Genomic DNA, 115,715 nt, shown 5'->3' on the forward strand with positions numbered 1-115,715 from the left:
AGTGTGACGGGGAAGCAGGTAGTATTGATGGAGGAATTGATTGTTTTGTAAAGAGTGTGGTTACACCAGAAGAAGTATCCATTGGGGGCGGAAGAGTTAGGGTAGGAGGTGGAGGTATTGCAGAAGGAAAAGGATTCAGGGGAGTCTGTGTAGCAGGTAACGGCCTGGGACGTATTAAAGAGGGGAACACCGGATATTAAGGGTGTGTTTGGGGGTGGTGAATGATCAGAAGTGTTGGTAGTGTTTGGGAGGGCGACAGGAACAGCAATAAGCGGCGGTTTATCAAGGCTGGCACATAGGAAGCAGTTGGAGGGAGAGATATTAGAGGCATTTAACAGTTGGATTCCTTCCTGTAGAAGTAAGAGCCAGGACTGCTGTACTGAGATGGAAACGGAAGAGGAGTCTAGCTGCTGGAGGAGGTCTTCGACGGCTTGAGAGATGTCGCCGGAGATGCCGGGAAGCGAGATTTTGGGAGGGGTTTTGTAAGTGTGGGTGATGGTAAGGGTCTGCACTGGGTAGGAGTATGCATTGCTAGGGTAAATGCTACCAGGGATATGTCCTCTGGCCTGGTGGGTTGGAAAGGGGCGGGGTTTTAAGGGCGTGTTTTGGTTTGTCCTCTGGCAAATAGTGCAGTTGGAGGTGAGGTCTTGAAGGAACTGAAGATCAGAGGGTGTTAGCGTGAAAAAGGAAGACAGGAAGGTTTTAAGAGCCTGGGGGCTAGTGTGAAAAATGGAATGTAGATGTCTAGAGACGATGGAGGGGGAAGGGTCGAGTGGGCTTGAGAGTGTTGCTAAAAAGGTGGGAGAGAGACTAGAGAGGGCTGCTCTTCCGGCCTGATGATCGGCTTTGTTGTTACCTTGAGTGATTGGTGAAGAATCGGTCTGGTGGCTTTTGCAGTGGACAATGCCGACCTTTGAAGGGAGTAGTGAGGCTTTAAGGAGGTGGGAGATGAGAGAGGCATTGGTCACTGAGTTTCCTTTGGTCGTGAGTAATCCTCTCTCTCCAGATGGTGGCGTGAGAGAGCAGAATGTGAAAAACACATTTGGAGTCTGTGTAGAGTGTGAGTGTATGATCCGCCGCCAGTTCGAAGGCGCGGGCAGCCGCAATTAGCTCTGCCTGTTGGTTGGTGGAATGTGGCGGCAGAGGCTTGGCCTCAGTGGTTTTGGTCAGTGAGACCACAGCGTACCCCGCGAGGCGTTGGCCTCGTGATATGAAGGAGCTGCCATCTGTGAACCAGGTGTGATCAGAGTGGGGTAAGGGTCCTTCGCTGATGTGAGAAGGGCAAGGAAGGAGAGATTCCAGAATTTCATTACAATTGTGTTGGGGGAGGTCATGGTTGACTGGCAGGAGAGTGGCCGAGTTGAGGGGGGCACATGCCTGGAAGGAGATAGTTGGATCGTGCAGAAAGGAGACTAAGAGAGTATACGGCAAGGGGGAAGGGTTTGTAGGCTTCTATATGTGAGGAGATCTTTAAGGTGGTGAGGGGAGGCAATGACTGTGTTGGCCCCGAAGGTGAGTTTTTTGGACTCCTTGAGTAAAAGGTAGGCTGCCGCCAGGGCGCGGAAGCATGGAGGCCAGCCTTTGACTGTGGGATCTAATTGTTTGGACAAGTATGCGATGGCAGCAAATGAAGGCCCTTGCAACTGACCTAAGACACCTAGGGCCAGTCCCTTTTGTTCATGTAGGTATAGGGTGAAGGGTTTCTGGAGATCTGGAAGATGTAGGGCGGGGGCCTTGAGAAGTGCCTGTTGGAGGGCCTGGAAGTGTTGAGTAACAGCAGTGTCTAGGGGTTCGGACCGGGCTCTGCAGGCCAAGTCATAGAGGGGCTTTGCTAAGAGAGAGTAGTTAGGAATCCATGTTCTGAAATACCCTGCTAACCCGAGGAACGAAAGAAGTTCCTGCCTGGTTTTGGGAACTGGGAGGCTCCGTATAAAACATTTTCAGTCTAGGGTTATGGCCTTGGAGTTGTGGGACAGGAGGACCCCTAAATAGATCACCTGGGGGGAGGAGAGTTGGACTTTGAGTGGAGATACTCGATATCCTTTGTCTGCCAGAAAGTTGAGGAGAGATACGGTGTCAGTCTGGGAGACTGCTAGAGAAGGACTACAAAGGAGAAGGTCGTCCACGTATTGCAGGAGGGCGGACTGAGGGAGTTGCAGTAACCTGAGATCCGCAGCTAGGGTTTGTCCAAAGATGTGGGGGCTGTCTCAAAACCCTTGGGGAAGGACTGTCCAGGTGAGTTGTTGTGATTGTGAGTGTCTGGATCTGTCCAGGTGAAGGCGAAAAGATCCTGAGCTTGTGGGGAGAGGGGGATGGTAAAGAAGGCATCTTTAAGGTCTATGACAGAAAAATGTGTTGTGTCAGGCGGAATAGAGGAGAGGAGGGTGTAGGGGTTAGGAACTAGTGGGTGGATAGGCCTGACAGCGTCATTGATGAGACGTAGATCTTGAACCAGGCGAAATTTTCCGTTGGTTTTTTTTACTGCCAGTATGGGAGTGTTGAACGGAGAGTGTGTAGGCCTGAGGAATCCTTTCCATAAGAGTTCAGAAATGAGGGGCTGCAGGCCTCTGAGGCTAGTAGCCGGAAGAGGATACTGAGGTTGACTAGGGAAGTGGTTGGGGTTTTTTAGGGAAATGTTAACGGGTGTGCAGTGAGCTAGGGAAGGGGTGGTTACATCCCAAACTGTGGGGTTAACGGAGGCCGGCGGAGGCGGCAGAGAGCTGGGCGGGTCTGGGGGACTGGAGATTACAGCGAGGAGAGAGGTGGAGTCTGGGAGCACTGTGGGGTTGAATGTAATAGCTGCCCCAAATTTGGAGAGGACGTCTCTACCTAATAAAGGAAGGGGACACTGCGGCATAACTAGGAACTTGTGAGAAAAGAGATGACCAGAGAAAGAGCATGCTAGGAGTGGGGTGGTCTTTGGCTGCATGGTCTGGCCTCCTACCCCGACTATGGGAGGGCCAGAGGTGGAGACAGCGCCCCAATACTCCTGCAGAACCGAGGAAGTAGGAGGGGAATGACGAGACGCCTACTCCCTGCAAGAGGCACCCTGGGCTCCTGCATGGTGATGGTGTGTGTCGGGAAGGGGTCCTAGGGCCCCATCAGTCATAGGCTGCCAACTTAATGAGATCGGCTTTAGGACGGGGTCTGGCCCAGCTCCCCCAAGGGAGCTGGGGCAGTCGGTCGCCCAGTGGCCAGATGGTTGGCACTTGGGGCACGGTCGTTTGGGTGGCCTGGGATTAGGACACTCACGAGCCCAATGACTTTTGTTCCCACACTTAAAGCAGGGTCCAGGGGGTTGGCGGTGAGTGGACATAGAGGCAGGGCGTCTGACAGGTTGGGTTGGGGCCTTGAAGGCCTGAGCCAACATTTGGCACTTTTGCCTCCTTGCCTGCTCGTCACGGTTGTGGTAGACCTTGAACGCGGTGGCGAGGATCTCGGTCTGCGGGGTAAAGGGACCTCTGTCTAGCCTTTTAGTTTGGCCCGAATGTCTGGGAAGCTTTGTGCGAAGAAATGGAACATGAGAAGTTGTCTGCTGTCGGGGGCTTTAGGGTCCATGTTGGTGTACTGTTGGAGTGCCTGTGTAAGGCGGACGAGGAAGGCGGACGGGTTTTCATGTTTTTCTTGGATGATTTTGTGGAGTTTATCAAAATTGACTGCCTTTTGAGCTGCCTTCCGGAGACCTGTTATTAAACAGGTGGCAAAGTGGTCTCGGGCTCTGACACCATCTTGGGAGTTATAATTGCAGCCAGGATTGTGGTCGGGGACTGCCTGCGCTCCGATGGGTAGGGCTGGGGTTGTTGGCGGCGGCGCGGTGGCAGAGGGGCGAGGTTGGGGATGGTGATATGGCGGCGGTTCGTCAGCAGGGTTAAAATCGGAAGTAGGAAGGGGAGAGGGTTGGGAAAGGCTTTTGGAGTGGAGGCCAGCCATGACACTTGTGGTTAGGGTTAACAGGGACAGAAAGAGGTGAGGCTTATCGTCTAATAGGAGAAGTTAGGAACATGGGGGATCTCTGCCCAATCTCCCATGCGCACAATCATTGTAAGGGCCCTGGGGAATTTCAGGGTCTAGGGTCCCATAAGGGGCCATTCATTTTGGTTGTCTAAGGGGTAGGTTGGCCAATCTCGCGTGCAGAATTTGATTAGGTGCTTGGGTTTAAGGTCAGCAGCAAGGCCTAGGGTAGCCAGATCGTCTAAAAGGCATTTTAGGGGAGAGTCGGCCGGCAGGGATGCGGAGCCTCCCATGGACGGAGAGGCAGTGAGGGCTAAGAGGGCATCCCCTAGTTAGCCGAACACTGTAATCAGGTTCAGGGCCTTCGGTTGGTCGTCACCAAGGTGAAGGGACTGAAGGGCCAACAGCATGGCCGAGGGACCGTGAGCCACTTGGTACCAAGATTTTTGTATGTAGCCAACAGTATGGCGCGGGGCGGAGGCTTGGGGTGGAGGCTCAGGCCGGAGGGGTGAGGAGGAGAGGGAGAAAACTCCGTTTCCTGCGGGTCGAGGAGGGGAAGCAGGAGTCTGTCGCCACGGTATAGGACTAGGCGGCAGACTATGGAAGGGGACTTACCAAACAGGAGCCAGTGGTGGATGCGCTGTTCGGTGGACGGGAAATTGGGCGAAGGCCGGCCAGGGCCTGGTCTGAGTCTGAGGGGAACTGGGGTCCCGCCGGAGGCGGGGAGTCCCAATCCGAGTCACAGCACCAATGAAAGAGTGACTCTCAGACTTAAGACCATGGCACACCGGCTCAGCCAAGAGATCTTTATTGGAGGTAGCAGGCTGGGCTGGGCAGGAGAGGGAGAGAGAGAGAGCGGTGGGTGGTTTGCTTCTTTTATGCCCAGGAGGGCTGGTGGATGTTTGTGATTGGTTGGGGTGGGGCTTAGAGCGAGGCGGGAAAAACACCTCTCTCTGATTGGTTTTTCCTTTGGCGGGCTTGCATTGAGGAAGAAGAACCCGGAACCAGCGCCATTAGGGTGCTCTAGTTACCTAACAATGGGGAGAACTGGCCCAAGCTAGTCGGAGCCTGGCTTGTGACCCACTGTGTGTGCATGAGTTCAAAGAGCTCAGTCTCCAAAACTCTGTGGCCATGGAGCCCAGGCCAGGTCTAGGCTAACTATAACTGTGCAGAGGAATCCTTGTCCCCATTTTGAGCCCCGAGAAACTACTGTGGCATGAGAGGCAGGCCTCAGTAGCCTGGAAGTTTCCTGCGGAGACAAGGTCCCTGCCCTCAAGACAGTTCCCAATTGGACATGGTGCACTATTGACCAACTGCTTGTTGGCTGCAGCCATGACAGAGAGTGGCCTTTTAGGCCTCTTTGTTTCTTCTCAGGGAGGTGAAGTAACCATGACTAGGAAGCACCCAGGGGTCCCTAGATTGACTATGGGAGGAGTTCCAGGGAGGACTTTTTTTTTTTTTTTTTTAACAGAGACCACTCCTTGTAAAAAGGACATTTTAAATAATTAGTGTGTTGGGAACATGGAGTCACTTCTTTAGACCTTAAAAAATAATTTGTTGTTTTCATTCAAGTGGGTAAAGCAAGTTATTTGGTTATTTAAGAGAACTAGCCTATGATCTTATGGGACCACCAATAATAAAATTCCATGATTCTGTGAGATGTCCCAGATCCCTTACTTAATTGAACAATAGCCAATGTTATTTACCTAGCACATACCTACCAGGCACACTTGACATGCATTATTGTCATTATTGTATCTAATATAACATTTCTTTTTTTCTTTTTTTTTTTTTTTTTGAGACAGAGTCTTGCTCTGTCACCCAGGCTGGAGTGCAGTGACACAATTTTGGCATACTGCAACCTCCACCTCCCGGATTCAAGTGATTCTCCTGCCTCAGCCTCCAGAGTAGCTGGGACTACAGGCATGCGCCACCACGCCCAGCTAATTTTTTGTATTTTTAGCAGAGATGGGGTTTCACCATGTTGGCCAGGCTGGTCTCGAACTCCTGACCTCAAGTGATCCGCCTGCCTCAGCCTCCCAAAGTGCTGGGATTACAAGTGTGAGCCACTGCACCTGGCCAGTTGTATCTAATATAATATTTCTGCAAAGCAGGTGCTATCCACACTTTGTCCTGAATCTGAGGCTCAGTAAAGGTAAGTAATTGACAAGTCAAGGAACTTGTAAGAGGTGGAGCCAGGAGTCCAACCAGGCCTGAATGTGACTTCAGAATCCCCTGATTCGCAGCCTAGAGCCTCACTCCTGGCTACTGTTCCAGGACCAGCCCCACCTGGAGGTCCCTAACTCTGGTGCCAGTCAGGAGCTCACCTTTGTGCATGGAGCAGAGGGACCCTCCCTTCAGTGTGAGGACAGGGCACTGGGAGGCAGTCAACTCATGCCTGGGACACTGCTGGGGGAGGGCTAGAGGGAAACACTGGTCCATCCAGTGAGAACCAAAACATGGTAGGATGTTTTAAAAGTCCTTTTCAATTGCTGGGCATGGTGGCTCACATCTATAATCCCAGTGCTTTGGGAGGCTGAGGGAAGAGGACTGCTTGAAGTCGAGACCAGCCTCGGCAATATAGTGAAACCCCATCTCTACAAAAAATGAACTAAACTAGCCAGGTGTGGTGGTGCGTGCCTGTAGTCCCAGCTACTCAGGAAGCTGAGGCGGAAGGATGGCTTGAGCCCAGGAGGTGGAGGCTGCAGTGAGCTATGATCCTGCCACCACACCCTAGCCTGGGTGACAGAGCGAGATGCTGTCTCAAAAAAAGAAAAAAAAAAAAGGCCTTTTCATATTCCAATTCTATTGAAATACAATACCCACAACATGGTGAAACAATTTGAATGTATGTTCAAATGGTTTGAAAAAGATACTGCCCAGCAAGAGGGGAAAATGGACCAGCAAAGCACCAGTGTTTGTACAGGAACGCTAAAAAAAGGAAAGGGGAAGGGTTTAAAAAATAAAAGCTTTTTTTTTTTTTTTTCTAAAGTGGGGCAGAAAAATCTCAAAATGTGATTGGGAGATTGAAGAAAAGAAAGAGGCATTTTCTTCCCAAGCTGGAAGATTGAAGGGTGCCTGGGTAGATGGTGAATCTGAGATTCTCTCCAGAACCAGGAATGCCCGCCTATGCCCCCTAGAAGGGTATATTCAAATCTCCTGGGGGCCATTCACTGCCCACCAACATCCCACTCTCTAAATTCCTTGCCTCAAATTCTGATACGCTTTCCCAGTTGAAGGTCTTCCTATAGCTTTGATTACTGCTAGGAGTGTGCTAGTGCAGAGGGCAGAGGCAGCAAAGAATGGGCAGAAAATCAGGGAGAATTGCCCAAGTGTGGGTGACTTAGAAAAAGAGATTTTCACCTGAGGAATTATATTGATGAAATCTAGGCTTGAAAGGTCCAAGTTCAAAGGTCTGCTTAATTTATTATCGTTCTACCCAGAGGAATGTGCCTGTTAGGTTAATATTTATTTTATTGAATAATCTAGTTTTAGTTACTGTCAATAAAAGTCAGTGCTACTTTTTGTAGGAAAAAAAGGCAGTTTTGTGGCTAATTTCAGAGCTCACAGAGGTTGCTCCTGGGCCCATTGGCTCTACCGCCACCTGGTGGTAGATTCCTGTAGAACAGGGCTGGCCATTTGGGTTCCGGACCAAAACCCAAGTCTGAGAGGTTGAAATCCTGATCTGCTCACCCAGGATCAGGGTGACCAGTTGGACAGACTTCCTCTCTCCCTGAATTTCAATTCCCATATCTTAAAATAGAGACCATAATATCTACTTTTGGGGTTTGTTGTAACAATCAAATGAGTTAACATATATGTAGTGCCTAGTGCATAGTAAATGTTTAATAAACTATTAACTATTAGCCTCATTGAAAAAGAACTTGATATCCCCATGGGCTTGTTTCCAGTGGTTTGCCATGGAGTTCTGTTCTCACCATTTCCATAACTGACTGGAGCAAAGCTACAGAAGACACGGCCCCTGCATCATGGCCGACACTCTGCTGATCAGAGGCTGGGAGAGACTGACAGTTTGGAGGGACGGGCCCAATCTAACGGATTAAATTTTTTTTTTTTTGCGACGGGGTCTCGCTCTTTCGCCCAGCCCGGAGTGCAGTGGCGCAATCTCGGCTCACTGCAAGCTCCGCCTCCTGGGTTCACGCCATTCTCCTGCCTCAGCCCCCCGAGTAGCTGGGACTACAGGCGCCCGCCACTGCGCCCGGCTAATTTTTTGTATTTTTAGTAGAGACGGGGTTTCACCGTGTTAACCAGGATGGTCTCGATCTCCTGACCTCGTGATCCGCCCGCCTCGGCCTCCCAAAGTGCTGGGATTACAGGCGTGAGCCACCACGCCCGACCTAACGGATTAAATTGTAAGAGGAATAATGCAAGTCCCAAATGACACAGAATGTCTGCCAAGTGCACACATATTGGGTGAGGGACAAAAAAAAAAAGACCAAGTCCCTCCCTCCCTCCCTTCCTTCCTTTCTTTCCCTCTGTGGCCCAGGCTGCAATCTACTCGGCTCCCTGCTGCCCACGCCGCGGACTGCCTGGGACTGCCGGCGCGCGCCACCGCTGCCTGCTTTTTCTCCTTTGGCTGCAGGCACGCATTCGCCATCTTGGCCACGCTGGTCGCCAGCTCCTGACGCCGAGTGCTCTGCCCGCCTCAGCCTCCCGAGGTACTGGGACTGCAGACGGAGTCTCGCTCACCCGGTGCTCGGTGTTACCCGGGCTGGGGTGCGGTGGCGTGGTCTGGCCTCGCGGCAGCCTCCGCCTCCCAGCCGCCTGCCTTGGCCTACCAGGGTGCTGGGATTGCAGCCCCTGCCCGGCCGCCGCCCCGTCTGGGAGGTGGGGAGCGTCTCTGCCTGGCCACCCATCGTCTGGGAAGTGAGGAGCGCCTCTGCCCGGCCGCCCCGTCTGGGAAGTGAGGAGCGCCTCTGCCCGGCCGCCCCGTCTCGGAAGTGAGGAGCGCCTCTGCCCGGCCACCCATCGTCTGGGAAGTGAGGAGCGCCTCTGCCCGGCAACCCACCGTCTGGGAAGTGAGGAGCGCCTCTGCCCGGCCACCCCGTCTGGGAAGTGAGGAGCGCCTCTGCCCGGCCACCCATTGTCTGGGAGGTGAGGAGCGCCTCTGCCCGGCCACCCATCGTCTGGGAAGTGAGGAGCGCCTCTGCCCGGCCACCCATCGTCTGGGAAGTGAGGAGCGCCTCTGCCCGGCCACCCCGTCTGGGAAGTGAGGAGCGCCTCTGCCCGGCCACCCATCGTCTGGGAAGTGAGCAGCGCCTCTGCCCGGCCACCTATCGTCTGGGAAGAAGTGAGGAGCGCCTCTGCCCGGCCGCCCCGTCCGGGAGGAAGTGAGGAGCGCCTCTGCCCGGCCGCCCCGTCCGGGAGGAAGTGAGGAGCGCCTCTGCCCGGCCACCCACCGTCTGGGAGGTGAGGAGCGCCTCTGCCCGGCCACCCATCGTCTGGGAGGTGAGGAGCGCCTCTGTCCGGCCACCCATCGTCTGGGAGGTGAGGAGCGCCTCTGCCCGGCCGCCCCGTCTGGGAAGTGAGGAGCGCCTCTGCCCGGCTGCCCCGTCTGGGAAGTGAAGAGTGCCTCTGCCCGGCCTCCCACCGTCTGGGAAGTGAGGAGCGCCTCTGCCTGACCACCCATCGTCTGGGAAGTGAGGAGCGCCTCTGCCTGGCCACCTATCGTCTGGGAAGAAGTGAGGAGCGTCTCTGCCTGGCTACCCCGTCTGGGAGGTCTACCACAGAGGCCAGAAGCAATGTGGGGGCTGGACGTGGTGGCTCACGCCTGTGGTCCCGGCACTCTGGGGGGTGAGGCGGGTTGATCACTTCGGGCTAGGAGTTCGAGACCAGTCTGGCCAACTTGGCGAAACATGAAAAATACAACAGACAAACCAACCAACCAACTCAGTGACAACAAAACAGGTCTACCCTGGAGTCATACTCTAGTTTTTTTCATTTTCCTCCCTTTCTGATCCTTTATCCCACTTTCTTTTTCTTCCTCTTCCTTCTCCCTCTTCTTTGCCAAATAGAGGATTGAGTTATTATCACTGATCCATATAAAGTCCCTCTCTCATTTATTTTAACTCCCACCCCCCATTTCTATTCCCCGACTTCCCATGTGCAACCTTCCTAATATGTTTGATACGCATCTTTTTGTTTGTATGTATTTTTAGAAAATGTTTATTGTTTTTGTGTGCAAAAAAAATTAATTAAAAAAAAAAAAAAAAAGACCAAGTCAAAAACACTGAGGGATTTTGGGAACAGATAGCTCAACAGGAGCCAATTTGGTGACATAGGCACCAAAAATTCTAATTTCATCAACAGCCATGAAGGAACAACATATATGAAAAGTCTTTAAAATGTTCATACAGCCTAACTTTGTAATTCCACTACAACGAATCTACTCAGAGGAGGAAATCATCAGAAACAATTGCATACAAAGATGCTCACTTCAGTGTGGTTTATAAAAATGAAAAATTAGAAACAATGTCCAATAATAGACAAAAAGTTAAATTGTGGTTTATCCATGCAGTCCTTTAAATTTTTCAAAGGAAAACGTACATGAAATAAGTTGAGGGGGGTGGTGAGAATCGGGCTCTCATTAGAAATAGGGGACAGATTGATAAAAGGCACAATTAGATAAGACATAACAAAAGCCTACATGCATCTAATAAGACAGCTTCAAAATTTACAGTGCAAACATTGACAATCCTGCAAGGAGGAATGGACAAGTTCAACTTTAGGAGACTTTAATACACCTCTCCCAGTAATTTACACATCAAGTCAACAATAACAACAACAAAAAGTCAGGAGACTGATTTGAGTAATAACTCCGTTTACTGCAATACCTCAGTCTCAGTGAATTGATTTTGTCTGTGCACTTATCAGGCAATTACAGTAATTTGTTGGAATGACTCACAAACCCAGGGAATGCTTACTTATTATTCCTGATTTATTACAAAGGAAAATTTAAAGGATACCAATAAACGGCCAGATGGAAGAGATGTGAGAAATAAAAATAAAATCCTAAGTACCTCCAACAACAACAACAATGACAAACAATCAGTAAGAAAAAAAGAGGGCAGGCGTGGTGGCTCATGCCTGTAATCCCAGTACTTTGGGAGGCTGAGACGGGTGGATCACCTGAGGTCAGGAGTTCGAGACCAGCCTGGCCAACATGGAGAAATCCCATCTCTACTAAAAATATGAAAGGTAGCCGGTCATGGTGGCAGGCACCTGTAATCCCAGCTACTCAGGAGGCTGAGGAAAGAGAATCGCTTGAACCCTGGAGGCGGAGGTTGCAGTGAGCTGAGATTGTGCTACTGTACTCCAGCCTGGGCGACAGAGTGAGATTCAGTCTCAAAAAATAAAAAAATTTTAAAAAAGAAAAGATTTGAACAATAGAATTTAGAAGCTTAATATGAGGGCCCTGCATAGTACACTGCACCCCACAGCTGGAGAATACATGTTCTTTTCAAACACATCTGGGATGTCTGGGCACGGTGGCTCATACCTGTAATCCCAGCATTTTGTGAGGCTGAAGCGGGCAGATTGTTTGAGCCCAGGAGTTCCATACCAGCCTGAGCAACATAGGGAGACCTCCATCTCTACAAAAAATTAGAAAATGAACCAGGTATGGTGGTGTGAGCCTGTAGTCCTAGCTACGAAGGAGGCTGAGGTGGGAGGATCGCTTGAGCCTGGGAGGTCAAGGCTGCAGAGAGCCGAGATCACACCACTGCACTCCAGACTGGGTGACTGAGCAAGACCCTGTCTCTAAAACAACAACAAAGACACATATAGAAGATTTATAAAACTTCACACACACACACACACACACGCACACACGCAAACCAACTATTTCAGTATGTGGGGCTAAATTCTAAGGGGAAGTACAGGGAGTTTTGGGAGTCAGAGGCTCTTTGATCAGAGGCTCAGGGACAATCTCCCAGAGAAGGTTATGACTGGGCTGAGTTTGTGAAGATAAGTTATCCAGCTAAAGGAGGTGGGGCTGGAGGCTGAGCTATCTCAGGCGGGGCATACGGCAGGTCTGAGGGCCCCTAGGCAAACAGAAGTGAGTTTAGGGAACTGCAAATCCCTTCCCAGAATTCACCTCTTGCTTCCAGGCAGGGGCCCTGCTAAAAGCTATCGGTCAGTTTCCATCTCTAACAGGAGATGGGGGTCTTCAGTTACCATCTAGCCAGGGCATGTCCCCCAGAAAGGAACATGAGCTGGGCCCGAAAAGGAGCTGCCCAGAGCTCTAGTGTCAGGCAGGCTTGGGGAGCTCCCTGCAAGTGGGCAGGACGCAGGACTCCTGAGGCCCCACCATCTCCTAAGGAAGCCCCCTCCCCATCCTCTACTACTCCTAAAAAGCCTGGAGGGCCTCCCTGCAGGCCAGCTCAAGCAACATGGACTCCCAGCCCTTGCCCCGCCCATGCTCACACATAGTTTCTCTGGGGCTCAGGCCATCTGTTAACACAGCTATCACTGGCTTCCTGCTCACCATGCCAAGCTGTCACACACGTGAGCTCAGGTCTAGGAAAGAACTCTAGAGGGGTTTGCAACACTACCTGTCCAAAGTCTCTGAGTAAGTGAAATGCAGTGTTTAGCCCAAACCTTCATTTTAGCTAAGTGCCTTCCTGTGTCCTCCCGAAGAACTACTCTCAGGGTACCCTCTCACCTGGTGTGGGGCCTCACTTTACCCTCCTTTCAGTCTCTCCTTCCTGACTACTGAGCAGGCGGGAGATGTGAGAGCCAGAGAGACTTGGGCAAGCCACACAGGCCCATTAGCTCAGCAGCTATGGAGAGAGAAGCCATAAAGAAGGAGTCTTGTCTGGAAATCAGAAACCTGGACGGACTGGCTGTGTGGCCAGGAGCAAGTCACTTTCCCTCTCTGGTCCTCAGTTTCTTCCTTTTTAAAATAACAGGAAATCATCTCTAAGCTTATTTCTAGCTGAAGATTCTGGGATCTTATTTAAAGAATTGGGTCTATTTCAAAAGTCGACTTAGTTTTTTTGAGGTGGAGAACGGGGTCTCCCTATGTTGCCCTGGTTGGTCTCAAACTCCTGGGCTCAAGGAGTCCTCTGCCTCAGCCAGCTTCAGGAAGTTTTTAATTGGAGGATATTGTCCCTTTTGTTGCTTTTCTGGGGCTGTTGCAAGGTGGAAAGAAACAGAGGTGGGCATCCTTGAGCCACTGCTGAGCCATGACTAGTAATTTTTTTTTTTTTTTTTTTTTTTTTTTGAGACAGAGTCTCGCTCTGTCACCCAGGCTGGAGTGCAGTGGCGCGATCTCGGCTCACTGCAAGCTCCGCCTCCCAGGTTCACGCCATTCTCCTGCCTCAGCCTCTCCGAGTAGCTGGGACTACAGGTGCCCACCACCACGCCCAGCTAATTTTTTGTATTTTTAGTAGAGACGGGGTTTCACCGTGGTCTCGATCTCCTGACCTCGTGATCCGCCCACCTCGGCCTCCCAAAGTGCTGGGATTACAAGCGTGAGCCACTGCGCCCGGCCTTAACTAGGAATTAGACTTCACAAGGGAGCTGCGTGCGGTGGCTCACACCTGTAGTCCCAGCATTTTGGGAGGCTGAGGCAGGAGGATAGCTTGAGCCCAGGAGTTCAAGACCAGCCTAGGCAACGTGGCAAGACCCTGTATCTACTAAAAATAAAAAAATTATCTGGGTTTGGTGGCGCATGCCTGTAGTCCCAGCTCCCAGGGAGGCTGAGGTGGGAGGATCGTTTGAGGCCGGAAGGCAGAGGCTGCAGTGAGCCAAAATTGCACCACTGCACTCTAGCCTGGTGACAGAGGGAGACCCTGTCTCAAAAAACAACCAACCAACCAACCCAAAACACCCAAATGATGATGCAGTGAGTATCTCAGTGCTCGAATGAGAGCATATCTGTAGGTTAAATTTGATGGGAATTCTTTAAAATAAGGTTTTATGTCTTATTTTAGGGTAAGTAATCTCCCAAATAGCTGAGACTACAGGAGCATACCACCCAGCCTGGCTACTTTTTAAATTTTCTTTATAGAGATGGTGTCCTACTATGTTGCCCAGACTGGTCACAAACTCCTGGGCTCAAGCCATCCTCCTGCCTTAGCCTCCCAAAGTGCTGGGATTATAGGCATGAGCCACCATACCTGGCCATCATCTGCAATAGCCCCAAACTGGAAAACACTGTCTTTCCATTACTACAAGGCAAATGAAATAAATTATGGTCTGCCAAAAAGAGACTGGGGTATCTGTACTGACCTGGGCCGATCTTCCAGATATGTGAAATGTGTACTGTATTCCCCCATTTGTGTGTGCTGTTGGGGAAGGCGTACATGTCAGTATATGATAGGTAATTTCTGGAATGATGCATAGGAAACCGATAACAGTGGTTTCCTCTAGGGAGAAAACAGGGGGACTGAGGGGCAGGGAATGAGCAGAAGGACACAACTTTTCACTTGTAGGCCTTTAGCACCATTTGAATTTTTTTTTTTCCATCTCCATATATTAACTTGAAAATTTTTCTTTTGGTAATATACTGATTGTAACAATTGACTTTAAATGCAAAAATAACCTTGCATTCTGAGATAAACTGTATTGGGTCATAATGCATATTGCTGGATTCAATTAGCTAATAGTTCAGTGATTTTGCATCTATGTTCATGATGTATTTAGGTAGTCACTTTCTTTTCTTGAAATGTCTTTGGCCAGTTTTGGTATTGTGGAGATACTGTCGTCATAAAAAGAGGTGGGAGGGAAGTGTTCCCTTTTTCTTTTATTTTCCGAAAGTTTGCATAGAATTGGAGGTTTTTCTTTCTTAAATGTTTGATAGAACTCACGAATAAAGCAGTCTGGACCTAAAGTTTTCTTTGGAGATTTTTTTTTTTTTTTTTGAGATGGGGTCTCACCTTGTTGCCCAGGCTGAACTCAAATTCCTGAGCTCAAGTGATCCTCCTGTCTTAGCCTCTCAAGTAGCTGGGCCTGTAGAAAGATTTTTTTTTAATAACACATTTCTTTGATATAGGGCTACTCAAGTTTTCTATTTCATCTTGTGTACATTTTAGTAAGTTCTATTTCTCAAGGAATGTGTTGATTTCATCTGTTGGTTTAAAGTTGTTCATAGTATTTCCTTATTATCCTGTTTTGTTTTGTTTTGTGTTTTTGTTTTTTTGAGATGGAGTTTTGCTCTTGTTGCCTAGGCTGGAGTGCAATGGCACGATTTCAGCTCACCACAACCTCTGCCTCCTGGGTTCAAGTGATTCTCCTGTCTCAACCTCCTGAGTAGCTAGGATTACAGGCATGCACCGCCACGCCCGGCTAATTTTTGTATTTTCAGTAGAGACAGGTTTCTGCATGTTGGTCAGGCTGGTCTTGAACTCCCGACCTCAGGTGATCTGCCCGCCTCAGCCTCCCAAAGTGCTGGGATTACAGGTGTGAACCACAGCACCTGGCCCTTATTATCCTTTTAGGTTATCTGTAAGATATCTGTAAGACCTATAATAATATCTCCTAGTTTGTTACTGATAGGAATAATTTGTGTTTTATCTTTTTTTTCTTACAGTTTTGCTAGGGGCTTATTAATCTCCTCAAATAATCGACTGTGGCTTTGTTAAATATATTGTTCATCTGTTTTCAATGTCATTAATTTTGCTTCTATCTTTAGTATTTCCTTTCTTCTTAGTTTGTTTTTCCTCTAGCTACTTTCTTTCAAATATATAGATATTTAAAGCTATTAATATATCATTTAGGAAGCAAGTACAACCTACTAATTTAGCCTTTTATTATTTTATTTATCTGGGTTACTCAATCTTGAAATATATTTCTAATTCTTTTTTTAGAGAAAACTTGACTTTTTATTTTTATTTTTTTAAAGGCTACATTGGCAAGAATTTAGAGAAAACTTTCTAGGAGAATCAGGAAATACTACCCATGGTGGGTGGAAGGGAGTATATGTAAAAATCTAGAGAATGATTGTAAGGATAGAAAAAATCTAATATTCCTGTTCTTTTTCATTCCATTCCAAGCTGTATTTATTCTAAAGATACTTGAATTTTAGGAACCCTCAGTTCCTTTTTGAATGCTATGTTGTAATTACCAGTGACTCATTCATCTATACTCAAGTTTTTGGATATAAATGAAGGTTAAATATGACTCCGGTTAATTTAATGCTTTAACTATACCATACCAACCGCATCACTAATACACTGTCAAGATGCAATCTTCCTTTCTTACTAATTACATTAACTTGATGAGTCACTTTTCTTTAGTTAGTGCTTATATTACCTTTTAATATTTATCTTTGGTGAACTAATTCTCCCATCTTTTTAATAATTCATTTTAATTTCTGATTTTTAAATACTGAAAAGGGTTATAACAAAGGTTATTTTCTTTATACTTAGTCTGGATAGTACAAAAAAAAAATTTCCATCATAAAATCCTTTTTTTTTTTTTTTTAAAGGAATGATTGTGCTAGAAAATGAAACAATTTTTTTTTCTTGGCCGGGCGCGGTGGCTCACGCTTGTAATCCCAGCACTTTGGCAGGCCGAGGCGGGCGGATCACGAGGTCAGGAGATCGAGACCACGGTGAAACCCCGTCTCTACTAAAAACACAAAAAATTAGCCGGGTGTGGTGGCGGGTGCCTGTAGTCCCAGCTACTCGGAGAGGCTGAGGCAGGAGAATGGCGTGAACCCGGGAGGCGGAGCTTGCAGTGAGCTGAGATCGCGCCACCGCACTCCAGCCTGGGTGACAGAGTGAGACGCTGTCTCAAAAAAAAAAAAAAAAAAAAAAAATTTTTTTTTTCTTTTTTTTTTTTTTTTTTTTTTTGAGACAGCGTCTCACTCTGTCACCCAGGCTGGAACATAGTGGTGCAATCTCGGCTCACTGCAACCTCTGCCTCCCGGGTTCAAGCGATTCCCCTGCCTCAGCCTCCCGAGTAACTGGGATTACAGGCACCCGCCACCACGCCCGGCTAATTTTTGTATTTTTAGGACAGTATTTGTATTTGTAATTCATGTATTTTCACCACGTTAGCCAGGCTGCTCTCGAACTTCTGACCTCAGGTGATCCACCCGCCTTGGCCTCCCAAAGTGCTGGGAAAACAGGCGTGAGTCACCACACCCAGCAACAGAATTTTCAAAAGGAACCCCATCAAGATATTCCTAGTTAAATATACACATAACCAAATGTATGTTTGTATATTTTAGAGAAAATAACATAATTTTTGTTCTTAATTGTAGCAACAGAGTCTATGTTGCTCAGGCTGTTCTTGAACTCCTTAAGTTGGCCTTAAGTTGCCTCAGCCTTCCAAAGTGCTGGGGTTAGAGGCATGTAACTGCACCCAGTCTAGAGTTTTCTTAAATCTTTTTATTTTTTATTTTTTGAGACAGGATCTCACTATGTCACCTGGGCTGGTTTGAGACAGGATCTCACTATGTCACCTGGGCTGGTTTGAGACAGGATCTCGCTATGTTGCCTGGGCTGGAGTGCAGTGGTGTGATTATGACTCACTGTACCCTCAAGCTCCCGGGTTCAAGTGATGCTCCCACCTAAGCCTTCTGAGTAGCTGGGTAGGGATTACATAGGTGTGCACCACCACACTCGGCTAATTTTTGTATTTTTTGTAGAGATGGGTTTTCGCCATGTTGCCCAGGCTGGTCTTGAACTGGGCTCAAGCACTCGAACCACCTCAGCCTTTCAAAGTGCTGGGATTACAGGCATGAGCCATGGAACTTAAATCATTTTTGAAACATAGTTAATAATGGCCTTCTCAAATTAAGTCAGCTAGTAGAAAAAAGTCTAACATTTTATATCGAGGCCAAAGCTGGTTTGGAGGAAAAGGCTTTTGATCTTTAAATGCCAAGGGGAAAGGTATTTTATCTGTCAAGAGATGATACAATTCAGTGGAATAAAATGTGTATCCACACAGACGACTTTTGCTTCTACCAATTTTATCTTTTATAAAACCCTGACATGGCCGGGTACAGGAGCTCCTGCCTATAATCTCAGCACTTTGGAAGCCAATGGGGTAGGATCGCTTGAGCCCAGGAGTTTTGAGACCAGCCTGGGCAACACAGTGAGACTTCATCTTTACAAGAATAAAATAAAAAAATTAGCCAGGCATGGTGGTGTACCTATGTAGTCCCAACTACTTGGGAGGCTAAGGTGGGAGGATCACTTGAGCCCCCCAAGGTTGAGGCTGCAGTGAGCCATAATTGTGCCACCATACTCCAGCCTGGGCGACAGAGTGAGACCCTGTCTCAAAACAAAACAGGCCGGGTCAGGGGGGCTCACGCCTGTAATTCCAGTACTTTGAGAGGCTGAAGCGGGAGGATTCCTTGAGCTCAGGAGTTCAGACCAGCCTGGGCAACATCAGACCCTGTCTCTTTTTTTTTTTTTTTAAGTAAAACAAAAACAAAAACAAAAAAAACTCATGATCCTTTTGTGGTTCATAAGCATGATGATTGGGTGCACGTGTTAGATGTGCTGCCCTCAAACCTTGTTACAACTTCAACCATTACCCATCTGACAGTAAAAAAAAAAAAAAAAAGTAAAATTTTAAAAATCATGTCTCATTTCAGCATCTTATATTTTTAAAAACCAATATTTTGATAGATGACAAATTTATACCATTAACGAGTTTATTTTTTTTTCTTTTCTCAACTTTTGTTTTAGGTTCAGGGGATACCTGTGTAGGTTTGCTACGTGGGTAAATTGTGTGTTGCTGGGGAATCGTGTACAAATGATTTTATCACCCAGGGAGCGAGCATAGTACCCAATAGCTAGTTTTTCGACCCTCGCCTTCCTCCCAACTTGCCCCCTCAAGTAAGCCCTGGTGTCTATTGTTCCCATCTTTGCGTTCATGTGTACTCAGTGTTTAGTTCTCACTGACAAGTGAGAACATGTGGCATTAATCACTTTAAAACATAGTATGACAGATATCATTTTCTTACAGAGCATCAGATATTAATATGTATGGATCACCTTGTTAAATTAACAAAAATCATCTGAAAATCAGCACAATATTTCATTTATTTATTGTATAAGTTTGGCAAACAAAACAAAAATCCAGCAACATTTAAAACATATAAAAAAGTCAAATGCTAAACAGGACTAGGGATTTTATTTTACATCATTAGAAATAACGAGTACACATTTTAAGATTCTGCAAAGCTAGCAAAATGAAGATGCTTGTCTTCTGAACATATACCACAAACACACATATAAAAAAACAACATAATTTATCTTTACAAAAATTACAGCCAAGCAACAGAAAATAAGGATGTTAATGATGAAGATAGCAACACATATGTTTAGTACATGTATCTTACACATTGAAATGCTACATCTTATACCCTGAAATGCCATGTGTAGAGAGCCAAGCAGAGTAAATTTAGGCTCATTACTGAGGTTAAGAATTATTTGATAAGAATTTAATTCTTATATGTAACATATTCAGTTAAAACTTTCTATATAGGAATTGCTAGAGGATGACAATGTATTCCATTATAGATCTGAGAAGTTGAGTCTTCTTTGTTGGCAGTATAAAATTTCTGACCAGTATCAAAATTCTGGTAAAACACAAATTGAAGGCATTTTCTAGTGTATGCAAATGTTACAAGGGGCATCAATGAATGTAGAAGAAAATCGTAGATTTTTCACATCAAGTTTCTGCTGAGCTTTGTCAAACCAAATAGCTCAACTATAAGGCAAGAGAAAACAACTCCTTATAACAGATTACTGGATCTTACCAAGTAAATATAGGAATTCAATCTTAGGGAAAAATTCCCTACATTAATAGATCTGAAACAGTTGGCCTTGAAACAAACATCTAGAAATTAACGAACATCTTGACATTCAGTCATTGGTTCAGAAGCGTGACAAACAATCTGTTGGTATATATTATTAAATTAACTTTTTGGAATCAGCACCAGTCCCCAAAACCTCAAATTATAATATTTAATCTTCATTAAAATATATCTTTTTTGTGCTACATTAACACGACTACAATTAAGTTAAAGAAAGCTGAATTTACTTAACCTATTGTATATGTTTATGTATACTAGGTAGCGACTTAAATTTCTTTTATTTACTTGTGCTTCTGTTTTGGGGCACTTTGATTGAAGAGAAATTCAATTCACAGGATTACATCTTGCTAAAGCATTCCTTAGCATTGGTCCAAACTTGAATTCCCTAAAAATAAAAATAGAAACTTTAAAATGTGAGTTTGGAAGGAATCTGAAAACCCAAGTACTTGGCTTAGTGGTACACTAAGTTTTGCTTTTTGGAATAATTAAGAAGTCCAGCAAATATGACACTATTTTGGGAAGTGGCTAATATAAGCAAATGTCTAATGCTTCTGAAAAGAGAAAGAGAATCTCTAATACGAGCTTATCTTCAAAATGGAAAAAGAACTCCTACAACTTGTTGGAAAACTGAGTTAATTCATTTCATATCACATACTTGAGTAATTTCTATTTGTAAATCAAACAAGTTTTCAGTCTTTTTTTTTTGGAGATAGGCTCTCACTCTGTTACCCAGGCTGGAGTACAATCATGGCTCATTGCAGACTCGACCTCCAGGGCTCAAGGGATCCTCCCACCTCAGCCTGCCAAGTAGTTGGGACCACAGGTGCATACCACCACACCTGGCTTATTTTTTGTATATTTTTTTTTTTTTGTAGAAATGGAATCTCACTATGTTACCCAGGCTGGTCTGGAATTCCTGGGCTCAAGCAATCTGCTTGCCTCTGCCTCCCAAAGTGCTGGCATCACAGGTGTGAGCCACAGTGCCTGGCTCGGTTTTTTCAATGTAATATTTGAAACATAAAAACTTCATTAGTCTAACAAATATAAATTGAGTTATTAAATTATCATGCTAATAACTAAAGTTTTGATAAAAACTAATTATGTACTAAATTACTGAATCCCTCTTAGTATCTGAAGTTACTTAGCACAAAGTTATAGATGGCCTAATATGCATAAGCAAAAATACATGTTTATAGAGATGTAACAGTAAAACTTCAGGGTTTTTTTTTTTTTTTTTTTTGAGACGGAGTCTTGCTCTGTCGCCCAGGCTGGAGTGCACTGGCGCAATCTCAGCTCACTGCAAGCTCCGCCTCCCGGGTTCACACCATTCTCCCACCTCAGCCTCCCGAGTAGCTGGGACTACAGGCGCCTGCCACCATGCCCAGCTAATTTTTTGTATTTTTAGTAGAGACGAGGTTTCACCGTGTGTTAGGCAGGATGGTCTTGATCTCCTGACCTCATGATCCACCTGCCTCGGCCTCCCAAAGTGCTGGGATTACAGGAGTGAGCCACTGCGCCTGGCAAGGGTTTTTTTCAATAAGGTATTTTTTCAATAAGATACATATTCTCCAATAATTGCTAATTTATGAGAAAGGAGCTTTTTAATATTTAATCATTAAAGTGTGTCATTTATTAAGGTTTTGAACAATTTTCTTTTTCTTCTCTTTTCTTTTTGAAAGAAAGTCTCGGGCTGGGTGCAGTGGCTCACATCTGTAATCCCAGCACTTTGGGAGGCGGAGGCGGGCGGATCACCAGGTCAGGAGTTTTGAGACCAGCCTGGCCAACATGGTAAAACCGTCTCTACTAAAGATACAAAAAAATTAGCCAGGCATGGTGGCACACACCTGTAATCCCAGCTACTCGGGAGGCTGAGGTAGGAGAATTGCTTGAACATGGGAGGCGGAGGTTGTAGTGAGCAGAGATCATGCCATTGCACTCCAGCCTGGGGTGGACAGGGCGAGACTCCATCTCAAAAAAAAAAAAAAAGGAAGAAGGTCTCATTATGTTGCCCAGCCTAGTCTTGAACTCCTGGGATCAAGTGATCCTCCTGCTTCAACCTCCCAAATAGCTAGGATCACATACAAAAATCTATATCACTTAGGCAAGAAAATAAAACGACGAAATTGCATAGTACCATTCTTGGGAAACAAGGTGAACATACACTCTTATTAAACTTTTTGTTCTACTAGTTATCTAAGGATTTGTGAATAAACCTACAAAATATCCAACAGTATGTCCAAATACAGCTACAGTAGTATCTTTTATATTCACAGATTAAATTTCTAGCACCCTCAACCACTGCAGCCTAAACAAAACGGAGGGGGAAAGTCCTTTGAGACATTATATAAAGGTCTTGCATTTTACTTTGGAAAGAAGTGAATGAGAGATCACAAGGAGCTTATTAATGAGTCTTTTACAGGAAAAACAAAAAAACTAAAAACCTTTGTTATCTGGTCTTTCAGATTTCTTGAGGTTAAAAAGTTAGATTGGAAAAAGGACTATACGACTGGGTGTGGTGGCTCGTGCCTATAATCCCAGCAATTTTGGAGGCCGGGGTGGGAGGACTGCTTGAGCCCAGGAGTTCAAGATCAGCCTGGGTAACACCGTAAGACCCCATTTCAACCAAAAAAGAAAAAAAGACAAAGGATTGTAAATATCTAGCACCTAGCTGCAGGCAAGTAAGAGGTGACAGTATGAAGGCAAAAAAAAGATAGAGACGCTACCAAACTACAACATACTCAATCTTTAGCACCTGCAGACTCACCAGTCACGATCTAAACTTGTTTTAAGTGATTCCAAAGATCCACAGTATACAGTAACTTATAATTCACTGAGCATAGATATGAATTTGTCCAAACCAAATGGAGCCCACTTAACCAGTGAGTGCGTATGGTGTTTATGCCTCAAAATATCTTTGTTCTCTCAGTGACGGCCCTTAGCCAAAAAAATAAAATTTGGGGACAAACTAAAGCATAAGAATTGTATTTCCTTCCTTCCTTCCTTCCCTCCCTCCCTCCTTCCCTCTTTCCCTCTTTCCCTCTGTGGCCCGCGCTGCAATCAGCTCCTCCTGCCACGCACCGCTGACTGCCTGGGACTGCCGGCGCGCCCCACAACCGCTGCCTCCTTTTTCTCATTTGGCTGCAGGCGCGGTTTCGCCATGTTTACCACGCTGGTCTACAACTCCTGACCCCGAGTGCTCTGCCCGCCTCGGCCTCCCGAGGTGCTGGGACTGCAGACGGAGTCTAGCTCACTCGGTGTTCGGTGTTGCCCGGGCTGGAGTGCGGTGGCATGGTCTTGGCTCGCGGCAGCCTCCGCCTCCCAGCCGCATGCCTTGGCCTACCAGGGTGCTGGGATTGCAGCCTCTGCCCGGCCGCCGCCCCGTCTGGGAGGTGGGGAGCGTCTCTGCTCGGCCGCCCCTCTGACAGCCTCCCCATCTGGGAAGTGAGGAGCGCCTCTGCCCGGCCACCCATCGTCTGGGAGGTGAGGAGCGCCTCTGCCCGGCCACCCATCGTCTGGGAGGTGAGAAACGCCTCTGCCCGGCCGCCCCGTCTGGGAAGAAGTGAGGAGCGCCTCTGCCCGGCCGCCCCGTCTGGGAAGAAGTGAGGAGCGCCTCTGCCCGGCCGACCCGTCTGGGAACTGAGGAGCGCCTCTGCCCGGCCGCCCCGTCCGGGAAGAAGTGAGGAGCACCTCTGCCCGGCCACCCCGTCTGGGAAGTGAGGAGCGCCTCTGCCAGGCCGTCCCATCTGGGAAGAAGTGAGGAGCATCTCTACCCGGCCGCCCCGTCTGGGAAGAAGTGAGGAGCGCGTCTGCCCGGCCGCCCCGTCTGGGAAGAAATGAGGAGCGCCTCTGCCTGGCAACCTCGTCTGGGAAGTGAGGAGCGCCTCTGCCCAGTAGCCCCGTCTGGGAAGTGAGGAGCGCCTCTGCCCAGCCACCCGTCGTCTGGGAAGTGAGGAGCGCCTCTGCCCGGCCGCCCCGTCTGGGAAGTGAGGAGCGCCTCTGCCCGGCCGCCCCATCCGGGAAGAAGTGAGGAGCGCCTCTGCCTGGCCGCCCCGTCCGGGAAGAAGTGAGGAGCGCCTCTGCCCGGCCGCCCTGTCGGGGAAGAAGTGAGGAGCGCCTCTGCCCGGCCACCCCGTCTGGGAAGTGAGGAGTGCCTCTGCCCGGCTGCCCTGTCTGGGAAGAAGTGAGGAGCGCGTCTGCCCGGCCGCCCCGTCTGGGAAGAAATGAGCGCCTCTGCCCGGCAACCTCGTCTGGGAAGTGAGGAGCGCCTCTGCCCGGCCGCCCCGTCTGGGAAGTGAGGAGCGCCTCTGCCCGGCCAGCCGTCGTCTGGGAAGTGAGGAGCGCCTCTGCCCGGCCACCCCGTCCGGGGGTAAGTGAGGAGCGCCTCTGCCCGGCCGCCCCTTCTGGGAAGAAGTGAGGAGCGCCTCTGCCCGGCCACCCCGTCTGGGAAGTGAGGAGCGCCTCTGCCCGGCCGCCCCGTCTGGGAAGAAGTGAGGAGCGCCTCTGCGCGGCCGCCCCGTCTGGGAAGAAGTGAGGAGTGCCTCTGCCCGGCCACCCCGTCTGGGAAGAAATGAGGAGCGCCTCTGCACCTCTGCCTGGCCGCCCCGTCTGGGAAGTGAGGAGCGCCTCTGCCCGGCCGCCCCGTCTGGGAAGTGAGGAGCGCCTCTGCCCGGCCACCCCGTCTGGGAAGTGAGGAGTGCCTCTGCCTGGACGCCCATCATCTGGGAAGTGAGGAGCGCCTCTGCCCGGCCGCCCCGTCTGGGAAGTGAGGAGCGCCTCTGCCCGGCCACCCATCGTCTGGGAGGTGAGAAGCGCCTCTGCCCGGCCACCCATCGTCTGGGAAGTGAGGAGCGCCTCTGCCCGGCCACCCCGTCTGGGAAGTGAGGAGCGCCTCTGCCTGGCTGCCCCGTCTGGGAAGTGAGGAGCGCCTCTGCCCGGCCGCCCTGTCCGGGAAGAAGTGAGGAGCGCCTCTGCCCGGCCGACCCGTCTGGGAAGAAGTGAGGAGCTCCTCTGCCCGGCCGACCCGTCTGGGAACTGAGGAGCGCCTCTGCCCGGCCGCCCCGTCCGGGAAGAAGTGAGGAGCGCCGCTGCCCGGCCACCCCATCCGGGAAGAAGTGAGGAGCGCCTCTGCCCGGCCACCCATCGTCTGGGAAGTGAGGAGTGCCTCTGCCCGGCCACCCCGTCTGGGAAGTGAGGAGCGCCTCTGCCCGGCTGCCCCGTCTGGGAAGTGAGGAGCGCCTCTGCCCGGCCACCCATTGTCTGGGAAGTGAGGAGCGCCTCTGCCCGGCCGCCCAGTCCGGGAAGAAGTGAGGAGCGCCTCTGCCCGGCCGCCCCGTCCGGGAAGAAGTGAGGAGCGCCTCTGCCCGGCCGCCCCGTCCGGGAAGAAGTGAGGAGCGCCGCTGCCCGGCCACCCCGTCCGGGAAGAAGTGAGGAGCGCCTCTGCCCGGCCACCCATCGTCTGGGAAGTGAGGAGCGCCTCTGCCCGGCCACCCATCGTCTGGGAAGTGAGGAGCGCCTCTGCCCGGCCACCCCGTCTGGGAAGTGAGGAGCGCCTCTGCCCGGCTGCCCCGTCTGGGAAGTGAGGAGCGCCTCTGCCCGGCCACCCATTGTCTAGGAAGTGAGGAGCGCCTCTGCCCGGCCGCCCTGTCTGGGAAGAAGTGAGGAGCGCCTCTGCCCGGCCGACCCGTCTGGGAAGAAGTGAGGAGCGCCTCTGCCCGGCCGACCCGTCTGGGAACTGAGGAGCGCCTCTGCCCGGCCGCCCCATCCGGGAAGAAGTGAGGAGCGCCGCTGCCCGGCCACCCCGTCTGGGAAGTGAGGAGCGCCTCTGCCCGGCCGTCCCATCTGGGAAGAAGTGAGGAGCGCCTCTACCCGGCCGCCCCGTCTGGGAAGAAGCGAGGAGCGCGTCTGCCCGGCCGCCCCGTCTGGGAAGTGAGGAGCGCCTCTGCCCAGCCGCCCCGTCCCGGGGGGAAGTGAGGAGTGCCTCTCCCCAGCCGCCCCGTCCGGGAAGAAGTGAGGAGCGCCTCTGCCCGGCCGCCCCGTCCGGGAAGAAGTGAGGAGCGCCTCTGCCCGGCCACCCATCGTCTGGGAAGTGAGGAGCGCCTCTGCCCGGCCGCCCCATCTGGGAAGTGAGGAGCGCCTCTGCCCGGCCACCCATCGTCTGGGAAGTGAGGAGCGCCTCTGCCCGGCCGCCCCGTCCGGGAAGAAGTGAGGAGCGCCTCTGCCCGGCTGCCCCGTCCGGGAAGAAGTGAGGAGCGCCTCTGCCCGGCCGTCCCGTCTGGGAAGTGAGGAGCGCCTCTGCCCGGCCGCCCCGTCTGGGAAGTGAGGAGCGCCTCTGCCCGGCCGCCCCGCCCGGGAAGAAGTGAGGAGCGCCTCTGCCCGTCCGCCCCATCTGGGAGGAAATGAGCACCTCTGCCCGGCCGCCCCGTCTGGGAAGAAGTGAGGAGCGTCTCTGCCTGGCCGCCCTGTCTGGGAAGTGAGAAGCACCTCTGCCCGGCCGCCCCGTCTGGGATGTGGGGAGCGCCTCTGCCCGACCGCCCCGTCTAGGAGGTCTACCACGGAGGCCAGAAGCAATGTGGGGGCTGGACGTGGTGGCTCACGCCTGTGGTCCTGGCACTCTGGGGGGCCGAGGCGGATTGATCACTTCAGGCTAGGAGTTCGAGACCAGTCTGGCCAACATGGCGAAACATATGAAAAATACAACAGACAAACCAACCAACCAACCCAGTGACAACAAAACAGGTCTACCCTGGAGTCATACTCTAATTTTTTCTATTTTCCTCCCTTTCTGATCCTTTATCCCACTTACTTTCTTTTTCTTCCTCTTCCTTCTCCTTCTTCTTTGACAAATAGAGGATTGAGTTATTATCACTGATCCATATAAAGTCCCTCTCTCATTTAATTCCCACCCCCTATTTCTATTCCCCGACTTCCCATGTGCAACCTTCCTAATATGTTTGATACGCATCTTTTTGTTTGTATGTATTTTTAGAAAATGTTTATTGTTTTTGTGTGCAAAAAAATTAAAAAAAAAAATTGTATATATATTTATATGAATGTGATTTTGCCCTGTAAGAAGGTCTTCATAAATGTGAGAATTCATCTTACCATGTAATTTACTGAGATAATGCATGTAAAAGTGCTTGATAAATTATGACAGGTGATAAAATCAAAGCACTGGTACTGGTAGTCACATTGGCAGATCTTAGGTTATAAAAAAGAGGTTAAGGAATGTTTCCTATTTTGTTCTTAAACCAACATTTTAGAAAGACTTCCATCATTGTCAAACATTTATTTTAACTAGAATAAGCTTCAATGTTTGTTTGTATCTTTCACTATGGATATCAGTAACACAAACAATTTACTTTACGAGGAAGCATATCATAACCAAGTCTTCACGAAATAATGTTCAAGCTATTTTCCAATCAAAGCATATACCTGGAATGGTATTTTACTGTCTGGTCCAAGAGTACCACATGATCTAAATAATCTTGATATATATTCTCAAATACAAGTTATAAATGGGGGATACAAATTTGGACTTTAGATGAGTGCAGACTCAGTAATGGGCATACTGGTTGTAACACCAGTAGAGGCTGGACATGGTGGCTCACACCTGTAATTGCAGCACTTTGGGAGGCCAAGGCAGGAGGACTGTATGAGGCCAGGAGTTCGAGACCAGGCTGGGCAACATAGCGAGACCCCCATCTCTATTTTTTAAATATTTAAAATTTGAAAATAAGAAAAAAACAAAATGAAATAAAACAGAAATCGTACAAAATTAAAATAGAGAAATTGGTAAACATTCTACAAGAGAAGAATAAAAATGAAAAATTTTTTGGTCCAAGTAAGGTAATTTAAATAAATGTATAAGCACTTCTGAATATACATATGTCTTCACTGAACCCAAAACCTACCTTTTTGCACATACTGATCTGCATGACTGCATAGCTTATGAGGGCCTCCTTTAAGTCTCGGTTCTTTTGTTCTTTGAAGCGTTCAATATCAGCCCATGCGTTTTTCACAAATTCTCTGAAATAAAAGGTATAGCCATTATTATTCTTATTTAAGTTAAATAAACTGTGTATTAAAAAGTTAACCAGTTCTCATTGGAGTTGGTTTTTAATTGCCTACGTAGAAGGAAGAGTTATTGCTTGTAAAAGACAGTTTTTTTTATTTTCCTAAAAATTATAGTTAGGGAAAAAGCAAACAGACAGTCATATATTCTTGTAGCTTTTAATCTACTTTTTCTTTTTTTTTGAGACAGAGTCTCACTCTGTTGCCCAGGCTGGAGTGTAGTGGCATGATCTTGGCTCACTGCAGCCTCTGCATTCCAGGTTTGAGCAATTCTCCTGCCTTAGCCTCCTGAGTAGCTGGGATTACAGGCACACACCACTATGCCCAACTAATTTTTGTATTTTTAGTAGAGACAGGGTTTCACCATGTTGGCCAGGCTGGTCTCGAACACCTGAGCTTAGGTGATCTGCCCACCTTGGCCTCCCAAAGTGCTGGGATTACAGGTGTGAGCCACTGCACCTGGCCTAATAATCTACGTTTTTGCCACAAGGATTCTACCTTCAAATTATTCCTATAAAATACGCATAGATGACTCCTTGAGCCAGCTCACAAACCTAACAGGTGTCAGTCACAATGAAGTAAGTGCTTTCCAGGGGTCACTGGAAAATATACACTCTTTTGACAAGATGATAGATTATGAATTACATTTAGCTTTTTTTTTTTTTTTGAGACCAAATCTCGCTCTGTAGCCCACGCTGGAGTGCAGAGGCGTGATCTCGGCTCACCGCAACCTCCGCATCCAGGGTTCTTGCCTCAGTCTCCAGAGTAGCTGGGATTACAGGCGCACACCACTGCACTCGGCTAATTTTTTTGTATTTTTAGTAGAGACAAGGTTTCACCATGTTGGCCAGGCTGGTCTTGAACTCCTGACCTCAGGTAATCCACCCTCCTAGGCCTACCAAAGTGCTAGGATTACAGGTGTAAGCAACCACGGCCAGCTGCATGTACTTGTTTTAAATGACAAAGTTTTAAAAATTTTTTAGCCAGGCATAGTAGCCAGTAGTCCCAGTGATTCGGGAGGCTGAGGTGGGAGGATCACTTGAGCCCCGGACTTTGAGGTGGCAGCAAGCAACAATGGCACCCTGCACTCCGGCCTGGGCAGCAGGGTGAGACTCTGTCTCAAAAAAATAAAAAATAATAATAAAAATAAAAATCCCGAGAGGTATTTGTCTTTTTTTTGGAGACAGAGTTTTGCTCTGTTGCCCAGGCTGGAGTGCAGTGGCGCAATCTCAGCTCACTGCAAGCTCCGCCTCCCGGGTTCACACCATTCTCCTGCCTCAGTCTACCGAGTAGCTGGGACTGTAGGCGCCTGCCACCGTGCCCAGCTAATTTTTTTGTTTTTTAGTAGAGACAGGGTGTCGCCGTGTTAGCCAGGATGGTCTCAATCATCTCCTGACCTCATCATCCACCCATCTCGGCCTCCCAAAGTGCTGGAATTACAGGCGTGAGCCACCGCACCTGGCCTGTCTTTTAATTCTATCTATTACTTTGCCATATTTGGTGCCAGTAGTTCTAAAAATGAACAAAACCACCTCAAAACCCAAAGTACACTCTTGGTCTGCCTTGGTCTATTCACTGACTGTCAGATGAAAACAAAAATAAGAAAAATGAGTCAAACAGTGATAGTGGGTCTCTGAGAACTGAATTTCTAGAAATATTTATGTAACAATTACATGCTAAGTAAGCCCTATGCAAGGCACTGGGACGTGAATGTGGAAAAGATACAATCACTGACTTTGAAGGGCTTAAATTTAGCCAGGGATAGTCACACAGAACAATCAATCATCTAATACAAAACTGCCATACCATACTGGCATGAATTAAATGCCGTGATGGCCTGAGAAGGCTTCACAATGAAGTAACACTTCAGCTGGGTACTGAAGGAGGGGCAGGGGGAGAAGAAATGGTGGAGGGAAAGTACAAAGGGTGGAAATCAGGAATAGTGCAGGAAAATAATATTATGAAGTTGAAAGTTTTATTCCTCTTTCCCCCACATTGAAACAACTGTTTCTATAACATGATTTTTGATAATTCAACTTTCTTTTATTTTTATTTATTTATTTTTCTAGAGACAGGGTCTTTCTATGTTGCCCAGGCTGGTCTCAAACTCCTAGGCTCAAGCAATCCTCCCACCTCAGCTTCCTAAAGTGTCGGGATTACAGGTGTGAGCCAGCACACCCAGCCTGATAACTCAAATTTCTTAGGAATGCATTTTAAAGGAACAGGCTATATTCAGGGATGCCAATGAAGCTGGGAATTGTTACAAATAAAAAAAAAATTAATCTGCCGTATAGTCTACAAGCCTAGCTTACTTAAACATCACAGCATCTTTACCTGCCTTCCAGATTTTTAGACTTTAGCTGTTGTTCTCCTTCATTTATTTGTTCTTCTAGCACCTTTATTCTGGCTTCTCTCTGCTCTGGAGTTTCTTGACCAAAGAGCTTGGTAGTCATTCCCTTCAAAGAGAATGTTCTCACAGTCTAAAAGGAAATAGATGAATGGATAAACAAAATGCGGCATACACGTAATACACATACAATGGAACATTATTCAGCCTTTAAAAGGAATCAAATTCTGATATATGCTACAACATGGATAAACCTGTAGGACATTATGCTAAGTGAAATAAGACAGATACAAAAAGACAAATACGGTATGATTCCACTTATATGAGACACCAGTGTTTACACTGTATTAGGTATTAATAATCTAGAGATATTTTAAAGCAGGGGGTCCCCAACCCCAGAGCCACAGAGTGATACCAGCCCATGGCCTGTTTGGAACCAGGCTGCATAGCAGGAGGCAAGCGACCACCTGAGCTCCGCCTCCTGTCAGATCAGCAGCAGAGGCATTAGATTCTCTTAGGAGCATGAACCCTATTGTGAACTGCGCATGCGAGGGATCCAGGTTGTGTGTTCCTTGTGAAAATCTAATGCCTGAGATGATCTGAGATGAAACAGTTTCATCCCGAAATCATCCTCAGCACCCCCCGCCCTGGTCCATGGAAAAATTGTCTTCCACAAAACAGGTCCCTAGTGCCAAAAAGGTTGGCGACTGCTGATTTAAAGTATACAAAAGGATATGCACAGGTTACATGCAAATACTACACCATTTTATAGAAGGGACTTAAGCATCTGAGGATTTTGGTATCCAAGGGATCCTTAAACCAATCTCACTGAAGATATTGAGGGATGACTGCACTACTGAACTATATACTTAAAAATGGACAAGATGGTACATTTTATGTTATATATATTTCACTACACACACAAAGGAAATAGAAAACATTTGCCATATTTCCCCTAGGTCAGACAAAACCACCATAAGCTTCACAACCAGGGGACTCTTATATGAGTTTTTATTTATTTTTACAGAGTCATAGCCAAGAATCCTAATAGAATTTCTAACACTGAAATAATACGGAGTAGTCAAAAAGAAGAAACTTCTAACTGAATTTCTTTTTTTTTTTTTTGAAATGGGTTCTTGCTGTGTTGCCCAGGCTAGAATGTAGTGGCACAATCATGGCTCACTGCAGTCTCAACCTCCTGGGCTCAAGTGATCCTCTCACCTCTGCCTCCCAAGTGGCTGGGACCACAAGTGCATGCCACCACACCCGGCTAATTTTTAAATTTTTGGTAAAGACAGGGTCTAGCTATATTAATCCACACTGGTCTCAAATTCCTGGGCTCAAGCAATTCTGGGTTTATGCCTCTGCTGCTAAAGGTGTCGGGATTACCATCGTAAGCTACCATACCCAGCTTGAATTTCATAATCAAATGGAAAACTTCCATGTGAAATATTAGACAAGTCATTTCTTACTCTGTATGAATGATATTTAAAAAAATTATGTTATAAAAAAGTAGATAAATTCACTAGGCAACTATGGAAATAAACCAAACTAAAGAAGCATATTTAAAATGTGCGTAACTCAACGCTCAAACTTGAGCATCTATTAATAAAACAGGATACCTAAATCCAAGCATGGAAAGGCAACCCCAAGCTTCACTGCTTTAACATTTCCTCACTCTCTGGAGTTTACCGAAGAAAACACTTTTCCCTTGACATGTAGGATAGAGAATCAAGCTCCCTGAAAATGGCCTGGGAACTTCTCCCACTGAGTTTTAAAAATAAACCAAGGGCCTAGTTTATACATGTGTCCTGGTCACAAGTCTTTCCCCACATAATATCTATGACTTTTCATAGATGTAGCCAGTGGGCAATCTCTGTGAAAAGCACTTTTAAAACTATAGTGCTGCCGGGCACGGTGGCTCACGCTTGTAATCCCAGCACTTTGGGAGGCCGAGGCAGGCGGATCACGAGGTCAGGAGATCGAGACCACGGTGAAACCCCGTCTCTACTAAAAATACAAAAAAAAATTAGCCGGGCGTGGTGGCGGGCGCCTGTAGTCCCAGCTACTCAGAGAGGCTGAGGCAGGAGAATGGCGGGAACCCGGGAGGCGGAGCTTGCAGTGAGCCGAGATTGCACCACTGCACTCCAGCCTGGGCGACAGAGCGAGACTCCGTCTCAAAAAAAAAAAAAAAAAAAAAAACTATAGTGCTTGGCCAGGTGCAGTGGCTCACGCCTATAATCCCAGCACTTTGGGTGGCCGAGGCGGGCGGATCACGAGGTCAGGAGATTGAGACCATCCTGGCTAATATGGTGAAACCCCGTCTCTACTAAAGTACAAAAAAAATTGGTTGGGCGTGGTGGCGGGCGCCTGTAGTCCCAGCTACTCAGGAGGCTGAAACAGGAGAATGGTGTGAACCCAGGAGGTGGAGCTTGCAGTGAGCCGCACTCTAGCCTGGGCAACAGAGTGAGACTCCGTCTAAAACAAACAAACAAACAAACAAAAAACTACAGTGCTTATTAACTAAGTAGAGACATTGCTGCTGGTTTACTACTTTCAGAATGTGTGTTGGTCACCATGATGGCTGATTTATTGCAATGAAATAACTGGAGAGTAGAAAGCTGATTATAAAAATGATCCAAGACTAATGCAATCAGGTATAGAATTTTCCTCACAAGTACTCACTGTAAGCATTAAAGAATAAAGCACATCAAAAGCTCACTGTTAGGCGAGATGCACTGGTTCTAAGTGGGTAACGCTTTTCAAAGTCAACTAAAATTTCTGCAAAGTACCATGCAAAGTTAAACCTGAAAAAGTTCACTGCATGTTTTTTCACTTGGACTTAGAAACCAGATGATAGACTAGGCATGGTGGCTTACCCCTGTAATCCTAGCACTTTGGGAGGCGGAGGTGGGAGGATCACTTGAGTCCAGGAGTTTGAGACCACCCTGGTCAACATGATGACACTATAAACAAAATTAGCCAGGCATGGGGGCACATGCCTGTGGTCCCAGCTACTCAAGAGGCTGAGGCAGGAGGATCGCTGGATCCCAGGAGTTTGAGGCTTCCGTGAGCCCTGATCATACCACTGCACTCCAGCCTGGGAGACAGAACCAGACCTTGTCTCAAAAAATAAAAATAAATAAAAACAATTTTTTTTTGAGATGTAGTCTTGCTCTGTCACCCAGGCTGGAGTACAATGGCGTGACCTCGGGTCACTGCAACCTCCGCCTCCCTGGTTCAAGCAATTCTTCTGCCTCAGCTTCCCGAGTAGCTGGGACTACAGGCATGAGGCACCACACCCGGCTAACTTTTTGTATTTCTAGTAGAGATCGCATTTTACCATGTTGGCCAGGCTAGTCTCGAACTCCTGACCTCAGGTGATCCACCGGCCTTAGCCTCCCAAAGTGCTGAGATTACAGGTGTGAGCCACCATGCCCAGCCCAATAATTTTTTTTTTTTTAAAAACGAAACCGGATGATACTGATTACACCAGAGAAATGTTGGCAAAATTTCTTATAATTCTATACAGTACATGGTTTTAATGGCTTACATCTTTTTGCATCAAGATAATACTAAAAGAATTATAAAGTTACTCACAAATTATTCCCCTGTAAAAGGTGCAGCTGTCCTGAGTATTGTAACTGGAACTGATTCTACAGGAGTGAGTGCCTGTGAGGAACATTCCGTGTTGCTACAATATCATCAGAGGCCAAAAGGAAAATACTCACCCCAGTTGCCAGTTCCTCACACTGCTGCTTCTTGGATGCTAAGTCCTGAGCAGCCATCTCCAAGTCATACTGCATAAGTTCGTGTTTCCTGCACACAGCCCTACAGATGAAAAAATGTGCTGCCATTTAATTTTTCCTTTAACATGTCAAACATTGTTTTCAAGGGTAGAGAAGAGCCATTCACAATGTCTCACTAGGGCAGAACATGTGTGACCAGAATTTTCAAGTTTAAAATGTAGTAGCCCAACATTAAAAATGGAATCTAATGGAATCTAGCAGAATCTAACCATAAAAACTTCATATATTCTTTTTTTTTTTTGAGACAGAGTTTTGCTCTTGTTGCCCAGGCTGGAGTGCAATGGCGCAATCTCGGCTCACTACAACCTCCGCCTCCGGGGTTCAAATGATTCTCCTGCCTCAGCTTCCCGAGTAGCTGAGATTACAGGCATGAGCCACCACACCCAGCTAATTTTGTATTTTTAGTAGAGATGGGGATTCTCCATATTGGCCAGGCTGGTCTCAAACTCCTGACCTGAGGTGACCCGCCCACTTCGACCTCCCAAAGTACTGGGATTACAGGCATGAGCCACCGTATCCGGCCAAAAACGTCATATACTCCTAACACAAAAAAAGTTGTTTTCCATATACTTGGAACATTTCTTTCAATAAACATGCCATTATCACATACATAAAACATTTTTTTAACATAATGTAAGAACTAATACTGTAATCTCACATAGCAACTGAGTATTCTTAGAAAAGATAATACCTCAAAGTTTTCTTCTTTGTGATTTAGAAATGTCTATTAGCTTTTTTTTTTTTTTTTTTGGAGACAAGGTCTCACTCCGTCACCCAGGCTGGAGAGCAATGGTGCGATCTTGGCTCACTGCAACCTCTGCCTCCTGGGCTCAATCCTCCCACCTCAGCCTCCTAAGTAGCGGGGACTAAGGCATGTGCCACCACGCCCGACTAATTTGTGCTTTGTAGAGATGGGGTCTTGCCCATGTTGCCCAGGCTGGTCTCAAACTCACAGGCTCAAGCAATCCATCCACCTCAGTTTCCCAAAGTATTAGGATTATATGCATGAGCCATGTCGCCCGGCATAGAAATGTTTATTAGTTTTTATGATCGTAAAAGTAATCCATGTTCACTGTAAAAAGAAAAGATTCTAATACAGTAATGCACAAAATAAAAAAAAAAGAGGTTGGAAATGGTGGCTCATGCCAGTAATCCCAGCACTTTGGGAGGCTGAGGTGGGCAGATCACCTGAGGTCAAGAGTTCAAGACCGGCCTGACCAACATGGTAAAACCCCATCTCTACTAAAAATACAAAAATTAGCCAGGCGTGGTGGCGCATGCCTGTAATCCCAGCTACTTGGGAGGCTGAGGCAGGAGAATCGCTTGTACCCAGGAGACACAGGTTGCAGTGAGCAGAGATTGCGCCACTGCACTCCAGTCTGGGCAACAGAGTGAAACTCCATCTCAAAAAAATAAAAAATGCAAAATACAAAAAGAAAGTTCAAGAACACTCTTTCCTCCAATCCCACTATCCAGATATAATCTGTGTTACCAGATAGTATATAACCTTCCAGAATTTAGCTAGGCATTGACAAATACCATATCCACGCACCTCAAATGGTTCCTACATCTTTTCTCACATGGCTATATACCCTGGCCATCTTTCCATGTCAATATGCATTGATCCTTTTTACAATTTTTAAGAGCTGCAGAGAATTCCACTGTACTCAGCAACTTTCTTTTTTTTTGATATGGAATCTTGCTCTGTCGCCCAGGCTGGAGTGTAATGGTGCGATCTCGGCTCCACCTCCCCTGTTCAAGCAATTCTTCTGCCTCAGCCTCTCTAGTAGTTGGGATTACAGGTGCCCACCACTATGCCTGGCTAACTTTTTTGTAATTTTAGTAGAGACAGGGTTTCACCAAGTTGGCTAGGCTGGTCTCGAACTCCTGGCCTCAGGTGATCCATCCGTCTCAGCCTCCCAAAGTGCTGGGATTCAGGCAGGAGCCACCTCACCCAGCCAACTTTCTTTTGCTTGGTGACTTGAAAATACATTGGTGAGACTTCCTACTACTCAAAGCCCTAGAAGGAAAACAAGCTAACAATGTGCAGATGATTTCATACCCGTTACCATAGAGGTAAGGGAATAGTGCTCTTTTGTTTTCCTAACAGAATTCTTATACTGCTTTTAAAAGTGACAGGACAGCGGTGGCTCACGCCTGTAATCCCAGCACTTTGAGAGGCCGAGGCAGGCGATTACCTGAGGCCAGGAGTTTGAGACCAGCCTGGCCAACATGGTGAAACCGTGTCTCTACTAAAAGTACAAAAATTAGCCGGGTATGTTGGTGGGTGCCTGTAATCCCAGCTACTCAGGAGGCTGAGGCAGGAGAATAGTTCGAACCCGGGATGCAGAGGTTGCAGTGAGCCAAGATCACGCCACTGCACTCCAGCCTGGGCGACACAGCCAAATGCTACTCTGTCTCAAAAAAAAAAAAAAAAGTGACAGGACAACTGACCAAAAGCCACCTATTCTAGGAAAATAATTCCTTTTTCTAAACTAATCAGAAAAAAATATATTAACTTTTTCCTAGTCACATAGGACTATCTAAAAGAGAATTCCCTTTGGCTCTGTAAAAGATAACATAAGAACAGATAAGAAAGTCCTTGTTACATAAGGACATTATACAAGCTACTGATAAGACACACAGAATAAAAATAGCAATATACAACCTAGTAACAGATACTGTTACACACACTCAGTCTGTATTTTGCTTCCAATCTTCAAACTGGAAAAAGTGGAAACAACATACAGACACACTTGATGCCTGAGGCTGGCAGTTTTTATCAAAATGATGCTTCGAGGGCAGGCCTTGTCTTACGTGTTTATGCCTAGCACTCTGCAACACAGAGAAATACAATGAGACCTATTCATTATCTAAGGGAATGCCTTCATTTAAAAAACGCTCTACTATCTGTACTTTACAGTGGCGTATGAGGAGTGGTGAAAAACCCCATGGCTGCACGTGGAATTTATTAAACTTACCGCAATGCTTCTGCATAAAAAAGATACTCTTTTAACTGATCTGCATAATGTTCTTCATCTTCCAAAATATCATCAATAGAAGATGCATACCTGTTTTAAAAAAAAAAAAAAACACACATTGCATAAATAGAGTTACTTTCATTGGAACACAAAGTATTAGGGTTCTAGAGAAGTGCAATTAGGCTGGGCGCAGTGGCTCACACCTGTAATCCCAGCACTTTGGGAGGCCAAGATGGGCAGATCACTTGAGGTCAGGAGTTCGAGACCAGCCTGGCCAACGTGGTGATATCCTGTCTCTACTAAAAATACGAAAATTAGCTGGAAGTGGGGGTAGGTGCCTGTAATCTCAGCTACTTGGGAGGCTGAGGCAGGAGAATCTCTTGAACACGGGAGGAGGAGGTTACAGTGAGCCAAGATCACACCACTGCACTCCAGCCTGGGCAACACAGCAAGACTCCATCTCAAAAACAAACAAACAAAAAAACAGCAATTCTAAGTGTGGCCCACAGACAATTTGCTACCCATCAATGATGTTGTAAGTACAGACAGTGAGAATTAGCATTTAGAATAACTGATAGCAATGTGTAATTACCATGATGATTTTATTGAATTTTACCAAAATGTTTTGGTCAGCAATGACTTAGAAATAAAAAATAAACAAAAAATGGTCCTTTTCATAGGTAGCTTAAGAAGCCTGTAAGACTGTAATATCTTTTGTTCAAAGACATATATAAAACGGCTACAAAATCTGTAGAAAGAATAAGAGTTTGGTATAATTGGCATACACATATTCTTGGTTGCAATTATTTATTTATTTATAATGATGCCAAAAAGCTACAAAAGAAAAAGTAGAGTAAATAAAGATTAGAGAAAATTTTAGAAGCTTATTTTATACTAATTCTTTTTTTTTTTTTTTTTTGAGACAGTGTCTCACTCTGCCGCCCAGGCTGGAGTGCAGTGGCGCGATCTCAGCTCACTGCAAGCTCCGCCTCCCAGGTTCACCCCATTCTCCTGCCTCAGCCTCCTGAGTAGCTGGGACTGCAGGTGCCCCCCCTCCCCACCAAGCCCGGCTAATTTTTTGTATTTTTAGTAGAGATGGGGTTTCACCATGTTAGCCAGGATGGTCTCAATCTCCTGACCTCATGATCCACCCACCTAGGCCTCCTGAAGTGCTGGGATTACAGGCATGAGCCACTGCGCCCGGCCATTTTATACTAATTCTTAATAGCAACCTCTGCTTTGATTGGGAGACTCCCTCAATGTCATCCCAGTTTCATTCCTGCCCATGAGTCTTCATTTGTACAGAATGTGATGGCTCCCACATTGCTTCTCCAAACCATACAAGCACATGTCTCAACACCTCTAGGAAATTTTTCCAGACTGCTTTAGTCTTTAGTCATCATTCTACTTCCGTTCCCTTATCAACAATTTAAACTTAAATTTTATCAAAGTCATATTTCATGTGTTGGTTTTTTAAAAAGTGATTCTTATTTATTTGAATTATCTATTTGTTGAGCATCTACAATGTGCCAATTGATAGGCTAAGTGTGACAAATCTAGTGACAAAAGAAAACTCGGTACTAAAGCCAGGGCAGATGGAAAAGCTGTAATCGGAGATTGTACACTAGAGCCCAGGAGTTCGAGACCAGCCTGGGCAACATGGCAGACCCTGTCTCTACAAAAATTAGCTGGACATGGTAGTGCATGCCTGTAGTCCCAGGTACTCAGGAGGCTAATTTGGGAGGAATGCCTGAGCCCAGGAAGTCCAAGGCTGCAGTGAGCTGTGAATGTGCCATTGTACTCAAGCTGGGGTGACAGAGTGAGACCCTGTCTCACAAAAAAAAAAAAAAAAAAAAAAAAAGGAAAAAAAAGAGAAGAAACCATAGCTGATACAAGGTATTGGAATTTAATATAAAATTGTATGAAATACATGGTAAGTTGCAGTTTATCAGATACATTTAATTACACACACCATTCCACTGTTTAGTTCCTTTTAGATTGACATTAGATAAGGAATTACCAGATCTAAATAATGCAGGACAAGTGAGCCCAAAATTGGAGGTTAGCCCAGGAAGGTTATCGGCTTCACCCAGGAAAGAATTCAAGGGTGAGCCAGTGGTGTCAGGTGGAAACCTTTTATTGAAGAGCACTGCTCCTTGAGGAGCAGGACTAACTCATAGGCAGTGCACCTAGAGTCGGCCTCATGTGTTGGTTTTATTTCTCTGATAGCATTGTAAATTCCATAAGGACAGGGGCTATGTGTATGTACTACTTCTGTGTAATACAACAGGTATCCTTCTTTCAAATTAATTCTGGTTCCTTCGCATGGACATACTTTATGTCTCTAGGCCTGTCTCATCAAGTTTATCGAAGTTGTAAGACAAAATAAACAAAACTATGCTAAAGTTCATTTGAAAAGCAATGTGCTTACAGGATTTATATAAGCAGTGAAAATATACATTCTGTAATTACAAACTTACAGCTATGAGAGTGAATATTTTCTTATATGTGACTGAAAAAAAGGCTTGAGAATCACTGTTAAGAGTAGGAAAACCTGCCTTTGGTTCCTCAGTCTATGATTCTGGAAGAGTTGACGTGAAGAAAACAAAGAGGACTGGTGGCCTGAAGATAGGAAACACAGTGTAGGGAGAAATTGGAACATCCTAGGGTGGGGAAGTATAAATGATAAAGATTTTTAGATCTCAGTACTGAGAATTTTATTTAACACTTTCATAAATCAACTGAAGGGATAATCCTAAATTCTTGCGAACACTGAAATGCCAAATCAAGAGACCACAGGAAGACTTTAGGTTAAACAAAATAGTTGAAAAAAATAGCTAGTTGGTTTGGAACATGGCCTAAGGAAAAGTAATATTTAGATAAACACATTTTTTCTTTTTTCTCTCCTAGTTTTAAGGTATAATTAAAGAACTGTAGGGCCGGGCACGGTGGCTCACGCTTGTAATCCCAGCACTTTGGGAGGCCGAGGCGGGCAAATCACAAGGTCAGAAGATCGAGACCACGGTGAAACCCCGTCTCTACTAAAAATACAAAAAATAAGCCGGGCGTGGTGGCAGGCGCCTGTAGTCCCAGCTACTCGGAGAGGCTGAGGCAGGAGAATGGCGTGAACCCAGTGAGCCAAGATTGCGCCACTGCACTCCAGCCTAGGTGACAGAGCCAGACTCCGTCTCAAAAAAAAAAAAAAAAAAATTAAAGAACTGTATATATTTACAGTGTACAATGTGATGTTTTGACGTATGTATACATTATGAAATGATTAAATCAAGCTAATTAACATATCCATCACCTGACATACTTAGCATTATTTTTGTGGTGAGAATATTTAAGATCTATTTTTTGTCTTTTTGAATCACAGGAGTTCTTTCTATAATATGGTTAGAAATGTTTGCTCCTATACTTGCTTCTTCACTGTCTTAATAGTGTCGCTTTTAAAAATATAGTAAAGGCCTGGCGGGGTGGCTCATGCTTGTAATCCCAGCAATTTGAGAGGCTATGGCGGTGGATCACTTGAGCCCAGGAGTTTGAGACCAGCCTGGGTAACATAGTGAGACCCTGTATCAATTTATATTAAAATTTAAAAAAATAGTAAAACATACATGATATAAAAGTTATCTTGTTAATAATTTTTATGTGTACAACTTAGTGGTATTAAGTATATATACACTGTTGCATAATCATTACCACCACCCACCTCCATAATTTTCTCATTGTCTGCAACTGAAACTCTGCACCCTATTTAACTCTCTATTTCTTGCTCCCTCAATGGTATTAAATGGTAAATTGGTCTTCATCAAAATTTAAACAAAAATTTTAAATTTCATGAAGACCAGTTTGCCATTTAAAGTAATTTTTTCTTTTCATATCCTTTTTAACAATGTTTTCCACTAAAAGCTATAATTTTACCTTTTACAATTATGTGTATGATCCGAATTGAATTAGTTTTGTGTCAAGTGTAAGATAAGGCTCAAGGTTCTTTTTTTTTCCATGTAGATATTCAGTTATTCCAACACCATTTGTTGAAATTAACTATAGAAGTGTGAGTCTATTTCTGTACAGAATTCTGTTCCATTAATCTATTTATCTTTATCTTTCTTTCTTTCTTTTTTTTTTTGAGACACTGTCTCACTCTCATCCAGGTTAAAGTGCAGTGACAGGATCATGACTCAACTGCAGCCTTGACTTCCTGGGCTCAAGTGATCATCCCACTTCAGCTTGCTGAGTAGCTGGGACTACAGGTGCACGCCACCACTCCCAGCTAATTTTTGTAGTTTTGGTTTTTTTGAGACAGAGTCTTGCTCTGTCACCCAGGCTGGAGTGCAGTGGTGCAATCTTCAGCTCACTGCAACCTCTGCCTTCTTAGGTTCAAGTAATTCTCCTGCCTCAGCTTCCTGAGTAGCTGCGACTACAGGTGCACGTCACCACGCCTGGCTAATATTTATATTTTTAGTAGAGACAGGGATTCGCCATGTTGACCAGGCTGGTCTTAAACTCCTGACCTCACATAATCCACCCACCTTGGCCTCCCAAAGTGCTAGGATTACAGGCTTGAGCCACCATGATCGGCCTAATTTTTGTAGTTTTTTGTAGAGAAAGGGTTTTGCCATGTTGCCCAGGCTGATCTCAAACTCCTGGACTCAAGGGATCTACTCGCGTTTGCCTGCCAAAGAGCCGGGATCACAGCATGAGCCACTGTACCTGGTCAATCTGTTTAACTTTATGCCAATACCTCACTATCTTTATAACTTAGCTTTATAGTAAATCTTTTTTTTTGGGAGGTGGGGACAGAGTTTCACTCTTGTCACCCAGGCTGGAGTGCAATGGTGCAATCTTGATTCACTGTAGCCTCCGCCTCCTGGGTTCAAGTGATTCTCCTGCCTCAGCCTCCCGAGTAGCTGGGATTACAAGCGCCTGCCACCATGCCTGGCTAATTTATTTTGGATTTTTAGTAGAGATGGGGTTTCGCCATGTCGGCCAGGCTGGTCTTGAGCTCCTGGCCTCAGGTGATTCACCCACCTCAGCCTCCCAAAGTGCTGGGATTACAGGCGTGAGCCACTGTGCCCAGCCTAGTAAATCGTGAAAGTAATATATTCCAGTTTTGTTCTTTGTCAAGATTGTTGTAGCTATTCTAGGTTCTTTAAATGTCCATATAAACTTTTATTTTTTATTTTATTTTTTTGAGACCAAGTCTCACTCTGTCACCTAGGCTGGAGTGCAGTGGTGTGGTCTCGGCTCACTGCAACCTCTGCCTCCCAAGTTCAAGTAATTCTCCTGCCTCAGCCTCCCAAGTGGCTGGGACTATAGGCATGCGCCACCACACTCGGCTAATTTTTGTATTTTTAGTAGAGACAGGGTTTCACCGTGTTGGCCAGCCTGGTCTCAAACTCCTGACCTCAAGTGATCCACCTGTCTTGGCCTCCCAAACAGCTGAGATTACAAGTGTGAGCCATTGTGCCCAGACAATGTAAACTTTAGAATTAGCAATTTGGGGAGAATTGACATCTTAACAATGTCTTCCAATCCATGAACACAGTTTATCTTTCTATTTATTTAGGTTTTAATTTCTCTCAGCAATGTTTTATATAGTTTTCTGTGCAGAGGTCTTTCATATCTTTCATTAAATTGATACCTAAGTTTTGTGTTTTGATGTTATTTATCATAAATAGCATTGTTTTAAATTTTTTATTTTCAAATTGTTGTTGCTAGTATATAAAAATAGATTTTTAGACATTAAATTTGCATCCTGCATCTTAATTAAATTCAGTTGTTAGTTAGCCATATGTAGATTTAAACTGGACCCCTTCCTGTTATCATATACAAAAATCAACTCAAGATAGACTAAGGACTTAAATGTAAAACCTAAACTATTAAAAAAAAAAAAAGAAAGAAAAAGAAAACCTAGTAAATACCATTTGGGACATAGGCTATGGGAAAGATTTCATGATGAAGACTCCAAAAGCAATTGCAACAAGAACAAAAATTGGCAGTTGGGACCTAATTAAACTAAAGAGCTTCTGCACAGCAAAAGAAACTATCAACAGAGTAAACAGATAACTTACGAAATGGGAGAAGATATTCCCAAACTATGTATCTGACAAAGGTTTAATATCCAGAATCTATAAGGAACTTAAACAAATTAACAGGCAAAAAACAACTCAATTTAAAAATGGGCAAAGGAGGCCAGGCGTGGTGGCTCACATCTGTAATCCCACACTTTTGGGAGGTTGAGGCAGGAGAATCGCTTGAACCGGGGAGGAGGAGGCTGCAGTAAACCAATAGCACCACTGTACTCCAGCCCTGGAGACAGAGCAAGACTGTTTAAAAAAAGCCGGACGCAGTGGCTCATGCCTATAATCCCAGCACTTTGGGAGGCTGAGGCGGGCAGATCATGAAGTCAGGAGTTCGAGACCAGCCTGGCCAATATGGTGAATCCCCATCTCTACTAAAAACACAAAAATCAGCTGGGCGTGGTGGCGCATGTCCGTAGTCCCAGCTACTCGGGAAGCTGAGGCAGAAGAATCGCTTGACCCCAGGAGGTAGAGGTTGCAGGGAACTGAGATGGTGCCACTGCATTCCAGCCTGGGTGACAGAGTGAGACTCTGTCTTAAAAAAAAAAAAAAAAAAAAAAAAAAAGGGCCAGGTGCGGTGGCTCACTCCTGTAATCCAAGCACTTTGGGAGGCTGAGATGGGCAGATCACTCAAGCCCAGGAGTTTGAGACCAGTCTGGCCAACATGGCAAAACCCTGTCTCTACTACAAATACAAAAATTAGCCGGGTGCGGTGGTGGGCACCTGTAATCCCAGCTACCCGGGAGGCTGAGTCAGGAGAATTGCTTGAACCTGGGAGGCAGAGGTTGCAGTGAGCCAAGATTGCGCCACTGCACTCCAGCCTGGGCGACAGAGTGAGACTCCGTCTCAGAAAAAATAAAAACAAAAATAAAAATAAAAATAAAGGAGTTGGGGGAAGGACATGAACAGATACTTCTCAACAGAAGACATACATGTGGCCAACAAACATGAAAAAATACTCAACATCATTAAAGAAATGAAAATCAAAACCACAATGAGATACCATCTCACACTAGTCAGAATGGTTATTATTATTTTTTTTTTAAACTTAAATAATAGAGACATGTTCTTGCTATGTTTCGCAGGCTAGTCTTGAGCTCCCAGGCTCAAGAGATCTGCCCACCTCAGCCTTCTACACTGCTGGGATTACAGGCGTGAGCCACTGCACCTGGCCAGAATGGTTATTACTAAAAGGTCAAAAAATAACATGCTGGCAAGGTTGCAGAGAAAGAGCAACACATACACTGCTGTTGGGAAAGCAAATTAGTTCAGCCACTGTGAAAAGCAGTCTAGAGATTTCTCAAAGAACTTAAAATAGAAGTACCATTCAACCCAGCAGTCTCCCAGTACTGGGTCTATATCCCCCAAAATATAAATTATTCTACCATAAGGATACATGCATGCCTGTGTTCACTGCAGCAGTATTCGCAACAGTGAAGACATGGAATCAACCTAAATGCCATGAATGGTGGACTGGATAAAGAAACTGTGGTACATGTATACCATGGAATACTACACAGCCATGTAAGAGAATAGATGCAGCAATAAGGATGCAGCAACATGGATGCAGCTGGAGGCCATTATCCTAAGTGAATTAACAGAGGAACAAAAAATCAAGTATCACATATTCTCACTTATAAGCGGGAGCTAAACATTCAGTACACGTGGATACAAAGAAGAGAACAACTGATACCAACGCCTACTTAAGGGTGGAGGTTAGGAGGAGGGTGAGAATAGAAAAACCACCTCTCAGGTACTAAGCTTACTAGGTGATGAAATGATCTGTACACCAAACCCCCATGTCAGGCAATTTACAAACCTGCACATGTACCCCCTGAACCTATAATAGAAGTTGGAAAAAATAAAATTAATTCAGCTGTTGGCCAGGTGTGCTGGCTTCCGCCACTAATCCCAGCACTTTGGGAGGTTGAGATGGGAGAATCCCTCGAGGCCAGAAGTTTGAGACCAGCCTGGGAAACACAGCAAAACCCCATCTCTAAAAAAAGAAAAAAAAAATTTTAATTCAATCTGGGAACAGTGGCTCATGCCTGTAATCTCAGCACTTTGGAAGGCCAAGGCAGGAGGATTGCTTAAGGCCAGGAGTCCAAGATCGACCTGGGCAACATAGCAACACTCTGTCTCTACAAAAAAAAAAAATAATAATTAGCCAGGCGTGGTGGCATGCACCTGTAGTCCTAGCTACTTGGGAGGTTGAGGTGGAAGGTGTGCTTGAGCCCAGAAGGTGGAAGCTGCAGTGAGCTGTGATTGTACCAATGCACTCCAGCCTGGGCAACAGAGTGAGACCTAATCTCTTTAAAAAAAAAAAAAAAAAAATCGGTTGTTAGTTCTACAATATTTTTGGTTGATTATGGTTTTCTGTGTAAAAGACCTTGTCAAATGAAAATATAGTTTTGCTTCTTCCTAATATTTAGGCCTCTTATTTAATTTTCTTGTCTCACTATACTGAGTAGGACATCCAGTACAATGTTTACTAAAAGCGGCAAGAGCAAACAACCTTGCCTTTTTCTTGACCTTAAGAGAAAGCCTCAATATTGCACTATTAAGTACAATATTGGCTATAAATTTTAGACTGAGAAAATTCCCTTTTATTCCTAGTTGATGAGACTTTTTACTGTAAATGGGTGTTAAAATTCATCAAATGCTTTTTCTACATGTATTGAAATGAACATACCTTCAATGTTTTCATCTTCATTCTGTTAAAATATGAATTAGATGGATTTTCAAATGTTAAACTAACTGCATTCCTGAGATAAATTTAAGTCAGATACGTACAAATAGAGTGCAATATAAATGCCAGCAAACTTGATAAAAACAGAAGAATAGAAGAGTCACTAACGCTTCACTACAGGACTTCACCTCGGGCTTCACAAAAGTTCTCGAGGTACTTACACATCCATATGATGACCAGCACTTTGCAGTCCATCACCCATTTCTTTTTCTATGGCACTCCATTCACTAGGGAGTAAAAGATAAAACCAAAAGCAACATGCATTAGAGATATGGAATAGGATTAAATGGACTCTTTTCAAGATTCTTGTCTAGCTAGCTTTAAAATAATGTATAGCACCCGTATTTGGGTTTATTTTCTATAACTCAAATATGCTGTTTTCCCCTTAAGTTTAACAACTAAATGTAAAGTGAAGGCTTCAAACATTGATGCTTGCTGCTAAGTGGAAGGTAAGTATCATACTCAACAGCTTCTGGTTATAGATAACATTCTCAGTTAGGGGGCTGATTTAAATCATTTGTAAAGCTTTTAAAAAATACGGATGCTAGCCCTACTCTTGATCTACTTAATCAGAAGCTGTGGGGATAGAGTGAGACATGTACATTTTTAAATACTCCATGTACGGCTCTGATGAACATATCTGATTACATGCCACTGTTCTAGTAGCTAACAGAAAAAGACAACTGTATAGAAACAGTAGGTGCAGAGTAAAGTTTTAATAATAATAATCATATTACACAAGAAAGCTACTAGAGCCACAGATCATTTTGTTGTCATTTCTGTGAAATGCTTTACATTAAAAATCTTTTTATGGAAGTTATATATGCTTATTATAGTAAACTGGGAAAATAAATCTATAATCCCAAATGCCAAGAGATTAACATAATTTGATATACCTCCTTCTAGTCTTATTTGCGTGATTTAAAGTGGCTGAGATCATATGGTATATGTGAGTTTGTGTCATGCTTTTTTAAAATAGTATTTTCCCAAACTATTAAAATAATTTGTTCTAAATGTCATTTTAAATGGCAACTCACAATCTTTTTAACCATTTTCCTGGCTATACAGGTTGTTTCCAATTTTTCTGCTATTTAAAGAATGTATAATAAACATCTTCAATTCCAACATATCATAAAAAATAAAATAGTATTATACTCTTAGTATAGATGAAAACTATGTATCTTTTCCCTAAAAAGTTAAAAGAAAAAAAAAACACAAGATTTTGTGTACAATTTCAGTGACTTCAGACAACCTGAAGTCCACCCTCACCTCTTGGATCTAGAACTCAAACTAAAAAGCCACCAGGGTTGCTCTAGTATTTTATAGCTCCATGAAATAAAAAAAAAGGAAAAGACTCCAAGAATGCCTGAGAGTCAAGATTTTGGACAGGAATGAAAAATATTAATTACAACAAAAAGAAAGGTTTAGAGCTAAATTTGGTAACCCAGTCTGGTGTTCATCAAGGATAAAATCTCTAGCCCCAAACAGGTCTGTGGAAATAGGTTCTATTTGTTTATATTTCTGTATGAGACTTTGTTTAAACATAAGAGTTCCACACTAAAAAAAGGTTTGAAAATCACTGTCCTCACCTACCCCAACAATTAAGAATAGACACTCAGGCCCAGAAACCTAACACGGTTTACTCAAAATCAGGCAGCTGATCAGAGACAGAGCTGAGCCTAGAATCAACCTCCAACAGAGTCCCCTATCTACCAGTCCCAACTTAAGGCACTTAACTTTTTTTGTTGTCTGAGTCAAAAGAGCTTTTCGGCAGGGCATGATGGCTCACGCCTATAATCCCAGCACTCTGGGAAGCCAAGGAGGGCGGATCACCTGAGGTCGGGAGTTTGAGACCAGCCTGACCAACATGGAGAAACCCCATCTCTACTAAAAAATACAAAATTAGCCGGGCATGGTGGCACACGCCTGTAATCCCAGCTACTCGAGGTGAGAGAATCGCTTGAACCCGGGAGGCAGAGGTTGTGGTGAGCTGAGGTCACGCCATTGCACTCCAGCGTGGGCAACAAGAGCAAAGCTCTGTCTCAAAAAAAAAAAAAAAAAAAAAAAAAAAAAAGCTTTTCACCTTACCATACATATAATTAAAACATTAAAAATTAAAGTATAGAATCATTAAACACAAGTACATCTTTGTGTCTTTGAGCTTTGAGGTACATAACAAGTTGGTGTGCCTTTGCACATGGCTTTTTGAAATAAATTTGTCTATTTTCCTGGAATCTCTTGAAAGGAACGGTAACACTGAATCTGGGAGAGACGGTTACTTTTGGTTGCTTCCATATGGATTCAAAACCTATGAATTAAGATGATATTTTAAAATGTTCAATAAACAGAACACCACATTTTAGGCTATTAGCTCCTGACTGCTTTCATCAGCTTTAAATGCATAGTTATTGGTACTTAAAACTCTTTCCCCCTCTTCTCTAAGTCTTTTGCAGAGTGAACCCCACCTACGTATTTAGTCCATTTCTGCACAGGTGGATCTGAAAGTTCCTGTCTGAGCATGAAACTAGTCCTATAAGCCCCTATGGGGAATAGCCCTTTTTTAGGCTTATCCTAAATTGGGTCAGGTGCTATTAATAGGGGAAAGAGGCTGCAAAAGGCCTAGGGATGTAAGAGCACAAAATAAACTCCTCTACTTAAATGAACAAACAAACAAAACAAACATAACATCAGCAGCACCATGAACATACTACAAAATCTTCCCTGTTTCTTCTCTGTAAGCCTAATTCCTGCTCATTTCTCACCTACATAACATCTGTCGCTTCATGTCAGTCCTTTTCTAGTCACAGCTCAGTCTTTTTTCTTAGTCCATTCTCTCATCCAACCTCCAACAGCCATAATTTTACAAAAATTACTTAAGGAATATATTGAAAAAATTTCAATTAAGAAAAAAAAGCTGATAAAACCAGCTTTGTATTTCTTCCCCTCTCAAACTGCAAACCAAAGAACAAACTAAGTTTTTTCCGATTATGTGGCCCCCAACTTTTGAATTTTTTCATTACTCTTATAGGTCAGCAGCACTGAAAAGATAAAAACCATCTCCCACAAACTGGCGCTGCTCAGCAATCCTTTCCACATTTGGAAGTGATGCCTTCATCAGTGCTTCTCAAGCTGGGATGTTTTCATCATGGATATTAGAAGCCATATAATAGACATGGCACACTCTTTCTGAAGAATAAATTTTACTTAAACATTAGTGGGGAAAAATAAACTTTTAAAAATAAACATTTAAGTATCCACACAATGTAGATTTTGCATGAATTGATAAAACTCAAGCCTTCAGAGAGTTCCTGCACTTGGTACAGCTGCTTCTGGCCAATGCCCTGTGAATTGGTGAAGGGAGGTAAAGGAGGTTTTGCAGTAGGACAAGTATAAGTATTATTGGCACCCCTCCCTCCAACCCCCCAAAAGAGAATTCTCTGCACTGTTTGAGACAGACTGCCCAATGTCATTCCCCTCAATCCCCACAACCACACAATTACACAAACTTGTTCTCAAAAAAGACACCTACTTCATGGTGCCTTCTACAACTCACCTCTCCCCGCCTTAAGACAGCTCTGCGCCTTCCCTATCTTCTCCCTTGTCCACGCTCCTATCCCTCCCCTGTCCACCATCCCACCCCAGCCCCAGCCTCTCCTCAAAAAAGTCTTATTACCCTTCAGAAATAACCACAGTTCATCTTTCTCCTCAGGGACTTTTGGAAAAAAAAAAATTCAACTTTTATTTTAGACTCAGGGAGTGCAGGTTTGTTACATGTGTACACTGGATGGTGTGGAGATTTCAGATACAAATGAGCCCATCACCCACACAGTGAGCACAGTGCCCAATAGTTAGTTTCTCAACCCTTGTTCCCTCCCACCCTCCCTCTCTGCTCTGGCAGTTTCCAGTGTCTACTGTTGCCATCTTCACATCCATTAGTAGGGACTTTCTTAAAAGACTAATCAATAATTTGCTGTCTTTCCTTCCTTAATCCTTTCCTCTTACTCCTAGGATCACTAGGACATAACATCATACCACTTAAACTGCTTTCCAAATTAATACCAAAGATGTACTTACCCATTTTCCCCCTTCTCATCTAAACTCAATTCTCTTTTTCGTTTTTTTTTTTGAGATGGAGTCTTGCTCTGTCACCCAGGCTGGAGTGCAGCGGCACAATCTCGGCTCACTGCAACCTCCGCCTCCTGGTTCAGGCGATTCTCCTGCCTCAGCCTCCCAAGTAGCTGGGATTACAGGCACACGCCACCATGCCCGGCTACTTTTTGTATTTTTAGTAGAGACGAGGTTTCACCATGTCGGCCAGGCTTGTCTTGAACACCTGACCTCAAGTGATCTGCCCGCCTCGGCTTCCCAAAGTGCTGGGATTATAGGTGTGAGCCACTGTGCCTGGCCTAAATTCAATTTCTCTACAGTATAATTCCAAGCATTATTGAAGTGTTCCCTTCACTTGCTTGACTTTGCATACTCCATGTTCCTCATCAATTTCTTGCCTGATCCCTGAATGCAAATATTCCCTAAGGCTTGGCCCTTGAGTCTCTTGTAGACTTGCTCTAACCCTCTAATATTATCAACTAACTCTATGTTTTAAAAAATCACTCTGTGAACTCCCATTCACAATTGCTTCAAAGAGAATAAAATACCTAGGAATCCAACTTACAAGGAATGTGAAGGACCTCTTCAAGGAGAACTACAAACCACTGCTCAATGAAATAAAACAGGATACAAACAAATGGAAGAACATTCCATGCTCATGGGTTGGAAGAATCAATATCATGAAAATGGCCATACTGCCCAAGGTAATTTATAGATTCAGTGCCATCCCCATCAAGCTACCAATGACTTTCTTCACAGAATTGGAAAAAACTACTTTAAAGTTCATATGGAACCAAAAAAGAGCCCGCATCGCCAAGTCAATCCTAAGCCAAAAGAACAAAGCTGGAGGCATCATGCTACCTGACTTCAAACTATACTACAAGGCTACAGTAACCAAAACAGCATGGTACTGGTACCACAACAGAGACATAGATCAACGGAACAGAACAGAGCCCTCAGAAATGATGCCGCATAGCTACAACTATTTGATCTTTGACAAACCTGACAAAAACAAGAAATGGGGAAAGGATTCCCTATTTAATAAATGGTGCTGGGAAAACTGGCTAGCCATATGTAGAAAGCTGAAACTGGATCCCTTCCTTACACCTTATACAAAAATTAATTCAAGATGGATTAAAGACTTAAATGTTAGACCTAAAACCATTAAAATCCTACAAGAAAACCTAGGCAATACCATTCAGGACATAGGCGTGGGCAAGGACTTCATGTCTAAAACACCAAAAGCAATGGCAACAAAAGCCAAAATTGACAAATGGGATCTAATTAAACTAAAGAGCTTCTGCACAGCAAAAGAAACTACCATCAGAGTGAACAGGCAACCTACAGAATGGGAGAAAATTTTTGCAACCTACTCATCTGACAAAGGGCTGATATCCAGAATCTACAATGAACTCAAACAAATTTACAAGAAAAGAACAAACAACCCCATCAAAAAGTGGGCAAAGGACATGAACAGACACTTCTCAAAAGAAGACATTTATGCAGCCAAAAAACACATGAAGAAATGCTCATCATCACTGGCCATCAGAGAAATGCAAATCAAAACCACAGTGAGATACCATCTCACCCCAGTTAGAATGGCCATCATTAAAAAATCAGGAAACAACAGGTGCTGGAGAGGATGTGGAGAAATAGGAACACTTTTACACTGTTGGTGGGACTGTAAACTAGTTCAACCATTGTGGAAGTCAGTGTGGCGATTCCTCAGGGATCTCGAACTAGAAATACCATTTGACCCAGCCATCCCATTACTGGGTATATACCCAAAGGACTATAAATCATGCTGCTATAAAGACACATGCACACGTATGTTTATTGCGGCACTATTCACAATAGCAAAGAGTTGGAACCGACCCAAATGTCCAACAACGATAGACTGGATTAAGAAAATGTGGCACATATACACCATGGAATACTATGCAGCCATAAAAAATGATGAGTTCATGTCCTTTGTAGGGACATGGATGAAACTGGAAAACATCATTCTCAGTAAACGATTGCAAGGACAAAAAACCAAACACTGCATGTTCTCACTCATAGGTGGGAATTGAACAATGAGAACTCATGGACACAGGAAGGGGAACATCAGACTCTGGGGACTGTTGTGGGGTTGGGGGAGGGGGGAGGGACAGCATTAGGAGATATACCTAATGCTAAATGACGAGTTAATGGGTGCAGGAAATCAACATGGCACATGGATACATATGTAACAAACCTGCACATTGTGCACATGTACCCTAAAACCTAAAGTATAATAATAAAAATAAAAATAAAAAATAAAAAAAATAAAAAATCACTCTGTAAGGACACACTTTTTATATACAACTCATATTCTCACTAGCTTCTTAAATTCCTAATCCAAATTTCTAACTGCTTAATAAAAATCTTTAGTTAGAATGTAATTTATCCACAAGAGAACCCTCAAACTCATCCCTCATACCCACCATTCCACCTACATTCTCTATCACAATCCTCTTAGGCACTCAGCTGCCCTAAATTAGATCTTGGTATTCTTAGCACCTACCATGGTAACAGGAGCTCAGTTACTGTGTGCTGAATGACTGAAAAAAATCCATTGGTAAGTCTATCATTTAGGCCTCTTTATTCTTTGCTGGCAACTGCTGTAGTTCAGGCCTTGATTAAATTACCTCAATCACCCCTGGTCTTTCTGGCTCAGTTTTCATAAGATGTTTTTATTTTTATCTATTTTTATTTTTTTGAGAGACAGGGTGTTGTTCTGTCACCTGGGCTGGAGTGCAGTGGTGTTATCATAGCTCGCTATAACCTTGAACTCATGGACTCAAGTGTTCCTCCCATCTTAGCCTCCCAAGTAGCTAGGACTATAGGCATGTGCTGCCATGCCTAATTTTTAAATTATTTTTGTAGAGATGGGGTCTTGCTGTGTTGCCAAGGCTTGTCTTGAACTCCTGGCCTCAAGCGATCCTCCTTCCTTGGCCTCCCAAAGTGCTAGGATTATAGGTGTAAGCCACTACACCCAGCCTCATGAAATTTTTTAAATGTAAAGTAGCTTTCTAATAATTTATTAAGCTGGCAAAAAAAACACCTGTACAATATTTATCATGTGGCATTAATGCAAATAATTTTCTGTGAAGTTTGATTCAACCAATTGATCTTTTGTCTACCTGCCTCTCAAATTAATTAAAAGGCTCATTTATTAACTATAATAAATGTGCTACCTTTGAGAATGTTTAGTTTATGTTAATTTCCCCCCCATTGTCTCCTATGGGATATAATTTTTGTTTTTAAATAAGCATTGTTCCCAAGCTTAATTGGGTTCCAGTTTAATACTTAAAAATTAGAGATGACTTGTGCATAAATCCAAAAGCAATTAATGTGAAGTCAGACAGCATGAGGTAGACTTCAAAAAGTATAATACTATTTATCTTTCTTCCCATTATACTATTCTTTTACAGTTGACCATATATTTTCATAGACCCTGGTCCTAGTTATGAAGAGTTTACATTTTTATAATATCAATAAGCTTCTTTTAATTAAAAAAGTCATATAACCCTGATCTGTCTCAACTGGCATTTAATTTTAATGTATTGATCAACCAAAGACATATGGATAACCTACTACTCTAATACATGAATTAAATAAATTTAAATCTCTATCTCACATCTTACATTCAAATAAATTACAGATGAATCAAAAATTTATGAAACCACAAAATACAGAAGAAATGAGAATTTTTTTCCCCACCTAGAACCCACCACCTGAGAAAAAATTTTTTTCATTTTTTGAGATGGAGTCTCACTCTGCCACCCAGGCTGGAGTGCACTGGCGTGATCTCAACTCACTGCAACCTGCACCTCCTGGGTTCAAGCGATTTTCCTGCCTCAGTCTCCTGAGTAGCTGGGATTATAGGATCCCACTACCATGCCTGTCTAATTTTTCTATTTTTAGTAGAGATGGGGTTTCACCATGTTGGCCAGGCTGGTCTCAAACTCCTGACCTCAGGTGATCCACCTGTCTTGGCCTCCCAAAGTGCTGGGATTATAGGCATGAGCCACCATGCCTGGCCAAGAAAATTTTTTAATAATCCAAAGTAGTGGGCCAGGCACGGTAACTCATGCCTGTAATTCTAGCACTACAGAGGGCCGAGGCCAATGGATCACCTGAGCTCAGGGGTTCAAGATCAGCCTTGGCAACATAGTAAAGTCCCATCTCTGCAAAAAAATACAAAAAGTAGCAGGGCATGGTGGTGTGTGCCTGTAGTCCCAGCTACTTGGGAGGCTGAAGCAGGAGGATCACTAGAGCCTGAGAGGCAGAGGTTGCAGTGAGCCAAGACCACACCACTGCACTCCAGCCTCGGTGACAAAGTCAGACCCTGTATTTAAAAACAAATAAACAAACAAAAAACCGGGTGCAGTGGCTCACGCCTGTAATCCAGCATTTTAGGAGGCCGAGGTGGGTGGATCACGAGGTCAGGAGTTCAAGACCAGCCTCGCCAACATGGTGAAACCCCATCTCTACTAAAAATACAAAAAAAATAGCCAGGTGTGGTGGCGGGTGCCTGTAATCCCAGCTACTCGGGAGGCTGAGGCAGAGAACTGCTTGAAACCAGGAGGCAGTGGTTGCAGTGAGCTGAGATTGCGCCACTGCATTCCAGCCTGGGTGACAGAGCAAGACTCCATCTCAAAAAAAAAAAAAAACAAAAAAAAACAGGCTGGGTGCAGTGTCTCACTCCTGTAATCCCAGCACTTTGGGAGGCCTAGGAAGGCAGATCACTTGAGGTCAGGAGTTCGAGACCAGCCTGGCCACCATGGTGAAATCCCGCATCTACTAAAAATACAAAACGTAGCCAGCTGTGGTGGCATGCACCTGTAATCCCAGCTACTTGGGAGGCTGAGGCAGGAGAACTGTCTGAACCAGGAGGCAGAGGTTGCAGTGATTTGAGATTGCACTACTGTACTCCTGCCTAGGTGACAGAGTGAGAGTCTGTCTCAAAACAAACAAACAAAAAAAAAGTAGGAAAGGCCAGGTGTGGTAGCTCATGCTTGCAATCGCAGCACTTTGGGAGGCTGAGGCAGGAGGATCTCTTGAGCCCAGGAATTCAAGACCAGCCTGGGCAACATAGCAAAACCCTGTCTCTATTTTTAAAAAAAGAAAGTGGGGGTGGGGAGCAAGGTAAAGCAAATGAACAATGTAATGTATACAATTTGCTCCCTTTTCTTTCTTTCTTTCTTTTCTTTCTTTCTTTCTTTCTTTTTTTTTTTTTTTTTTTTTTTCGAGACAGGGTCTCACTCTATCATCCAGCCTGGGCTCTTTCAATCCCCCTAGGCTCAAGTGATCCTCCTACCTTGGCCTCCCAAGTAGCTGAGACCACAGGCACGTGCTACCATGCCCAGCTAATTTTTGTATTGTTTGTAGGGATGGGGTTTCATCATATTGCCCAGGCTAGTCTCAAACTTCTGGACTCAAGCAATCTGCCCACTCCAGCCTCTCAAAGTGCTGGGATTACAGGCGTGAGCCTGTACACCCAGCCTCTTCTTTTACTTTAAAGAAAGGAAAAATGCATTTGTTTGTATGCTAATATGTTCCATTAACAGTGCTATTTTTTACTAGAAGGATACAAGAAACTAAGAAGTGGTATTAGTTATTTCAGAGTAGGAGACCAAAATAGTTGGCAGATAGGGATGAGGAGATTTTTTTTTTTTTTTTGAGACAGGGTCTTGCTCCATTGCCCAGGCTAGAGTGTGGTGGCACAATCATTGTTCACTGTACTCTCAACCTCCTGGGCTTGAGTGATCGTCCCACCTCAGCCTTCTAAGTAGCTGGGACCACAGGTACATGCCACCACACCCAGATAACTTTTTAGTTTTTGTAGAGATGAGGGCTCACTATATTGCCCAGGCTGGTCTTGAACTCCTGGCCTCAAGCCATCCTCCTGCTGTGGCTTCCCAAATTCCTGGGATTACAAGCATGAGAACCATACCTGGCTGAGACTTTTCACTGTATAAGATTTTATTTCTTTTGAATTTTGTCCTAATTGAATGTATGATCCAATTAAAAATGTAAAATAAGCCATATTTTAAATTAACTCAATCAAAAGGACTTATAATGGAACATTTGCAAGGATATTTTTCTTATAAAAAGTTCTAGATAATAACTTCTAAAATGTCACAACCAAAATAATGAACACATATGAAAATTCACAAAAGAAAGTGGTTCAAAAATAACCAAAATATGCAAGTCATATAAACAAATATTCTATTTATCACTAAAGTTAACCTAAGACTGCAAAACTCACTCTGCAAAAGCCTTTGTAAATTATAAAATGACAAAAAGAAAGAAAGAGAAAATCACTAATTCTGTAACCGAGTAATTTCCAATGAAATATTCTTAGGCATTCTGTCAAGAAAGCAAAAGGCTGCAACCCCTGCTTCAATCAGTTTTACTTTTTATCTGATCAATGTATTGAAAATCCTCACTAATTTTTATTTAAAGAAAGGCTTTGAAATGAAAGCCTTGAAAACCACTATTATAGGACATTATTTGAAAAAAAAATCTTCTCACGCCAGGCACAGTGGCTCACTCCCGTAATCCCAGCACTTTGGGAGGCCGAGGCGGGCAGATAACCTGAGGTCAGGAGTTCGAGACCAGCCTGACCAACATGGTGAAACCCCATCTCTACTAAAAATACAAAATTAGCCTGGTGTGGTGGCGCATGCCTGTAATCCCAGCTACTGGGGAGGCTGAGGCAGGAGAATCGCTTGAGCCCAGGAGGCGGGGGTTGCAGTGAGCCGAGATCACATCATTGTGTCAGCCTGGGCGACGAGAGAAACTCCGTCTCAAAAAACAAAAACAAACAAAAAAAGAAATAATCTTCTCTCCAGACTCATAAATGTTCAAGAATTATTGTTTTTAGGCAAAAAGCTAATTAAAGCTAACTATTTTTAAAGTTTGTATGATGCTTACCTGAAAACTCGCCCATAATTCCCATGTACTTTATATACACCATAGAGTCGATCTGCTACTCTCTGAAATAAATATTTAATAGAAATTACTTTAGGTCAAAGTTATATCTTCATCGAAAAAAATACCCAAAAAACAAAAAAACATGCTTTAGTACAATAAACTTAGAAACAGAAAAAAGAAAAATCGTAATCTCCGAAAATCCCATCCCCCTAAAACTAAAACCAGTGCTCTTAACATATTTATCATATCTTATACTTTCGTACTTCTTTTTCTGCAAAGTTTTTAATTACTGTTTTTAAATTGCCTACAGCAAGAGTGCTAATATGCTTACCCATCAGGTTAGTATTACCTTTAATACCACTATAAATAGTTGCATAAAATTCCACTAAGTAGCGTGTAAGATATACAAGCATTCCTTGTTGAATATCTTGTTGGAATTCAGTTATTCTTAATTTTTCAGTATTATAAAAAGTTATCTCTGAGAATAAGCCTTTTTCCTTCAGACTGTTTCCTCATAATAAAATCCCCAAAGTGGAATTAACCAAGGGAAAGGATACATTTTCAATTCTATTGAGATATAGTTTTATATATAAATGCTGAATACATGCATATACTTCTATGCTACTTTGTCAAAAGATAACCCCTAACCAACGAACACATTATTTTAATAACAACAGAATTACAATTTACATCACTGAAATGTGTAATGCCTAGCCATTCACAGAAATTTTACAAGTTAAAACAAAACCTCAATATGGTAATTAATTTGCTTTATGTTCCCCCGAAGCATTATGAAAACAAATTCAAAGACCAAAAGCTCACCCTACAAAAAGCTCTAGCAAAAATGTCTGGTATACAGTTTCTTTTTTTTTTTTTTTTTTTTGAGACGGAGTCTTGCTCTTTCGCCCAGGCTGGAGTGCAGTGGCGCAATCTCGGCTCACTGCAAGCTCCGTGTCCCGGGTTCACGCCATTCTCCTGCCTCAGCCTCTCCGAGTAGCTGGGACTACAGGCGCCCGCCACCACGCCCGGCTAATTTTTTGTATTTTTTAGTAGAGACGGGGTTTCACCGTGGTCTCGATCTCCTGACCTTGTGATCCGCCCGCCTCGGCCTCCCAAAGTGCTGGGATTACAAGCGTGAGCCACCGCGCCCGGCCAATGTCTGGTATACAGTTTCTAAGTATAAGCTCCAAGGATAAATTATCTCCCTGATTCCTTACTCAAACATGAGTATGAGGAATTAGGCATTAATGATAGAACAAATCAACTCTTTCAAGATCTCATCTTACAGTGACAGAACTGCCACTGCAAATACTTCAAGTAGGTGTATGAGGATCATAAAATGTTTTCCATCTATCGTTGGCCTGCTCTGAGGAAATACGTACCCACTAGACTAGGGGTTCACACACTACAGGTCTGCCACTTGTTTTGTGAACAGAGTCTCACTGGAGCACAGTCAGGTTCACAGTGGAGCTGAATAGATGCAACAGAAACCATAAAGCTAACAAAGCTGAAAACACCTCCCATCTGGCCTTCAGAAAAAGATGCTGGCCCCTGCACTAGGACCAGCTTTCGGGACAAAGCTCATAGTCCTATTCCTACTTGAAACTCTTACGGGTTGTCCCCAGACCTCTAAACTAATTTCTCTAGGATGTCATTTCCTTCTTCTTCTTCTTCTTTTTATTATTACTATTATTATTATTATTATTATTATTATTTTGAGACGGAGTCTCACTCTGTCTCCCAGGCTAAAGTACAGTGGCACGATCTTAGCTCACTGCAACCTCTGCCTCCTGGGTTCAAGCAATTATCCCACCTCAGCCTCCCCAGTAGCGGGGATTACAGGCATGCACCACCACGCCCAGCTAGTTTTTGTATTTTTAGTAAAGACCATGCTGGTCAGGCTGGTCTCAAACTCCTGACCTCAAGTGATCTGCCCACCTTGGCCTCCCAAAGTGCTGGGATTACAGGTATGAGCCACTGTGCCTGGCCCCCAAGTATTTTTTGAGCATTCTGTGCAGTGTTGAATGTTTTTCTTTTTTTTTTTTTTTTTAAGTGGTTCCATCATCAAGTAAGGTTGGGAAACATTGAGACAATAAAATTTAACAGTTTTTTTTCCTGTAGGACCTTTTAGACCTTTAACACCACACATGAATCATGACTGCTCAAGGGAGATACGGTTTGCAGTAGGGAACATCTTACAGGGTTAGCATTCCAGAGAATATATGATGGAAAATGTCATTCTAACACTAACTTTTCTAGATCCCTGTACTTTTAGATACCAAACCTCCTTCCTAAAAGCTGAGCATTCATCCTCTACTAAGATATTAAGCATGGAAGAGAAGAGAAGTTGCTGAAAAACCACTTAAGAAAAAAAAAAAAAAACTAGAAGCAATGTGAGGGTACAATGCAGATTCTCTGAATGTTTGTCCCCCATCTGCACCTCCCACAAGAACTATTGCCTAATTTGTCTGGGTAATTTCAACGCAACCAAAGGTCCAGAAATTTTATCTCATTAATCCACAGTCCTTTCTAATACCCAGTTCTTGACTCTAGCCTAATAATTCTCACAGGTAACTTTTCTTTTATGAGAAGGTATCTTATAATTTATTCAAAGAGTCCAACGATACTCTTGAACAGTTAAACTGGAGATCAAGACAATATAAGACCTTCAGAAGAATTTTTTCCTTTATTGTATTTTTTCTGTACTGTCATGGAAATCTTGAAACATACAAAAAGCATACAGAACAGAATGATATACCTCCATTTCCCAACACCCAGCTTCAATAATTATTATATGGCCAAACTCATTTCTCCTAAAACTGCCCCTGCTCTCCACTGCTCATCGGTGGACTCTTATTAAAACAAATTCCAGACAATATATTTCATTTCAAGAGGATTCTGGCCAGGCATGGTGGCTCATGCCTATAATCCCAGCACTTTGGGAGGCTGAGGTGGGCAGATCACTTGAGGCCAGGAGGAGTTCGAGACCAGCCTCGTTAACATGGTGAAACCCCATCTCTACTAAAAATACAAAAATTAGCCAGGCATGGTGCTGCATGCCTGTAATCCCAGCTACTCAGGAGGCTGAGGCAGGAGAATTGCTTGAACCCGGGAGGTGGAGGTTGCAGTGAGCTGAGATTGTGCCGCTGCACTCCAGCCTGGGTGACACAGCTGGACTCCATCTCAAAATAATAATAATAAAGAGGATTCCAGATTCCAATCAGCATAAAATGTGACCTTACCTGGTATCCTAGTCTCTTTCAAAGCCTTTGGCACAGGCATGTTCTAAGGTTCCTTCTAGGTTGCCACAAGGAACCAGAGTGGATGGTACATTTTCCAGGTACATTAATTTGCTGAAAAGTATTTTCCTCTTTGCCTATTACAGCTGAACTATATGGTTAAGTATAATTATTATTCCTTGATTTCTAGTCCCTTTTGTCATGGCAGACTATTATCTGAAATTAGTTTATTTGGTAGAATTTAAGAGCACAGACACAGGATGGCCTAATGTCTATAAACTATTTCACAGACCTTTAAAAAAACATGAAAGAATATGATATGTAGATCTAAAATCCTACACTTACTTACATTCCAGCACTGAAATGGCAGGCCTTTTGACAACATCCAAAACAACTATTCTGTTACAAACCATGGAGAAAACAGGCTAAGTGAGTTGTTTATAACAGAAACCATTTCACATTCTTTTAAAAAGTGCAGTTTGGATGACGAACATATTAAATTCAAATGCAAAAATCTGTTATTCATGATAAATACCACCTACTACTTAAAAACATAATGATTAAATGAGAAGCACTTCCTTACACATGTACATCAAAAAGCTTTTGGGGATCACTTACAGCTCTGACTCGAAGAAGATGTGAGATGACAGACTGCAGTTCATCACTATAGTGCTTAAGGTCAGTAAATCTCCTGAAACAGGAAACAAATAAAACATCGTTTTTCAAATGAAAACAAGCAGTCAAAAACTGAAAGAAAAAACAGTAGTTCCCGAGAATAACAAAACTGATTCTATTTAACCATATGCTGGCCTTAAACATTTACACACCAATATAAATCCAAAAAACTCTAAAATAAAATGATACTTTCTTTTGATATTTTGAAAGTCAAGATATCACACTTCATAATTTACCTCGTGGAACTGAGATAGATAAAAAAAAATCTGTTGGTATGAAAAATTACTTTGAAAATACAAAACAGGAAAAACTTTAAGGAGCTAGAAGATACATTATGGTGCAATCATAAACTCATGGTCTCTAACCTCAATCTTAATTCTGCTCAAGTAATTTGCTTCCCTCATCTATTAACTGCCATTTTCCATAAGGACCAAAAACTTCTGATGCACTTGTCATTCTCCAAACAACCAAGCTTCACAGATAAACAAAAACCATCAGATGAGAACGACTCCCACCTCTACCTCCTGCCAATCAACTTACACACTTCCCCGTATCTACATCATTTTTTCCCTCCCGCTAGGATTTATTCCCATCTAACGCTCTAGATTCCATTCCAGCTACACCCCATATTCCTATTTCCTAACTTCCTATCTCTATAAACTTCTTCTCACCAGCCTATCAATTAACTCAGGTATCTGATAGATTAAAATACACACTCCCTTGACAATACACCCAGCTATTAACACTCTGTCAATATCTACCCCTTTCATAGCCAAGCTTTCACAAGGCATCACTTCCCCAGCAATAACCACTTCTTCCATTCCCATTCACTGCACAGCCTATGAGAATCTAGCTTCTGCCTCCAGCACTATATAGTAGGGAAACATTCTTGACAAAGTCACCAACTATTTTCATGTTGAAATATCCAGTGATTCATTTTAGCTCTCCTCTTACTTGATCCTTTTGGCAACGCAACAGCTGACATCATCCTCCTTCTCAAAAATCTGTTTCCTTGTCAGTGTTATTTTCTCATGGCTTTCCTTTTATTTCACTCTCTGGTCACTCCTGAAGCTTCTTTTGTAGTACTCACTTCCTTCACCCATCTCTTATATCTCCAACTGTAGTCTGCAAAAAATTCCTGAAATCTTTTTTTTTCTTCCGAGACGGAGTTTCACTCTTGTTGCCCAGACTGGAGTGCAATGGCACGATCTTGGCTCACCGCAACCTCCACCTCCCAGGTTCAAGCAATTCTCCCGCCTTAGCCTCCCGAGTATCTGGGATTACAGGCATGTACCACCACACCCGTCTCTCTTTAGTAGAGACGTGGTTTCTCCATGTTGGTCAGGCTGGTCTTGAACTCCCAACCTCAGGTGATCACCTGCCTTGGCCTCCCAAAGTGCTGGGATTACAAGCGTGAGCCACCATGCCCGGTCGAAATGTTTCTTAAAAACACTACTGATGGTCTCTCAGAGGGATGTGAATACATCAAGGTCCTCGTGGGACTCAGGAATCTGAATCTGAATTTTATAGCTCATCCACAGGATTCACATGCTGGTAGTCCTCAGGTTATACTTTATTTTTCTTTCCTTCTTTTTTTTTTTTTTTTAAAGGCCCAGCACTGTGTCACCCAGGTTGGAATGCAGTGGCTTGATCGTAGCTCACTGCAGCCCTTGATCCACCTGCCTCAGCCTCCCAAACAGCTGAGACTACAGATGGGCATCACCATGCCCAGCTGACCTCAGGTGGCTATACTTTGAAAACATCCTTAAAGTGCTGGCATTCTTCAAGGTTCAGTCCTAGGTCCTCAGCTATCTTCCAATCAGTCTTTCCATCTATACATTCCTATGTGACTTGTCATTCACAAAGCTTCACGATTATGATCTACATATTGCTAAATTCCAAATTTCTACCATCAGCCCAAATCTCTCCTAACTCCAGATCTATAAAACCAACTGATTTAGTAGACATTTGTACTTGCTTAACATAGCCAAAGCTCAGCTTATCTTCCACTACTCCTCAAAATCTTTCCCTTGTGCTCCCTTGCACTCTAAAGAATGAAAACCTGAGTGCTATCTGTATTTCCTTCTCCTCTCCTTCACCCCATACATTCCACTAATTGCCCAGTCTGTTGATTCTACCTCCTAAACATTGCCCCAATCCACTCACTTTTCTCTGGCCTCTCTGCCAATGCCCTAAATTCAGATTAGCATCATCATCTCTCACCAGTCCTCCTGACTGGCCTCCTAGCCCACTCCCACACTCCTCTAATCTACTGTCCACTCTGCTTGGATGATCTTCCAAAGTCCAAATCTATACCACCCCCTTGCTTTTAAGCAGCTTTCTACTGCAAAGGTTATCCACTGATCCTGAGACAAAGTCCAAACTCTGTAATGTGGCTTAAAAAACTTTTCACAGACCCCAAGTATTCAGTTACTGTGGTTCATTTAAATAAAGAGGCAGTGGTGAAGTTGAGGACATCAAATCACTAGATAAAATACTTAACCACTCTTACTCCCCCAAGGCAGTATTTTTCAGCAAGGAAAATAATTCAGGGATAAAAGAGTCGGCAAGATTGGCTCCCAGTTAAGTGGAGTACAAATCTCCCTTTTTGTATCCAAGATGGAAGGTGGAAAATGTACACTTGCATTTGTAGCATAAAACTTCGAAGATATATAAACCTAAAAACTAACACGGTGTTACTCTCTGGGGAGGGGAAATGGATAGAGAGGAACAGGAATGAGACTTTTCACTGTACAACTTTTGCATACTTATCAATCTACATATATATCTGGTTAACCATAAGAATATATTATGTACTCCAAAACATTTTTAAATAAAATTAAATGTATACATAAATATTTATTTCATATAAATATATAAAATCTCAGATAATGTAGAGCTAGTGGCAACTGAGCTGGTATAATTTTCCCTTAGAAGTTTTATGATTTGAATTTAAGTTTCAAGAGGCTAATACTTTGTTAAACTCTTTGATCAGATCTTCTTGTGCCGGGTCCCAGGAGCTAGAAATTCTAAAGATCAGGTCTTCTGGAGCTTCTCCAGAACTGATTAGGTCCCCTAAAAATGTTTCTTTGTCAGCTTCCACACTCAGGACCTGGCATGACTACAAAATTCTTAGCTGTCATATTTGGATATGAGAAATGTGTAAGAATATAAACAGTAAGCCTCAGAACACTTAAATTAGGTGAAGCAGAGGTTTCTGGAGTTGAAAGGTCTTAACACCTTTGGTCACAGAACATATAAGGCACACTAAAGTTTCTTTGTTTAACACATTGGTACAATCTCTTGTGAGGGGAGAGGAGTGACAACACAAATCATCCCCAGGTGATCACATCACCAGAAAGTCAGGGCTGAAAGATTCTGAACACCTAGGGGACAGAGACAGATGTGCACCTTTGAAAAAAATCACAATTCCTGGGAAATCAGAAAGGTAAAGAGTGAAAAATGCATCAAGTCTTAGATAACAATGTATGTTTAAGAAATAAAGGAATGAATTTTCTGAAAACGAGGGTATAACTTCTTAGCCCAAGTCAAAATCTAGAATGTCTGCATATTAAAATGAGGAATCTTATCATAAATGATTAGGTGTTCTTAGAGAAATATTAAAGACTAAAAATCGTATATAACGTCAGAATGTTGCAGTTTCACTTGAAAGCAGGGAGTTTAAAAAGAGGAAAGTCCATACTAGGAAGATGGTGACATAAAACTTACCTCCTGAAATACTAAGTATCTAAAATCCCTGTCTTCGAGGCATGCCAAAGTGAACATGTAAATGTAGACTCTCATAAGACTGTAGTTTGAGGTTGTCTATATCCAAACCCAATATGTCCTATGGCCTGAATCAGCCATATTTTCTATTCTCCTCAAAGTACACCTATTGCCATTACAGGCTTTATGTTTCCCTTTATTTTCCATATTCTTTTTGAGACGGGGTCTAGCTCTATCACCCAGCCTGGAGTGTAGTGGCACGACCTTGGCTCACTGCAACCTCTGCCCCTTCAGTTCAAGTGATTCTCCCATTTCAGCCTCCCGAGTAGCTGGGATTACAGGCATGCGCCACCATGCCCGGTTAATTTTTATACTTTTAGTAGAGACGGGGTTTCACCATGTTGGCCAGCCTGGCCTCAAACTTCTGACCTCAAGTGAGCTGCCCACCTTGGCCTCTCAAAGTGCTGGGATTACAGGTGTGAGCTACCATGTCTGGCCTTATTCTCCATATTCTTTAACATACTTTTAGTAAGTAAGCCTGGACGGGTACCTCTCCTAATCAGATGTCATCCATTTCTCAAGACCCATGTTGAAAAGACCCTCCATCAAGGCTTTTTGAGAATGCTTCTCTCCAACCTCAAAGGCAAAAACATGGCTAGGTGCAGTGGCTCACATATGTAATCCCAGCACTTTGGGAGGCCAAGGTGGGAGGATCACTTGAGACCAGCCTGAGCTGGTGAGACCGTCTCTGCAAAAAGTACAAAAAATTAGCCAGGCTGGGTGGATCACCTGAAGTCAGGAGTGCGAGACCAGCCTGGCCAACATGGTGAAACCCTGTCTCTACTAAAAATACAAAAATTAGCTGGGCGTGGTGGTGGGCGCCTGTAATCCCAGCTACTTGGGAGGCTGAGGCAGAGAGGATTGCTTGAACCCGGGAGGCGGAGGTTGCAGTGAGCCAAGGTCACGCCACTGCACTCCAGCTTGGCGAGAGTGAGACTCCATCTCCAAAAAAAAAAAAACAAAACCAGCCAGGTGTGGTGGTGCTTGCCTGTAGTCCCAGTTACTTGGGAGGCTGTTGTGGGAGGATCATTTGAGCCTGGGAGGTTGAGGCTGCAGTGAGCTGAGATCACACCACTGCACCACAGCCTGGGTAACAGAGCAAGACTTTGTCTCAGAAACAACAACAAAGGCAAAAACACAGCTTGGGGTATAACTTACCTATTTTATATGGCTTTCCTTTTTTTTTTAGACAGAGTCTCACTCTGTCACCCAGGCTGAAGTGCACTGGCACAATCTCGACTCACTGCAGCCTCTACCTTCCCGGTTCAAGTTATTCTCGTGCCTCAGCCCCCCAAGTAGCTGGGATTACAGGCATGTGCTACCATGCCTGGCTAATTTTTGTAGTTTTAGTAGAGACAGGGTTTCACTATGTTGGCCAGGCTGGTCTTGAACTCCTGGCCTCAAGTGATCCGCCTGCCTTGGCCTCCCAAAGTGCTGGGATTAGAGACGTGAGCCACCGCGCCCGGCTTTATTTGGAGTTCATATTTGCATACGGCTGTAGTTTTCTCTACCTAGCTATTATACTGAAAATAAATCAAGCCATACAGATTGTCTTATGCTTCTTTACAACTTGTGCAACTATTACCTAAGATAAAGCCCTGAAAGAAAAGAAACTGTAGTTTGAGTCACTGTTAGAAATCATAAATGACAGTCCACTCCCCGCCCTCCTCTTCTTCTAGTTTCTACACTTTGGTTCTTGCCTCCCTATCTGTAAGCATTCTGTTTTTTTGAGATGGAGTCTTGCTCTGTTGCCCAGGCTGGAGTGCAATGGCGTGATCTCGGCTCACTGCAACCTCTGCCTCCCAGGTTCAAGCAATTGTCCTGCCTCAGCCTCCTGAGTAGCTGGGATCACAGGCGTGCCCCACCACACCCAGCTAATTTTTGTATTTTTAGTAGAGACGGGGTTTTGCCATGTTGGTCAGGTGGGTCTCGAGCTCCTGACCTCGTGATCCACCCACCTCGGCCTCCCAAAGTACTGGGATTACAGGCGTGAGCCACCGAACCTGGCCTCTGTAAACATTCTTAACACGATGTACCTTGAGCTCCTTGAAGAAAACTCACTATATAGATTTTTCTCTATCCATACTTCCTGCCCCAAACTCAGCATAACAAAATGATATAACCTGATATTTAGAAGCTCGAGGAATAACCTGAACATATCATAACCTCAATTATCTAACTAGTTTTCTTTTAAAAGAAAAAAACTATCACTTTACGTATGAGTTAACTAAAGTTACACAGATTTTTTTTCAGCCAAGAAAAACTGGCCACATTAGATGAAACTTCTACTATGCAATGTAGCACAGTACATGAGTGGTTAGTATTGCTTATTTCTACTAGGGACAGGAGATTGCCGGGCGTGGTGGCGGGTGCCTGTAGTCCCAGCTATTCATGAGGCTGAGGCAGGAGAATGGCGTGAATCTGGGAGGCGGAGCTTGCAGTGAGCAGAGATAGCAGCACTGCACTCCAGCCTGGGTGACACAGCAAGACTCCATCTCAAAAAAAGAGAGTATGTTACTTATATAATCTGGTCAGTTTACCACCTAGATTTTGACTTAGTGGGTTTAGTTTATTTGCAACAATGTAAGATGCTCAATAAATGGAGAGAGACCTTGGGCACATCTCTTAAGAAAAATATACAAGCCGGGCGCAGTGGCATCCGCATGTAGTTCCAGCTATTCCAGAGTCTGAGGAGGAGGATTGTTGAGCCCAGCAGTTCCAGACCAGCCTGAGCAACATAGTGAGACCGCATCTCAAAATATATATATATATATGTGTGTGTATACATATATATGTATATGCAATCCAACATGCAAAAGAAAGCATTTACAGAGTACCTAAGGCCACATAAAAGTAGAAGACTCCAGGCCCTCCCACTCACTGCTCTTAACAGTCTAGTTTGGGGAAAGATAAACATGAATGAAGCAAGTACTAGAAGAATCACTTTGTAATCCCTCTAAAACAATCTTTCTGGTTTTCTGAATTTTAGGAAATAACAAAACTATTTTAGTAATATATTTTAATAATAATATAAAAAAATCTATTGTAACAGCTAGATCTAGAAGAGATTCTACATATTAAGAATCTGATATAACAATGACCAATATACACAATTATCCAGAATTTAAGACAAACAAATCCTATTACTAATTATACAGCAATTACACACTTTAACAAGAACATAAGGGCAAAAAAACTGCCTTGGTGACATTATTGGTCATATTAAACTTAAAATTCTACACACAATATGGATAGTAAATAAAATTCAGCAGTTCAGAAAACCTGGCTGGGTCAGAAAAGGGAGGAAAAACATTCAATTGACAAAATATTTTTCATTCAACTGAAAAATACTAATTGACAAAATACTAGTATTAATCAAAAATATTACCAAAATATCAATCAAAAACGATTCTCTAATGGATGTAGAGCCATGAAAGTCATACACTTAGCTTACTAAGTTTTCCAGAGCTTTTTTTGAGGGTGACTTATAATTTTAGTTCTTAATCTAGAGAACACCTCTTATATACCATGCATGTTAGTATAATACTTATAAAAACCTCAATGGAACCACAGATGCAAATTAAGTGAAAGAAGCCAATCTTAATGTTTACATACTGTATATGATGTGACATTCTAAAAAAAAAAAAAAACTATGGCGATAATAAAAAGATCAGTGGTTCCCAGGGGTTGAGGGAGGAGATGAACAGGTGCAGTAGAGAGGATTTTTAGGACAGTAATACTATTCTGTATAAAATGATAATGGTGGATACATGTCATTATCCATTTGTCTAAACTCAAAAACTGCCCAACACCAAGTGTGAACCCTAACATAAATGATGGTCTTTGCTGATAATGCTGTTTCAATGTAGGTTCATCAACTGTAACAAACACAGCTCTCTGGTGTGGGATGCTGATAGTTAGGGAGGCTGTGACAGGTCAATGGGGAGGGGTGTGGAGAGAAGGTATATGGGAATTCTCCGTATACTCCACTCGATTTTGCTAACTCTACTAAATCTGTAACTGCTGTAACAAATAGTCTATTTAAAAAAAAAAAAAAAAGGCCAGGCATGGTGGCTCACACCTGTAATCCCAGAACTTTGGGAGGCCAAGGCGGGTGGATTGCTTGAAGTCAGGAGTTTGAGACCAGCCTGGCTAACATGTTGAAACTCCATCTCTACTAAAATACAAAAATTAACTGGGTGTTGCGGGGGGTGCCTATAATCCCAGCTACTCGGGAGGCTGAGGCAGGAGAATTGCTTGAACCAGGGAGGCAGAGGTTGCAGTGAGCAGGGATCACGCCACTACACTCCAGCCTGGATGACAGAGCAAGTCTCTGCCTCAAAAAATAAAAAAATTAAAATTAAAAAACTCAAGTTACCATCACAACCTCCTAATTACCAAAATTTAAAAATACTCATTTAGATTTTATATTCAAAATTTATATGAAAAATCAGGGGCATTTTGTTAATATGTTATGGTTTATAAAGTCAGGCATAATAGGTCATCAGAATATGCAGACCCCACCTTTGTCTGATAAGAATTTACACAATGTAGAAATTAGTGCTGAAGGATTCACTAGAGAAATTCTAACAGACCTCATAAATTTGGTCCTCCAAAACAAAAAAGCCTCATCTGCCTAAGCACATATCCAACTAAAAAACTCTAACTGAACCAAATTGCCAAGTAAAGGTCCATATAATGTAGAGTTTGAATTATCCACCAAATTTAAAGATTAAGCAAACTCAAAATCTTAAATACATAGTCCCACCCCATGTTAAGTAATTTCTGAATACACTGGCTTCTTTTAATATGGAAATGCTCTCACAAATACTAGCTGATATTAATAAAATCAAGTATTTGTCATATACCTTCGTGAAATTTTCTTGGTATACAAACTAGACGGTTCATTATTAAGTATATGTAAAAAGTATATAATTTTCTTATCTTGAGCTGTACATATTTAACAAGCAAAATCATATAAGGAAAACTATAAAATTAAAATCACTTTTCTCATTTTTCTGATATCTGCAACAACACTTAACAAACCCTTCTAGAAAAAAGCAATGGTTTAATTTTATAAAACTTCAGTCACAATCATACCCCCAATCAAGTTATCAAATTTCAAATTCAGTTTTAGACTTTAAAAGGATTTCACTAAATGTGAATATGTAAAATATTTAGCAAATAAAGTGCATACATTCAGAAATGAAAAATTAAATAGATTGATAGGCACCATTCAAAACAACATTGTAACTGTTATTAAAACAAAACCTTACTTGTCTGGGTTTTTCACTCTGAATGTTGCATTAAGCGCTTTTAACCTGGAGTCTGCCTGGAAAAAATAATTTGTTCACTTAATATAATTACATTTCAGGGTATAAAATTCAAACAATTTTACTTTCCCTTTAGAATTAAGATGCTCAAGTACAGTTTTCTTCATATTAATTGTTGTAAACACATTAAACATGCCTAAAAAAAACTTAGTAATTATTTTTGAAAACACTACAAAAACATACTATAAAATAGACTGAATACATGGCATTCAATGGTACCAAAGTAAAACAACTGTACACACCAACCAATACACAAACAGGCATATAGCGCTGCATTATTAGAATTCAGAAGAGGTCATGTGAAAACAGTAGTTTTTCTCTAGGCCAGGAAAAGCAATGATATGTATATATAAACTAAATGAAACTACTGCTTTAATGGCCGGGCGCAGTGGCTCATGCCTGAGATCCCAGCACTTTGGAAGGCCGAGACAGGAGGATCACTTGAGGTCAGGAGTCTGAGACCAGCCTGGCCAACATGGTGAAACCCCGTCTCTACTAAAAATACAAAAAAATTAACTGGGTGTGGTGGCGCGTGCCTGTAATCCCAGCTACTCAGGAGGCTGAGGCAGGAGAGTCGCTCGAACCTGGGAGGTGGAGGTTGCAGTGAATTGAGATCATGCCACTGCACTCCAGCCTGGACGACAGAGAGAGACTCCATCTCAAAAAAGAAACTACTGCCTTGGAGTCTGCATCTACTGAGGGTAGTTCCAAAGCAAATGTACACTGGTTTTTCTCATTTTCACAATCTATATTTTGGAAGAAAGAATATAGAAATACATGTACTAAGTAACGCTCTACTAAATAAAACAAGCTAGATTACAGCAATTACTTTCTAGCTAGCAGAAAATGTTGTAAGACAACACAACTTTTTAACTATTTTCTTCACTTATTTCTAGATAATTACTCTCAAAGAAGAAACAGAGGGATAAATACTAAATAATAATTTCACTGCATAAAATGTATACTTAACACATCCAAATCCTGTCCTGTCCTAAATTCTCATTTAAAAAAAACAAAAAAAAAAGACAACCAAACAACTTTTCTAACCAAGGTACAAGAACTATTAGAGTTCATAAAAGGTAGCTCAATCAGGAATCAATTTCTAAATGTGGTCTGGTTTTTAAAATCCCACCTTGAAAATTTTACACTATTACAACTTCCAACCCATAATTACAAATACTGTTAATGAATAAACAAACAAAACAAAAATATTACTAAGGCTTCCCAGATTACTTGGCTAAGAAAATAAAAAACAAATATAACAAATATACTACTCACAAGTTCAGCCTCCTAGAACTCCAGACCAAAAGAGATTTAAAGGGCTATCTAAAGAATATCTAAAGTAGTTTATTTTGATTTTAGGGAATTCTCTTATGGAATTCTCCCATTTCTAAAATCAGTATTTCACAAATTCTGGATCCTTCTTACATCTCAAGGAAAAATTAGCTAATATATGTCAAAGTCCTTATAAATAAAAACACCTATGAATTTAAGGCATATATTAAAAATCACTAAAAACCAAAGAATCTTGTAAGTGTTCATGACTTCAGTCACATGCAAAATGTGATTCTTTAAATGTGGATGAAACTACATAAAACACTGAAGAAAAAAATATTCATTTGTATTTTTTCTTGAATCTCATGCTTTTTAACACCAGCAATTTATTTTTTACTTTTAAAGTCACCAATTTACCAATTTAAAAGTCATATAAATGTAAAAGGTCACCATTCTAACCTTTGCTAATCAAATGTTTTGTCAGATGAGGTCCATCTCCACACCCAACTCAATCTGCTCATTTCACAAGATTACATAAAAAAGGGGAAGCTGACTAAAATGTCACCAAACTGCTGGATCTCTGAAAAACTACCTGGACTGTTCCAAATCTGACAGGTTATCACCCACCTAATCAGATTCCCCATTCAACACCTAAAGATGCCCCTTAATTCATTATTGTTTCCTATGATCCTATTTTACTTCCTTTAAAACAGCATTATCTGAAATCATCTTGTTCACTTGATTCTTGGCTGTCTGTTAAGAATATAAGAGCCATAAGCCGGGCACGGTGGCTTATGCCTGTAATCCCAGCACTTTGGGAGGCTGAGGCGGGCGGATCACGAGGTCAGGAGTTTGAAACCAGCCTGGCCAATATGGCGAAACCCCGTCCTACTAAAAATACAAAAAATTAGCCAGGTGTGGTGGCACATGCCTGTAATCCCAGCTACTCAGGAGGCTGAGGCAGGAGAATTGCTTGAATCCGTGAGGCAGAGTTTGCAGTGAGCCGAGATCGCGCCACCGCACTCCAGCCTGGGTGACAAACAGAGCAAGACTCCATCTCAAAAAAAAAAAAAAAAAAAAAAAAGAATATAAGAACCATAAAAAGGCAGTGTGAAGGTGGCCCCTGGACTGTACAAAGGCTGCTGTGGCAACACTTTTACCTGCTTTATCTTCCCCCACACATTACCTAGTAAAGCACACCCAGTCTGGGCCTCCCTCTCAAGGAGCATTCCTCTTCCTTGCCCTCTGGTGACTTCAGTGCAGGTTTCTTATCATCACTAATGTCTCAGCTCAAACGTAAGCTTTTTAAAGGAGGGTGACCATGTGGCCTGGTTTGCCCAGGAGAGTCCTGGCTTATAATTGTTGTCCTAATCTTTTTTTTTTTTTTTCGAGACAGAGTCTTGCTCTGTCACCCAGGCTGGAGTGCAACATGTTGTCCCCATCTTAAATGTCCCTATTTCCTCTCTAAAGGGGTCCCACTTGGATAATAAACTTTATGGTCACTCATCTTAGGGTAACCCTTGAAAAATAATCCCTGCTGTCATATTCCCCAACAAGGATGATGCTTTACGTCCTTTATACTACTTATCATTATTTTAAAGTATCTTATTTTTTATTTAAACGCTAACAATGTCTCCAACCACTAAAATATAAGCTCCACAATAACAAGAGTTTATGAATATTTCCAGCTCATTCACTACTGTATCCACAACACTTAGAAGAGTACCTCACACTGTAGGCACTAGCATTTGGAATCTCCACATTGGATCTCTCAGAGTTCCTGTGCAATAACGAGATTAACAGAGATCCTAACTAAGGGCCCAGACCTTGGCTCCGGTAGTCCTTGCCCCAAGGAAGAGGCAGGGTCCAGGGTTCTTATGAATCAGCCTAAATTCATTTAAGGATTGGGTATTTAGAACAATGCTTTCATGACTAACTATGTTAACTGAGTTAAAATGTTACTTTTATACTAAAGCAACTAGTTTATACGTTCATTACTCTAGGGATAAACCCTTTGCTCTTCTTTCGCTGAATTAAGTAAAATGAGTATTTATATTTTGTGTATGTATTTATTTTTAAATAGAAACAGAGTCTCGCTATGTTACCCAGTCTGGTCTCAAACTCCTGGGCTCAAGTGATCCTCCTGCCTCAGCTTCCCAAGTAGCTAGAACTATAGGAACATGCCACCAAGCCCAGATTGAGTATTTATATAAATATTCCACCCCCCCGAAAAAGAAGAAATGCCAATAACCAGTAATGATGAAAAAATTGGTTGCTCATGCTTATGTTAAATAAAACACAGATAAAAAGAAACTAAATTTTGGCCGGGCATGGTGGCTCACACCTGTAATCCCAGCACTTTGGGAGGCCGAGGCAGGCGGATCACTAGGTCAGGAGATCAAGACCATCCTGGCTAACACGGTGAAACCCCGTCTCTACTAAAAATACAAAAAAAATTAGCCAGGCGTGGTGGTGGGCGCCTGTAGTCCCAGCTACTTGGGAGGCTGAGGTGGGAGAATGGCTTGAACTGGGGAGGCGGAGCTTGCAGTGAGCCGAGATCATGCCACTGCACTCCAGCCTAAGTGACAGAGGGAGACTCTGTGCCAAAAAAAAAAAAAAGAAAGAAGGAAACTAAATTTTATGATTATCTTGCTGGGTGTAATAATCACTCTCAAAAATTTTAAGAAAATATTGCCAGCCGGGCACGGTGGCTCACTCCTGTAATCCCAGCACTTTGGGAGGCTGAGGCAGGCAGATCACAAGGTCAGAAGATCGAGACCACACTGGCTAACACAGTGAAACCCCATCTCTACTAAAAAGTACAAAAATAAAATTAGCTGAGCATGGTGGCGGGCGCCTGTAGTCCCAGCTACTCGGGAGGCTGAGGCAGGAGAATGGGGTGAACCCGGGAGGCGGAGCTTGCAGTGAGCAGAGATCGCACCACTGCACTTCAGCCTGGGCGAAAGAGCAAGACTCCGTCTCAAAAAAAAAAAATATATATATATATATTAATCTAGTAGGCCAAAACTACAGACAAAATATGTCTGAGAAAAGGAAAATTAAAGTAAGATAACATTTCAATTTGAGGATAACAATCCAAGAGCCAAGGTCAAATATTCTTATAAGATATGAATATTTGGTCTCATTCAGAATGACCTCATGTTCACAGAAATAAAGCTTTCAACACTTCCTCACAACCATCTCTGCAAATATTAATTACATAATTAATAAGCAAGAGAGGTAATATGGGATGGTAATTAAGGAGGGCTTTCAGTTAGTCTAGACTTGGATTCAGCCTCTATCACTTGTGATTATGTGACCTTGGCTAAGTCACGTTCTAGAGTTCCTCATCTAAAAAATGGGAATATTAACTCACCTCAAAGGTACTGAGGCAATATTCAGCAAAATAAACATAGTATAATTATACTATAGTGCTTAGCACATAGTAAGCATATATGATGATGGTAATACTCAGATAAGAAACTGCTTTAGATTCTAAAAAAAGTTTTCTTCTTTTTTACCATTTTTGACAATCTTTCTTAAATTATATCGCCTTATAGCAATAGTTGTCAAGTTTTAGGCTAATGGGATGTACGTCTGGGATGAATTCAGTATTTTGAACAAACAATCCCATCAACTGAGTTACATGCAGTCCACTGACCACACACTGAATTAAGAGTACACAAGCAAAATTCTACTTTTTCTTGAGGCCTCCAGTTAACCATTACAAACAATTAATACTGAACCCATCTATGATACAGTGAAGCCCTAGGGGTTACAGGTGGGTAGGGATTTTGCCTCACGCTGAATGTACCCATTCTGCAATGTGCGACTCACATACCACTGCTACCTCCTTTTCTGCTATCAGGCTCAGCTGTCAATTATCACTACTGTCACAATGTGCCTGTCTCCATTCACTTTTTAATCTTCTACTAAAATAGGTTGTAACCTAAAAAACAGCCAAATTTGTCTGAATACCTATAATAAAATTAATGGGTCCGCTACAGGAAGACCAAAGTATAGTAGTAAAGTATAGCAGGAAGCCATGTTACATCCCCTTGAACATCTCAGAAGTCAGTTTTGCTTAAGTTCCAGCTTTCAACTGTGATCAGGTTAGCTGTAACTGCCAAATATATGACCTCCAGATAAGTGAAATGTGACACACTCATTCTCTTTCTATATACACACACACACACATATGCTATGTACCTATGATTGTGGACATTTGTATGATGTACACATGTATATGAGGCTATGCAAAAAGGTCCCATTTCCCTGATGGAAGGAAGGACTTAAAACAAGAAACATCCACAACAAAATAAGGAATACAGAGACACATGGGTTTCTGAATTCTCTCCATTTCTGGCTCACTTCATTAGAAGTCTGATGTTTTGAATTATTAATTCTGTATATTGATATTACCTTTCAAACACTTTTTAAAAGTACAATACAGAAGGCTCCCCCACAATAAAACATTCTATCTAAATACTTAAGTAGCACCTACACATAAGATTCAAGGCACTCCTTCCTTCCTTCCTTCCCTCCCTCCCTCCCTCCTTCTTTCTTTCTTTCTTCTTTTCCCTCTCTGGCCCAGGCTGCAATCTACTCGGCTTGCTGCTGCCCATGCCGCGGACTGCCTGGTACTGCCGGCGCGCGCCACCGCCTGCCTTTTCTCCTTTCGCTGCAGGCACGCGTTCGCCATCTTGGCCACGCTGGTCGCCAGCTCCTGACGCCGAGTGCTCTGCCCGCCTCAGCCTCCCGAGGTACTGGGACTACAGACGGAGTCTCGCTCACCCAGTGCTCGGTGTTGCCCGGGCTGGAGTGCGGTGGCGTGGTCTGGCCTCGCGGCAGCCCCCGCCCCCCAGCCGCCTACCTTGGCCTACCAGGGTGCTGGGATTGCAGCCCCTGCCCGGCCGCCGCCCCATCTGGGAGGTGGGAAGCGCCTCTGCCCGGCCGCCCCGTCTGGGAAGTGAGGAGCGCCTCTGCCCGGCCACCCACTGTCTGGGAAGTGAGGAGCGCCTCTGCCCGGCCACCCACCGTCTGGGAAGTGAGGAGCGCCTCTGCCCGGCCGCCCCATCTGGGAAGTGAGGAGCGCCTCTGCCCGGCCGCCCCGTCCAGGAGGAAGTGAGGAGCGCCTCTGCCCGGCCGCCCCGTCCGGGAAGAAGTGAGGAGCGCCTCTGCCCGGCCGCCCCGTCCAGGAAGAAGTGAGGAGCGCCTCTGCCCGGCCGCCCCGTCCGGGAAGAAGTGAGGAGCGCCTCTGCCCGGCCGCCCCGTCCGGGAAGAAGTGAGGAGCGCCTCTGCCCGGCCGCCCCGTCCGGGAAGAAGTGAGGAGCGCCTCTGCCCGGCCGCCCCGTCCGGGAAGAAGTGAGGAGCGCCTCTGCCCGGCCGCCCCGTCCGGGAAGAAGTGAGGAGCGCCTCTGCCCGGCCTCCCATCGTCTGGGAGGTGAGGAGCGCCTCTGCCCGGCCGCCCCGTCCGGGAGGAAGTGAGGAGCGCTTCTGCCCGGCCGCCCCGTCCGGGAAGAAGTGAGGAGCGCCTCTGCCCGGCCGCCCCGTCCGGGAAGAAGTGAGGAGCGCCTCTGCTTGGGCGCCCCGTCCGGGAAGAAGTGAGAAGCGCCTCTGCCCGGCCGCCCCGTCTGGGAAGTGAGGAGCGCCTCTGCCCGGCCGCCCCGTCCGGGAAGAAATGAGGAGCGCCTCTGCCCGGGCGCCCCGTCCGGGAAGAAGTGAGGAGCACCTCTGCCCGGCCGCCCCATCTGGGAGGTGAGGAGCGCCTCTGCCCGGCTGCCCCGTCTGGGAAGTGAGGAATGCCTCTGCCCGGCCACCCATCGTCTGGGAGGTGAGCAGCGCCTCTGCCCGGCCGCCCCGTCCGGGAAGAAGTGAGGAGCGCCTCTGCCCGGCCGCCCCGTCCGGGAAGAAGTGAGGAGCGCCTCTGCCCGGGCGCCCCGTCCGGGAAGAAGTGAGGAGCGCCTCTGCCCGGCCGCCCCGTCCGGGAAGAAGTGAGGAGCGCCTCTGCCCGGCCGCCCCGTCCGGGAAGAAGTGAGGAGCGCCTCTGCCCGGCCGCCCCGTCCGGGAAGAAGTGAGGAGCGCCTCTGCCCGGCCGCCCCGTCCGGGAAGAAGTGAGGAGCGCCTCTGCTTGGGCGCCCCGTCCGGGAAGAAGTGAGGAGCGCCTCTGCCCGGCTGCCCCGTCTGGGAAGTGAGGAGCGCCTCTGCCCGGCCGCCCCGTCTGGGAAGTGAGGAGCGCCTCTGCCCGGCCGCCCCGTCTGGGAAGAAGTGAGGAGCGCCTCTGCCCGGGTGCCCCGTCCGGGAAGAAGTGAGGAGCGCCTCTGCCCGGCCTCCCATCGTCTGGGAGGTGAGGAGCGCCTCTGCCCGGCCACCCCATCTGGGAGGAAGTGAGGAGCGCCTCTGCCCGGCCGCCCCGTCTGGGAAGAAGTGAGGAGCGCCTCTGCCCGGCCGCCCCGTCCGGGAAGAAGTGAGGAGCGCCTCTGCCCGGCCGCCCCGTCCGGGAAGAAGTGAGGAGCGCCTCTGCCCGGCCTCCCATCGTCTGGGAGGTGAGGAGCGCCTCTGCCCGGCCGCCCCGTCCGGGAGGAAGTGAGGAGCGCCTCTGCCCGGCCGCCCCGTCCGGGAAGAAGTGAGGAGCGCCTCTGCCCGGCCGCCCCGTCCGGGAAGAAGTGAGGAGTGCCTCTGCTTGGGCGCCCCGTCCGGGAAGAAGTGAGGAGCGCCTCTGCTTGGGCGCCCCGTCCGGGAAGAAGTGAGAAGCGCCTCTGCCCGGCCGCCCCGTCTGGGAAGTGAGGAGCGCCTCTGCCCGGCCGCCCCGTCCGGGAAGAAATGAGGAGCGCCTCTGCCCGGGCGCCCCGTCCGGGAAGAAGTGAGGAGCACCTCTGCCCGGCCGCCCCATCTGGGAGGTGAGGAGCGCCTCTGCCCGGCCACCCATCGTCTGGGAAGTGAGGAGCGCCTCTGCCCGGCTGCCCCGTCTGGGAAGTGAGGAGTGCCTCTGCCCGGCCACCCATCGTCTGGGAGGTGAGCAGCGCCTCTGCCCGGCCACCCCGTCTGGGAAGAAGTGAGGAGCGCCTCTGCCCGGCCGCCCCGTCCGGGAAGAAGTGAGGAGCGCCTCTGCCCGGCCGCCCCGTCCGGGAAGAAGTGAGGAGCGCCTCTGCCCGGCCGCCCCGTCCGGGAAGAAGTGAGGAGCGCCTCTGCCTGGCCGCCCCGTCCGGGAAGTGAGGAGCGCCTCTGCTTGGGCGCCCCGTCCGGGAAGAAGTGAGGAGCGCCTCTGCCCGGCTGCCCCGTCTGGGAAGTGAGGAGCGCCTCTGCCCGGCCGCCCCGTCTGGGAAGTGAGGAGCGCCTCTGCCCGGCCGCCCCGTCTGGCAAGAAGTGAGGAGCGCCTCTGCCCGGGTGCCCCGTCCGGGAAGAAGTGAGGAGCGCCTCTGCCCGGCCTCCCATCGTCTGGGAGGTGAGGAGCGCCTCTGCCCGGCCACCCCATCTGGGAGGAAGTGAGGAGCGCCTCTGCCCGGCCGCCCCGTCTGGGAAGAAGTGAGGAGCGCCTCTGCCCGGCCGCCCCGTCCGGGAAGAAGTGAGGAGCGCCTCTGCCCGGCCGCCCCGTCCGGGAAGAAGTGAGGAGCGCCTCTGCCCGGCCGCCCCGTCTGGGAAGTGAGGAGCGCCTCTGCCCGGCCGCCCCGTCCGGGAAGTGAGGAGCGCCTCTGCCCGGCCGCCCCGTCCGGGAAGAAATGAAGAGCACCTCTGCCCGGCCTCCCATCGTCTGGGAGGTGAGGAGCGCCTCTGCCCGGCCTCCCATCGTCTGGGAGGTGAGGAGCGCCTCTGCCCGGCCACCCCGTCCGGGAGGAAGTGAGGAGCACCTCTGCCCGGCCGCCTCGTCTGGGAGGTGAGGAGCGCCTCTGCCCGGCCACCCATCATCTGGGAGGTGAGGAGCGCCTCTGCCCGGCCACCCATCGTCTGGGAGGTGAGGAGTGCCTCTGCCCGGCCACCCATCGTCTGGGAGGTGAAGAGCGCCTCTGCCCGGCCACCCATCGTCTGGGAGGTGAGGAGCGCCTCTGCCCGGCCGCCCCATCTGGGAAGTGAGGAGTGCCTCTGCCCGGCCACCCATCGTCTGGGAGGTGAGGAGCGCCTCTGCCCGGCCACCCATCATCTGGGAGGTGAGGAGCGCCTCTGCCCGGCCGCCCCATCTGGGAAGTGAGGAGCGCCTCTGCCCGGCCACCCATCGTCTGGGAGGTGAGGAGCGCCTCTGCCCGGCCGCCCCATCTGGGAGGTGAGGAGTGCCTCTGCCCGGCCACCCATCGTCTGGGAGGTGAGGAGCGCCTCTGCCCGGCCACCCATCGTCTGGGAAGTGAGGAGCGCCTCTGCCCGGCCACCTATCGTCTGGGAAGAAGTGAGGAGCGTCTCTGCCTGGCCGCCCCGTCTGGGAAGTGAGGAGCTCCTCTGCCCGGCCGCCCCGTGTCTGGGTAGAAGTGAGGAGCTCCTCTGCCTGGCCGCTCCGTCTGGGAAGTGAGGAGCGCCTCTGCCCGGCTGCCCCGTCTGGGAAGTGAAGAGTGCCTCTGCCCGGCCTCCCACCGTCTGGGAAGTGAGGAGCGCCTCTGCCTGACCACCCATCGTCTGGGAAGTGAGGAGCGCCTCTGCCTGGCCACCTATCGTCTGGGAAGAAGTGAGGAGCGTCTCTGCCTGGCTACCCCGTCTGGGAGGTCTACCACGGAGGCCAGAAGCAATGTGGGGGCTGGACGTGGTGGCTCACGCCTGTGGTCCTGGCACTCTGGGGGGTGAGGCGGGTTGATCACTTCGGGCTAGGAGTTCGAGACCAGTCTGGCCAACTTGGCAAAACATGAAGAATACAACAGACAAACCAACCAACCAACTCAGTGACAACAAAACAGGTCTACCCTGGAGTCATACTCTAATTTTTTCTATTTTCCTCCCTTTCTGATCCTTTATCCCACTTTCTTTTTCTTCCTCTTCCTTCTCCCTCTTCTTTGTCAAATAGAGGATTGAGTTATTATCACTGATCCATATAAAGTCCCTCTCTCATTTATTTTAACTCCCACCCCCCATTTCTATTCCCCGACTTCCCATGTGCAACCTTCCTAATATGTTTGATACGCATCTTTTTGTTTGTATGTATTTTTAGAAAATGTTTATTGTTTTTGTATGCAAAAAAAATTAATAAAAAAAAAAAAAGTAAAAAAAAAAAAGATTCAAGGCACTGGTAAATAGCAATTTTATAATGATGGAGAAACTCAAGAGTTTTCTCAGAATCACTAAAGTTATGGTCAAAAACTGGATTCAAAGACAAAAACTGATAACTATTAACTGCCGTAAAGACTTAATGACTAGAATTTTTAAAATTTTTGTTATATAAAGAGAATTCACTAAAACGATTGTATTTTAATCTTTTCCTTGTTAGCTTTTAACATATCAAACTATTTTTCAGAAAACTCTATCTAAACATAAATCAGTTTTTAAACTTCCAAGTTATTTCAGATCCATCCCTAAACTCAAATTCTACCATTCCCTCTGAGTGTTATAAAGTGATGAATTACAGCCAAGAAAATTCTAATTGTTTCAGTATATCTGTCAACTAAATATTTATAGCTGGGCACAGTAAAACTAGCACTTTGGGAGGCTGAGGGGAGAGAATCGATTGAGCCCAGGAGTTCGAAACTAGCCTGGGCAACATAGTGAGACCTCATCTCTACAAAAGAAAAATCTTTAAATTAGCTAGGTATGGTGGCATGCACCTGTAGTCTCAGCTACTTGGCAGGCTGAGGCAGGCGGATCGCTTGAGTCCAGGAGTTCAAGGCTGCAGTGAGCCATCATCACACCACTGCACTCTGGCCTGGGTGACAGAGCAAGACTCTGTCTCAAAATCATAAAAACCCCAAAATATTTATAAATTAGAATCAGTTTATGACAGAACTAGTTTATCATATGTTCTCTGCAGAAAAAAATTTTCCTCTTTCTAGTTTGTTTTGTGCCAAATTTCAAATATCTATGGGCCAATGCATGGGAAGTGTTTTTTAAATTACCGTAAAAAAATTTTCTTCTTCTTGTCTAGACATATATTGAACTTTTGGTACTGTATTATGTGAGTCATTTAACAATTTATATTATGTTATATATCAATTTATATTCTGTTAGTCTACTTACGTATTCAGTTTACACCAGAGATGAAAACTTAAAAAAGTTTGTAATAACCTTTGTATTTCTTTTAGGGAAGAAATAAACAGCAGCATAGAACTCGAGTGCCTAGCTTACCACTACTATGCTCCTCGATTTTCAAATCATCATCTCATTCACAAACACTAATTCTAATGACTAAATTTAAAAAGCGTTACAAAAACTAAATAATCCTGTACCACTAACAGATAAAACTTAGAACTATTTCAAAATGACTCCTTTGTCCCCATTTCAAACAGGCCACCATGTCTGAACAGACAGAAGAAGCATGACTAAGGGCTTATCTTTTAGACTGCTAAGGTTGGACTCTTTCATATCTGATAGAGTGAGCAATTTTCGGTGGCAGGGATATGAGTGGAAACAGGACAGAAGAAAAAAAGAGGCAAGGTATAATACTAGTACACTGGGGAAAATCTACAACTTGTATTTAAATTACTGCTTCATTACTATAAACACTAACTAAAAAAAAAAAATTACTGTTTCAAAATGTTCTTTCCCTGTAGAATAAATTTGCCCATTATAGTCTCATTAGTAACTAAAATTACACAAATCGAAAGTGAATTGTAGTGTTTCTTTGAAAACCTTACCAATGATATTTATTGTAAGATGATTTCCAACATTCATTTATTCAATAAATACCAAGTTCCCAATGAGTGCATGGCACCATGCTGGGAACTGTAAAGGAACATGGCAAATTTCATAGAAATATTCTTACCTTCAGCTGAAACCCAGTTTCATTCACAGTATCCTTCCAGTTACCTTCCTAAAAATTGAAGTTAATTTTAGAAATCATTATTACAAAGCAAATATTCCAAATTAAGTAAATTAAATTTCTATCATTCTGTTCTTACTTCAGCAGGAATTGGAGAGAGAGGTTTAAAAAAATTTCTTTTCACTTCAAAATTAAACATTCAATCCAACTTCTGAAAGATTACCAAAGGTGAACCCAAGATTTTATAGATCTGGGCTTCAAAATACTGAAGACAAATTTTAATATTATTTAAATGATACCAAAAATACCATCATCAGTATCTTTAAATAGAAAAATGTTAGCCAAAAGAATGACATAATCCACTAATTAGAAATTCATAACAAAAAAATAAATTGCATATAAATTAATGAAAAGATCCTTAAAATAAGTATTCTACAATTTTTTTAAGAAACCCAAATTAAATGAATATTTTACTAAGACTAAATAAAAGAAAAATACCTGTGTTAAAAACAGATAGAAGATTTTGTCTCTACAAAGGATGGGATGTGAAGCAATCCTCAAGAGAAAGTTTTCTAAACCAATCCGTCGCCTCTCCACAAAATCTGGATCCATGTTGTCAGCAGAGAGTTTATGCCAAACAAATTCTGCCTAGGTAAACAAAATAATCATTAAGAATAGTCTCAATGCTGAATACTTCTAAACTACTGCCATTTCACCTCTTACCCGTTTTTCTGGCAGAGGTGGCACAACAATATGTGGATAGTAAACTAAAAGGTAGCTTCTCAACAACTCAAATTCACTATATCGCCGCCACAGTGAGTCTGTTAGGACACTCTGACTATTGGTATGTTCAACTGACCTGAAAAGGAACAGAACAATACTTATTTTTTAAAAACAAAAATACATACACATAAACACAATCACCTTTAAAATTATAACTACAGAATGATTATGAACCAGGCACTAAGTAAAGAACTTTTCATACATTTTCTTTTTTTTTTTTCCAAGACAGGGTCTCACTGTCGCTCAGGCTGGAGTGCAGTGGTGCAATCACAGCTCACTGCAGCCTTCGCCTCCTGGGCTCAGGCAATCCTCCCACCTCAGCCTCCTGAGTAGCTGGGACCACAGGCACATGTCACCACATTGGCTAATACTTTAATTTTTTGTAGAGATGGGGTCCAGCTATGTTGCCCAGGCTGGTGTCAAACTCCCGGGCTTAAGCCATCCTCCTGCCTTGGCCTCATGTATTTTCATATTTAATCCTTATGACAACCCTGTGAGGCAGAGATTTATTATCCTCATTTTACAGATGAGGACAGAGCTGCACAGTATATGCTCTGCCTATGATCACAAAGGTCTGTGGATAAGGCACTCAGATCTATCTGATTTCAAAGCCCTTACTCCTAACCACTTTCTTTCTGTTACAGAAAGCCTGTTTAAACATAACAGAAACAGTTTTATTAAGAACACTCTAAAAGCCTTAATGTATAAATAATTGATTTTATAATATGATAAAATCTAGTTTAGCTAGTGCTTCATTAAATAAAAAGCATTTTTAACTTCACTTCTGCCGCAATGAGAGAATAACATTCACAACAAAGACCAAGACACCACAAAAACTTCAATTTAGGTTATTAATAAATCAGATTAATCCAAGTACCAAGAAATATCCAAAAGAACAAAATATTAATTAGCTCTGAAAGAGTGGCGAAGAGGGATCATAAAAATTCATCTCTTGTCTTACTTTTAATTATAAAGGGCTGGTAGGCAACGCCATGTCTCACACATATAAAAGCTCAACTTACTTTTGGGGGAAAGTTAAGGTAAAATCATATAAAGGATATTTTAAATATTTTGACTACTTAGGATTTCTTGCCAGCATAAGTAAGCCCTATTAGGAAGCACCAGTCTTTTAAACATTATCAGATCTTGCTATTTTCTAATTTGCTTGACAATAACCTGTTTGCCCTCCATGAAATGCACAAGGTGTATTTGTACATTAGGACAAAAAGTCATAGAAGTTAAATCAGTCTCCAAATAAAGTCTAGAGAAAGTATTTACATCATGCCATGCTCAGCACAATAGATGCTCATTTTTATCATTTTTTAAGTTTGCTACTAAATGTATTCATTGCATATTAATAAAAATGAACCAAAATATGAAATGCAAAATGCACAAATGGCTCCCATGGCAAAAATATAGAATTATTAAATCGTAATTCATTTTAAAGAGTATACCTAGACATTAGTTATAACTAATACTATCCCAATTACAATTCCCAACTTCAGCTAAAAAAATACTTGGGTTAATCTCAAGTTTCAAATTATTCAAAATCACTACCAACAAAACCCAAAACTTGTAAATAAGTGGATAAATAAAGCCTATAAGCTTTATCACCTACAGGGCTGACAGAAGGTCTGCATAAGTGTTTAAAAAAAGAAAAAAAATAATGCGGTTGGATGTGGTGGCTCACGCCTGTAATCCCAGCACTTTGGGAGGTCAAGGTGGGTGGATCACCCGAGGTCAGGAGTTCGAGACCAGCCTGGCCAACATGGTGAAACCCCACCTCTACTAAAAATACAAAAAATTATCTGGGCATGGTGGCAGGTGCCTGTAATCCCAGCTACCCAGGAGGCTGAGACAGAATTGCTTGAACCCAGGAGGCAGAGGTTACATTGAGCTGAGATCGCACCAACGCACTCCAGCCTGGGCAACAAGAGCGAAACTCCATCTCAAAAAAAACAAACACCAAAAAAAAAAAAAAAAACAAAACAAAAAGGCAGGGTCTAGTAGTTTCATTAGAAACTGACTAAAAGCACAGAGAAGACTTTCATTAGACCCCAAAACTACCTCATTTATCTAATCACTCAACAACTATTCAATAGCACCTAAATGGTTTTACTTGTAATATTTAACCCCCACAATGAAAATATGATCATTAACCATGTTTTACCAATTAAAAGAATTAATAACATACTGCCTTACAAGCCATCAAGGCATTAATACCTATTCTAAAAGAGACACATACTTATTTTAAAAGAGTTCATATTCAATGAAGAGGAACACATACAAAAATCTCTTGGGGAATTAAAAACCAGTGACTTTAGTCTTATTCAATCTTAGCCCACTAAACTACAACACTATAGAATAGGCACATACCAAAAACATCCTGTTTAATTTTAAACTTAAGAATTTACTGGCCGGGCGCAGTGGCTCATGCCTGTAATCCCAGCACTTTGGGAGGCCGAGGTGGGCAGATCGCGAGCTCAGGAGATCGAGACTACCCTGGCTAACAAACACGGTGAAACCCCGTCTCTACTAAAACATACAAAAAATTACCCAGGCGTGGTGTTGCGCACCTGTAGTCCCAGCCACTCGGGAGGCTGAGGCAGGAGAATGGTATGAACCCTGGAGGGCGGAGGTTGCAATGAGCCGAGATCGTGCCACTGCACTCCAGCCTGGGCGACAGAGCAAGACTCCGTCTCAAAAAAAAAAAAAAAAAAAAAAAAAAAGAATTTACTTTGGAAGCTACAGTTAACACTAATTTTTAATTAGGTGGCTAAAAAAAAAAAAAAAAACAAACAAAAACCAGAAACAAAACCCTGTCGACAATTGGACTACAGACAGTTGCTAAATGGGCTTTCTACTTGTATCCAAAAGGTAGGTAGGTAGGTAAGCTACATGACAGAAGTTGAATTTCTAGTTAACATGAAGGGTCAATAATACTCATAATTGTCCACAACTGTCTGCAAAACACTGAATTACAGAAATAATACTAGATAATTAAATTAAGAAATTTGATGATTGTGGTTGATGAAGGTCAGTTAACCTTAGGGATAGTATAAAACAATCTATTCAAAATCAGTATTTCTCAAATCCCATGTCTATATGATGTGGAGTAGGGAAGAATTTCTTAAAACAGAAAAATCACAAATCATAAAGAGGAAAGACAGATAAACCTGTCTTAAAATGGAAAGGCTTTGTAGTTTAAAAGACAACAATCAAAAATCATGGTCCAGCTGGGCACATTGGCTCACACCTGTAATTCCAGCACTTTGGGAGGAGGCCAAGGCAGGCAGATCACTTGAGGTCAGGAGTTCAAGACCAGGCTGGCCAACATGGCAAAACCCCATCTTTACTAAAAATACAAAAATTAGCTGGGTGTGGTGGTGCAAGTCTGTAATCTCACCTACTCAGGAAGCTGAGGTGGGAGAATCGCTTGAGCCTGGGAAGAGGAGATTACAGTGAGTCAAGATCACATCACTGCATTCCAGCCTGGGTGATGCAGTGAGACTCCACCCAAAAAAAAAAAAAAAAAAGGTCCATGGCCCATCTGTACTGAAAGCAGCTGGACCTTTACATAAAAAATGTAAAATCCTGGGCCCTACCCCAAACCCTGCAGTCGTTTAACCAATTTTTCAAGTAATTCCAACATGTTTTTAAGTATAAAATCCATGTTTTAAAAAAAATTTATATTGAAATACAGTTATGAAAGTTGACTCAATGATCCTTTTGTGTACCACACATTTATTGATGATCTACTTAAATATGTATTCACAGTCTAGCTATTACTGATGTATGGTCACTTCTAACTCCCAGGTTCAAATTACAACTGGGCTACAGAAGAAAACAATGATCCTTTATTTATTTCAAAGTCAAGTACAAACATAATATATTAAGTTATTCCAGATTATCCAAATCAAGGTTCTCTCCCAGCAGCAAAAGTAATCAATACCTATTTCGTTGCCCAAGTGGGTGAAAAAAAAGGCATATACCAAATATATCCTTTTTCATTGTAAACTTGAAACGTACTTAGAAGGCTACAGCTAACACTGTTTTTTAAAGTATTATTTTTAAAGTGGCTAATTTAACTTAAAAAACAAAAAAACAGAAACAAAAATCCTCTCACAGGGCCATGATCTTTAAAAAATAACCTCACAAATCTCTGGGATACATAAACATACATATGTCATGATATGACCTAAATTTGAGAAGAACCACATTACCTCTCTCTTTTCCTAAACTTCCTACTGTATAAAAATTTTCTTTCTTTTTTTTTTTAGAAGATTCTTTTCTCTCTTTTTCTTTCTTTCTTGTAGAAGAAGAAAAACTAAATTTTCAGAATTGTCTGTAGACAATCTTCACCAAGATTTAAACTTTTATTTTGGGCAGAAACACAAACCTGGAAGAAGCCTTGAAAAGTCACAGGGTTCAGCACTAAGGCAAGCTCACGGGTAAAGCTTATGAAAATGGTAAGTTAAAAATTTTTTTCTTGGCCGGGCGCGGTGGCTCACGCTTGTAATCCCAGCACTTTGGGAGGCCGAGGCGGGCGGATCACGAGGTCAGGAGATTGAGGCCACGATGAAACCCCGTCTCTACTAAAAATACAAAAAATTAGCCGGGCGTGGTGGCGGGCGCCTGTAGTCCCAGCTACTCGGAGAGGCTGAGGCAGGAGAATGGCGTGAACCCCGGAGGCGGAGCTTGCAGTGAGCCGAGATTGCGCCACTGCACTCCAGCCTGGGTGACAGAGCAAGACTCCGTCTCAAAAAAAAAAAAAAATTTTTTTTTCTTGAAAAAGTATTAACATTGGCTGGATGCGGTGGCTCATGCCTGTAATCCCAGCACTTTGGGAGGCCGAGGTGGGTGGATCACGAGGTCAGAAATTCGAGACCAGTCTGGCCAACATGGTGAAACCTCATCTCTATTAAAACTACATGGTGACGGGCGCCTGTGATACAAGCTACTTGGGAGGCTAAGGCAGGTGAATCGCTTGGGAGGCAGAGTTTGCAGTGAGCCGAGATCGCGCCACTGCACTCTAGCCTGGGTGACAGAGTGAGACTCCATCTCAAAAAAAAAAAAAATGTATTAACATTAAAACATCGTTACGGCCGGGCGCGGTGGCTCACGCTTGTAATCCCAGCACTTTGGGAGGCCGAGGCGGGCGGATCACGAGGTCAGGAGATCGAGACCAGGTGAAACCCCGTCTCTACTAAAAATACAAAAAAATTAGCCGGGCGTGGTGGCGGGCGCCTGTAGTCCCAGCTACTCAGAGAGGCTGAGGCAGGAGAATGGCGTGAACCCGGGAGGCGGAGCTTGCAGTGAGCCGAGATTGCGCCACAGCCTGGGCGACAGAGCGAGACTCCGTCTCAAAAAAAAAAAAAAAAAAAAAAAAAAAAACAAACATCGTTACAACACTTAACTTGGTTTGGTAGTTTTTTTTGTTTGTTTTGAGACAGTCTCTCGCTCTGTCACCCAGGCTAGAGTGCAGTGGCACAATCTCAGCTTACTGCAATCTCCACCTCTCAGGTTCAAGTGATTCTCCTGCCTCAGCCTCCCGAGTAGCTGGGACCACCACACCTGGCTAATTTTCATATTTTTAGTAGAGATGGGGTTTCACCATGTTGGCCAGGGTGGTCTCAAACTCCTGACCTCAGGTGATCTGCCTGCCTTGGCCTCCCAAAGTGCAGAGATTACAGGCGTGAGCCACCACGCCCAGCTAGGTTTGGTCATCTATAATTTTACTGGCTGTCAACAATTCTCTCATATCTATTTAATTGAAAGCATTTCTGCTCAATCTCTGCAGACAGAAAAGAAATAGTACATTATTCTTTATATAAACTGTTAATAACTGGCAACAACAAACTGAGTCTTCCCTTGCCTTTCTTTAGACAAAACAACTCTAATTCCTTTAGCTTTTCCCTTAAGAGGTAAAAGACAACTTTTCTGGTGAGTTTTTATTTCTTACTCCATAATTTGTCTTTTTTTTTTTTTTTTTGAGACGGAGTCTCGCTCTGTCGCCCAGGCTGGAGTGCAGTGGTGCGACCTCGGCTCACTGCAAGCTCTGCCTCCCGGGTTCACGCCATTCTCCTGCCTCAGCCTCCCGAGTAGCTGGGACTACAGGCACCTGCCACCGTGCCTGGCTAATTTTTTGTATTTTTAGTAGAGACAGGGTTTCACCGTGTTAGCCAGGATGGTCTCGATCTCCTGACCTCGTGATCCGCCCGTCTCGGCCTCCCAAAGTGCTGGGATTACAGGCATGAGCCACTGCACCCGGCCTCATAATTTGTCTTTTCTATTTTTACTCACCAAGTTCTTTTTCTTTGTATTTGAAAGGTGTCTACTTCCCTTTATTCTTAATTTACTCCCAAGTTCTAAAGCACCAATCTCAATGTTTCTGTTTGTTAATTTTTTGTAACTCCCAACCGTCCTAAGAGGATTCAGACCTTATTCTCTACTCCTAGAATTCTTTGTTAACCATTTCCACCTGCCCGAGTTCACTTCCTACATGCCAGAGAACCTGGTATTCTTTTACAAAATTGCACAGGGATTCTAAGACCAAGGAATCCTCCAAAGTATGTATCACTATTTGATACATGTTATTTATTCCAGATTCCAAAAGTATTCCACTAACCTCCCCTCTCCCCACAAAACAAATTCATTAAAATATAGCTATCTACCAAGAGTATCACAGCAAAAGATACAGCTGTTTACCCATTAAAAGATAAAGACACAGGGCTAGATGCAGTGGCTCACACGAGTAATCCCAGTATTTTGGGAGGCTGAGGCAGGAGTATCGCTTGAGCCCAGGAGTTTGAGACCAGACTGAGTAACATAGTGAGACCCCATCTCTACAAAAAATTTTAAAACTGCCAGACACAGTGGCTCACACCTGTAATCCCAACACTTTGGGAGGCCGAGGCAGGTGGATCGTTTGAGATCAGGAGTTTGAGACCAGCCTGACCAACACGGTGAAACCCTGTCTCTACTAAAAACACAAAAAAATTAGCTGGGTGTGGTAGCACATGCCTGTAATCCCAGCTACTTGGGAGGCTAAGGCAGGAGAATCGCTTGAATCCAGGAGACAGAGATTGCAGTGAGCCAAGATCATGCCACTGCATTCTAGCCTGGGCGACAGAGTGAGACTCCATCTCAAAAAAAAAAAAAAAAAAAGCCAACCATGGTGGCTCACGCCTGTATGCCAACTACTTAGGAAACTGGGGTGACCCCAGGAGTTTGAGGCTGCAGTGAGCCATGACTGCACCACTGCACTCCAGCCCAGGCAACAGAATGAGACCCTATCTCAAAAAAAAGTAAAGAAAGAAAATCAATCCTGAAAAAAAAAAAAAAACCTTTAAAAAATTCTGTTATACAGCAGAGTCTACATCAATAAGTACCAGAAAAAGCTTCCGTCTACCTGCCCAGGTGTAATTTTCATTACCCACCTTGTTTCAATGAGGTAAGCAGTGTATGTTTCTTGCATGTTCATGGCATTTCTTCCAGTTCGTTTTTCTGCTTCTGAAACACTGATTTCTATCTTCTTCAACCAAAAATTATTGTGTGTCATCTAGACAAAAGTAAATAAAACAACAACAACAACAAAAAACCTTTAAGATGGTACTGAAAAAAGCCTCAGCTATGTAAATTAAACCCATTATTGGGTTTACATATTTCAAAATAGTTATTTACAGTTCTTGAGTTGCCAGGGGTTGCAAAATGACAGCAGCAAATGATAGCCTTTATCAACATACAAAAGTACATTAACTTTTTCAGAGGTATTTTATTTATGTATTTATTTTTATTTTTTTTGAGACCAAGTCTCACTCTGCCACCCAGGCTGAAGTGCACTGGCGCGATCTCAGCTCACTGCAACCTTCGCCTCCTGGGTTCAAGGGATTCTCCTGCCTCAGTCTTCCAAGTAGCTGGGATTACAGGCACGCACCAACACACTCAACTGACTTTGGTATTTTCAGTAGAAACAGGGTTTCACCATGTTGGCCAGGCTGGTCTCGAACTCCTGACCTCAGGTGATCCACCTGCCTTGGCCTCCCAAAGTGCTGGGATCATAGGCATGAGCCACTGCACCCGGCCTTCCAGAGGTAGTTTAAAAAATACTATATATGTTGAATGATTAAAATTTAGACATTTCATAAGTGACCAAGAATAATCTATAGAAATACATAAGAAAATATCTCAAAAACACATTAGACACAAAGGATTCTGGGAGGATAGTGGAGTAGGAAGCACTAGGAATCCATCTCTCCACCTAGACGACAACTGCACTGGCAGACTCTGTCTGATGTAAGTATTTGGGAACTCTGGAGTCCAATAAAGGCTTCCAACTCCCAGGGGAAGGCTTGGATGACAAAATGTGGTTAATGTCAATCAATTTCAGCTACCTATCCCTTAGTGCCTAGCAGGCAGCTGAGCAGCATTCCTGGAACAGCCTGATGAAGCCAGGGTAGGGAAAAAGGGCCTTGTTTTCCAAACATCCAGGATCTGTCCTCTGATCACCAACTGCTTCTTCTAAGAGGCACAGACAAAGAAGTGGTGGTCATTGCTGTTGCTCCTCCCCCCATTGTTGCAAGCCTCTTGTCCTGGCTGAAGTGACTTCCAGGGGACTTCAAAAACCAGCATCCTGTTTTTCCTCCCTTCATTTTTCTTTTGACCCCCTTTGGTAAGCCAGACGTTAAAAACTTGGACCTTTAGCCAGGTGTGGTAGTGCGTGCCTTTAGTCCTAGCTACTAAGGAGGCTGAGGCAGGTGGATCAGTTCAGCCCAGGAGGTCAAAACTAGCCTGGGAAACACAGGAAGACCTTGTCTCTTAAAAAGAAAAAATTGGACATTTAAAAACAACTGGATACGTGAGGACAATTAGAAAATAATCACACATGCCCAGGAAAAGGCTCAAGCTCGGGAAAGATCTATAAAGACTTTAAGTTTACACCTCTCTCAGGCTGATCTTTGGCATGGAGACAGCCTACAGTAATTAAAAAATACATAAATAAATAACAAAAACAGCAACTCCCAGGGTAGGAGAAGAATTCGATGTCCAGAGTTACCACATTATTACATGCAAATGCCTAGTTTTCAACAAAAAAAAAATCACAAGGCATATAAAACAGGGTGGTATGATCCCTTCAGAGGGAAAAAATACATCAACAGAAACTGCTCCTGAAAAAGACATGATGACACATCTACTAGAAAAAGACTTTATCCCTTTTTTCATTTCCATTTCTTTTTTTTTGTTTTTTTTTTGTTTGTTTTTTTTTTTTAGACAGAGTCTAGCTCTGTCACCCAGGCAGGACTGCTGTGGTGCAATCTCGACTCAGTGCAACCTCCGGCTCCTGGATTCAAGCGATTCCTGTGCTTCAGCCTCCTGAGTAGCTGGGATTACAGGCGTGTGCCACCATACTGGGCTAATTTTTTTTTTTTTTTTTTTGAGACAGAGTCTTGCTCTATCACCAGGTCAGAGTGCAGTGGCACGATCTCAGCTCACTGCAGCCTCCACCTCTTGGGTTCAAGGGATTCTCCTGCCTTAGCCTCCAGAGTAGCTGAGACTACAGGCCATGTTGTCCAGGCTGGTCTTGAAGTCCTGGGCTCAAATGATCCACCCGCCTCAGCCTTCCAAGCTACTGGCATTACAGGCATGAGCCACCATGCCTGGCTGACAAAGACTTTAAAGTAATCATCTTATAGATGCTCAGAGAACTTAAAGGAAGATGTGGAGAAAGTAAAAAAAAAAATAAATAAATAAATAAAATAAAAAAAAAATGATGTATGAACAAAATAGAAGTATCCAGTAGAGAGATAGAAAACTTACAAAGAAACCAAAAAGTGGCCAGGCATGGTGGCTCATGCCTGTAATCCCAGGACTTTGGGAGGCTGAGGCGGGCAGGTCACCTGAGGTCAAGAGTTCAAGACCAGTCTAGCCAACATGTTGAAACTCCATCTTTACTAAAAATACAAAAACTAGCTGGGCGTGGTGGTGGGCGCTTGTAATCCCAGCTACTCAGGAGACTGAGGCATGGAGAATTACTTGAACCCCGGAGGCAGAGGTTGCAGTAAGCAAAGACCACACTGCTGTACTCCAGCCTGGGTGATAGGGCGAGAAAAAAAAAAAAAAGAAAGAAACCAAAAAGAAATTCTGGAGCTGAAAAGTACAATAACTCAAATTAAAAGTTCACTAGAGGGGTTCAAAGGCAAATTTGAACAGGCACAAGAGAGAACTGGCAAACTAGAAGATAGGAGAATGGAAATTATCAAGTCCGAGGAACAGAAAAAAGATGGAAGGAAAATAAACAGAGCTTAAGGGACATGCAGGACACCATCAAACGGACCAACATGTGCACTGTGGTAGTAAGGAGGGGGAGAGAGAAAAAGGAGAAGGGACAGTATCTGAAGAAATAATGGTTGAAAATTTCACAAATATGATAGAAGAAATGTATATAAACATCCAAGAAGCATGACAAATTCCAAATAAGATGTTTACTGAGACACTTTATAACTTTTCAAAGACAGAATCTTGACAGCAGCAAGACAGAAGCAACTGATCATATAAAAGGAATCTTCAATAAGGTTATCAGCAAATTTCTCATCAGAAACTTTGGAGGCCAGAAGACAGGGAGTGGATATCTTCAAAGTGCTAAAAAATAAAAATAACTGTCAATCCAGAATCCTATACCTAGCAAACTGTCCTTCAAAAGTGTGGGAAAAATTAAGACATTCCCAGAGGCAGGAGAATCGCTTGAACCCAAGAGGCGGAGGTTGCAGTGAGCCGAGATCGCGCCACTGAACTTCAGTCTGGGCAACAGTCACACTCTGTCTCAAAAAAACAAAACAAAACAAAAAAATAATGAAAATGAAATTATAAAAATAAGTCAATTTACAATAGCATCAAAAAGAAAAAATACTTGGGAATTAAGGTGGTAAAAGACTTATACAACGGAAACTATAAAACATTGCTAGAAATTAAAAGAAGATAAATAAATGAAAACACATCCCATGTTCTTGATTTGGAAGATTTAATATTATGAAGATATCAAAACTACCCAAAGCAATCTATATATTCAATGCAAACCCTATGAAAATCCCAATAACATTCTTTGACATTCTTTGCAGAAATAGGAAAACTCATCCTAAGAGTCATATGGAATCTCAAGGGACCCCAAACAGCCAAAGCAATCTTGAAAATGAAGCATAAGGCCAGGTGCGGTGGCTCACGCCTATAATCCCAGCACTTTGGGAGGCCGGGGCGGGCGGATCACGAGGTCAGGAGATTGAGACCATCCTGGCTAACACGGTGAAACCCCGTCTCTACTAAAAATACACAAAATTAGCCGGGCATGGTGGCAGGTGCCTGGAGTCCCAGCTACTCAGGAGGCTGAGGCAGGAGAATGGCGTGAACCCGGGAGGCAGAGCTTGCAGTGAGCCGAGATTGCGCCACTGCACTCCAGCCTGGGCAACAGAGCGAGACTCTGTCTCAAAAAAAAAAGAAAACGTAACATAAAATTGGAGGACTCATACTTCCTGGTTTCAAAACTTACTACAAAGCTACAGTAATAACAACAACGTGGTACTGTCATAAAGACAGGTATATAGACCTACGAAATCGGATAGTCCAGAAATAAACCCTCGAATATATGGTCAATTTTGTGACAAGACAGTTCGATGGGAAAAGGACAATTTTTCCAACAAATGATGCTGGGAAAACTGAATATCCACATACAAAAAAATTAAATTGGACCTTTACCTAACACCCTACACAAAAACTAACTTTAAATGGTTCAAAGACCCAAGCATAAAACTCTTAGAAGAAAATACAGGGGAAAAGTTTCAAGACATTGGATTTAACCATGGTTTCTTGGATATGACACCAAAGGCACAGGCAGTAAAAAAAAAAAATTGGCAAATTGGACTCCATGAAAATTAAAAATGTCATGCATCAAAAGACAATATTAACAGGCCAGGCACGACGGCTCATGCCTGTAATCTCAGCACTTTGGGAGGCCGAGGTAGGAGGATTACTTGAGGTCAGGAGTTCAAGACCAGCCTGGCCCACATGGTGAAACCCCATCTCTACAAAAATACAAAAATTAGCCAGGCGTGGTGTCATGTCTGTAATCCCAGCTGCTTGGGAGGCTGAGGCAGGAAAATCACTTGAACCCAGTAGCCAGTGGTTGCAGTGAGTCAAGATCACGCCACTACATTCCAGCCTGGATGATAAAGCGAGACTCTGTCTCGAGAGAGAGAGGAAAAAAAAAACAGCCTGACCAACATGGACCTGTCTCCACTAAAAATACAAAAATTAGCTGGGTGTGGTGGAGGGGTGCCTGTAATCCCAGCTACTCAGGAGGCTGAGGCAGGAGAATCGCTTGAACCTGGGAGGTGGAGGTTTCGATGAGCCAAGATTGCACCACTGCACTCCAGCCTGGGCAAGAGAGAAACTCCGTCTCAAAAAAAAAAAAAAAAAAAGAGAGAAAGGACAGTATTAGAGTAAAAAGGCAACCCAAAGAACGGAAGAAAGTATTTTCTCTCATGGATCCAGACTATTTAGAGAACTCCCAAAGTCAACAACAAAATACAACCCAATTGCGCCGGGCGCGGTGGCTCATGCCTGTAATCCCAGCACTTTGGGAGGCCAAGGCGGGTGGATCACCTGAGGCCAGGAGTTTGAGGCCAGCCTAGCCAACATGGTGAAACCCTGTCTCTACTAAAAATACAAAAAATTAGCTGGGTGTGGTGGTGAGTTGCCTGTATTCCAGCTACTTGGGAGGCTGAGGCAGGAGAATCGCTTGAGCCTGGGAGGCAGAGGTTGCAGTGAGCTGAGATCGCGCCACTGCACTCCAGCCTTGGTGACAGAGCAAGAATCTGTCTCAAAAAAAAAAAAAAAAAATACGGCCCAATTCAAAAATGGAAAAATGGGCAAAGGACTTCAACAGACATTTTTCTGAAGAAGCACATGAAAAGATAATCAACATCACTCATCATTAAGTAAATGCAAATCAAAACTACAATGAAATACTGCCTCACACCTATAGAATGGCTACTATGAAAAACAAACAATAGGAAATCAGTGTTGGTGAAGCTGTGGAGAAATTGGAACCCTTGTGCCCTATTGGCGGGAATGTAAAATGGTGCGGCTGCTGTAGAAAACAGTACAGTGGTGCCTCAAAAAATTAAAAATACGTCCAGGCGCAGTGGCTCACGCCTGTAATCTCAGCACTTTGGGAGGCCGAGGCGGGCAGATCACGAAGTCAGGAGATCGAGACCATCCTGGCTAACACAGTGAAATCCCGTCTCTACTACAAATACAAAAAAATTAGCCGGGTGTGGTGGTGGGCACCTGTAGTCCCAGCTACTCGGGAGGCTGAGGCAGGAGGATGACATGAACCCGGGAGGTGGAGCTTGCAGTGAGCCGAGATTGAGCCACTGCACTCCAACCTGGGCGATAGAGTGAGACTCTGTCTCAAAAAACAAAAATTAAAAAGACAATTACCATATAATCCAGCAATTCCACTTCTGCCTATATATCCAAAAGAATTAAAAGCAGGGTCTCAAAGAGATATTTGCATATCCATGATATCATGGCACCATCATTCACAATAGGTAAAACGAGGAAGCAATGCAAATGTCCATCAACAGATGAATGGATTTTTTTTTTTTTTTTGAGACGGAGTCTTGCTGTGTCGCCCAGGCTGGAGTGCAGTGGTGCGATCTCACTGCAAGCTCCGCCTCGGCTGAATGGATTTTTTAAACGTGATATATATACAAACAATGGAATACCATTCATCCTTCAAAAGGAAGGAAATTCTGTCATATGCTACAACATGGATATATATCTTAAAGACATTATGATAAGTGAAATAAAACAGTCACACAAAGACAAATACTGTATGATTCCATGTATATGAGGTACTCGGAATAGTCAAAATCATACAGACAGTAAAACGATGGCTGCCAGCAGCTGCGGCAGGGGGAAATAGGTAGCTGTGGTTTAATAGGTACAACTTCAGTTCCACAAGATGAGAAGAGTTCTGGAGGCTGGTTGTACAATGTATGTGAATATACTTATGACCGAACATTTTTAAACCATCAAGATGGTAAATTTTATATCTATATATTTTAACACAATTCATTTTTTGAGACAGTTTCGCTCTTATTGCCTAGGCTGGAGTGCAATGGCGTGATCTCGGCTCACCGCAACCTCAGTCTCCCGGGCTCAGGCGATTCTCCTCCCTCAGCCTCCCGAGTAGCTAGGATTACAACAAGCATGCCTCACCATGCCCGGATAATTTTGTATTTTTAGTAGAGATGGAGTTTCTCCATGTTGGTCAGGCTGGTCTCGAACTCCCGACCTCAGGTGATCCACCCACCTTGGCCTCCCAAAGTGCTGGGATTATAGGCGTGAGCCACCGTGCCCAGCTTTAACACAATTTTTTAAACTGAAGAATAAACACATTATACAAATATGAATGATCCTCGATATTGATATCTAATGTGGGGTTCAACCAAAATCAGATCTCTCTCTCTCAAAAGTCAAATACTATACATATGCCGAAAGGCAAGATTATCAGCAGTCAGCATAATTTTTTTTTAAACAATCAGGAGTCATCTTATATTAAACTTTAAATTCACCTAAACTTAGGCCGGGCGCGGTGGCTCAAGCCTGTAATCCCAGCACTTTGGGAGGCCGAGGCGGGCGGATCACGAGGTCAGGAGATCGAGACCATCCTGGCTAACACGGTGAAACCCTGTCTCTACTAAAAATACAAAAAATTAGCCGGGCGTGTTGGCGGGCGCCTGTAGTCCCAGCTCCTCGGGAGGCTGAGGCAGGAGAATGGCCTGAACCCGGGAGGCGGAGCTTGCAATGAGCCGAGATCGCGCCACTGCACTCCAGCCTGGGTGACACAGCAAGACTCCGTCTCAAAAAAAAAAAAAAAAAAAAAAAAAAAAAAAAAAAAAAAAAAAAAAATTCACCTAAACTTTTGGCAGTGGTTAATAGGCTCCACCCTTGAGGCAGCAAAGTTTTCAGAAGAGCAGACTCCTTTCTTTTCCCACTAGAACATCTCAGGTCTATGCCAAAAGGCGAAAAAGAACAATAAACACACCACTGGCAGACCCTAGGCTGTATGTTTGAGAAAGTGCATCACTGCAGAAAGGTTTCAAATACACCCAAACTAACTCCAAGTCTAAACAAGGAAGAGAAAGTGAGACCACAGGATAACTGCTATGCTATGGCTTTTTTTTTCTTCTTTGCTCACTGTCAAAATTGAGGTGGGTTTTAACTTAATTTAAAATATTGTACTGTATTATAATTGGGGTGTTTTATGAAGGAGAGATAAAAGTAGATACTAAGTGAAGCAAAGGGTAAAAGAAAAAGCTACACATATCAAATTAAACCTAGCCACTATAAGGTCTGAAAGAGGTCTGTGACAGTGCAAAAATATGAATCAGCAATGAAAACAGATGATACACTACACAGCTCTCCCAAAACGTACAGGAAAAATGCAGAAGAAGGTAAAAATGCTAAAAGAAGATAAAGAAAAAAAGCCAACCCAGTGGGTTGAAATCAGCCAACAAAAACAAAAATCTCTCAGTCCTCAAGGCATTTTTACAAAATGTAAGTTTTTATATATGTATGTACTAAGACAGAAAATAAGAGAGACAGCAGGAAATCATCATCCAAAAGAAAGCTCAAGAAATCACCTAAGCACAAGCCACCCAACATCAGGGTTGGTTATGAAGCCCTCATTGGTTGACACACACATATATACATGTATTAATAATATGTTCTGGCCCACAGCCAAGCATTTTGATTTACCATCTGCTCCAGTGACAAATTCCCTGAATTCTGAAAGCACATCCTGATAAAGCAAGTCATTAATATCTCCCTAGTCAAAAAGATAAGACATATGAATCATAAATTGACCCTGTCATACCACCCAGTTTCAAAGAAGGAAAAAAGATAAAAGCATAAAATCAGCTATCATAAAAGCTAAAGGATACAAACAGGCACACAACAATAATACCAGTAGGGTTGGTAGATGATATAAAATTACTTACACTGTCAGTAGTAAAGCACAGAACAGTGCCACGAGTAACAAAACTGAACACCATAATTGTTAAAAGGACGCATTCAACAGATTTAAAGATGGACTGGCTTGTTGAATGGCAGATGAGACCAGGGACCTTTTAAAGAGAGACCTAATTTTTATTTTATTTTTAAATATTATGTGTAGAGAAGAGGTCTCACTATGTTGCCTAGGCTGGTCTCAAACTCCTGGGCTCAAGCAGTCCTCTCACCTCAGTGCAGGGTCAACAGATAGAACAACTTTTTTTTTTTGAGACAGAGTGTCACCCAGGCTGGAGTGCAGTGACTCAATCCTGGCTCACTGCAACCTCTATCTCCTGGGTTCAAGTGCTTCTCATGTTTCAGCCACCCAAGTAGCTGGGATTACAGGTGTGTGCCACCATACTCAACTAATTTTTGTGTTTTTATTAACAGTAGAGATGGGGTTTCGTCATGATGGCCAGGCAGGGCAAGTAATTTAGCCTGTCTGTGCTTCAGTTTCCTCATCTGCAAAACAGAGATAATAATAGTACCTGCAATAAATGGAATGTTTGTGTCCTCCTAAAATGTATATGTTAAAATCCTAACACTAAAGGTGATGGTATTAGGAGGTGGGGCCTTTGGAAAGATTACGACATGAGGGTAGGGCCCTCATAAGTGGGGTTAGTGCCCTGATAAAAGAGATCCCAGAGAGTTCCTCTCCTCCTTCCACCATGTGAGGACACAGGGAAAAGGCAGCCTACAATGAGCCAGGAAGCAGCCCTCACCAGTCACTGGATCTGCCAGTTCCTTAATCTTGGACTTTCCAGCCTCCAAGACTGTAAGCAATTCGTTGCTATTGTTTATAAGCCACTCAGTCTGTGGTACCTTGTTACAGCAGCCCGAACAGACTAAGACAGTACCTAATTCACAAAGTCATTGGGAACATTTAATGGGTTAATGCATATCAAGAGTTTGATTTAAAGTTGCTTGGCACATAGCAAGAGCTCAAGTATTACTTTTCGGCCATTATTTTTAGATTTAAATTTTCTGATGATGAAAATTATACATGCTAAATGTACAAACACTGAAAAAAATTAAGTAAATATAAATCATCTGTATCCCACAACCCAGCGCTAACCACTGTTACCATAACGGTATACTTCCTTATCACCTTTTTTCTAGGCGTGATGCTTCCGTGTTACTGAAACAGGTCAGACAGCTAAGGATAAGAACCACCTACTGAAATTACTTCCCTTTGGGGCTCTGTCTACACTGATCAGAGGTAGCTGGTACTAGGTTAAAAATGATGTGTTTACTAATAGTGATGCTTACTTCAGCTGTAAATAACTTAGTTCAGGCTGCTATAACAAATGACCATAGACTGGCTGGTTTGTAAACAACAGAAATTTATTGCTCACAGTCCTGGAGGCTGAGAAGTCCAAGATCAAGGAACTGGCAGATTCGGTGAGGGTCTGCTTCCTGGTTCACAGACAGCTGTGTTTCACTGTGTCTTCATATGGCTGGAAGAAAGGAGACTTCTGGATTTTTTTTTTTTTTAATAAGGGCACTAATCCCACTCACGAAGGCTCCATCCTCATGACCTAATCACCTTCTAAAGGCCCTTCCACCAAACACCATCACAATGGGATTAGGTTTCAACATATGAATTTTGGGGAGACAGAAACATTCAATCCAAAGCAATAACTAAGAAAAATAGGGTTATAATATATGACCTGTTCTCTTGTGCTTTTTTCTGTAAAAATACTTTTAAAATAACAGCACAGCTATTCAGAAAACATTAATTTTTATTTAAAATACAACAATATGTTAAGTTTGAACAGTGTTCCAAACTGAGTAACACATTCATGGTCCATGAAATTAATTTGGTGGGTTGTGACCGACACTTTTTTTTTTTTTTTTTTTTGAGACTGAGTCTCGCTCTATTGCATAGGGTGGAGTGCAGTTGCATGATCACAGCTCACTGCAACCTCCGCCTCCTAGGTTCAAGCGATTCTCCTGCCTTAGCCTCCCAAGTAGCTAGGATTACAGGCATGTGCCACCATGCCTGGCTAATTTTCATATTTCCAGTACAGCGGGCTTTCACAATGTTGCCCAGGCTGGTCTCAAACTCCCAACCTCAGGTGATCCGCCCCCCTCAGCCTCCCAAAGTGCTGGGATTACAGGTGTGAGCCACTGCACCTGGCCTCCAAAACTTTTTTTGACACAAGGTCTTGCTCTGTCACCCAGACTGGAGTACAGTGACATGATCATGGCTCACTGCAGCCTCAACCTCCCTGGTTCTTGCTCCCACCTCAGCCTCTTGAGCAGCTGGGACCAAAGGTACAGGTCACCACACTAGACTAATTTTTTTATTTTTTGTAGACTGGGTCTCCCTACATTCCCGACAATGATCTCAAGGCATGGGCCTCAGCCTCCTAAAGTCCCGAGATTATAGGTGTGAGCCACTGCATCCAGCCCAATGCTTCTTTTTAATTTAAAAATATAGAAAAGAAAAATATCAGAAAGTGTTGCATGCAGTAATGGCTAAGTATTGTTTCCTGAAACAACAATCACATATTAAAGTACGTGTATGCTGATTATGATGTAAAAGTGTATTTTGCTTTGGGAGGCCAAGGCAGGAGGAGTGCTTGAGGCCAAGAGTTCAAGACCAGGCTGGCCAAAATGGCAAAACCCCATCTCTACTAAAAAAAATACAAAAATTAGCCAGGTGTGGTGGTGTGTGCCTATAGTCCCAGCTATTCGGGAGGCTTGGGCAGGAGAATCGCTTGAACCCGGGAGGTGAAGGCTGAAGTGAGCTGAGATTATGTCATGGTACTCCAATGTGGGCAACAGAGGGAGACTGTCTCAAAAAAAAAAAAAAAATGTATTTTGAGTCGGGCATGGTGACTCACACCTGTAATCCCAGCAATTTGGGGGGCTGAGGTGGGAGGATCACTGGAGCCCAGATGTTTGAGACCAGCCTGGGCAACATAGGGGGATCTCGTCTCTATAAAAAAAATAGAAGAAATCAGTCAGGTATGGTGGTATGTGCCTGTAGTTCCAGCTACTCCAGAGGCTGAGGTGGGAGGACTGCTTGAACCCAGTAGGTCAAGGCTGCAGTGAGCCGTGATCATGCCATTGCACTCCAGCCTGGGCAACAGAGCAAGACTTGGCCTCAAAAAAAAAAAAAAAAAAGAAAATGTATTTTGTACTGTGAATCACCTTCAGAAAAATCTGAGAGCCACTGAGGTAGAAAACGATTTTTAAAAGTTCTTGGGGCTGGGTGCTATAGCTCACTCTTGTAATCCTGGTGCTTTGGGAGGTGAAATGGGAGGACCACTTGAGCCCAGGAGTTTGAGACCAACCTGGACAACAAAGTGAGACCTCTTCTCAATCAATCAATAAAAAATTACTGAGTATGATTTTATCATCTGCTGCTAAAGTGATGAATTCTGTAATTAGGCCTATAAACTTTATCTTCCTTTTTAATGTTATCCTTACCCACAGAATGCCTCAAACCTTACTCACAATCTGGTCTACTCCACTTAGTTCTGTGCAGCCAATCAGTGAAGGTATTCAATGTGCACCAGAATTTTTAACCACCAGCTGCTCAATCACTCTACTCCATCAGCATTACCAGGTCTAGAGCACTCTCCCTAAAAATCACTTATGAATTCCTCAGGTAATGGTTTTTCTCTGGCAAATACTGTAAATGGTTTTTCTCTGGCAAATACCTGTCTGTTAACTGCCAACTCAATGGAATCTAAAAAAGTACTCTGTCCTCCACACCCTTGCTATTTCCTCTCCTTCTGCTCGGGCTAATTACTACTTTCTTAGAGAATGAATTCCCTTCTCATATTTTCCATTTTCCAAATTATTTTAAATAGAACTGACTATAGCTTTAAAAAACTGTACAGAAAAAGAGCTTACATAGAGTTTAAAGAATCCCGATTAGTGGTGTTAAAACCAGAAGAGTCTTGTGACTCTTTGGCAGTGCAGTTTCCACAACCTCTTGGGGTAGGATAATTGATATAAATTACTCTCCCTCTTACAATCTGCAGTCAAAAATAAGGCTGGGCCGGGCACAGTGGCTCACGCCTGTAATCCCAGCACTTTGGGAGGCTGAGGTGGGTGGATCACTTGAGGTCAGGAGTCCGAGACCAGCCTGGCCAACATGGTGAAACCCCCTCTTTACAAAAAATACAAAAATTAGTCAGGTGTAGAGGCACATGCCTTTAACCACAGCTACTCAGGAGGCTGAAGCACAAGAATCGCTTGAACCCAGGAGGCAGAGTTTGCAGTGAGCCAGGATCCTGCTACTGCACTCCAGCTGGGGCCACAGAGCAAGGTTCTGTCTCAAAAAAGAAAAAAAATGGTGGTTAAGCAAGCTTTCTTTTTCATCTCTGAACACTATTTGCCTAGACATCTTTGTAGTAAAAAAATGGATAAATCAACACATCTTTCAAACCTTTTTTTCCTTTTCAAAATTACAACTTAGGCTGGTCTGAAGATAGTAAGTTATCTCAATTTATTTTCACAATCAGTTACAGATCAAACTCTTTGTTCTACTCTTTTCCCCCTTCTCACTACTGCACTTGACTAGTCTAAAAAAATTACAACTTAGTGTTAACTACACTAAAAACTTTAAAATACAGTATTGGAACAATGTACAAGACTATTTCAAACTTTTTTTTAATGAAGCAAAATGGCTTAATGGAAAAAGAACTGATTTCAATGCTGGTGAACCTAGATTCAAATTCCAGCCATGCTACTGACTAGCTTGTGACCATCGTCAGAATACTTCTCTCTGAGCCTCTGGCTGGTTCCATTTACCCATCTATTGGAAGTAATTTTGAGAATTAAATGAAAAGTAGAGCCCCACTGTGCACAGCACACACAAAACTAACTTACTTTTCTGCCGAGACCACATTCCTATCAGTAACAGCTACAATGAGGCCATAAAAATATTACAGTAATTTTAAACTGAAGACTGAGTGAGAGAGAGTATAGAGAGAGGTGAAGGGACGTGAAGACCTTCAAAGGACAGGTTTTTAGATTTTCTCTTTGAGGGGAGAAGAGGGGAAGAGGAAGGAATGCACTGAATGTATGTTTGTTTAAACACCTTGTACTTCTGAAATATTTGCCCAAATGGCTTGTGTCTCTTTATGAATTACTAAATTAGGGAGTTGTTTTAAGAAACCACATAGGCCGAGGGCAGTGGCTCATGTCTGTAATCCCAGCACTTTAGGAGGCTGAGGCAGGCAGATCGCCTAAGGTCAGGAGTTCGAGACTAGCCTGGCCAACATGATGAAACCCCATCTCTACAAAAAACACAAAAATTAGCTGGGCATGGTGGCACACACCTGTAATCCCAGCTACTCAGGAGGCTGAGGCATGAGAATCGCTTGAGCCTGGGAGGCAGAGGTTTGCAGTGACCTGAGATCACACCACTGCACTCCAGCCTGGGTGACAGGTCAAGAGACTGCTTAAAAAAAAAAAGAATAAAAATGTCAGGAAGTAGTATGTAACTACAACTTATACTGTATGATAGCATCCCTGGGTTTTCAAATATTTAGAACTACATAGTGTTCTTTTAATTAATGAGACATATATAATGCCTTTTAAATTAACATAAACAGATTTTATATTCTAGTTGCAATTTCATATTAATTAAATACCTAATGGCAGGCTGTGGTGGTGTGTACCTGTAGCCCCAGCTACTCAGGAGGCTGAGGCAGGAGGACTGCTTGAACCTGAAAGTTCAAGGCAAGTCTGGGCAACATAGAGATACCTCATCTTTACCAAAAAAACCCCAAAACTTAGCCAGGTGTGGTGGCATGCATCTGTAGTCCCAGCTACTCAGAAGGCTGAGGCAGGAGGATTGCTTGAGGTCAGGAGGTCGAGGTTGCAGTGAGCCATGATTGTGCCACTGCACTCTAGCCTGGGAGACAGAGTGAGAAACTGTCTCAAAGAAAAAAAAAAAGCACATCCAAAAAAGTCTTCCTGCTACCTTATATACCCAGATATGCTCCACAGCAGGCAAAACTTTCAAATCCTGAAGTCCCTGCTTAGCTGGTCTCTAAACTTAAAAGTCTTTCAGGCCTGGCACCATGGCTCACACCTATAATCCCAGCACCATTGTGAGGCCCAGGTGGGCAGATCACTTGAGCCCAGGAGTTGCAGACCAGCCTGGGTAACATGGTGAAAACCCATCTCTACAAAAATACAAAAATTTGGCTGGGCATGATGGCTCACACCTGTAATCCCAGCACCTTGGGAGACCGAGGAGGGTGGATCACTAGAAGTCAGGAGTTCGAGACCAGCCTGACCACCATGGCAAAACCCCATCCTTACTAAAAATTTATAAAAAAAAAAAATTTAGCTGGCAGTGGTGGCGCCCACCTGTAACCCCAGCTACTCAGATGGCTGAGGGATGAGAATCGCCTGAACCTGGGAGGCGGAGGTTGCAGTGAGCTGAGATCGTGCCACTGCACTCCAGCCTGGGTGACAGAGTGAGACTGTGTCTCAAAATAAATAAATTAATTAATTTAGCCGGGCGTGGTGGTGTGTGCCTGTAGTCCTAGCTACTCAGGAGGCTGAGGCAGGAGGATCGTTTGAGCCTGGGCGGTCAAGATTGAAGTGAGCTGTGTGAGCAATGCACACAAAAGGAGGCTTTGGGCAGGGTGGTCTGATGTGGAGCACTGCAGTTAGTTTCTTAAAGGCTTCAATATAAGCAGGTCTACAAATCTTGCATTATATATGCAAACACTTTGTAATGAAAGCACTTACAAATATAAGATGATACATTTTTCCCCTTTTCCTCAAGCAAATGAAAATCACTAATTACTAAAGGGTCTTCAAAAAGTACATGGGTTATTAATAAGCCTCCAATGGGAAACATAGCACTTCCCCAAAAACAAAGAAATTACAGCCAAATAAGGAGTTTAAAAAATGTTTTCTCATTTGTACCTTTTCTTGAAGCTGACACTTTCTTCAATTTCCTGATGGCAGCACCAGTCAAACCACCCTTATTGCCCCTGACCTGAGCCTCACTCTAGTCCCCCATTCCCTTCCTTCTCAAGCACTGCTGCCCACTCCCCACTGTGTCCCTTTAAGCTACTCCCCAGCAAAACCCCTTAGCAACTGGCTGAAACATCAGCGTTCTTCTCGCGGTCCAGATCTCCCAGCTACGCGACCACTGAAAACCCCCTCCTCCAGCCTCGCCCATCCGGGGCCCAGGCCCCCACGCCCGCGGGGGCGCCCCCCCCCGCGTCCCTTTCCCTCCCCTTCGCAGTCTCGACACTTGCCTCAGTCACCCGCAGCGCCTGGCACTCGCCCCGCACCCAGCACCCCGTTTTTCCACTGAGCCTCCTCTCACTGCACCTGCGGACCCCGCCTTTCCACCTCGCTCCCCCTCACTGCTGGGCCTCCTCGGCCGAGCCCACTGGCCCGGCCTGGCCCGCTAGGCCACCACACAGGCCATGAGGGCTCTGCCGCCCCTTCTCCTCACCGTGTCGACCCCGGAGTTCTCTTCTCCGGCCCCCTCCGCTTCCTTGCCGACCGCAGCCCCCAGCCCAGCGTCTGGGGAGCCCAGCGGCTCCAAGGGCGCCGGCTGGAGCTGCCGCTCGGGTTCCAGAGGTGCCTGCTCCATGGCTGCAGTTCGGCGCGACGAACCCAGTGCGCCTGCGCCGCCGCCGCCGCGCCCACGGCCAACCAGTCTCTCAGCTAGCTATGCCCGCCCCTCCGCTCCCTCGCCTCGCCCCTCTGGTCAACCTGGAGGGCTCCGGGAGCTGCAGCTGGAGGCGGAGCCGGGGGTGAAAGGACACGCAAGCCTGCGGAGGACCTGGTCAGCTGCTAAGCTAGGAGACCCAGAAAGCTGGGGAGCTGGTGAAGAGAGAGACAAAGATAAAGGCAAGGGGAAAGTGAACACCTGAAGTAGGCACGGCGATCCTAAAGCCAACGAAACTCAAAAGAAATTGGAGGCGTAGTCTGACCTGCTCCCTCTGGGCCTCTGCCTTGTCTGTTATTATTGGGTCTGTTTTCTCCCGGAAAGATCAGAACTCCATAAATTGTTAACTTTCAGCAGGTTGAGTAACACATTCAGCAAAAGGTAATACTTGCAAGTTTTTGTTTTTGCTTTTTTTTTTTCTTTTTGAGACAGAGTTTCCCTCTCGTTGCCCAGGCTAGCGTGCAGTGGCGCGATCTCAGGTCACCGCAACCTCCGTCTCCCGGGTTCAAGCGATTCTCCTGCCTCAGCCTCCGGAGTAGTTGGGATTACAGGCGCCCGCCACCATCCCCGGCTAATTTTTTATTTTTTATTTCTTATTTTTTTGTATTTTTAGTAGAGACGGGGTTTCACCATTTTGGCCAGCCTGGTCTCCAACTCCTGACCTCGTGATCCGCTCGCCCCGGCCTCCCAAAGTGCTGGGATTACAGGCGTGAGCCACCGCGCCCGGCCTTTGCAAGGTTTTGAGGAAAGTGAAGCGTTCTGTTGAAGCAGGGCTTGAGTTCTGTTGAAGTGTTTCATGAAGCCCTGGAGACCTCTGATAATTTTCTACAAACATCCCTTTTTAAAATTTTCCAAACCTGCTTCCTTGACAAGCTTTCACTGTGGCAACCTGATGGGAAATGCTCACTGGTGGTAACAGACTGTGGTACCTTAAAGTACTTTCTATACAAAATCTGGTCTCAATTTTTCAAGTACAGAAAAATTTTTCTGCCCACTTATTTCAAGCTGTAACACACAATTTTCTCTTCCTAGAATGCTTTATCTGGCCTGGGAGCAAATTTTCATTCATTCCTAAAACCTCAGCTCAGTTATAACCTTCAAGTGCTAAATTGTTCATAAATCTGTTATGGGCTGGGCGCGGTGCCTCACACCTGTAATCCCAACACTGGGAGGCCAAGGCCGGCGGATCGCCTGAGGTCAGGAGTTTGAGACCAGCCTGGCCAACATGGTGAAACCTCGTCTTTACTAAAAATACAAAAATTTGCCGGACGTGGTGGCATGCGCCTGTAACCCCAGCTACTCAGGCGGCTGAGACAGCAGAATCACTTGAACCTGGGAGGCGGAGGTTGATCTCAGTGAGCCGAGCTCGTGCCACCGCACTGCAGCCTGGGCAACAGAGCAAAACTCCGTCTCAAAAAAAAAAAAAAAAAAAGATTTTAAAGTCAGGGCAAAATGGATCTGATGGTTATTTTCCCCTATTTTATATACACATAATACATGTTAATTGTGGGAAAATTAGAAAAATTGAGCATTAGAAAATAAATAAAAGCCACAATTTAAGCATGAGAAAAAAAGAAAAATAATAAAACATGGTTCTTGGCCGGGAGTGGTGGCTCAGGCCTGTAATCCCAGCACTTTGGGAGGCCCAGGCGGGCAGATCACTGGAGGCCAAGAGTTCGAGACCAGCCTGGACAATACGGTGAACCCCGTCTCTACCAAAATACAAAAAATTAGCTGAGCATGGTGGTGTGTGCCTGTGGTCCCAGCTGCTTGGGAGGCTGAGGCAGGGAGAATCGCCTGAACCTGGGAGGCAGGAGGTTGCAGTGAGTTGAGCAACAGAGTGAGACTCTTGTCTCAAAAAAAAAGAGAAAAAGGTCCGGCACACACAAGCCTGTAATCCCAGCACTTTGGGAGGCCAAGGTGGGCAGATCATCTGAGGTCAGGAGTTTGAGACCAGCCTGGCCAACATGGTGAAACCCCATCTCTACTAAAAATACAAAAATCAGCCAGGCATGGTGGCACACACCTGTAATCCCAGCTACTCCGGAGGCTGAGGCAGGAGAATCGCTTGAACCCGGAGGCCGAGATTGCAGTAAGCTGAGATCATGCCACTGCACTCCAGCCTGGATGACAGAGCAAGACTCCATCTCAAAAATAAATAAATAAATAAAAATAAAAAATGGTTCTTTTGGCCAGGTGCTGTGGCTCATGCCTGTAATCCCAGCACTTTTGAAGGCCAAGACAGGCAGATTGCTTGAAGTCAAGAGTTCCTAGCGGACCACAGACTGGTACCAGCCCACAGCCCGGGGGGTTGGGGACCCCTGCACTAGATAATATGCCTTACTCTTGGGGCTGTCTATAGGCTAACAAATTATTTTTGATAAAGAGATAGCAACTAGTGGTTATGTAAAAAGCCTGGGGTGAGAGGGGAGCTGGCATTTTGAATTTTTTTAATGGGTCCATGTTTTGGACACCCTGCCCAATGGCCAGAATCATGATAGCTGCAGTTTTTTTATGTGCTTGGCACTTCACATATTAATACTTTTTCATGCGGTGCCCCTCCCTGCAAGACAGGCATTATACAAGCTGGGCATGGTGACACGTGCCTGTAGTCCCAACTACTCAGTAGGCTGAGGTGGGAAGATCGCTTGAGTCCAGGAGTTTGAGGCTGCAGTGATCCATGATAGGACCACTGCACTCCAGCCTAGGGAACAGAATGAGACTCTTAAAAAAAAAAAAATCCCAGCACTTTGGGAAGCCAAAGTGATTGCTTGAGCCCAGGAGTTCGAGACCAGGCTGGGCAACATAGTCGGACCCTGTCTCTACAAGAGATACGAAAAGTAGCCAGATGGGGTGGCATGCGCCTGTAGTCCCAGCTACTTGGGAGGCTAAAGTGGGAGGATCCCTTGAGCCCAGGAGGTCAAAGCTGCAGTGAGCAGAGACTGTGCCATTGCACTCCAGCCTGGGTGACAGAGAGAGACTCTGTCTCAAAAAAAAAAAAAAAAGACATTATTTTCCCCATTTCACAGATGAAGCAGGCTCAGTAATATTTGACAAAGTCACACAGCCATTAAATAAGGGAAAGAGATTCAAACCCAGATTTGTAGGACACCCAGAACCCAAGCTCTTGGGCCATGCTGCTTCTCTTCATGGGGGAGAGGAAGAAGAGAGATTCTTCTAAAGAAGATGCAAATAATTTGCGGAAATTGAGAATTGATTCCTTATGTGAACACACACAAAGAAAAGCAGGTTTCCTTGGCATATGAAGGCAAAGTCACACCTTTGTGCTGAGGTCTGGGAAAGCCCAAGGCTAACTCCATGGAGATTATGGAAATAGATGTTCCCCCTTCTTCTGACTCTGGAAGGGAAGGAATTCCCCCTCACAGCCCTCACTGGGGGAGAGCCTGCAGTGACCTGCTCTGAAGTGAATGGGAAAGCCTCAGGAGCAGGAGTGACTAGCCAGGCAGAAGGCACTTCAGTCCCTTGCATATCAACAGCATGTTTTAGATTTCAATTTGTCATTAATTTAACATTTATTGAGCTCCCGTATTAGCCTGGGAACACCAAGAAACATCTATTCTCTGGTCCCCATCATTCAGGTTCTGTTCTCCCCCTTCCCAGGATTTTCCTCCTGGTGCCTGGCCAGCCTCCCAGGGACTGTGACAGTCACTTTCGTCTCCTTCCTCTGAAATTATCCCCTTCTCAGCAGCAATCAAACCCAAACCCCACCCCATTTCTCCTTTCAGTGTCAGTGTGGATGACATTTGCCTTTGGTCACAGCACAAGATCTTTCTTCCCACCTGCCTATCAGTACCACCATATTCTTTTGGAGCAAATTCCTCATTGTGTGAGGACTTGTGTGGGGAACAATTTTTAATATGTACCTCTATTGTAGCCTCCCATCACAGGAGTTGAGGAGCCCAGATCCTTCTTGTACCACCTCTAGGAAGATTATTTCAACTCACCAACTCAGACCCTTAAACTCCCAAGATTTTGAATCTTGGGTTGGAGGGAATGCTGGAGGTTGAGCCTGTGGCAATGCTAGGGCCAGGTTTTTGCCAAGTCGAATTTCTGTGTGTTCTGTGCCAAGTGTCTGGAGCTACCTTGATTCTGCAACTTTCTACAGAATCACCAGCCTTAATTCTGTGAATTCCTGTCCTATTTCTCTATTTGCTTCATATGACTAGAGTTCATCTTTGTTCTTTTTTCTTAAGAGGCAGGGTCTCACTCTGCCGCCCAGGCTCGAGTGCGGTGCCAGGAACACAGCTGACTGCAGCCTCGACCTCCTGGGTTCAAGCTGTCCTTCCACCTCAACCTCTCATGTAGCTGGGATTATAGGCCCATGCCACCATCTGCAGCTAATTTTTTTTTTTTTTTTTTTTTTTTTTTTTGTAGAAATGGGGTTCTACTATGTTTCCCAGACTAGTCTTGAACTCCTGGGCTCAAGGGATCCTCCCACCTTGACTTCCCAAAGTCCTGGGATTACAGGCATGAGCCACTGCGCCTGGCCCTGGTCTCTGTTCTATGCAACCTAGAGCTGTAACTGCTGCAGTGAAGCACTCACCTACTCAACTAAACACGCAGTAAATATTTATGAAACATCTACTCTGTCCCTGGCAGTCTCAGTGTCAGCCAAGGTGATTTTCCAGATTGATTCATGGTTCTATGCCCTTGGAGAAGACTGGAATATATACCCAGAATCAGAAAAACCATATCCTCAACCCCTGTTGCTTGAGAAACTCCCCAAAGTGCTACAGCAAGCCAGCTACCAGAATCTTCAACAGCTAAAAACCACAGAAGCCTCTACAAGGTAGAAATTTTTCTCCCCGGACAGGTAACTTAAATACATTTTGATAGAGACCTTCTGAGGCAAATAGTCACTTACAGCTAAGAAATTTAAACCAGACAGGTTACGGGAAGCACAGGTTGGCCAAAGTACTTCCGGACAAGTGAGTCTTGTGGCACCTCTCAACTAATATTGTGCATATGAGTAATAACAGCTTACCTGTAAGGCTATTATGGAAACTCGGCAGAGCCTGGCCACTTGTTTCTCACCTCCCACCAGCAACCTCCCATTCAACTCTGGGCCCCGGGCACATGAAGCACAAGTCTCGGGGGACCATTTCCACATTGTGGAGATCCCAAGAGAGCCCATAACTGTTTCACATATCGGTGTGAAGAGACCACCAAACAGGCCTTGTGTGAGCAACAAGGCTGTTTATTTCACCTGGGTGCAGGCGGGCTGAGTCCGAAAGAGTCAGCAAAGGGTGGTGGGATTATCATTGGTTCTTATAGGTTTTGGGATAGGTGGTGGAGTTAAGAGCAATGTTTTGGGGGCAGGGGGTGGATCTCACAAAGTACATTCTCAAGGGTGGGGAGAATTACAAAGAAACTTCTTAAGGGTTGGGGAGATTATAAACAAACTTAAGGGTGGGGGAGATTACAAAGTACATTGATCAGTTAGGGTGGGGAAGAAACAAATCACAATGGTGGAATGTCATCAGTTAAGGCTATTTTCACTTCTGTGGATCTTCAGTTGCTTCAGGCCATCTGGATATATACGTGCAGGTCACTGGGGATATGATGGCTTAGCTTGGGCTCAGAGGTCTGACAATAACTGCCTCTTGTGTACAACTGTCCACCAGGAGGCACATACCCAGTGTGAGAGAGGGATATGGTCTTGCCTTAATCTCTGTTAAAACTGCACATGTCTGAGGCAGGCGGATCACCTGAGGTCAGGAGTTCAAGACCAGCCTGGCCAACATGGTGAAAACTCATCTCTACTAAAAATACAAAAAAATTAGCCAGGCGTGGTGGCGGGCACCTGTAATCCCAGCTACTTGGGAGGCTGAGGCAGGAGAATCACTTGAACCTGGGAGGCAGAGGTTGCAGTGAGCCGAGATCATGCCACTGCACTCCAGCCTGGGTGACAAGAGCAAGACTCCGTCTCAAAACAAAAAACATAACAAAAAAAACTGCACATGTGCAAGCCATTTGCACTCTGGAATTGCATGCCATGAAAACTCCTAGTGATGTGGAACTTAGTTTGAATTTGAAATCATGTGGCATGCACAAAGGGACAGGCCCAGGCTTGCCCTTGGGTCACCTGCCCACTGACTGTAGAGCATTCCCTGTAAGCCATGGCAAGTCCCATGGAACCTGAGCTTTGTGTAGCTCGGTGCTTATGATGTACCACCTCCCTTCAGTCCCAATTCCTCTTCCTCCTCCATCCTCAGGTATACTGATTGCACACTCCCTGTGTCAGAGGCGTTTGAACCAGAGCGATTCCATTTTGAGTGAGGGCTAGGAAAATGAGGCCGGGACTTGCTGGGCTGCATTCCCGGAAAGCAGGCATTCCTAGCCTCTAGATGTTTACGGTTAAGGGAACAAATTAATAATGTTTACTAAACAGACCCAGACTTGGGAGTGTCCAGGTATCCCGATATCTGGAGAACAAAGGCATTATTGATTTTGCTTTAAAAATAATAATATCGATTCTTGCAAAATATAGTAATTAAGAAAATTAATCCTTTATCATAAACCCTTGTAGCAGAGCACACTCTCCCATATACCCAAGCATTGTACCTAGGGTGAACGTGTTTCTCCTCTTACTTTCGGGAATGTCCTACTCTGTCAATGGAGTAGCTGTTCTTTTACTACTTTACTCTCTTAAGAAACTTGCTTTTAGTTTGCACTGTGGACTTGCCCTGAATTCTTTCTTGTGCGAGATCCAAGAACCCTCTTTTGGGTTCTGGATTGGGACCCCTTTCCTGTAACACTTGTGCAAACAACAGTGTCCCTATCATGACCATCTCATAGTGGTGGATTCCATTCAGATTTAAGGTAAGCCCAAAGACCACTTTTGGGTTTTCTTGACTCTCTGAGAAAAGTTGTGTAAGCACCTGTGTTCTTCTGGGTTTGGCTAGATAGGGTTGTGTCCCTCTATGGAATGGAGAGTCATGTGGACGAGGGTGTTATTTTCTCACCCAATAAAACTCACTGAGGATGCTTCTGTAGAAGCGAGAAATATGACTATATTCAGAATAACGATAACTCGTCTGGGTGTGGTGACTCATGCCTGTAATCCCAGCACTTTGGGAGGCCAAGGCGGGCAAATCACTTGAGGCCAGGAGTTCAAGACCAGCCTGGCCACCATGAAACCCCATCTCCACTAAAAATTCAAAAATTAGCCAAGCATGGTGGTGCGTACTTATAACCCCAGCTACTCGGGAGGCTGAGGCACAAGAATCGCTTGAACCTGGAAGGCGGAGGTTGCAGTGAGCCAAGATCACACGACTGCACTCCAGCCTGGGTGACAGAGTGAGACGTTGTCTCAAAAAACAAAACAAAACAAAACAAAAAACAAAACAAAACAAAACAAAACACATGTCGGTCAGGCTGATCTCAAACTCCTGACCTCAAAAAGTGATCCACCTGCCTCAGCCTTCCAAAGTGCTGAGATTACAGGCATGGGCCACCACAACCAGCAATCATTTTTTAAATTAAGGAAATATTAACAAGCAAAAATCAAACCATAAAAGTATAGTCTTTTCCCTTAATAAGTCCTAAGAATCTGTAGAAGTTAGTTATCAAGCAGTAGACATTCATAGTGGGAGTTAAGCATAAGGACTAGAATTGTGTGTGGGGTGAGAAATTCAGTACTACTTATTGTTTTTGGTGACAACCAGGTATTGGAGATAATGATGACCATAACGGACCGAGTTCAGTGAATCAATACGGATATGCCACAACTTACCGAATGTACAATATAAAATTACCTTTAGAGGCTTAAAAACTGTCTAACTGGAACATGACCAGGGGGCTTAAATAGAAATATTTTGCAGAAGGTATAGTGTCATCACCACGGGAAAAAATAATTAAAAGCCCAAATATATGGCTGGAACACTCTCTTTTTGTTACTTCCAGTCTTGGACTTTTTTTTTTTTTTTTGAGATGGAGTCTCACTGTCGCCCAGACTGGAGAGCAGTAGCACAATCTTGGCTCACTGTAATCTCTGCCTCCTGGGTTCCAGTGATTCTCTTGCCTCAGCCTTTTGAGTAGCTGGGACTAACAGGCATATGCCACCACGCCCGGCTTTTTGTATTTTTAGTAGAGATGGGGTTTTGCCATGTTGCTCTTGCTGGTCTCGAACTCCTGACCTCAGGTGATCCACCCGCCTTGGCCTCCCAAAGTTTTGGAATTACAGGCATGAGACACTGTGCCCGGCCACCCTGGACTTTTTTTTTTTTTTTGAGATGGAGTCTCACCCTGTTGCCCAGGCTGGAGTGCAGTGGTGCAATCTCGACTGTGCAACCTCCGCCTCCTGGGTTCAAGTGATTCTCCTGCTTCAACCTCTTGAGTAGCTGGGATTACAGGCATGAGCCACCATGCCCGGCTAATTTTTTGTATCTTTAGTAGAGACGGGGTTTCATCATGTTGGCCAGGCTGGTCTCGAACTCCTGACCTCCTGATCCGCATGCCTCAGCCTCCCAAAGTGCTGGGATTACAGGCATCAGCCACCATGCCTGGCAGTCTTGGACTTCTTAACACACAATTGCTACCCACCAGAAGAAAGTGTACATTTAAAATTCTGGCCCAAATGAAAGAGATACAAATATGGCACAAGTGCCACAAAGACTTGTTTCGCTAGCCAAATAGTACCAAGGCGTAGATAAAAAAAATCAAAATAGAAAAAGCCTCTAGCTCTCGTGAGGTGGGTAAGCTGCAGCTTCTGGAAGCAGATGTTGCTCCTTCCTCACTCTCTGGGCCCTGTTTCTAGGAGAGCAGTGGGAAGGCAGTTAGATAGGGAGAAGGTAAAACAGTCAGCCCGAAGCATAACAATTCATTCTTGTCAAAGAGTTCAACCCAATAATGTGGGGGAGATTTCATTACTCATAAATGTATTACTTTCCATCATAACTTTAAAACTAATATTTCAGTAATTCCTAAAATGGCTCAACAATCCAAAGAAACAAATGGGCACTTGACATGGTTTGGCTCTGTATCCCCATCCAAATATCATCTTGAATTGTACTTCCACTCCACAGTTCCCACGTGTTGTGGGAGGTAATTTGAATCATGGGGGCGGTTTTCCCCAT

At 44.3% G+C, this 115,715-nt stretch overlaps 1 protein-coding gene and 1 pseudogene across 1 annotated transcript; one reads left to right on the top strand and one right to left on the bottom strand.

The window, feature by feature from the left end:
• Nucleotides 1-18,378: 18,378 nt before the first annotated feature.
• LOC129471767 (uncharacterized) lies at nt 18,379-18,473 on the top strand (annotated as a pseudogene).
• A 483-nt stretch (nt 18,474-18,956) lies between these two features.
• Nucleotides 18,957-106,809, bottom strand: SNX4 (sorting nexin 4). Its single transcript, XM_055260238.2, has 14 exons — nt 106,399-106,809; nt 90,281-90,402; nt 82,782-82,917; nt 82,557-82,706; nt 82,062-82,109; nt 69,839-69,894; nt 60,720-60,792; nt 56,863-56,924; nt 45,954-46,019; nt 36,958-37,047; nt 33,899-33,998; nt 30,155-30,300; nt 27,661-27,775; nt 18,957-20,135 (listed from the first exon to the last, which is right to left on the bottom strand). Exons 1-14 carry the CDS (start codon nt 106,537-106,539, stop codon nt 20,088-20,090), a joined length of 1,353 nt encoding a protein of 450 aa, XP_055116213.1. The 5' UTR covers nt 106,540-106,809; the 3' UTR covers nt 18,957-20,087.
• Nucleotides 106,810-115,715: the final 8,906 nt, after the last annotated feature.

Source organism: Symphalangus syndactylus, chromosome 21, assembly GCF_028878055.3.
Source record: "Symphalangus syndactylus isolate Jambi chromosome 21, NHGRI_mSymSyn1-v2.1_pri, whole genome shotgun sequence".
Taxonomy (NCBI): Eukaryota; Metazoa; Chordata; class Mammalia; order Primates; family Hylobatidae; genus Symphalangus; species Symphalangus syndactylus.

Coding starts and splice junctions, on each gene's coding strand:
- SNX4 (XM_055260238.2), bottom strand. CDS start 106,539: ATGGAGCAGGCACCTCTGGAACCCGAGCGGCAGCTCCAGCCGGCGCCC. Junction 82,110..82,556: donor TCTATCTGTTTTTAACACAG/GTATTTTTCTTT, acceptor TTCAATTTTTAG/GAAGGTAACTGGAAGGATAC. Junction 69,895..82,061: donor AAACTGGGTTTCAGCTGAAG/GTAAGAATATTT, acceptor TATTTTTTCCAG/GCAGACTCCAGGTTAAAAGC.